Below are 144179 nucleotides of genomic sequence, written 5' to 3' on the forward strand. Positions count from 1 at the left end.
AATTTTGTGTTTTTCAATAAATTCTGTGAATTACCCTGAAAATCAGTGTGTTAACAGCCAGAATCTTGCTGCAGCTATTCATGTATGTTCCCAGAGTTACATTATTCACTTTTCTTTGCCCAAATTGTTTTTTTTTCCCCAATATTGAGTCAAGATTAAGGTGTGCATGTGCATGTGAGTGTAGCTAGTTCTCTTTTTTAATAAACTCAGTGCTAGAGGTCCCATTTATAGGCTCACTTTATATGGTAATCTTTAAAAACAACCAGCCTAAGCACTGGAAAACACATAGCAGGGGTTAGTCCTGTATTAGCAGACTTGGTTTATTAATAGGTCTTATTTAAGTCTCATTTCCATGCTTTTATGACTACATTAGGTTTTCACCTCACATGGGCAAATGTCAGAGAAGTAATGGAGCGAGAGAAGAGACAAGCCCTTTTTCAGTTCACAGAACCCCAATTCTTTATTAATCACAGCTTGCTCACAATGACATACAGGAAAATAGCACTAATGAAGAGTAGAATATGCAGGCAGCAACCTCCAGGGGGGTAGGGACAACTTCAAAACTGTAGCTATTTTGGGGATGATGTGTTAGGTTTGGTGATACTGTACTTGGCACAAGCACCCTGTCTAGTCATTCCTCCTGCTTCAGCCCTCTTAGTCCTAGATGTCTATCACTAGGTAGGGTTGGCTAACACTGGAGAGTAAAGGTCATGATGAATGGAAGTCAGCAGTGTCAAAAAAAAAGGTAACAACTGGCTCATGGGTTCCAGGTGAAATATTCAGTAGCCTCTTGTACTATTACACATGTAATGTGGTAGCATCAGATAAGTATCAATAGATCATGGTACCTACAGATAAAGCCACTTGATGCTATCTATTAGTTGCTTCATCAATAAATTTTCAAGTGGTGAATTAAGCTCACTTTACAATTAGCATTTGTATGGCTGATTGGCATCATCCAGAATTTGTCATAGCTTGATGGTTACAATGTACCTCTTAAATTTGCCTCAAACTGATCCCACTTGCTTTCATTCTGTTGCATAGCTGTATTTGTTGCCTCTCACCTCAAAAAGCAGAAGCAACAAGTACTGCAGGTGGCTATTTAACCTCAATTATATAGCACACTACAGAGTCCTGTAGTGTAAGTTGCATTTGAAGAAACTACATTTTAAGAGCCTTTTGTCTTGGACAGCTGAATGTGAAGTCACAATACCTGTGATCTAGTCACTGTTTCAACAAAGCTTATTGATGGCAAAGCAGTCTAGGTTATTAGGCAATGACTGGTCTCTAGCACCATAGAACTACTACTGACCTCGTGGTGGGTTGGAATGAAAGTCGCAGGGAATGGAAGTAGACGCGAGGTGCTTCAAATGAACAGACCCAGCAAATCCAACCGAGTGGAAATAGACAACATCAGAAGCCTGTTACAGGACATGTAAGATTATGAAATAACTTGCATAATGCAATACTTGTATTTTTTAACAAAAATGTAAGTATTTACAAAATAAGATCCAAGTTTTTTAAACATCAAGCAAATCATTCTGCAAAGAGACCGCATTGTTTTTGTTTTTATTTTTGTTTCTTTTTTGAAGTTTTTTATTGAGTTCTTGATTTTTATTTTTTTTAAACCATGTCATACATTTCCCATACTGATATCGCATGATCCATAATAATATAGGCAGGGGGAGTTTACTAATGGTGGGGATGGGTCACATCCACCATTGCTGTTTTCAGCCAGACAGTTCCACCTGGAGCTCCTTGTTTCTACGGACCTCTGCAGCATGCCTCTCCTGGAAAACATCAAGAAGGGAAAAATCAAACCTCTTTCTCATTCTGCTTGCCCAGGGAGGCTCCTGATGACAACCCATTTAAGCTGCGCATTTCATGCTTGTGCAAAACTCATTTCACAGCACACCCATCTTTAAGTGATGCAACTCAGGAGAGGTGTCATCCACCAGACCATCCTGAAGCTTGTTCGATGCTTACATTCTACTTATACTCTGGAGCTCAGTCTTGTATCTGATATGGCCTTATAATCCTCAGCACCTCACAGTTTCATTTTAAAGCCCCACATAGAGAGGTGCTGCTTGCAGCATAAAATGTGCCATGTGCTCACATTTGCCCTTTGAATTCCTAGATGTTAAACTAAATATAGGGAAGGATGAGTGGGCTTGAATTAATTGCTTGCACACTGTATGCAAGAAGAAGTGTTAGTTACTGTGTTATCTGTAGCATTTGTGAACCATAAATAAAGGCCCAAGAATTTAGTTCCACCAAGATGGGTCAATCTGAACATCTCAAACATCCCCTCAGGCCGACCAATGAAACTAACTGTCCTCTCCATTCTTTCTGTGGCTGTGATGGAGAAGGGATGTGGTTGCCAAAAGTCAATGCTAGGCCCTTCTGTCCACTTTCAGCCATGCTGTCTTCCCTTTTACAAAAGCAGTCATAATTCATTTAGACTTACTCGAGCCACTATATATTCAGATACTTCTGTGGAAATGGGCCTGTGGTCAGGAATAACAGCTGTCAAATGAATTTAGGAATGTTGTACTTGGAGTATTTGTAAAACTATTATTTTTGTCACCTTCAGGGTTTTAGGGTTTTTGGTTTATGCCTCTTTCAACTGTCAAACTATCAGACTTTTACCTCTTGTGTCTGTTCACTGAAAAAAACCCCAGACAACCAAATGACAAACATAAGGTGACTTCAGTTTAAGGCACTCCTTATGTATTTCCATGCATTAGAGGGTCTTCTATGGTAAAAAATTCACAGAAGTCAACAGTTATCTTTTTATTCTCTGAGTTGGACTATGGATCACAGGCCAAGACAGTTTATTGCAACAACTGAAACTGTAAACCACAGTTCTTATAAGATCCATAATTCTGAATGCTAGATTTTATAAGGGATTTGTTCCTCAGGGCTGTATTAACTGCAGTATATAGAAGTTATCTTTGATTGCTAGAACTCCTAGACACCAATACCTTGGGGCATTCACAGTTCTGTGTAACTTTTGAAGATTTGGACCTAGATATTTCACCTCTTCTTTTCCCGCACATTCAGGGTTTGCTTTCATGTTGGCAAAACTATAGTCATGCAATTTTTAATTACTGGTATGTACAAATGTTCCCAAATGAGTTATGGTCATCTTTGTTGAGAAGCCTTCTTTGGATTTCATGCACATATGCCATCATATTGCTGTGGAAATGGGGTTAACAGACTGTTAACATTAACCTAGGACAGAGAGATGTTTCAGCTGTCCTTCCCATTTCCTTTTGGACGTCAAGGATGGCGAATTGGCTTTTCCCTTTGTTTTCATAAACTTTGGGATATGTGCCTGCAAACTAATCTAATGCAAAAATGCCAAGTAAAAATCAAGTTCTTAAGCTCAAGAATTAACCCATTTGCATACTCACTTGTAACATCATCCTTCGGTTTCTGTTGTTTCTTTCCTACTCTCTGAGACACTTGTCTCCATCAAAGAAGCAAAGGTACTTATGAAGAAGATCTCATTGAAAACCACTGAGAGTTATTTTCTTTCTGTTAGTCAATTTACTAACATATTAGAAAGTTTATCACCGAGAGAAACAAGTGATCACTCATGGAGAACTAATTATTTTTTTCTTAACAGTTCTGAATCTTTATTTGAATGTTTCCCTCTCTTGTGCAGAAGAGTTGTTTTGGAGAAGGGCACATTTGGTCCTGCATGGTGCGGTTTGTGATCTACCTGTTTCTTCTGGTTGTACCAAAGGTCTCCAAAGAAAATTTACTCTCCTAGTTGCAAGACTTATGGAAGACCAGACCTTTCTGATATATAGGAAAGGTTTTTTCCCATATTTTTTCATCTTTGAGAAACCAAGAACTACAGACATAGGACAACTGTTTGATTTATCAATAACTTTTCTTGAAAGATGAAATCTAAACACAAGTGACCTTTCCTTTGTTCACAGCACTTCTTAAAGCTAGAAAATCAAACTTTCTCTGGAGAGAGTCCAGTGAAGGGCCATGAAGATTAAGGATCTAGAGCATTTCTCAGCCTCTCCTGTGAGGAAAAGCTGAGAGAGTTGGGACTGTTCAGCCTGGAGAGAAGGCTCCAGGGGATCTCATCAGTGTGTGTAAATACCTGAATGGAGAGTGCACAGAGCCAGCCTCTTTGCAGTGGTGCCCAGGGACAGGACCAGAGGCAATGGGCACAAACTGAAACACAGGAGGTTCCCTCTGAATATCAGGAATCACTTTTTCACTGTGAGGGTGACCAAGCACTGGCACAGGTTGTCCAGAGAGGTGGTGGAGTCACCGTCCTTGGAGATATTCAAAAGCCATCTGGACATGGTCCTGGGCAACTGTCTCTAGATGGCCCTGTTTGAGCAGGGGGGGTTGGACCAGATGACCTCCAGAGGTCCCTTCCAGCCTCAACCATGATTGTGTGATTATAGATGTTCAGTCTTTCAAAAGTGACTGGTGGTTTGGATAGGCATCAGGGGCTCTGACTTAAAAATTGCTTAAGCTGAGATATGAGCTACCCACAAGACCTCTTCAGAATGTTGATTAGATTTTCCTTTCTAGTCTAAGGTGAGGAGTGGTGGTGTAATTACCTTCTCTTGGAGACGTTCAATAAGAGCAGCTAAATTAGCTTCACGGTTTTCTTTGATCTGTTCCATTTTCAGTATCAGCTTTTCCTCTGCCATTTTGCTGAAGTTATTGTTCTCCTCCAAAGCTTTTTGAAGCACTTCTCGCTCATGTTCTCTCTTCTCTGCCAGATGTTTCAGCACCTGGGCCTCCTGGGACTGGAAACAGAGACACACGTGGCTGAAATGAAATACTCATGTGGAGCAAAGTAACCTCCATAGGGCAACATTTCACTGAGTTTGGAAACTACATAATGTTTGTTGCTTTGTTGTTACATGCACTGTTTGGAAAGATCACTTCTGTGTATAAACCAGATTAGCTTCAATAACAGGGGCTTAGAGGCACTGGCTAAACGTGGGGTACACGCCTGAGGCAGCAGCAGAGAAGTGTCCAAAGCACTTCTGTTAACAAGAAATGCTGTCATGTGTTACTGACCCGGGTTGTCTGGGTTACTGCAGTGGTTGCTCAACATCTGACAGCTGCAGACTTTTAGCTATAAGACTTTTATTTGCAGAGATAGGGGATTGGGGGCTGGAGGTATGTACATTGTTAAAAGGGAGGTTGCCGACATGGGAGAGATGCCTATTTCAACTCGGTTAGACTATTCTTTAATGTGCTTGAATAGTTAATAACAGGCTTTGAAATTTACTGTTGTGAAAGACAGATAGAATCAATTCAGACAATGTTTTTTTCCAATGATTTTTATGTTTGGCTTCATCTCACTGATTAGGAAGGGAAGAATGGGTTTTTATTCTATAGAAAACAAAAAAGCTAGTTTTAGTTAAAAATTAAAATTTTGCAAGGAAGATGAAAACTGCAGGTAGGCATTAAACAGATGCAGCCTATCCACAATACTGTGTTATTCTTCTTTGTAAACTCATTGCTCAGAAGCATAAGCTTTGTTATTTATTTTAAATCAAATTACTAACATGAAACCACTAATCCTAGGAGAGAAGCCAAAGAACTTGCAGCATTGGGCCCACCCTCCAGGCAAGTCTAATCGAAACAACAATATGTTTCAGAGGGCTTATTTGGAAATGATAAAAAACATTGTGCGCTTTTGGATAAAATAAATTAGAGGGAGCATGAGAATCAAACAAAAAACAGGGAATGAAATATGGTTCTGGAAAGCTAAGTGCATATTTCAGTGCAGATCACAATGCACTGTTGTCATTGTTACCCGTGAAAATGAATTAGTTTAAGGCCTAAATTAAGGACTTTAACCAATAATTACAATTAGAGGTAATGAATCCTATTAAATTCTATCATGTGGCTTTAAATGGAGTGAAAAAAGCTGCAATTCTTTTACATGAGTGAGATCCAACTAGGAGGAGAAAACAAATATTTCAACAAAGGTAAGATACACATAAAGCCAAATGCACTGACGAGGCAAATTAAGCAGATTCTAGAAAAGGCTGCAAAAGCCAGGCAGAACATCTTGCAGCAAGACACCGGAGTAAAACATATCTATCTTTGAAAGGCTGTAATGGTTTGCTTGAGATCAGAGGAAAGAGCTACTTTCATCCATCTTGGCCACTTAATATATTTGCTTTCACCTCTGACCTGGTTGCTGTTCAGGGTTCATTTCTCAAACTGTGATCCCTGGAGCACTTACTGATGGGAATGGTCTACTGAAATGGTTGGTACCTTACAAAGCTGCTTCCTGGCTCTTACCTCCATTATAGCATATGTTGAACAGAGAGTAATAGAGCAAGCATTTTTCAGATCCTTGACTGACAGAAAATAACTGTTGTGCAGGCCAAAAGATGCTGCAAATGGGAACAAAAAGTCCCCAGACAGGTGCAGCCAAAAGCAGAGGGAGTTTCACTAGTGGAGAATCAAAGGAGGATGAGCCAAACAGAAAAAGAGCTGGGCAAAGAAGGAATTTTGTAGACTAATTGAAAAATCATAAAAGCCCCATAAGTTTAACAAAAAAATCAATAATTTTAATAATCATATAATAAAAATAGGTTATTTTGAAGCAAAATATTTTATTTCAGATACTTTGCATTTAACATTTGGTACAATGTAAAACTGAAATAATTGAACATCTTCATCTTGCTTTACCATTTTTGGACCAACTTCAGTGGCTCAGTTTGACCAGTGCTTGTGAAGTTACTCTGCATTTTGTGTTTAATTTAGTATTCCATGGCAACCTTTCACCTTTTTGGAAAAGTTATGGTCATGAAATTTTGGTTGCTGATATGAATTTTGTGAACCCTTTGCTTAAGTGATCTAAAAGTAACTTTGATTATCTAAGAATCTATTTTCCTTCCTGTTGGGAATTTGTCTAGAAAAGGTACTATGATACTAATTGTAATGTCCTTTTCCATGAAACATTTAAGAAGTGACTTGTTAATTTGAAAGGCTAACATTTAATCATGTTTAAGTACGTATATATAATGTGTTATAAAATCAAACCTTTTCAGATTTGGAAAACAGACATTTCCAAGGACATATCCAGGGTCTGTGGAGATGCTATAAAAAAAGGTAAGATTTGGACTGTGCCTATAAGCAGCATTTTTGAAAAGAGCATTGGCTTTCAATGGGAGGTAGCAAAATGCCTTCAAGACTTTGGGGCACTTGCCCATTTTTTCCAGATTTGTTTTCTTCCATTCAGACCCTTTGCCATCTGGAACTACTCCTCATTATCATAAATCCAGGAGAACAGCAAAAAATTAGAGTTCCACATCAAAGTACACACAGTTCTGGAGGATACACTTGCAGACAACACACTCAAAAGTAATTTGTCCACTAATGCACGACAATGAAGAAAATCCTTATACTCTAATTCAGTATTTACTGGATGCAAATTGCATTTGCACCAGTAAGCATTGGAATGAAAGATAAACCAGGCCTAGGAACTGATTGAGCAATCCTCATGCAATTTTTCTCTATGATATGCCTTCAATGGCATTCCTTTTCCTCACTCAAAATGTTCAAGGTACCCAGACTGGTTCAAAACAAAGGGCCCCTCCTCCCTGCCACAGAACATCCACGGGGTAGAGTCTCATTTAGACTGATGTTCCTCTTTCAATGCTGTCGTACCCCAGCTGTGAGTCTGCCTGTTTCCCTGGTGTTCAGAACATTTTTGAAATCCCCTTATGACAACTTTGGAAGGGTGTTGGTATGTTTTTGTACTGGATTGTCAAACAATTTTCTGTTTCCAACACATTTGGCAAAAGAACTTGGCCATCCTGTCTGTTCAAACTCTACTACACATCCAGAAATGGGTAAATGAATGACCCCGGATACCTAGTGGGGCTGGGATTAATAGACTCCCTTTGTTCTTTGTGTTGGCTTTTAACTGCTGTGTTTGGACTCCCATGGTCTTGATACAAGATTCCAACACGCATAGGAAGTTTTTATTTCAAGTTTATTTTCAATTTGGTATTGTTTGAAGTGCTGGAAAGGATATTTTCAAAACCTTGATAGTCCATGTTCTAACACACTTGCAAATAGCTTATGATAAGTGCTTCTTGTACAGCTATCATGAGAAAATGAGTAAAAAAAGCTGGAAATGGGATGAAAGATAAAGAAATTAATAAGGAGAGTAAAGTATGAAATGGCAGAGAAAGAAAAAATCAATACTCAAGGAGAAGTATCCAGAAGCCACCTTAAATATAGCAAGGCATAATCAATGTGGCTACAGCTGCAGCATCTAATGCTAGATGTGGAGGAATAAAACTGTTGCAAAACATTCCTGGTACAGATACCTTCACTCCTAGAAATGTACTGCTGTGCTAAAAAGAGGGCTAATGCAGGCAAACTCCTACGATATTCATGTCATATTTCTAAAGGATCATGTGCATCCCCAGTTTTCAGAGATGAGTGATTCAGAAGGAAATCCACGTCTCATACATAGCTGGCCAGAGACAGATGCAGACAACTAAACACTCACTTCATAAGCAAAATTATTTATAGCAACTGGCTTTGGAGATACATATCTTTTAAAATTACTACTCAGAGGAAGAAAATGCCTCAGCAACAGGTGCTTTATTTTCTCACATTTATCTATTGTTCTTTGACACATACATCCAAATATTGAGTAATTTATGCAGAGATAAAATTAAAGGATTACTTTTAAGCAAGAAATGGACTCAGACAACTGCTTTTAAACTGAGATTTTCAGCCTGAATGCATTCCCCTTAATTACTAGGATCTTTAGTTACTAGGATATATGAGGCACACTACCAGTCACGAGAGCTCCACTTTCATAACACATTCATTCACTGGCTGGATTTTTTAAAATTCAATTGTTCAGCAGAAGCTGCATTAACCTTGGTATTCTTCAGTGCACTGTGTATTTGAGAGATACTACTAATGGAGCAGAATGCAAAGACAGGATTAAAGGCTCCTACTGCAATGTAAATGCAAAGGTGAAGCCTAGGTATTAATCAGAAAGAAATGGTGAGTTGAAATAATGATGTTTTCAGGGGAAGTAATTGAGGTTGGGATTTTTCCACGTAAAAGCAAGGGAACTGACTCAAGCTAGAACTCACTCATGGCACTGGCTTCTTCAGATTTCTGCATGGTTACATCCTGTTCCTCAGTGGGAATATTATTTGTATTACATTAGCATCTGTTCCGGGTGTTGTGAGGACTCACTGTCCCAGGCAGTGTGCAAATACATAGGGTGAGGCACCTCCTCTCCCAAAGCAATGACAGTCTAAAGAAACACGAAGAAGAGGGCTCCTGTTTCTGCTCCATGGGTCCCCAGAGCAGAGAAGTGAAATGGCCATACAGCAGAAGAGTCAGAGACATCTGAGCTGTAACCATAGGTGAAGTCCTGCTTCCACTCAAACTAGACGGTGCAAAATTTTGCTTGAATTTAGATGAGGATCTTTTTTTTTTTGCCTGGTATGCCAAGGGACCTTTGGGTCTGCATTACTAAGAATGTGAAGTAGAGTAAAAGAACATAAAGAGCCCATTCATGATGTGATTCAAAACAACTCACTTTCCTCAACTGGCACAAAATTGCTGCCCTCAAGATTGTGACCCATGGAGGTCAACAAGGCATGTTGGAGGGATGCAAGGTGTGCCACCTGAGCCCTCCATCTGATGCTCCTCTACCTGCTCATGAGGCATTTTGTGATCTGTTGACAGGTTGAGGCCCTGCATTTTAAAATTAATGAAGATCAATGTCAGTTTGTCTTATGATTGTTCATTAGCAGCAAAACCCATGTCAGACTGCAGGGAGCAGCTTTGCCAGCACTGGTATGTATGCTGTCTCTGCTTGTGACTATGTGCTCCGAGACAGACCATGCTGCCTAACACCAAACCCTCTCCTACCTGGTAGCAAGTATCTTCCTGCAGGCACATATTCCACAGGCTTACGCTTTTTGCATGAGGAACTGTGAAGTGGCTTGCAGTTTTGGTATATCTTTTGCAAACATAAGGGGTGAAGCACCATCTGTGGAAATGCTACAGTGTAAATCAAAATGCGGCAGAAACATCCAGTACCGGTACTAATTCCACAAGTATTACTGGGACCCTTACATGGAAAAACACTTCATGCTTTATTCCCTCTCCACACAAGCACAGCTGAGGGCCAGCAGTAACAAAAAGGAGATCAGTGGATGGGCAAGACAGGAGGCAAATGTCTCAGGCACTGCCTGTCTTCCCTCCCAGCCTGCTTGCTTACAAATTTGGTGGGAAACCAAGGAGGGAAGCAGGAATGAGTTGGAAGAAAGCAACCTCCACTTTTGCCAGGGAAGGTGCTGATCCCTTCTACCCCTCTCCTCTTGCCTGGAGTGGCAGTTTTGTAGGTCCCATGCAATGTCTAGGACGGAGCATTTGTCCCTCAGCTCCACCGCCTTCCCTGCCTTGGCGAAGCCTTTTTCCCCAGCAGCCTGCTGTACCATGAGGTAGAGCATGCGTGGCTTTTTCAATGCCAAAGGAGAGATGGTTCAAGTGTTAAGAAGTGCCTCTGGGCAGGCTGTGGGGCTAGCTCAAAGGGGCGGCGAGTTGGGTGCTGAAGCCTGAGGCAGAGTATGGCCACAATACTGACAGAGCTGCCCCGGGCTGACTGCTTGCTGTGGGGAGCACAGCGAGCCTTGCCTAGGCTAGGCTGCACAGGGGATTATCTTAGAGCATTTCACAGTAATGGTATTAAAAACTCATGTAACTGTAAGTCTATATCCAACAGCATGAAAGTTAAAAAATATGACTGTTCTCCTGCATTCTTTGTAGTGCTAAGCGCTAGGGATGAGCCTGATTCAATTTCATCCCAATACAAAGTCATTAAAAGTATTTAATTACACACTATTTCTCTCCCATAATCCAAAGTCTAGTAGAAATGCACATCCTTTTAGTGGTTCATTTTTATGCTAGTAAGTTGAACATGGGCAGTAAAGATACATAATTTGACATATGCTCTGATATTGATCTGTTGATAAATGTTAAAGATTCTGTAAGAAATAAACTTCTGTTGCATTCAATATCACTGTGCTCTAATTTCTCAAATGGGAAGGATGAAAAGGTCTGATTATCCACTGAAGTGGGAAAATATAGCACACATATGGCAAAGAAATAACGGGATAATAATGACATGCTGTAAAGAGGATTCTATAAGCAGAAAGGACAAATCTGCAACTAGCCCAAATGGGTCTTGCTGTGTGGTGCAAAAGGAAAAAATGCCTCAGGTGAAACTCTCAGTTTGGTCTGAGAGTATGAGGTCATGACTGTCAAGTGAGGTAGAGAAAAAGGGGAGAAAAGGAAAGAGCCCTGTAAAAGCTTATAAGGGAATAAACAAGAATGATAAACAGGAAACAGCATAAGCAGGAGACGGCTGAAGTGCATGTACTGCTGTAGATGTTCTCATGAGTTTGAAAATTTATTAATGAACACTGCCTAATTAACAGAGCAGAACCTAATTCCTAAACCGTGTGAAATCGATTAGTATTTTTTCCAAAAAGGCAATTCTCATCCATTAGTTATACTTGATTTTAATTAGAACTGTGCTGGAAGGACACGATCTAGAATGGTCATGCCTGACAGCTGTTATACATAGATTGAAAAGTATGATAGCAACTGCCATGCTGAATGTCAGAAAAAGTCTGACTGGTTTGTCTAGCAGCAGAAAGTGGAAGATGCTTAGGGAAAGTGGAGATAAAGTTGGGCAAATCTGCGCAGTCCTTTCCTTGAGATGTCTCTCTCTCTCTCCCCCCACCCCCCTCCCTCTCTCCCTAGCTTTCAGCAGTCACCAGGTTAGATATTTTCTGAGCCAGAGGTTGCATTCATATAAGCATTTCCTACAAGGCAGTGCTCTATCAATTTTACTATTATCTTTTTGAAATAAATATTTTAATAACCTCTAAATAGTCTGTGATAACAAATATAGCTTTATTAAACAATACATGAAGAGGTAATTCCCTCTCTCTGTTTTGAAATTGCTGTCTGATGATTTCATTGAGTGTTTCTTCCCCTTTGGATTGTGTGAAACAGAATATAATTGTTCCTATTCATCTTCTCATTACCATTCATGACTTTGTAGACTTCTATCTTATCTTTCATCGGTTGTCTCCTTCCAAGCTGAAAAGTGGACTATTTAATTTATTTTCTTATGGAAGATTTTCTATTCCTCTGACTGCTTTTTTATCCTTCTCTGCACTATACCATTTTTCAGGCCAAACATGAAGGCAATAGTTGAGATGTGAGAGCACCAGGGATTTTAACAGTGATGTAATCAAGTTTTTTTCCCTGTTCTTTGTTCCTTTCCCAGCAATTTCTGCTGCAATGCTAATGTGGAAGATCTTGTCTATTAAAATAACTCAGTTATATGTTAATTCAAAATGAATATAGTACCAAGGGGAAGAAATGGCAGGTGTCTGTACTGCTACCACTGATTATCAGTTTATTGCATAATGAGTTTTACTTTAGGAAGAAATGAACAGTAATGACATCAGTGAAACGAAATCTCTGGGACATTCAATTTATATTTCCCATGAAGTATATGCATAATATCAGTCTTCTTAATTGCTGCCATTTCATTCTGTGTCCATACTTGAGTATATGTACTTGGTACAGAGGCACTTCACAGATTGAGTCTTTGGGGCATATCATCATGTGCTTGTGTGAAAGCCCATACTTCTGGGCAGGTGCTAGTGCAAATGCATATTCCTTTCACATACAGTCATGTCCTTTTACTGAAATGAATACTCTGACATAAGTATTTCTCTGAAAGAAGCAATAGAGCTAATGTGTGTGCATTAGAAGCATGGAGTCTTGTGTTAGCAAGGCAGCAGGAATGGCAAAAGTGGCAACACTTCAGTGTTCACCTAAATGAATTGTTCAAATGGGTGAGGTCCAGAATAGTCAGGTTTCACTGCAAATCATAACTGTGGGCCAGATTTTAAGGACCTGTCAGTAATCCAGATCTACTAACTTCAATGAACTCACATCTCTCCATACAGCAGTGTAATCACTCCATTGGGTTTTTTTGGAAGCGACCCTGATCTGGTCTGAAAGGAGAATGAAGCTGCTTTTGTTGGAGCCGCAACTTGTGCTATATGTGGCATATCTGCTGTTCCTGGACTTCGGTATGCATTTTTGTCCCTATCTGGAAAAGATTCTGCAAATGTCAGTTTTAGTAACAAATCATATTGTTTAAGAGATAAACGAAAGGCTTAGAGATGTCTAAGCTTGTTTCATTCTCAGATACCCTCTACCAGAGACTCCATGGGCAGGTGGAAGGGGTTTCTAACTCCAATTTAACTGGTGCAAGCAGATTTGCCACAAAATAACATTGATCACCCAGTTGAAGGGCACAGAAAGTCCTTCTATGGCTCCTGAGGTTTCTCAGGCTTCTGTGGCTCTCTTTTTATGCCGTAGCAAAAGGAAACATGGATTAACCAGGACAATATATTACCACATCTTGAGTTTTCTGTGGCCATTGCAGCCAGCCACGACTTTCCTGAAATGGTGCAACACATCATAAACATTGGGCCCATAGAGAAAACTGCTAATTTTCAGACTCATAGTTCAGGCTGGCTATGGTGAGTGTCTCATTGGCTTTGCCTGTGATTCTCTAACTTCTCTGATCTGGAATTTGGCCTTTTATCTTCTGAAAAGAAAAAGCAATCTGAGCTAGCTCTTGACTTACAGCAGATAAAGACCGCTTAAACACATCAGTCAAAATGAAAGCCAAATGAACAGTTAATGCAGACTTCCAACTCCATGCACCCTGCATTTGTGCTAACCATTGTGAAGAAGGTGTAACAACCCTTCTAAACCCTGTGTGACAAACTTACTGATTATGAAACAGGGCTTTGCCGTTATGCGTAAGGTCATAAAGAAGGGAAGACTTAGTCTGTAGATAGCCTTACAAGGCCAACTTCCAGCACTATTGAGACTGTCTGCTATAAATGCCTCTCTTATAGCTGCGCTATGGTAGCATCTTTATTCAAGTGTGTGGTGAATGATCCAGAACGCTCTTTATTCAGGGCTAACATGTTTCCATACTGCATAAATAAGACATTTTAGCTGCCTCAGGCAGGCCTTGTGAGTAATTTCCATGGGCACTACAAAGAGTCAAGATTTGGTAGCCCATACAGTAGCTGTTTGAATTGCACAACCATTTCTTAAACCAGAAGAATTGCACTGGTCTTCTGCAACTATTATAGATGCTCTGAATGAAACACACACTTACACTCACACAGTAAGCATGCATATTTGAACCCACTTGGTCCTCCTGTCCGAAGCTATGTGTATTTTGTGATGCATACTTCCCAAGCATCAAAACCAGTGAGGTTTGTTTGCAAGCTGCTGAAAGAAAATAAACTCCCCAAACCAGGACACATGTTAACAATTTTTGTCCATGCAGGCCACTGTGAGTGGCAATGGAAAACATACAAATGGACAGGAACTCAGCTGTTATTCTGTACACTAAAGTCAGGTCTAATTGCTAGCATTTTTTTAAGGAAAGATACCTTTCTCCTCTCCTCTGCAGCCTCCAGCTTTTTCTGGATCTCCTCAAGAGAGAGTTCTTTCTTCTTTGGAGAAGCTAAAGTTCGTGGTGCTTCTGAGACCGGAGATGGAGGCTTTAGGATCAGTTCAAAGGCCTGGCCTGAGGCACGTTTGTTGATTTGTTTCACTTCCATGTCTGCACAATAAAGTGAGAAATGGTAAGCCCTTCAATACCTCAGTGGTATCAAGGAGAGAAGCAGCACAGACATTAGTGTAGGATCAGAAGTACAGACAAAAGATTTAGCATCTTGGCCTTGGGCATTTTAAATGCAATGGCAGATTATGGGCTGAAAACTGTTCTCAGGAGAAGTACATTCCATTTTATCTGTAATAGCTTAATTATACCTTAATCTCATAAAGATAAAAATTTACAGCAGTTTTGGAAGCTTATTTGGGTTCTGTGTCACTTCAGACCCCCTGCGAGCAGTGCTCAAGCCGATTAATTTTTTAAGTATGCTTTCATCTTTTCTTGGTTTCCTTGGGAATTATGTCAGCTGTAAAGAGCCATAATTCTCAAATGGGTAGTAGGAAAAGTACAGCTCAGTATGTGAGGCCTAGCTTTAAGAGTTAGTTGCTATTAGAAATAATATCCAGCATCATGGGTAACACACAATCAGTAGAAAGTCCAGACCAAACCCAGCAAATAGATTGTTAAATCAGCAAAATATCCACTGAGTAACGCTATATGGACTGGGATGTTCAACTGAGTCATTTCCCAGCACTAGCACATTATCTGGCCTGCCAGATGAGTTCCAGTGAAAGTCACTCACCATCATATTTATAGATGTTCATGTTGCGAGGTTCCGGGTAAAAACAGGAGCAGATCAGAGACAGCATGGACAGCTCCTTCATCTTTTCCTTGTAAGCTGAAATGAGAGATCTTATTAACATGCTTCACTTTCTCAGCTTCTCCTCAGTGAATCTCTAGCTGAGGTGACTGGCTGGGGACCAGCAAATCTGCTCTATCACCCACCTGGCAGATTTCTCTAGAATATTTGCTTTCAAGTATTTCTTCTGAACATTAAGCCTTTATCAAATCACAAATGTGATGCTCAGTACTGCAGAGACTGCTTCTGATCTCCTGCATGACTTCAGCCTTAGGTGTAATGCAGATAGTTCTCTCTGGTTTATAGAAAGTGAATCTGGCTACCAGGAAATGTATTTAGCATTGGAAGAGTGCCATGACTCCACTCTCTCCTGGCAGGTGGAGAGCCATGAAGCTCTTACAAATTCTCTGACGTATCCAAATGCAATTGAGAACAGCTCTGAAATGCTGCCCATGTGTTGCCATAGGCAGATGCTAAAGACATTATCTGTTACAAATGAAAATGTCATCCAGATAATTAAAAATAAAACCAAAAATGAGGATACATTTATCAAATCCTTTGCCTAATGTCCTTAATATGCATAACTACTTGAAACAAAGCTTTTCCTTCCTCGCTTACTGGCCAAAATATGGTGCTTCCATACTCAAGGTCTAGTGTATATCAGCTGATGCAATAAATACCCTTTTCACTTACCTTTACGATGTTACCTTTACTGACTTTGTAATGCCTACAGGCCCCAGCCATGGACTGAGGAGGAGCTGGTCTAGAAATGGTAGTACCAATAGCTAACCATTATACAATGTTCTGCATTCACCCTTTTTAATTGCTATCATCCCAGCTTGTAAGTAGGAAAATAGTCTTGTATCTGGTCACTTGGCAAGTCAATCACAGAGCCCAGCCTAGAGCCAGCTCTCCTGGGTCCTGGGGCAATACCCTAGCCACTGCCCACATTGCATAAAGTATCTATATTGAGGGGAGGGTTGCTTCAAAATTCATCTTGGCACACAGAGATCTCTGTTACTATCAAAATCATATCTACAGAGGTAGACACTCATTTGCTGCCAGCATGTGGAAGGCATGGCTTAAAATACAACTGTGGCTGAAAGTCTTGTACTTAACAGAGTAGACCAAATTAATCCTTATGTTACTAAAGGAAAATCAGACAGCCCTTTGATCTTCAAATTGTGGATACATATGAAATTGTCATTCAGCCTTTCTCATTGATGCTCTTGTGCTTTTTGAATTTGATTTTCCTACTCAGAAAGGCCCCTGAAGTTGATGAGGGCTTGAGAGCCATTGGGTTCTGCTCAGTATGATGGTATTTGAATGATCCATCAGTTCAGGAATGGATTTCTAGCTGCCAGTGGATGATTAACTTAATTAAGCTTTGCATAGGGGCCTCTAATCATGGACACTAAATAACACACCTAAAGGACATACAGCTTTTCAGAAACCATTGGTGAAAGCCAGCTTCTCGGGTCAAGAGTGTACTGAAGATTTTGCCTTCTGTGTGAGGAAACTGTCAAGGAAGTTTGGATTTGACCGGTTATTTGGTTTGAAACATAACTACCTACTAGCAAGGAACAACTCAAAAATCCTCTGAAGAGACAATTCATGTCCAACTGATGTCTGTTAATAGTCAAACATAATGATATGTTCATTCAGGCCTCCATCCAACAAAGCATTTAACTGCATGCATAATTCTAAGCACACCGGTGTGGTTGTCCAGCCTGTCCTTTGAGGAGGGCTTGCCCAGGCGGCTGCCCACACCACCAAAATTGTATCCTTTTCAGCAGGGAGGTTGTGGAGTGGGTGCACGAGACCTCACGTGCTGCCTGGAAGGCTGCTAAACACAGAAAATGGACGCTGAGTTGTGTGTTAAAGACATGGCCATTGATGACACAAGCTGAAAGCTAAACCTTCTTGTACAAGGTCGGCTGTATCACTGCTACAACATATACCTTGAAACATCTTTGTAGAAAGAGGCATGCAAAATAGCGTCCTAGGAACCCTGCCTCTTTGGGCCCTTCTTACGATTTTTTATCTTTGCTTGACATTGAATATGTCTTGTTTTCTAGCAGCATCTAAAACAATTAGAAGAAGGTGTTTGCTCTCCCAGCTTGCCATCTACAAAACATGGCTGGAGAAAGATAAGAACGTGCTCAGCTCTCTTTCCTTTCAGTACAATAGCTGCACTGAAAGCACGCTGGCGAAATCATTGTCCTATTTCATTCTGGCTACTGACAGAATTAGGATGACTCTCCATGCTTTACAAGCATTACATTTTCTTTTCTCATGGTATTGATTTAGTCTCCATTTGCCCTAGAAAGTCCTTCAAGCGTAGTTGAAACTTGGTTTGAATACTCACAGAAAGTTCTGGAGGCTGCTGCAACCCTGGGAACCAACCAACCTGCTGTGTTGACAAGTGCTGTTTTTCCTGTTGGAGACTTAAGGGCTGAGGGCCTCAAAGGAACTGAAGAGCTACACACCTCCCCAGGTGTCCAACATCAGTATTGTGATGACTTGTACCCCTTGACTAGACACAAAACCAGCTTATTTGGCAGCATGGAGAAGCAGGAGCTCTGCTTTGCTCAGCTATCCTTTCCTTAAACCACCATACATTAGGAAAAAAAAAAAAAATGAGTAATGTTCACCCAGTTAGTGGTCTGATTAGAGTGGCTGGCCCATGTCACACAGGTTGAACAGGGAGATAACTGCTTTTCCAAATCCCAAGAAGTTAGTGTTTTAGCCATGGAAGCCTGTTCTCTCAAAAATAAATGTTTTTTCTGTTAAAAAAGCAGCACACTTAGGCCAGAAAGCCAACAGCACAGCATTTATGCAATCTGCACAGGACCTCTTGTGTTAACTGAAATAGGCACGAAAATTATCTGTGGAGCTTTTAAAAACGCTTGAAGACAAGCAATGACTGCAACAAAGTTTATTTTCCAAATGTGTTTCAACTGGCTTGCTAATTATATAGCTCCTTGTGCAGTCATGTAGGGTACATATCATTCCATTAACTGTGCAAGTTAAATGAAGGAAAGTAAATGATGATAATCGTAATAGTACAAAAGCTCTGAGATGGAAATTGCTAGGAAAGAACAGTTAACAAAAGCTGGCAACAGATTCTTCTTAGTTATATGCAGCAAGATTTAAATGTTTATATGCATTAAAAGCTTCAAAGCTGGGCAAGAGCAGAACTCTGATTTTTGCTAAAACCAGAAGGGATTTCAGTATTAGAAATTCTTGCAGTTTTGCTGTGAATATCCTAGTATTCACAGGTCTTCTTACATTCTGAAGCTGTGTGATTATTTCAGAATCTCATGTATTTTTTAAAAAATAAATTCCTCATATTCAGGGTTGCAGAGAAAGCCTTAGAAATATTATCTAATGCCCCTAAAAGCTCTGACAGTTTCAGAGAAGGAAAAACTCATATAGCTTTGAAACTCAAGAATGCATTATTTTTTTCCGAACGAGTCCCAGATGCACCTTACCATATTGCTTTAAACCAATTTCATCATTTTCTCAAACTTCAGGCATTATTTTTAACAGCTACATTTAGAAACTGTGAAACCACTCCCTGAGTTGGGTGAACATTTCCATGCTCTTTATTTGTGGGCTCTTTACTTGCTGGTCCAGGTAAGATCTCCCGGAGGCTTTCAACGGTGCCAGTGCTACATCTGCATGAGCAAGCAGGGAAGCACAGCAGGACTGGGTGTCCAGAGGGGAACAATTCTAAGGACTTCATGACCATGCTGTATGCATTTTGGGGGTCTTTTCTTTAGACTAGTTCAATCCCATGGTCTGAAGAACCATTAGTGCCTGGACCATAGTAGATATACTGCTAACGCACACCTTCCAGTTTCATTACCTATCAAGTAAACCAGTTTGTGCACTCTTGAGACTGCTCTGCAATTGTGAACTAAAACATGGTCAACTGGGGTGTTTTGATGATTGTCTTTGAAAGTACTCTCATCTCAAATAATATGCTTATTCAGATACATCCTATATTCCTCCACTAACGACAGAAAATTAATCTACTGCCAGTCCTGAAGCTCACTTGCCCACTGAGTAAAGCTAAGGAAGAGTGCTATGGCTGCCATTAGAAGTCAGCAACCACCTATTTGTTGCTGGAAGAAATAGGAAGATTAGGGAAAACACTGGTAAAACCACGCCGTCTGTTCTCATCTGTTATCCAATAGCTATAAGGAATTTTTTACACTTTACAATGTAAAATGAAAATCTGTCCTGACTGACAGGCCATGGGCAATTTGGGTCACATTTTGTTCCTTGGCAAAGCATAGTTAGGACAGATTGCTGTGTCACAGCAGAGACCATTATTCATAAGCAAGACTATTTTTAACACATGAAAGCAGAGAGATAAGTGTAAATGTTACTTATAATTAACATCTGATGAAGGCAAATCTGTTGATTCCTTTTGCCTTACTGAATCCAGTCCACATGTAATAAAGTGTTACTGATTTTTGACACTTCAAGTCCCACTAGCCAACTAGTTCTTTAATTTCTGCACACCTGGAAGGAAACAGAAACTGGCACATTGCCCATGGTCAAAAAATGCAACCCATAACACAGCTCAGCTCCATGTTCCCTTGCCAGGCATTTGTGAGACAGTCAGCTTTCTGAGACTGAACTGAAATCCTGCTTTGTTTTCTGCTTTGGAAGAGACTGCAGGAGTAAGAGGGAAGATTGGGTGAAGCATGAAACACAAGGTAGAGAAGGCCTACCACAGCCATCCTTCACATCGATTTCTCACAGATGTCATTGACAAAGCAGTTTGTTACAAATTTCACTTTGATAATGCTCCCTTTGAGGTGCTAGAGTTTTTGGTTTGTCAAGACAATGCTTTAAGTCATGAAGAGCCATGTCATTTTGTAAACAAGACTCTCTTGGACAGTTTTCTAATAATCTATTTTAGTAGTGTGCTGCATCCTTTTCTGTGAAATGAAATAGTGTTATATGATCATAACTGCAATTGTTTTCCCAGAGCTGGTGAGGTATTTGAAGAAAACTATGATGAGTCCTGGTAAAGTGGTGAACTAGTACTGGGACTAGTACATGGGACTGGGAGAAGCAAAACTCAAGATGGGGCATGAGTGATAGGGATTCTACAGATCATTTAATTTTTGGCACTCATCTGAGATGTATGAGTCTGAGATTCACTTTAATTAATGCTGGCCATCTAATATTTAAGACAAGCTGGTTTGCAGCAGTCATGGAAGCTTTCATTTTAGTCGATGGAGAGAGAAGCACCACCAGAGAGCGATTGGTCCCATTCCAAGAGAGATGTCTAAGATAAATGAATTAGGTTGTCTTAAGGCCAATGAATCTCTCTCCATTGTCAGAAAACCTAAGGATGTTTGTTTATAGGCTTATGGAGTCACCAGTGATGGAGGGAATGAAAGCAAAAGCCCCTGCTGTGAATACATCTTACCCTTATGCTCAGTCATTAGTGACATCTCATTTTGCTGGTTCACACAGGTGAGGCTTATTTTGTTGTTGTCTGAATGCAAACCACTGCTCAAGAGAGTATTTGGTGTGAGTCCATCTCACAACCTTATGTATATGTGTGCTTTTCCAGTTTCCCCAAGAAAAATAAGGTCGCTTTAAATTGTGCTAACAGTTGATGGGGTCTTTAATGCCTTACAGTGGTCACCTTTTTCACTGGTGGGAAAGGTGGCACAAGACCCTCACTCACCTGGGGCCATTCTTTGGTGGTTAAGTCTTTAAAATTGCACTCTTCATATACTGCAATGCAGTTCAATATAGAGATGAGCATAGGGTTTTGGTCATCTCCCCTGTCCCCGAATTTTTTGATATTTCTGTATCTAGGCCATAGAGTAAGAAGGTACTATAAAATGGAAACAAGAAACAGAAAATGAGGAAAAGAAATTGTGAATTACTGAGTTTCCTCTGTTAACAGTGACTAGCCTTTCCTACCATATGTCCAGAAAATAAGAAAGAAAGAACCTGAACAGATCTATTCCGGTTTTGTGGCAACTGAGAGTTTTAAGAAGTAGTTTTAGGCATTGATTTCTGTAACCCTCATGACTGTTCTGAGGTCACTGAAGCTACCTATGTTTTGACAGAAGTATTAGCAATTTCGTTCTCTCCAACAAGAGATCCTTTTAACAAACAGCTTTAAAATGGTTTGGGATAGAATCAAGCATTAGTGTCATTCAAAAAAGCACATGACGGCAGTGAAAATCAGGAAGCACTGTAGCATCAGTTCTTCAAAACACAAAAGAGATGTGATGGATGTGACCCTTTAGATTTATTAAGACTGTGTCAAATTTTACAAATGAACCCTGTCTTCAAGTGCAAGCCCTTGTATCCCACTTCTACAGCATAGTTCAGGTGACAGCACAGGATCTGGCTGGAAAACCCATCCCAAGGAATACACAAGCAGCTGTAGTAATGATCAAAAAGTAGCTGCCCAGTAATGATTTTCTTGCATCTATGGTGTGTAGGTGCAAAAATGCAGTTTGAAGGGTGGCACAAATCTGACTGAAAGTTGCCCCTGGATTTACAGCTTAATCACTGATGATGACTATGGATTTTTGGACTAAAATGGACTACTCCAGATGTCAAACACTGTGATTTTTAGTTAATGTGTGTGACTGGATTCAAATGTCTTTGTTCACCTTATTTTCTGATGTCAGAATGCTAATGTTAAGATGTAAAGTTACTATTTTGTATTATTTCAATTTATGTAATTTTCACTGGTGAAGCAATGAGAAAACCCATCTGCTAAACCCTGGCTGTTACAGTCACCTGTGACATGAGTTAATGGGACTATTTTCTTGGGCAAATACAACCACATTGTCAAAATGAGATTTTAATGGAAAGGTTTTTTTGAATTTGGGAAAAAAAAAGGCTTGTCACGATTACTCAAAACAGTGATGCAGATGCTTTGCCATAGTCACTATTAGAGAGTCTCGGGCCATACTGTAACATCCATTTACAGAAATGAAAACACACACATTTCCTTCCAGTGTGGAAGGAGTATAGATGTGTGCCTGTCAGAGCCTGTTGGTGCACTCAGGGCCCTGATAGCCTCACTGCACGCTGGTGGACACATGGGAAGAACAGACAAGAAAGCTATGGGTAAGCTTCTCCTCCTTCTCCAGCTCTGCAGAAACTGGTCTGTAGCAGTGGCAGAGCCAGACACTGCACTCTCTCTTCTGAGCCACCCCTTTGGAGAGCCAAGTGCATCACATCAGCATGAGGAAGCCCTTGGCAGTTCCATTCCAACTGTCCTCTGGGACTAGGGGAAGTCAACAGAGCCCAGTGCTAATACAGAGGTCTGTGGCCCTCCTGAAATCCATTTGAACTTCAGGGAACTTCAGCCACAGTGAAAAAAACACCTATTTTTCCAAGGGGAAAAGACCTCCTCCTTTAAGGTCTGCTTTGCCTTTGTAATTTTTTCAAGGCACGCCCCCCTACCTCCACCCCTCCTTACCTCCACACCCCACCTCCCTTCCCCCAATTTTCTTCCCATAGAGCTTTTTATGTAGGAAAGGATGTGAGCTACTAAAACAGACTCTGAAAACAATGGAGAGGATGAACAGTGAGGAATGAACTCAAAGGCTACATGACTCCTAAGACAGCTTTATTTCCTGCTAAACATTAGCTAAAAACAGCTGTTTAGTTTTTTTGCAGTGAGAAGTTCAAGCCCTGTTCTTCAGATTCTTTGGTAAGATGCTGACATTTAAGAGGTGGAACTTAAGCCTACCTTCATAAGAGGCCTCCACAGCGACAGATAGTTCCTGATACACTATTATGACCTAAGTGTGAAAGTCATGTAAGCATCAATAGTTTGCAACTCTTGAAGGCAGCCCCATCCAGTAACCATTCTGATACCTGCTGTCCCTGTATTCTGTGGAAGCACAAAAGACTGTGGAAATTCAGCTATGGGATGATGTGAACTAAAGAGATTTTCCTGAATGTGAACTGTGTGGAAAAAGGGAATAGTCTCTAGCAGCTGCACCAGGAGGAAATAACCCTCCTTACCTGGCTCACCTTACCTGCTTGACAACTGATGTTGGTCTTGTTATATACATGCACACAGGACAAACAGTCTCTTTTGACTGATATTGTAGCAACCTTGGCTCTGTCATGTCTTACAGAAAAATTCTCAGTTTTAGTTTAGGACTAATGATAGAGTAGTAGTAATAATTCTGCACGTATCATTCTGGGTCTGGTCCTATCATTAATTTTCTTGTTTCAAGAAAAACCCCTATGCCCTGACCTATCACTCAGAGTCTTATATGAATGATTTAAGAATCAAAACCTTAAGCCCTGGATTTTTGAATGGTCAGATTTGCTTTCCGTGACTTAATGCTCACTGTGTGTAACATATTTCCTTCGCATCTATGCCTGAAGGGTTGTGACATAACCTTTAAAGCCATTAAACTCTCTTACTTCTTAGACAGGTTACACACAAAATGGCTTAAAAAGCCAGATATTTCACTCCAAAATTTCCACTAACATGACTTTGAAGATCCCCCCTGGTAAGCAGCACTGAACCAGAATCTCAGTCTCGGTGCAGGCTAAAAGCAGCATTTTCAAGAATGTTAATGTTCTCGTGTGAAGGCCAGAGAAGCAGAAGGCTTCTCAGAGACTCTCCTCAACACACCTACCCCAGCCCTGCTGTACACAGATTATCTTGTCTCAGCATTTCTGAGATTGGGGCTACCATCTGTACTAGCCTGCCATAACAGCAGTCTAGTAGAGTTTGCTTCAGGACTTCCCTGCAGCAGGACAACCCCCAGATTTATGATCCTTCCCTCAGAAGTGGCTGTGTAGTGCTTAGGAGCCCTCTCCCCAAGCCATGCTGTTTCCTAGGTGCAAAGCTGTGGTGCCTGGCTTCGTCCTGAGGCCATGCTGGCGGCTGAAGCACAGGGGAAGGATTTGCAAAAGACGTGGTCTTCTTCAGTGTCTTTGTAAGTGCGATGTGGACTGAATTACAGCTTGGAAGTTGCAGAGCCTGCAGACAGCCTGTGTTCCCTGGACAGCCCTGGCATGCAGATATCAGTCACCACAATGGAGCATGCCTACAGCTTGCTACTAATCCACGCACTGGGTGGGAAGTGCCATTTTGAGTCTTTGTGTTGAGCACACTAGTTTCCCCTGGAGCACACCCTGCAGTCAGGGACTAGGCTACCAGAGACTGATGCTACGATCTTAAGGGTTTTTTTGTTATTGTATTGCAGGAGGACGTGGAGGCTCAGCTGAGATCTGCACTACTTTCTGTACAAACATGTCTGATGCGAACACTCTATGTCAAGGAGCTTATGGTGTAAGTGAGAAAGACAGGCAAGGGATGCTACGGGAGAAATGACCCAGAGGTGAAAAGAACTGCCACAGGTCACAGACCCGCTCTGTAGAAAAGCTTTATGGAGAACACAGGTGTCCTGATTTCGGGATGACCGACACCTCTGCTGGCAGATCCCTGTCTCTTTGAGAGTGCTGCAGGCAATATGGGTGCTGGCTGGTGAAACAGCCCCTAGAGTGAGGATGCAAATCAAGCATGATGAAACAGAATGGCAAAGGTTTACTTATGTAGTCTACTATGATCAAACAGCATCTTCCCAAGGTGTGAATCGTGCTTCGTGTTCTGTTTTAGCACAGTAAGACTGGGTTACTACAGCAGGGTGCGACAGAGCTGGCTGCCAGTACTTCTTTTATTTTTTTGAATCTCATCCTCAGCCATGTGTGTTTGGAATGGTGGCATTTATTAAATTCTTCCTAATGATGTCTTCAGAGGCTTCCACTGGCTTAATTCTGCATCACCCTGATCCCTTTATGTAAGCTCAACAAACTCTTTCTGGCCTTGCATCACCCAGCCATGCATCACCCACTGACGACATATGTAATTTTATTCCATGGTGGCTGCGTATTATCATGCCTAGAGAGTTATGACATAATTCTGGCATATTGCCAGTCTTCGTAATTGAAAAAAAATACTGTTTCTTTACATCTGGACACAGTAGATCCTTTCTGGTTTTGTACTGATATTATTTCAATTATGTTATGAAATCCCTACCCCCATCTTTGGTCTGAGATTACAGTCAAATTGTTCTAAGAGCTTCTCAGGAGAGCAAATTCTTAGCAGAATTACCCATGTTCTGAAAGCAAGCCATTGAAACAGCACCAAACAAAGGAATGGCCCAAAATGCTTCAGCAAAGCAGGCAATTAAGAAAGAAGGGGTAAAGTATCCAACTTTTTCTGTTTTCATCATTCAGGGAGTCTCAGCTGTTGTGGAGTACCTCAGTCAATGGAACCGAGATGCACTGTTACAATGCCAGTTTCTGTTAACAGATAGGCTGGTCCTTGCCATTTGACAGGGACCAGATAAACATGTGGTTTTAATAGAACTGTAAGTCAGATACAAAATGTGACTTTTTTTTATAACTCATATAGGGGTTGTAACCACAACCATCATTAATACACATCCTGTGCCATTCCAAAGTGCAGATATCTGTGATGTCTTCCAGTATTTTAAAAATTGTGCTTTGAACTGATGAAGGCCAAGATATTAGCTAGTTGTAACTTAAAGCTCAGGAAACAATAAGCAAATTCAATTGCAAGGTGCATTTTTTTTTTCCCAAGGCAAAGAAAATACTGAGGGCAATCAGCTAAGTAGAAATTTGTGTTTATATTATGTGGGATAAATGCAATTATAATTTGTAGTATGGTTGGACTCTTGATCTTTACATTCCAGTAATCAAATGCTTTCCTTGCTTGCTGAGTCATTTCACTGAGTACAGAACCTATTGCAATTATTTTCACACTATCATTACCAGGAGAATCCATTTTAGAGACAATATGCTGCTGTGAGGGCTGTGGAGGGTACCCCTCAAACTAATAATTTCATATAGACTAGAAACCCCATTTTATAGTGTCTGAATAGCAAACACATAGAAGCATTCATTATTTAGTTTATATATATGTGTATACATAAAAATGTGTATGTATAAAGCTTTTTTTACATACGTTTATTGGTTGATTTTGAGCAATCCGCATGTATTTAATGTACTTATCCCAAAGCCAAATATGTGTAGCCGTGTCTTTATGCTACACATTCATTCTTACTGACTGCCATGACTACAGATTGAATGTCAAAATGCAAAAGACAATGAGAGGATACAGTTTGAAAAATCTAATTTTCTTCTGGGTTTTGAATGGAATTTTAATTTTGTGGTACATTTTAAAATAAGAATGTCTCATCAGTTTGAATAAAGGCATTAGTTTGCTTTCTGTACACAATTGCAAATGACATAAGTAGATTACTTAAAAATGAAGGCTTCCTATCCTTGCAATAATACAGACAATGGCATACACATTATAATTGTATTAATTAACAATAGTATTTTAAATGTAAATTACTTTTAAGTTTCTGTATAAAACTGCTTGATATTAGAGTTTGCCTGTCAACGTAACTCGTATTTGTGAAGGATTTTGCTTTAAACCCAAGGAGGTGTGATAATGGAAACTGTGTTGCAGATGCCCTGATACTCTGGTTTATACTCTGGTGCTTTATAACATATGGCTTAATTTCCCTTTTTCATAACAAAGGTTATAGAAATTGAAATGCTTTTATACAAATTTAAGAGTCTACTCAACTGGGTATGTGTGGGAGCAGGGGGCTGTATTTATTTAATTACAAGATATTCCAAAGGACTGAATTTCTGGGTTTAGAGACATTTAGACCCTAACTTAAGAAAGTTTCCCTATGTAGGAAGCCTATCAAGGGTGTGTCTGTCCTCACAGAAACCCTTTGGTTCAAAAATAGTATCTTTAAGTTTTGTAAGACTTTGAAAGTCCTGCCAAGTCCTGCCAAAGAGTTGGCAGATGTGCTTGCCAAGCCGCTTTCCATGATTTACCTGAAATCATGGCTAACTGGGGAGGTCCCATTGGACTGGACAACGTGACACCCATCTACAAGAAAGGCAGAAAGGAGGGTCCAGGAAACTATAGACCTGTCAGTCTGACCTCGGTGCCAGGGAAGGTCATGGAGCAGGTCATCTCGAGTGCCATTAAAAGTCATATAATGGACAACCAGGGCATCAGGCCTAGTCAGCATGGGTTTATGAAAGGCAGGTCCTGCCTGACAAACCTGATCTCCTTCTATGACAACATGACCCGACTATTGGACAAGGGAAAAACTGTCGATATTATCTACCTGGATTTTTGAAAAGCATTTGACACAGTTCCCCATAGGATTCTCATAGAAAAACTGGCTGCCCATGGCCTGGATGAGCCAACGGTCTGCTGGGTCAAGCACTGGCTGGGTAGACGATCCCAGAGAGTGGTGGTCAATGGAGCTAAATCCAGCTGGCGGCCAGTCACAAGTGCTGTTCTTCAGGGCTCGGTGTTGGGACCATTTCTGTTCAACAACTTTACTGATGATCTTGATAAGGGCATAGAGTGCATTATCAGTAAATTCGCAGATGACACCAAGTTAAGTGGGAGTGTCGATCTGCATGAAGATAGGGAGGTTCTACAGAGAGACCTGGATAGATTGGATCGGTGGGCCAATGTTAACGGGATGAGCTTCAACAAGGCCAAGTGCCAGGTCCTGCACTTGGGCCACAACAACCCCATGCATCGCTAGAGGCTTGGGGAGGTGTGGCTGGAGAGCTGTCTGGAAGAGAAGGGTCTGGGGGTTCTAATTGTCACGCAACTGAACATGAGCCAGCAGTGTGCCCAGGTGGCCAAGAAAGCCAACAGCATCCTGGCTTGTATTAGAAGTAGTGTGACCAGCAGAAGTAGGGAGGTGATAGTCCCCCTGTACTCTGCACTGGTGAGGCCACATCTGGAGTATTGTGTTCAGTTTTGGGCACCTCAATACAAGAGAGATATCGAGGTGCTGGAGCGAGTGCAGAGGAGGGCAACAAAGCTGGTGAAGGGCCTGGAGAACAAATCCTATGAGGAGAGATTGAGGGAGCTGGGACTGTTTAGTTTGAGGAAGAGAAGGCTGAGGGGAGACCTCATCACTCTCCACAGCTACCTGAAAGGACATTGTAGAGAGGCTGGTGCTGGTCTCTTCTCACAGGTGATTAGTGACAGAACAAGGGGGAACGGCTTTAAACTCCAACAGAGGAGGTTTAGACTGGACATTAGGAAAAAATTTTTCACAGAAAGAGTGGTCAGACAGTGGAATAGGCTGCCCAGGGAGGTGGTGGAGTCACTATCCCTGGATGTGTTTAAGGGTCATTTAGATGAGATGTTGGGGGATATGGTGTAGGGGAGAACTTTGTAGAGTAGGGCTGATGGTTGGACTCAATGATCCAAAGGGTCTTTTCCAACCTGAATGATTCTATGATTCTATGAAAGCACTACACAGCGTAAGCAAAAATGACAGCAAATTCCTGATCAAACATGTTGATACAACGTAGATTCTGTAAAACTCACCTTTTCATTTGGCGTTATCTCCTAACAAGTGGGCAGCAGAATGATTAGGAAAATTATCTTTTGGCAGGTTCCCAAATCTAGAAACTGGGGCTATGTCTAGACATTTCAATGTTCAACATATTCACTATGAAAATCTATTTTCACATCATTTAAAGACATAAGATAATTTTCTGCTAGTATTCTACACAGTCCTAAAGAGAGTACAAATGCCCAAGTGAGATTTCAGATGATGTTTCAGGGAGTGGCTACAAAGACTCGTAACTGTCAATGCTAAAAGATAAAGTCTAAGCACCAAAATAAGAATGGATACTGGGGCAGTGACTTTTTAAAAAATAAATTTACAGAAATAAATTCAGCATATGTAGGTTGCCTCTGTAAGTCTCACAAGGAAGAGGTTTTTTGCTGGTTTTTCCACCTTTCTTTTAAAGGGGTCAGACTGGGAAAATGCAGAGAGGAAGCAGGCCAGAAGAATCACTATGTGTGAATCAACAGAAGGGGAGGTTGGGTTCACCAGTGGTTGAAGGTATTTGGTGCTGTGGAGCTGCACCTGAGGTACTGCATCCAGTTTTGGTCCCCCCAGTTTAAGAGGGACAGGGAAGAATGGGTGAAGGAAGGCTACCAGGAAGGTGAGGGACCTGAAGCATGTGGCCTGTGAAGGGTGGTGGAGGGAGCCAGGTTTGTTTAGTTGGGCAAAGAGGTGGCTAAGGGACAATATACTAGCTGCTTACAACTATTTGAAGGAAAGATCAATGAAATGACAGACCCAAACTCTGCCAGGTAACACAAGAAGGAACAACAGCCGCAGGATGGTCTCACAGCTTGTGAGATCATCCATTCAGAAGCTGGCTAGGCAAAGTTGTGATGGTCTATCTTCAAACAGGACAGGCTAGATAACCTCTAGATGTCCTTCCAACCAGGTTCTCCGTAGTTTAATTCCCAGAGCGAGCTCAACTTTATGTGTGCTGTTGTGGGAGGGAGGGCTTGCTAGCAACTTACAATCCCAGCTCCATTTCTCTTTGTTATTCACATCTTTCGGTGCTCGCTATTGCAACAAAAACTCATCTCATCTCACTGGACCTCTGCACTACTGCTATCATTCAGGATTTGTGCTTTAGCTGCAGACTTTTGGTGAGTTCATTCCCAGCACATTATAGAAGCAGATCCCTCAGCCTCCTTTCCTGGCTCTTCCCCCAACCACTCACTCGCTGCCCTCCATCCTACCTCCCTTCTTGCTGAAGAACCTCGTGGTTTCCTTTTGTCACGTTCCAAGAGACCTTGTAGGGGTAGCACCAGGAAGAGATGCCAGCTGTTCAGCTGCTGGACTTCAGATGAGACAAACACCATCGGCCACTTTCCCAGTCATCCCACCTCTTTTCTGAAATGCGGTCTTCCAAGTACCCTTTCAGATCCGGTAAAAATGCTCTCAGCATTTAAGCTTGCTTGCAAAGCAAGCAATAAGCCATTCAGAATGGACATAGGCAATAAAAAAGATACATAAAAGCAAATAAAAAGAATTATTGTCATTATTCTTTTAAATTTTGGCTTTGCCTCACTGAGAAGATTTTGTATAGCTTGCAGAGTCTAAATGATCATTTCATTCTTGGAACCGTTGCAAATAAAATAGCAGTCTGGTCATCAGTGAGTATTAACTTATGTAGCAAAACAAATCTGGTGTCTCTGCAAGTTTTGTTATTGAGCAAAACCATAAATCATACAGGAAATACAGCATGTGGGTATAAACGTGACTATTTTAACCAGAAATTGGCACAACTGAAAACATTTATATAGGTCAAACTTAAGACCTAATCTAGACCATAAAATAAATCTGAGAGATTAATTTAATTGGACATTCTGCTTTTTCAGTAAAACTGATCTAGGCAGTGACAACAATCAGTGAAATGACTTGTGTGAAGTGATGGATGGAGACTTCAATAACCTTCACTTCTGCTAGGTAACAAGCATTTTCCAATTTGTCACATCCTTTCTTAGCCTGAGAAAAAATGTATGCAAAGCATGTATGCTAAAATAAAGCTTTAGCTTGAGCACCCACTGAGCTGTGGCCATTTATCGGTGGACCTCTAGAAGCCCATCTAGAAGATATGGTCCATGTCCTGCATCATTCTACTGTCATGAACTTCTCCTGACTCCCAGTAAAATTAATTACAATAGTTTGAAGTTTTGTCAGTCCTGATCTTGAGCTGATTAATACTGCTTTTCTAGCAATCAGATCATTCATGGATGAAATCCCAAAAAGTTCTCTTTGTCTTTTCATGCATTTAAGTTTTATCCAATAAATGCTTTCTGGGGGGCTTTCTAAAATGGAATTTTTTAGCTATTCATCACATATCTGTTATTCTGTGGCTTTCAGATTTCTCTGTATGATCTTTAACTAAACTAACTATGCAGCTATTATTACTAATTACCTGATTTATACTTTTACTATTGTATCCTGTCATGTCTTTATGCATATATTCAAACAGTTGATTGCCTCCATTAAGAAAATTATGATACCACTCAACAGCATATTGCTAAAATTTATCATAGTTAGGCATAGATTATAAATATTATTGAGTATTTTAATCAGAATGTGTGCAAAATGAATGAGGAAAAAATAAAAATAAAGAATAACAGCCTCTTCTTTGAAACCATGCTGATGGTGCAAAGAAATTAGTGTATTATTCAGAATTGATTAAATTGGCTGAGAGAGAACATTTGCTGGTGGGATATTTTTGTTACAATTCATGCTACAATAAAACTAGAACAAGAATCACCAGTCAGAGGAAGCAACCTGTGTTTTAAGTAGCTTTGCTCAGACCTGCATAGTAGAAATACATTGATTTTTGAAGATGTAAAATTAATACATAAATGTCTATGCTATGACAATTTATATGGACTTTCACTGCTCCCAGTTAAGTCTTTCACAATCCACCTGTTTTTCATCTTTTCTTCTCATTCCCTCTTTTCTACCGTTATTCAATTTAGTGATTTTTTTTCCTGTTCTGAAATATTACTGAAGATTTCTAGAATTCATTTGCTCTGTCAGTCTATTTATCTCTCTGTAACTAGCTATCTGTCTCTCTGTCTCTATTTTTCTGCAGTACCAGCCTCCACTTACACAGAAGAGGATCTCGATGAATTCAGAGACACCACTCTGCTACTAAATTAACCCTGTGAGGAGTCGGTCCCTGCAGAGATGCTCCATTGATTTCTGTGGGGCTCTGGTGTGAGGGCGCTTGGCTCATTTAGAATAAAAAAGGATCTTCGCTTGCAATAGCTAGATTTTCAGGGCATTGTGCACCAGCATATCCCAGCATCAACAGTCTGCCATTAAAGGCAAATCAGAACTTCTCCTGTGTTGTTCAGCCCATCCTTTATAACAGACTTATCAAACTTCCAAGACAGGCTTGGCCGTCATTTTTTTCAGTATGTTCTAAAAGTAGCAGGAGCTGGAGATATCCAAATGTCAAGTTATAACAGCCTGTTTTTTCTCTTTTGTTGTATAATCAATTCTTTTTCCCATATAAAAGAGTCTCTTTTCCTGTATAATCAAATTCTCCTTTATTACTGTAGCTGACTTTTATATGAATTTTCAAAACAAAGATGCTTCCTTCCTAAGTTGATGCTTCAGGAGGTTTAAAGGGAGAAAAAAGGAGTTCATCAGATGTAAATCAATAGGGGTCTACTACCCTAGACTTCCACTTGGTTTAGGATCTAATTCTAGTAAGACTGGTGTTCCTGGCCTTTGCATATTTTAGCCACTTAAATGGGCAACCCATACATCACAGCAAGCAACTGCCATCTCCCATCTAGTGCCACTTTTTTCCCTCCACTGCATTAGAAAATATAGGAGACTTCCACTGAACATCACTTTGTTAAATTACAAATTACAATGGTTTGGCCTACGGTTTTCTTGGCTGGAGGGCTGCCTCTTGCTGAATTTTGGAGCAGCTTTTAGCAAAAATCATTTCAGTATTTCTGTGAATATGACTAGGGAAAAATACATGCACATTGTAAACTAAACAAGCACTTACTGTATTTGTTTCAAAGGCTCTAGCACTTTATGCCAGGAAATCATTCCTCATTTGAAAAATCTGCCCAGGCCTGGCTGTGGAGTAAGTTATTGAAATATCTGATTTCAGGCTTCACCATGGCTGGGAGAGGCATGTCTGAGATTTACAGCCAATTTGTTTGAAGACACTTTGTGCTGGACATGACTGATTCCACATGGGTCTCAAGCACAGCTCCTCCTGGTTGCTGTGAACCAGAGGAGTGCTGGAAATTGGAAAAAGAAGAGGAAACAACTATCCTGTGGTCTTAATTCCTCCCCTTCTGGCCCTGCAGAAGTGTGCAGGATTATCAGAAGGAGTGGGTTGCGTGAAGGGACAAGAGTTGAATCTGTCTGGTAGAAGAAATTGTTGAAAACAGGTGAACTAAAAAAAAAAGGGAAAAAAAAAAGATAAAGTCAATCAGGGGATGGGATGATTGAAACTGGACCAAGAATGAGGGTGACACTATAGCTAACTGAATAAAGGGATTAAGTTAAGAAAATGAGGGAAAGTGTACCAAGGAAATGGATGGGGACTGGAAATCAGTAGGTGGTGGAGATGGAGCAGATGGGAAACTCTGATTAGGATGGCAGATTGTTCAGAAGAAAGTTCAGAGTCATCTGAGATAGAAATCTGCCTGACTGCTATCTCAGACTTTCCTCTAATATGTAAATGGCATTAGAAGACGACAAAAATATTAGAGTAGCAGTTCAGGGACAGACTAAAGTCCATCTGATAAAATATTCTGTTTCCAGGACACTTTTTCTTAATTTTTGTTTTAATCTAGGAAATTATATCCATATAAATACATAGAAATGTACTAAATGTAATTTTGTAACCTTTATATTGTAGACTACTCCTGTTTGCATCTCTAACTGCCTTGAATTTTCTGCCAGAGTTCAGGATTTATTTTTATTATTACAATTTTTTACTCTTGACAGTTCTGTTCACATCTTCTGTGTAGAAACCAGGATGCCGGCAGAGCTGAGACCTCTAGAATAGCGTTGGCGAGCTATGCAAATTGATAATTACAATTTTGCAGAGTACTTAAAAGTACCTTGGTCATATTTAATCCTGTTTTTCAGGTCTCCCACCACTAGAAGATGAAATTCTTTACACTGTTAGTCTAACGCAGTATGATTCTCTAAGTAAAAACATTTATCTTCTTAATGTTTCACTGCAAAAAATGTGAATGCACTTCAAAAGGGAGTAACTTGAATCCTCAATGCAGATTAAAATAAATATCTTGCTACTACTTTCCTTAAGAAGTCATTATTGATATTTTACTTAGAAAATAATGGTTTAGAGGTTGAACATTGTTTCCCCAGCAAGAAGCTATCTGCCTTGCAGAACAAGTGCTTTGTTGACAAATATTAAACATTTTGTTTCTTAAACCACAATGAATATGGGCATCTTTCCTATCTACAACATATAATATTGAAAGCTCCCTGACTGCAGTCTTGACAGTGTCAAAAAATATCTAACCACATATAAAAGATATTAGCTTAGAAATAGTCTTTTGTATTACATCTACATAAGTTGAATAAATGCCAGTACCTGGAAACAAAGACTGTATAGCGACTATAAACATGACTGCAGAGTGACAATACTTGTACTTTCTTTTCACATGAATGATATAAGAAACAAATATATCAAAGTAGTTAAATGTGATATTTAGTAAAGGCTAATAAAATGGGTTACTGAAGTGAATTTCACTTCTAAAAAATGTCTTTGAAAAATTATAGAGCTTGATTCATGTATTCATTTTAAATTAAAAGATTTCCTAGGAGCATGCAAATGTTTCTTACAGCTCCATTCAGGTAACTGGAGGATTTGCAGTACAAAAATACTAGTAAACAAAAAAAATTCATTTTTGCTACACTTTTATATACAAATGTAGGCAAAAGCTTTTGTGCATCATTGACCTGGCTGTAGTCTCTACAATTTTTTGAAAAGGAAAAAATAATAACCATAATAGTATTAGACACTTCAGGGAGCCCTGCCAATGAAATTACATCAGGAGTCATCCTAGTGGAAACCAGAGGATGAATTTGAACAGGTGTATATCAGAAATCTCAGACCAAAAGGACAATTTGTGTTTTCAATAACTTTAGAAAGGATCAAGAACAGTATCAAGATCAAAAGTTATAGCTACGTAGTCACTTACTGACTAGTGAATATATTTAAATGTAAAAAACTTAAGCATTAAAAGGTACCTTAGCTAGCTTCATGTAAAGCATACCTCAGCTTAAAGTAAATTCTCAGTTTGTAGACTTCTATGCCTATCAGTAGTATAAAAGACATACATCGTTATTTTTTCTTTACCTAAGAAATTCCCTAAGGATTATAAAAAGTACCTGAGTATCACAGAATGCTAATACAGCTTTAGAAGGTAAATTGCTCTGTTTCCTAATCTGATCAGTATGGATTTTTAAAACTTCTCTAACATTAGGGCATTGTTGCAGAGTTCCATGCAGTATGGAACATAACCTCACATCAAAACTCTGAGATAAGTATGTAAGATTATCCCCATCTTAATAAAGAGAAAGTCAGGCCATAAAATGATTAAGGGACAAATCCAATAAAGGATCTGGGTGCCTAAAATGGTATTTAAGAAAAATTCAGGCTTCTAAATCCAAAATGCAGATTCTGCAAATTCCTGCATGGCTACAGAGAGGTCATGAAAATCTATAAATACCACAATTTGTGCTCTTCAAATTGGTGGTGCATCGTAGCGTGCTACTTTGTTGTACAAGCAAGGGTGCCTCAGACTTTAAATGTTTAATCCCTTAACATTGGATATTGGGTGTTCTTCCAACCCAGACGCCATCCCCTGAAGAAATTGTGTAGCCTATTTCCTGAGAACATGTGGCACACATAGATAGGACAGGGTCCTTCATAAATGCAGGGACACCCATTGGTTTCTTTTAAACTGCAGCTGAGGGGAAACCTTGCTGGCTGTCTTGCTCCTGCCCTTTGGGACAACTGTCTACAGTGAGCACCTCTGACTGGGAAATGCCAGAGCCGGGTTCAATCTCTTTCAGAAATGAGGGGATTCAAGCTGAAGGGTCCTAACTGCCACCCAAAAAACCTCAAGCTTTATTTTCTGCTCCCACAGTTTCGTTTCGTTGTATCATACAAAGCCCAGCGATAGTTCTATAAGCCAGGGCTTCCCAGTTACTAGGTGGAGGTCATCCTCCCTCCTGTGTGCTCTCTTGTCCTCTCTCCAGTGTGATGCTCTTCCCAGGGGAGGGTGGGAAAGGCCCACAGCTTGGTGGCTCTTGTGTTCTCTGGGGAAGGAGGACACGCAGGGGCAAGCGACACCAAATCCCAGCAGCACACTTGGAGGCCAACCACCAACTGTCTGGCTGAGAGGCAGGAGTGCACCCACTGTCACCTCTTTTTCCTCCCACCACAATTAAGGAGGCCGAAGCAGGGCTTCTCTGCAGCCATGGGTGAAGTGCCCAAGGGACGGCTGAAGTCTCACCATTCCCCCCTGCATTTCCCTCTGGGTCACTTGAGCGATGAGTACGTTCACTCTGGGCAGACCTCAGCAATGTGCGGCTCGACCATAGTCACGGGCACTGACCTCTCCCCATGTGTTGTGGAGGTACAGTCACACCTGTATCCCACCACAGGTGCCTTAGAGCTTTACTAACTCTATCCTCAGTCACCTCCCTAAACTAAACCACCTGCTTGGGGCAAAACTAATAAAAAATTCTATTTTGTGATTGTGTGCGTCCACACAATAACTGCTACAACAGTGATAGGTTTTGTGTATTAGAATGAGTGCATAAATGATAATTTGTTTATGAACTTCTTGGATTAGATGGCTATACCTTCAAAAAAGTAACATTCCTAAATGTATTTAGCAAAGCGTAATGTTTTGTGTAGATGCTGTGCATCAGTTTAACTGCACATCCTGGCAGAAAGGGCTTAAATTCATTTCATTTCTTAAATTATGTATTAGCAGACAGGAAAAACATAATAAGTGGAAGAGAAAATGAAGTAATTACAGAGCAGCTTTGTCTGCTGGTATTGCTTAGACACACGACATCTTGAATATTTTGTTCCCAGGAGCCAGCATTTCCACATCAGTCCATTTTTTTCAACTGAGGATGCAGATCTGTGCAGATTTTTTCTGGTTTTGGAAAGTCCTGAGCAACTAGAGCAATAGATACTGCCTGCACTGTAGTCATGGGTGCCCAGCACCTTGCAGGACTGAAGTACATGTCCCACATAGAATTGCTGGCTGATGTTCACAGGGAGACTCACAATTCCAAGTGGGATCAACAGTATTTTTAAACTGAATGAAAACCAGCAACACCTCAGACTGTATCCAGAGAATTCATAGCGTGACGATTGTGTGTAGCCTAGAAAGAATTGTGAATAGCAGCCATTCGTCCAAATCAGCTACAAATTTCTGTGTCCCCATGGGCTAAGGATCAGCTGATTGTACCGAGGCCGGTGGCTGAACTCCATTGGCTCCTGTGAGGCAAGACTGATTTGCAAAGTTGGTTCATCTATCATCCATTTTATGCACACTGCTGAAGAAGACATGTTCTCTACAAGCCACACAATGACAGCAACAGTTTTTGTTTATAAAGGTGACTTGTATGGAGAATTAACATTGGATTTTTGAAGGCAGTTACTGCAGAGGTAAGCACTGCTGGTTCGTGACGTGACATTTGCTCCTCCTTAAAGCATTGGGCAGAACTACTGAGAGTGCCAGGCTTTGAAGCCCGCTGACACGAGTTGAAAGGTAAATGTACTCAACATATTACAGCCTGAGGTGGAACACACTCTGCAAGAAGACTTGTTGGAGGACTTCACTTCCAGCTGTGTTGCTGCCCACTGGTCACAGGGCTAGGAGGCACCGTCAGGCCCTTACATTCAAGTGGTGACTTTCTTGCTGTATAATCTTTAGCAAAGCTTTTAGTGAGTTAATTTTCCAACTGTATCAATTATTTGGAGTGACACCATTTTAGGATGCCTACTTTAAGATACCTAGGGCTTGATGTTTTTCAGGAGTGCTCAACATCTCTTGTTCCTTTTGACTATGAACTAATAAGGTAGTTAAATTAGACCTCCATGAAAATGCTGCACAGGTCAAGTATTGCCCAGACCTACCTATCATGGGAACCCTCTGATCTCTGTGCTTCAGACTACATAATAACGCCTACTTCTCACAGAAGGCTCTTAGGAGAATTAATTAGTTAATTTTGTACAGTCTTTGAAGGCTAAAATGCTATCTAAATATATTGCGGGATATGAGTGCCCCATCTCTCTTCTGTAATGAGTTTTTTTAATTAATGCTATTAATTTGAAAATGGAGAATTCTTTTCTAAAGAAATTAATCTAAATGTCACCTGAGAAAAATGTAACCATGAGGTTAGATCACACATATATTTATAGTAAAAAATAGGTGTGCAAAATATAATCTAGAGAAATGTACTATTGTAGAACAAATACCAAAGAAATTTTTAAAAAATCCAGGCTTAATTAATTAATTAAAGGAATTTCAAATTGACAAAATCAATATGAATGCAGGAATTAAATAGGAAAGTCTAAGTCTAAACAGAATTTACATTGGGATAAAAAGGTGATGGAGGTGGAGGTGAGAGAACATTTTGGAAGTGTTCAAGCTGCTGAATTTTATTTTTATTTCCTCAGCATGTTATGGGATCTCTTCCATAAAATGATGGAATAGATGACGCTCCATCCTCCTGCCTGTACACTTCAACAGGGTAAGTAAAGAACTGCTAGGAGGCAATAAAAATTCTTAGCCATATGGACTGTTTTTAAAATTAATACTGCCTCAATTCTCAATAGCAGAAAGAATAATCTGCTCTTTAAATCAGGGAAAGAATATGAATAGGTGTTAACCTTCAGTTCTCTTGTGAATTCTACTTGCCAGCAACTTTATATTAGCTTAGCAGTCAAAATTCTCAGAAAAATAAACTAATTGAAATGTTTCTTCTGCTAAATCTTGACAAAATCTGGAATAATGGTGTCTCAGTCAAATCATATTTCTGCTAACATTATGAGACAATAAACTCTTTTCTGAATCTTGTCTACATTCATTCTCATCTTAATTTCCTATTTGTCTATTCAGATATGTAATTTTCTGACAGTTGAAAATAATTCAGTGCTGATTTGTGTTTATTTATTTATAAAAGGGAAAAAACGTATTTATTTATAAAAGGGGAAGATTAAAACCTTCTGCTAAACCTGCATAATACAGAAAGGAGCATGTTCAGTCCACATTCAACCTGGCACTTAGCCATATGTTGTTTAACTTGAAGCTTGTTGCTGCCATTGATGTCCAGGTGACTACTCATGTGCCATTGTCAAAGACCAAGCAATTGTTTAAGTGTACTGGCAGATCAGAGGCAGAATCCTTATGCCTCTGCAGTAAAAAAGCCTAGTTATTAAAATAATTGAACCAGTTAAACTCAACAACCTTACAATTATTTATGACTTCATATGTATGTTTACATACCAGATAAACCAATAATGCAGTACTCAGTTAATATACAAACTCAGCGGTGACATTGCATCCATCAAGCTAAGTATCGAAGTCTGAGCTTGTAACTAAAATGGAAATGACAAAGTAGAAGAACAGCTCAGAAGTACTTTTACAACAGTTTAATCAGTCTCACTGAGATATGCAAAGGAGGCAGCGTGGGGCTGCCTGAATTCCCGTATCCTCATAATCCCACCCATTTATCACCTCACAGAGTTCCTGACTATCTCAAAAGGAGTCTGAATTAAAACAATTCTTTAACACACTATTAACACATATCCCATGTATTTCTGTTAAACAACTTCCTATAAAATAAACAAGAACCATAATCGGGACTGAGACTTTCTGTATGATATTTGTCTGAAGATGTTTTCGTAATAAATATCCTTTAAATCAAACACTGCAAGGAAACAATGAAATAATGGTTTCAGACACCATTTTTAGTTCCAGTGTCATCACTGACTGCTTCACCCTCACACTGCCATGTACCTACCCGAACAAACTTTATCCAACCAGGTACATGGCCTATCAGGTCTGTAGTGATCCCACCTGCAAAAGCTGCTGATTTATGTAACATGCATCCTGTAAGGTAGGAAGCATAAGGTATGAAGGAGTCCACCCATACAACACAGATTTCACTTGGTGTCAAGGGCAGGTTGCAATTTAAAAGCTCCCAGAATTCCTGTACAGCCATGTTGTATGGAATAAAAAAGATACACTTAAATATAAATAATCAATCAAATAAATAAATAAATAAAATAAAGGGGGAGGTGTGTGTGTTGTGTCTGATGTGCGTCATTCATATACTATGAAAAGAACTTCATAGGCATTCAGGATGTACTGAGCTCCAGAAGTTCTTGCAGCTGTTGAAATTCCTATGTAAGTCAAAGGATCTTTCCTTGAAAACCTTTTATTTAACAGAGCCTAAGAGAAAATGAGGCTTAATTTTGCTTTCTGTGTCTGAATATAAACACAGGCTTATCAAGGTATTTAGCATCTGTGTAACCTGAGTTATGTGAAGAGTTCTGTCCAAAGCCAGTAGGACTATTCACATGCTCAAACTCAGACACCTGCTTAAGTGCCTTGCTGGACCAGGGCCAGAAATGTAATAGTGGGTCAGTTTAAGCTGATTAGAAATGTTCTGTTGGCTCCAGTGGCAGCAGGATCTAGCCTTTATTGCCACTTTGGAAAATACGGTGCTCAACAGGGGAAAAAAATCAGGCACTCTGTAGTTCTCTCAGTGGTCTATTGGGTAAAGCTTGCGTACAGAACAAATGCAGCTTATTTAGCACTAACTGGAAATGTGCACGACTGAGAATGCATCTATTTTTCCACATGAAAATGAAATTTGTTGCCTTGAAGAAACTCTCGAAATAAAGTGGCTTATTCTAATAGGCTGTCTAGATCCAAATTTTCTCTACAAATAATTACGACAAGGAAGAATAAGGTTTAAAGAAATGGTGAAGAGAATCCTTAACCTTTGTGAGTTTAAAGAGGGAAGATGCTTTTAATAACATATTTTTCATTTTTAAATTGAATGCTGTTGTAATTAGTATTTTTAGAATCGTGAACTACATCGTTACATTGCTTTTTATTGCTTGTGTATGTAGCTTGTTAACCAGGTATCAATAGGCAAACTGGGGTGACACTGTCAATCTGTCTCTGGGAAAATCTAATGATTCCAGCATCCCTCTTGCTGCAGAAACCTTTCTATTTGTGTGCTGCGAGATCATTAACCAAAGGCTGAAGGGCCTTTTCTTCCCTAGTGACAGAATTCCTAACAGGGCCTTCTGCAGTGATAAGTCTCCGACTGACTACAAATTATCAATACTGATTACCAGATTGCTGCAGTGGGGAGGGGACGGCGTGCTTGGCACTGCAGGGCTGGCCAGACTCCCACAGCCCTTGTCTCCCTTCTCTATTTGCCTCTACAGCTGTCTCTTGCCTTGTTCCCAGGGGTGCCACAGCCAGGTTAAAATGCTTTCAATCCACACCAATTATTCCTCGGGAGCAGAACATCAGCATTCAAACAAATAAATGTACAATGCGTCGGTTACAGGCAGTGCCAGGAGGATTCGGTGTAACTTTGTGCGACGTGATTAAGAGTGATAACAGAGTCTGCACTGAACGGGAATTTGAATGGGATTTGTTTCGTGGGGAAGGATCATAATTGCGTTGGAGCTCTCCATCCTTATTTTGTGGGATTTGTGCGTGCATGATTTTAATGGTGAATGATTGTGAAAACTTGAATTTGAATGCGTCAAACGTAGGTCCTGCCTCACTCCCCCCCCCCCCAAAAAAAAAAAAAAATCAAGGCGCTATAGGGTCTGGATGCTTTCAGCAGCCTGGCCCCACGGTTGCTCCCCCACCCTCCACTGCGATTTTCCGCTCCCCCACCCGCTCCAGCAGCCTTCCTCGAACAAAGGGGCCGGGGTCGGGCCGCCGCCTCTGGCTCCTGCCGCTGACGCCGGGACAAGCGCCCCGTACCCACCGGGGACCGAGGGCCAAAGGCTCCCCGAGACCCGCCGGCTCCCCGGGGCCGCGGCTGTGGCGGGGATCGCGCTGCTCCCGCGCCCCGCCCCGCCCCGCCCGGCCGCGCCCCGGGGCCGAACGGGGGGGGGGAGCGGGGGGGGGCGGGGCGCCGCGGCGGCAGGGCGCAGGGCGCGGCTCCCGGCCGGGGGAGGCGGGGGGGGGGACCGGGAAGGGGGGGAGGATGCTGTGCTTGCAGCTGAGAAACGCGAGCTAACCACAGCCCTGGAAGCTGCCCCCTGGGAGAGAAAAACAGGGTGGGAACTGCTAGAAAAGACCAGCTATCCATGATGCAGTGACCTACTTCAGCGTCTGTGTGTCCCCCGTCGTCCCCCCCCCCCCGCCAGACTGCAGGTGCGGGCAGCGCCGGGGCAGCAGGGACCCGCCGGCTCCTTCCTCTCGCCCCCCCGCAGCCCCTCACGCCGGGCTGGGCGCGGCCGGCCCGCAGTGCGCGTAGCGGCAGGTGCCCGCCCCGCTGCAGCACCCCCCCCCCCCCCCCCCCCCCCGGCTCTACGGGCCCCCGCGCCCCCCGCCCGGCCCTGTGTGTCCGCCCTCCCGCCCCGGGGCCGCCGCCCGCAGCCCCCCGCCGCCGCCGCCGTGCTGGGTGCGCTCGGCGGTGCTTTTCCTCCTTCCCTCTTTTCTTCGGCTCCCCACGCGGGTCGCGGTTCGTTTCAGAAGCAGAGGGGAGAGCTGGCCCCGGGCGACGGGTCTACGGGGGCGTGGGAAGGCATATTTATAGCGGGGGTAACTTTGCGATTCGTTTTATCTTTTTTTTTTTTTTTTTTAATAAAAGCCATAATACCCAGATTCATCTTTAAAATAATGAAAGCCGTTTCAAAATTAGGCTGTGCTCGTGTGCCCACTTCACCCATCAGTAAATAATCTGATCTCAGGTTAGGACGTTATAAGAGCCCCGGGATCCCACACCCACTCCCTTTTTTTTTTTTTTCTTTTTTTCTGATCAAAGAAATTAAAAATGTTTAGCGTCGTCTTGATTTTTTCCTAAACTCCAGGGACCCTGAGAAGAGCACCCAGTGCAGGTAGCGGTCCTAGGAAATAGTGGCCGTTGTACTGGCTGAAGAAAAAGAGATGAGGTTTCTTACCCATTGCTGTTTTAGCCATGGTGGGATGTGCAGGCTCTCAGAGGTGCTGAAGGCAAAGGGGTCCAGCTACAGCAGTGGAGAGAGGGAGAGAAGACTGAATAAGGCACTGAGTCAGCAGAGTGGGGCTGTGCAAGAGAAGGAGCAAGAGGCAGGAGCCCATGAATAATTATCACTCCTCTACCCAAGCAGATTGGCTCTAGAGGTCCCCTGACATGACTCCTGCAGAGCCAGAATCTCCGGGCATTAAATATTGATCCACCAATGGTGCTGGAGTACAAAGTGCCAGAATGCAGTTTGAAATGGAAATCAGTCCTTGAATGCCTCTCCCCCCTCGGTCTGGCTTTAATAGTACATTCCATGTCAAATGTTTTATGTCTTACATGAAAAAAGCCTATTGGTGTTGAAGGCTCTGCTGTTGCTACCTGTAAAACATGCACAAATTCACTTTAACACATTTTATTCCAAAGATACAACAGAAAAAAAAAAAAAAGGGACCAATGGCAGGGATTTTCTAAACCATTTCAGTAAAACAGCTGCTCAGGTTATTTTTACCTTTACATCTCATTTCCTACAAATGCATACAGATACCATATACAATTGTTTTATACTGAATGTTTCTGCATTTCAGTATTTGTTTTAGTGTCCCCAGACCTAACCCTGCACAACTTGAACTCTGCTAAGACTTGGGGAATATCAGCTGGTCCTGTTTGCCCTCTCAAAGGGCTCTGGAAGGCCAAAACCAGGATAAATGTGAAAAGAAGTCAATAACCCCTTCCCTGATGCACTTTAACAAAACCCACGAGGAAGCTGCAAGCTTGATTCACTTGATAAAGGGTGCAGAATGGGACCTGATATGATTATTACATGAAAGGTGGTGGATACATTCTAAGGGTTCTCTAGATTAATTTTAAGGATTCTCTATCCCCAACAAGAGGAAAGCCAGTGGCGTGACTGACAGCCACTAAACAAATGAGGATGGCTAATTGAAATTCTTGCTATAAACATGGCAGGGATCTACTTGTACACCTCCTAGGGTGTGAAGCAGTTGCTGGCCTAGAGGAAACAGTATCCAAGATGGTGGTACAAAGAGGATGACACTCCATCTTTACACTACCTTCTCATCCTTACAGTGTCCAGCTGGAGCTCATTTGCCTCTCCCAGGGGAAAACCAGCCTTATTGTCAAAAGCTTGCAGTGATAACCCTCTCCCACACTGCTTGCAGCCAGACAGGGCATAGGGCAAATTTTCAGCTTGGCATTTGGAGGACGCTCCAAACCCCTCGTGGAGTTGTTTCATGTGTGTATGGGTGGGTGAAAAAAGTAGGAGAGTGGGTAGAGGTCTCCAGGGTGGAGCCATGTCGTCCCAGAGCAGGCAGGGCGTTGGCACCCTTCTCCTGCCTTCGGCGGTGCCTTTTGCAGCTGCACAGTGCGCACAGTGTGCTGTCACTACCTGTCATGCTCTTCCTCTGTGTGTGCTCCCCTAGAACGGGTAATGCAGGATTATGCTTGTCGAGCTTCCTTGAGGTCAGTAAACAGCATCTTTGAGTAAAGCAGGGCCCAGAGCGTGAGTCTGAGGCTAGCTTTCTCTTTTGAGTCGCTTTTGACAATTTCCGAATTGCAGGAGCTAGTTGTGTTTTGTTTTTTGTTTTTTGTTTTTTTTTTCTTTAAATAATAATAGTAAAGTCTGGAGGTGAATTTGGGGAGAGAAACATCCCCACACTGTACTGCGTGCAGAGAGACGTGTGTGACTCACCCCGTGTGCGCTGGCACAGCACGGCAGATGCTGCGATGGCTCCTGCGGAGGCAGCTCTGGCTCGCTGGAGGGAGGGGATGAGGCGGCTTTGCTGGGGTGCAGGGGGGGATCTGGCTTCCAGGGAGGCCCTGCCCTCACGGGGAGCGGGCAGGCGGGCGGCCTGGGGGCCCTGCCGCTTTTTGGGGTGAAACGCTTCTGGGCCTTCAGCTGTGTGGCTGCGTGTGGGGTAGGGTGAGCAGGAGACGGAGACCTAATTGTGCCGGGATGTCTGTAGTGAGAGTAGCTTATCCCTGAACGGAAACGGTGAGAAACGACCGAGAGCTGCGCATACAAGGGCGGAGGGCGGGGGACGCCTCATAGGGCTGGGTAGCCTCGCCCTAACCGAAAGACACCCCCCCGGTCCCCCGGACCCCGGCGGGGGTGGCCCTACCCCGGGCTCAGGCGGGTGCATGCCGGGGTGAGGGGCTGTCTCGGCAGGGCAGCAGGCGGAGAGCCCGGCCCAGCCTAGCTCGGCTCGGCTCGGCTCGGCTCGGCTCGGCTCGGCTCGGCTCGGCCCGGCCCGGGGGGGCGGGGCGGGGCGGGGCGGGCGGAAGGTGCCGGGCGCTGTCCCTGGTGCTGGAGGCGGCGGCGCTCCCGGGGCAGCGGCGTCCCGGCCGGGGCGGAGGCCGGGCGGGCCGGGCGACAGCCTGGGGCAGGAGTCAGGCCAAGAGGGGGCAGGGAGGCAGGCAGGGGCAGGGGCAGAGGCGGAACGACGAAGGGTCAGGCAGGGGTTAGGCGGGGCGGCGCAGCGCGGCTGCCTTCCGCACGCCTCCGCACCCCCCCGCGGGCCCTGCGCTAGCGCGGCAGCCGCAGCGCGGCGCGGAGCGGGTGGGGGGCCGCGGTGCCGGCTCCGCCCGAGCCGGCCGCTCGCCGCTGCCTTCCCGGCCCGGGGCGGGGCTGGGCTGGGCTCTGCGGGGCGCAGCTGCCCCGGGGCGGAGCGGGCACCGGGACGGCGCTGCCAGAACGCAGCTTCGTTGGGTCGGCTCCCCATCCCCCGCCGCGGCACCCGGCACGCCCAGCGGCTGCAGACCCGCCCTGGCATCTGTCTGTTTTATTTCATTCTGGTTTTCCTCTCCTCCGAGCTAACCCAGCAGCCAAGGGCGGCAGGCAGAGCGGGAGGGTTCCCACAGCCCCGGCCGGAGGCAGCTCGCTCGCTTCGGGCCTCGCTGCGGCCCCGCCGCCGTGTCGGCAGCATTTCCCTGCTGCCCGGCGGTGCGGGGCGGCTCCCCGGGCCGGCCCCCCGCTGCCCCCGGCCGGGGCGGGGCCGGGCCCCTCCGCAGCCCCTGCCCAGGGGCCGGCGCGGCACGGCCGCGAGTTGCCGGGCAGGGGGGGGGGGGGGGGCAGCTCGGCTCTCACCCTTAAAGGGTGTGCCAGGCTCCTGGGGCGGGGGTTGCCGAGAAAGCGGTGCAAGAAATGGCATGGCAATCACTGTCATGTCAAACCCTTGGCGAATACGGGAGCGGTTAATGAACACTCCATATATCATTTCTGATCCACTGACACCTCTTGATGTTGTGTTTCACGTAAATTTTAGTGAAGCATGAATTGAGCTCCAGCATGCCCTCGCAAGGCGAGACTTGTCTGCTTTTGCAGGCTGGGCCTTCTCTTGATTGACATGAAAATGCATTTGCAGCCCGGCCTACCTCCAGGTCCGTGGGTGTACGGGCTGTAAGGATGTGCTGCTGAGCAAAGCACTCCTTAACTGCTTCTAAATAGCAGTGGGATATAACTGGGGCTTTCATCCCACAGTTGTTGAACACTTCTTCTGTAGCCTTGGGCAGATCATTGGAAAGCTTTTGTTCATTTTCCCCATTTGTTCTTTTCTCCATTTATTAGAAAGGATCTTCCTTTTTACCCCCTTGCAGGCAAGGGGGAAGGGGAGGTGATACTGTAAAGATAAATGTTTATGCAGCACTTTGAAGACTATTGTTGCTAGGTAAATTAGTTGCATTGGCACTGAAATAATGCAAATGGCAGAGATGGGAGAAGGTCGTGAATCTCTTACTCTCTGCCTGTGCTTTGTGTCTCTGCTGCGTAAGCTGGGAGACTGTGCAGCCTTGTTTAGCTGTCTTAAATAACTTGAGAAATTCAGCTTATTGACTTTTGGGAGACTTGTTTACACTTAGCCTTTGTCATTAGGAAATGTAATGTACCTTATTTAGAGCACCTGATTTTTTTTTTTTTTTTTTTTTCCTTTGGTCACTGCTACTTCTTCTTTACGCTTCCTGGAGCAATTTCTCTCTGTGTCTATGCAATATAAAAAACAATCAGTAATTAGTTCATGATTAGCTTGTTATCATCCCTATTGCTTCCAACCCCTCACCAAAACCTATGGTAAAAGATATTATTCAGACTGTACAATGAAGTCCTCAAAAGTCAGAGAAGAATGGTGCCTGTGCAACCTCAATTACCCTTCCTATGCATACATATCATGAAACAATTTTTAATTATATACTCACATGCTATTTTTTCCACCAGACTGCCTACATACATAACAAGATGGATGGTACTCCCTCGGTGAGCACTATTTGATATTTTGTTTTCATTCTGTTCTCCTAAAACAGAACCTTGTCACAGTCCTCTGTGCCCTTGAAAGCATGGATATGATAAAGATTTTTTTGAAGGAACGTTTGCCAGAATATTTTCCTAACATGGGAGGAAAAATCTTTTGTCTAGCCTTGTTCTTTACAGCAGGTTAAGTATAGATTAGAAGATGTTAGCATAGTTTGTGTATCAGTAAGCAACTAAATTCTGTGTATTTTAATGTGAAATTTAGTGAGACTACGAACATATGCATGTGTGATTTTTTAATTTTTTGTGAAGTTTCGGCTTTTTTTCTAACTTTTCTGAAATTTTCTGCAGAATGCTATAAATATACCAAGCAGATGAAAAGATTAGCTGTGTACTGAAAGCATAGAGAGAAAGAAAGAGTACTGATACATATGCGTAACTGTGTCTTATATCTGAAGCATGGTCCCCATTTTCTTCTTGAATTATATTTTTCTTAGCCTTTAATTTTCCTAAGTAACATTCGAGTTATAAAGCAGTAACGTGCTGTTACATTTCTATTAGCATTTCTCTGCTTCTGAAATTGTGCTTTTTTGCTGGGCATAGCCTATCTAAAAATAATTTTGTTAAAGCTTGATAGTGGTTTGATAAGCCAGCTGCAAACAATGTCACCATTAGTGATTTCAGTTGCTGCTCATTCCACATACACGTTGGAATAGTGCAGCTTTAGTGCTTGCCTGGTTTCATGCAGGCTTTTATACTTGCGTGGCTGCACATAGTGTTCCTTTCAGCAGCATTCAGGATCACTGTGGGGAAGCTGAATGATGGTATTTGTGGGTACTTTTTTCCCTAGAAATCTGTAAGCAATGGCTTAATGCTAACACAGGGATTGTACATAATGAGAACTCCTTCAATGCCCTGGTCTATGAGATGTGAGCTAGAGCTGTGCAAGGCTGCATGATGGGAGTGACTTGGTTGCATCTAGACTCTGTCCCATGCTGCAAATACATAAACCACCATAGGCCTTGTGGGGAAGGATGGGGGAAGCCTGTGTGATTCTGAATGAGGACAGCACGTTCATGAGACCATGAGAACTGTTGTGTGGGATCAGACCAAAGGCCCATCTATCCAATAGCCTGTAAATTGTATATCCTCCCCTTCCAAGGCCCCACCAGATAACAGGATTTTCTAGTCAGTGGTGTTCTTGCCTTGGGTGAACCTGTCATCCACAGCTCTTAGAGGAGGCAACCTGAATGGTTGTGGTCTGTGGGCCTATTTTGGTTTTCTCATCCTGACCCATCTCTGGGTAGGCCACCACTGGGCAGTCTCCACCACTGGGCACTCCCCACATCCTTGCCTACATTCAGAGTGCTCACAGGAGTGCTGTTAGAGATGCTCAGCTTGACGTCCCCCTGTGAATCCCTATTTTCTACACTTACAATCCTTTGACTCTCCCCTGCCTTCTTGCTTCTACTTCCATATTCCCTTGCATTTATTTTCCCTAATTTCTTTCCTCTTTAGTTCACTGTTCAGAGGGGGTTTTTTTTGTTTTGGGTTTTTTTTTGTTTTGTTTTTTGTTTTTTTTGGGAAGAGCTGACACCTGTCTCTGAAATGGAAAACCATGTAGGAAAAACAGCCATAAACATAGGCTTAGGAGTAAGGCAGCAGAGAGCAAGCATGTGTGATAGAGCTCCTGTTATTCTCCCAGTATATGCAGTTTGAGGTCTTCCTGTGATTTCTACACATTCAGCAACCTTCTAGTAGTCCAGCCTCTCCCTGTTATCACTGGCTGTAGGTGAACACTGGGGGAAGGTTGAGTGTAGAAGCACGTGCCGTACCCCCCCAGGGATCATTCCAGCCACTGACTGCTCTCAGGAAATGCTTGAGCCCGATACAGTTTTCCTACTCAGTGACCCTTGACAGATCTTTCTTTCTTCTACAATGTCTACAACATCCCATGGCAGTTGGTTCCACAGGGCGGCTCCTTGCTGTAAAGAGGCAACATCTTTTGTTTATTTTAAGCATGTGTCCTACGAAGACCTATTATGTTTATCTGGATGTGGTACGCTTCCAGTCCTAAGTACGCTTTCAGTCCTAGAATCATAGGGTAATTCACTCTTTAAAGTAAATGTAATGGAGGGAATAATACCAGATCCAATTCTCCTTTCAAAATGGAAGGAGACAGGTAGGTGATGCAGAAGAGTTAGTTTAGGGTGATGGGGGACAGTGCCATCCACCGCACCTCAAAGGTTCACAATGAAGTTTTCCTAGAAAAACGAAAGTGCCAATATTCGGCAGATCTAAATCACAAGTCATTCCAAGACCCGGAGGCCTAGTTTGAAAGTGTCCTTGAAGTGTCCTGTTGAAACAAAGTATATACTGGCACATTTCTGATTTGTTTTCCTGACTGTGCTTTTCTGAATAGCAAAATGTTTCTGGTGTAACAAGAAATCAAAATTATGCTGCAAAGTGCCTAATTCACTTTGCTCTGTCTCCCTTACTGTTTGCAGTGAGAAAGTACATGACTATTTTAACTTTGTTTTTCTGTTTTTGCTCTTCTTCGGGTTGACTAGATTTCTTGTGACTGTTGCCTGGTTATCAGCTGTTTCATCATGGCTTTTGTCTCACACCCCTTGGAGAAGACCAACAGACCACTTGATGCTCCAAGTATATTCTAGACCATTTTTCTCTATGTTGTCAGACATATCCATAAATATGTGTGTTTTAGGACAGTAAGCATTATTGCTGGCTCTCTAACAAGGATCCAGTTATTGATATCAGGCTCATTATCTATTCTTTTTGCAACTAAAATTTATTTTGACTTACTTGGTGATTTATCACAGTAAAGACAACAGATGATGATAAAGTAAAAATATGCTGAGGATAGATAAAACAGACTTTCAAGATATTAGTTTCATTTGGGTGAAATTCGCACTTAGAGGGAAACGGTAGCAGAAAACCACTTTGAGAGTGGAGTGTAGGAGAACTTTTTTATTTCTAGTCTTGCTTTTAATGCATTAAAAATTTTACAGGAAATTTCATTTAACAACTGGTTTTGCTCACAGCTTTGCCAGACTTCTTTATCTTAATACGACATTTTCAGTGTTGCATGCCGATTAATTATTGTTTGTGTTTGGAAGAAGTCAGCTGAGATGTCTTAGCTGGTTTTGAGGATAAATTTTATGCAATATGACAATGTTTTGCTCATTCTGGTGATCTTTTCTTGGAAATGCAGTAGCATGCCCTATTCTGCAATAGATAATTGAAATGTGGCAAGCAACTGTTTTGGTAGCAGAGAGATGGACTGCCTTTTCACTGCTTAAACTTGGCAACATTTTAATGCTTTAGAAAAAACTGTACTTTATATTGCTTTTGGAGACACTTGCTAAAATCTCTGAAGTTTCCTCACTGAGCATGCTTTATTTTTTTTTAACAGTGGCTGTCTCATCTTTTGGGACTGAGAGCTGGTCAGGGAAATAGGAAATGGGATGGACTAAATGCTAATTATGAAGAACACAAAGACAGAATAACAACTGGAGTAATGAGGAAAGCTGGTACTGGCAGGACAAAGAAACTGCAGTGAAGAAGCCTTTGGGACCATGGGTAATTAGGGTCGCAGCAGCAGAGACTAGGGAAAGAGTAGGGTTGTAAGACAGGGCCTGGCATTTGTTTGCTGAAGAGATGAAGGACAAGGATTTGTGGCATAATGTGGGGAGGTGGTTGCTTGGCAACCTTAATTCGATCCCCTTATGATACATGTGTGATCACATTTTGTTTTTATGCAGGATTTCTGGCTCAAGCATTGTGCAGGATGGACCTGCTCTAGGGATGTACTAGGACTGTGCAGGAGAGATGAGTGATGCCCACGTGACTCCTGCCTTATTTATTGCTTGAGCTGGGAAGTCATTAATGAATGAAGCAAGGGAGGGTAAAGAAAGGCCATGTGACTGAAATAAGGCACTGTTGCACTGGACTTTTCCTATCTAATGCTAATATAGCCACTTAAACCAGTTCTGTGATCTCTGTATGTGGAACCTCTAATAATCTAATAGCTTCTAATTATCTAATTTTTAATGACTACCTTTAGAATCCTAAATCCAATTTGCTCAGCAGTCACACCTGTGGCTGATGCTGCAACCTCTGTGTTTGAAATATTGTCAAATACTTTTAAATTATATCTATGATGCCTCAGACAGGACATCTAACATCAGTGAATACCTCTGCCTTTAATTTTTCTGTGCCTCCACACCCTATGTTTTAGACAGCAGTAGTACCTTTTCTTGGCCACTGTGGATTTTTGTGAAGCTGAATTAATTTGCATTTGTGCAGCACTCAGATATTGAAGTGATGAGCAGTATTGAGAAGCCCTGGAGGAAATTAATAATTCTGCCATCATAACAGAATTGAATAATGGGCAATAAACGAAGCATGGGCCACACAGTGAGTTATGAGGTGAAAGCAAAATATTGTTTAGCTGTTTGGTGAATGAAGCAGTGGTCCTATGCAAAAATAGTGATTAAAGACTGTGTCAAAATACACAGATACCAGATCTTTTTATCACTCTTGTACAGGAGAGGGATGTATGTTTGGATAGTATGGAGTTTCAGGTTTGTGATGAGTACTTTAATATACTCCTATTTTAAGTGTGTAGGGTTCATGAGTGCACTTTGTGCTGAGAGTAGAAGGTGATGGAGTTTTTGGAGGTTCTCATCTTTTGTGGGAATTTGCTCCACAGTATGCCCCACATAGTGGGGTATACTGCTCACTGCCTCCGAGTAGTATGGTTGGGTACACTCAGGGTAAATAGTGCTTAGGTAGAGATCTAATTGGTGCCATGGAAGATATTGGCAATGCGTTAATGGCTTGAGCTTGGTTGGAAATTAGATAAACATGTTTAATGCTATTGATTGCAAGGAAAAGGGTATTATAGTAAGAGTTCATGCAGGTAGGGAGATATTGGCTTACTAACAACAAAAATTGCTGAGAGACAATAAAGAATTGTTTCCTTTTGTATTGACCTTTAATTTTGATTATTGATACGCAAAAAATGTTTTTTGTTAGTGTCTGCTTGGAGGTCCTGTAGGACCTTTTTGGATCACATAAAATTTCTCCTCATGCTTGTTGGTCCAGCTCTGAACTTGCAAAAGCCCATGTACCACCTGAGTTTCAGCTCTGTGACATGGGTGTTGGTTCTACTGACTGGCATACATCTGTTCTGTCCCTTTTTGCTTTTTCTTGTTTTTATTTTTATATGTGACTCTGCAAGGCCTGTATGGTGCAGTCCCATGTCACGAAGTGCCCCCTCAGTTTTTAACCTGTAACATCATTGAAACAGGTCTTAATGTTTGCCATATGGAGAAGGTGGTAAAAAAACAGTGCTACCAGCAGCCTATATTTTTATGCTTTTTGCTTTGCATAGCTGTTTCTTTTTTACTGTCTGGAGTTTGAATGTAATCACTATGTCCAGAAGGGATGAATCTTTTCCAGTAAATCTTCAGACAAAGAAGTAAGAGGGAGTCTTATTAAACCACAGAACTTGAAAAGACTGAGCTATTATTCATATGAGCTAATTCAACAGCCAATTAAAGCAGTAACTCACTTTTATCTTTTCTAGGACTGAAAAATTCCTGTCTGACTTCTGATTCCCTATTCAGTCAGATGCTATTAGAATCAGGTCCTGTAAGGGCTCTAAATTTAGCCAGAAAATGAAAAAAAAAGAGCAAAAGCTGCCTTCCTTTGTCAATGACTCCATGGTACGTAGCCATTGTAATAATCAAACATGGAAAATCACATTAGATTAAAACTTCCTGTTCAGCAGCTGCATGGGACTGGCTAGGAGTGCATTTTCATACTGATTTTTAAAATTAAACTCAAATTGTTCAAAAGTTCTTTGAAGTGTGGGGGTTTGGAGTGGACTTATATTCCTCCAGAGAAGCTGGTAGGTAGAGAAGTCTGGGTGTGTCATACTGTTGGTAACCTACACATTACAGCTTCACTCAGCAACATGAAAGCTGTTTTTATATGAAGGCTGAAAAGGAGAGATGGTTGAGGGAAGTTCCTGGGGAAAAAATGAGGTTGTAAGATGAAGAGCACTTCCTTTCTAGGGAAGATTCAAGTAGGAATCTACGCTGGCAGATGAATATGTACTTCTGTTGCTAGTCACAGTTGTATTCTGTGGACGACTATAGGATATCATCTTCCAAGGGCTGGTAGCTTTTAGAATTAAGTCAATTTTAGAATTAGAAATATTTCATTACCCAAAATTTCAGAATTTAGAATACTATCTTTTTATGATGGTTTGCAGTAGAAAATCCAGCTGCTAACCCAAAACTTTTTGCTGTCCTTGGTATTCTAATACTCTCTAAAATATAAGTAACATTTTGTTGCTGACTGAAGCTCATGACACCAAGAAAATTAAGGCTGTAAACTCATCTCCTTTTGAGGCTGTTGCATTAAAAATTGCAGTGTATATGTGACATGAGATCATGCAATATGTGGAAGGTACTAGAAATGTAACAATATGACTTTCAGGAAGACAACTTTAAGCTCTTGGATTTACAGAATGAAGAGGTAGGTAAGGATCAAATTCCATTCTTTCAAAATGTGGATTTTCTGAAAAGGCATGTTAGATGCCTGGTTAGCAGTGAAATTCTGACAACAGGACTCATTGAGCCAGAAAACTTTGTTGATCTCCTTTAGCTGAAATCTTTGCACCACTGACCTTTCTACCTTTGCAGATGGACAGAACAGAACAGTAAATCATAAAGTCCCTTTCTTTTATGTATTGAACAAATACACAGTTACTCTTACATTCTAACAACTATTTGGCAAAATTACTCATATTTTCCTAAAACTTTTCTAGAAAAGTATCTAGTCTTCACCTGAGGCACTGGGAGATGAAAAATCCTAGTCCTTGTGAAAAATGATCTCTAGTTTTTAATTTGAATTTCTCTGCCTTCTGAGTCCATCTTCTGGTTTTCTTTGTGTCTTCTGTTTTAGTCTTCTGGTTTAGTTTCCAGTCTCTTCTCAGTCCTTTTCCTGAAAAACCCAGATGATCTGGCCCCTGAAGTTTCTTACTTTAAGGCATTATCTTAGGCTTGAGATTTATGGGTCGTCTTATTCCATTTTTGTCCTTCTTAACATCTTTTTTTTTTAAAAAAAGGTAGTAGACAGGAACATATTATTCTAAAAAGATCACTTCAACAGGCAAAAACTGCCTTTCTGCTTTTGATCATTTCTTTTCTTTTAACGTGTTCAAAAATTGTATTAACTTTTCTTACCGTAATGTAGCTGCTTAAGAGTTCATGCCATTTTTCCACTGGGGCCTACAGACCCCTTTCAGACTCTGCTCTCCCTGTTATTGTTCTCTGTTAGATTGCCTATTGCTGGGTCTATAACTTTGTATTGGAACATATTAAAATGCAAATTTATATTATTTGCAAAATATAACAAATTTATTTTTCCAGATCTGTGACACAAGTCCCAGTGTGTTGCACTGACCATCTACATTTTAGAATCATAGAATCATAGAACGGTTTGGGTTGGAAGGGACCTTAAAGATCATCTAGTTCCAACCCCCCTGCCATGGGCAGGGACACCTTCCACTAGACCAGGTTGCTCAAAGCCCCGTCTAACCTGGCCTTGAACACTTCCAGGGAGGGGGCAGCCACAGCTTCTCTGGGCAACCTGTTCCAGTGCCTCACCATCCTCATAGTGAAGTTCCTTACATCTAATCTGAATCTACCCTCTTTCAGTTTAAAGCCACTATCTCTCTTCCTACCACTACATGCCCTTGCAAAAAGTCCCTCTCTGGCTTTCCTGTAGCCCCCCTTTAGGTAGTGGAAGGCTGCTATAAGGTCTTCCTGGAGCCTTCTCTTCTCCAGGCTGAACAACGCCAACTCTCTTGGTCTGTCTTGTCAGGAGAGGTGTTCCAGCCCTCTGATCATCTTCATGGCTGTAGTAAAGATTTAAAGTTAACTGATAAAAGAAACAAATGAAGTATTCTTTCACATCTGATTTTTAATTGTGTTGTTTCTTCAAGTATCAGATCCTGCAATTTACATGTCTCATAAGTAGCTTTATATTCATATGTAGGTAAGCATAAGATACCTGAAGTTAATCAGAAACACTCCTGACTTCACTAGGACAAGCAGTAGGCTCCTCAGTACACCAGTCTGTGAGCATGAAACTGTTCGAATGTGGAAATGTTTGCAAAGACTGGGGCATAGTGTCATCCTGCTAAGTACTGTGTTTAATTCTGTGAACAGTTTCATTAATTAGACCTATTGAAGGTGCAGTAAATGCTTCAATCAATAGAGTGTCATCAGTTCATAAATTTTTAAGTTGGGAAAGGGCTATTACTTTATCTGAGTCATTCTGCAAATAATTATTTATGAAGGCACAAATTTTATTAGTATTTTCATACCTACGAGCATCAGTTTAATAGTCCCATTTAGATTACTGACAAATGATGCTTCACATCTGATTTAAAGTAGATCCTTTTTTTGGAAATCTGTCTAGCAAGTCCCTCTTTGGATAAAGATGCTGTGCCTGCTGTTGTTTCTTCAGTCTCTCTGGTTAATCAACCTTTAGGCATTTAATGTGGTCACATTTATTTAGGGCATTTCCAAAAATCAAACCATCAAGTTAGTTCAAGTTGAAGTGTATCTTACCGAAAACTGTTACATGAATATAGTGAATTTATATCCCTTATGAGCTTTTTCATGATATTGCTCAAGTTCTAATTCCTAAGACTATGCAAATACAATTTTTTAAATGGGATTCATAGGTATTAATATGGATCAATGAAGTATTCCTGTATTTCCAAAACAGTTCTGATTCCAGTCACTGGGTTTTACTTTCAATCCTTCCTCTGGTAATAGTTTTTACAAATGGAAGAAATTCAATTGCCTGAAAGGACAATAAGAATCCTGAGCAACAAAAGGAATGCAGCATCCATCACTTCTGAGAAACCATGTATCTATTGCTAAAAAGGAATAATTTGGAAACTAAATAAGGCATTTTTTGGAGAGCTCAAATTTTCAATTCAGTAATGCATTTAAATTGGCATTATTAAACAGCAATTATGGCAGCAGTGATTCTGAAGTGAGAATTGTCAGCTAAAAGTTTGCAAAATTCAATAGGTTTGAAGTTATATAGTACAGCCCATGCCCTTTTTTATCTCAGTAGTCAGAGATCTCACCATTGTAGCAGTAAGTTAATAATTTCTCCTATGTCTACAGTGGTTCTAGGGGCTAAGAATTTGCTTTGAATACCCCCTAGAGAAGAAAGGAATGTAGCATAAAATTATTTTTTTAACGTTTAGGTGGCATGGTTGTGGTGAAGAATGGAATTGCTATGACAGTAATACAGCAAGCATTTTTTCTTTTTCCTGGTGTGTCAGGGTTAACAACATTTTGTTCCAATTTTATAGTTATGGAAACTGAGGTCATGTGGTAATGTGACTTTTGAAATGCCACAGCTTGACAGTCAGCATGTTTCACTAAGAAATTTGGAATCTGGGTGCTCAACTAAACCTTCGTATATCAAAAATCCTCTCATGTAGTAACTGTCAGACTTCTCATATGATTTTATTTCATCCAAAGGAATCCAGTTTCCATGCTCCAGTCAACAGTAGGATGTCTACTGATAAACTGATTCCTGATAGGAGTGTGGAGTTGTCTTACTTCTCTGCACAGAAATGGAATATTTTAAAAACTGTTCAAAGATTTGAGAGAGCAAGAGAAAAAACTACCAAAATGATTCATGAGCTGTGAGAAATACCTCATCCCATGAGAAATAAAGAAATTGGCATGTTAGTGAATTAAAAGCAAGACTCAGAGGTGACCTCATTAAAATGCGTGAGCATATTCACAATAAGAAAATTCTGAGTACTACAGGAGCAATGGCTGGAAGCTGTCAGCAGCCAAATTCAAATTAGAAATTCTATGCCCGTTTTTAACAGAAAAGAGTGATTAATCATTGAAATACATGATGAAGGGAAGAGATGGATTCCCCATCTCCCATTTTCAAATTAAGACGGGATGTCATTCTGGAAGATGTATTTAAGTCAAACACAAAGTTATTGAGCTCAGTACAAAGGTAATGGCCTGTGATAAGTAGATCAGATTAGTTGATCACAAATGGCACTTCTGGATTTAAGCACTGTGACTCCATGAGATCATGTCTCTGCCAAGAGCTGGGTGAGCAGCTGGTGCTTTTTTCGTGGATCATAAATTGTACCACTTCTAAAATGCAGGTTGCCCAGGCCCTACACTATTATTATTCAGGGGTGTGAACTTCTTTGTGATAATCCTGGAAAAATTAACTAGACCTGTTCAATGACCAGAGAAGCTACGGAAGACTGTTGACTTTATCTTGGATCAGGTGATACAATTTTGTCTGTTAACACAGTGTAAAAACTTCCATACCAACTCAAATCAAATGTCCATGTAGACCTCTAACTTGTTTCTGATACCAGCCAGGATGTTAACAGTGTAAGAAAAGAACATGTACAGAGGGATGTAGCCCAGTTCAGGTTGGAAAGCTGCTCAGGCCCACAAGAAGGTGAGACTGAGGAAAGACCAGGTTGCTCAAGGGCTTCCCAGCTTCTGGCAATCACTGGTTGAGAGGCTTCTTAAGCAGCACCTGGAATGACTGTGTTTAATGTCCTTTTCTCCAGATTTGTCTAGGGCTATTTATGTGTTTTGTGTAATATGTTATGTGTCCTTAGATCCAATGATAACGAATTCCACAACTGTACACTGTACAAAAAGCCTTGTTTCACTTTACCTTAAACCTGCTCTTTACCCATGGTTTATCCTGTGAGGAATAATGAATAATAATCTTCCTTCTTCCACGGTCCGCATTTTACTAAACATCTAGTGTAGTCTCCTTCTTTTACCCTGGTAATAAAATGGAAATATATCTTTTTGCTCTTCCCACTTTAATACATGAGATTAAAATGTGATGTTGATGACATTAAAAATAATGGAGCAAACACACGTTGTTCCTAAAGGTCTTAGCTATAATGAGTTTTGGCTTCACTCAGTAAAAAATCTTCTACAAAGCAGAGCCTATTCAAGACTGAATAAGCTGTGGAAAATCAATTTTCCATGGCTGCTTTGGCCTTGTGCAAAAGCTCAGTGGTTTTTATAGTGAACCAAGCCTTTTGTTTTATGATTTGTTCTGCTTATAAATTGTGAGGATTGAACTACTAATTTACAAAGGACAAACAAATCTTGTGTGACAGTTTAATCACCTAATTAATATCTTAAGTCAGAAGTTTTATTGTATTTTGTTACATTTGTGGGATTTTGCACATTAACACCTAAGCAGGAACACATAGTAAAATGTATCATAATTTATCAAATGTCAAAACCCATGACACAGCTTAAAACTATAATTTTTACAATGAAATGATATTTGAATAATTGTCACGTTGTAAAACTGCAGCCCTGCGGAGACTAATGGAAAACTACATTTCAGTATAGTTCATGAGGACTGCTCCCAATGTATTAATTAGGAAAATTACCACTAGCTTTGTCGGGATGAGATTGGGTCCAATTTCTTGGAATAACAATCTGATTCGGTTATGCACACTCATGTGCCATAAATCCTCTGCACATTAGGGTGCCAACTTTCAAGCCAAAGTCTCTTACACTGTGAATAAGCTTGGGTTCAGTCCTGCAGGCTGCAGATAGTAGTACAAAGAGTTGAGGCCTGAGCAGAGAACATGTATTACTTGCTTAGCATGAGTGAAACCACATTTCTGCGCTTTGCAGAAGAATTGGAAACACACAGAGCCCCAACAGGAGTCTGTGATTGAGCAGCAACTGGCATCAGGGGCCAGGGAGGAGAGACCTGGCTACACTGCAGTAGTGGCCTCCTTGGCCAAGGCTTGCGGAGCTGATCTCTGAAGAATTTTGGCTTAGAAGGATTTTGGCAACAGCATCCCAAAAAGCTAGCTGCTGAACATCCCACGGTGGATGCTAGGTTTAGCTTTCACAGGTTTCCCGTGTTTGTTTCCCTCATCTTATCGAACTGGAAACAATTAATAGTCATGCTCAGCAGCTCCACTGGTTTCTCAGTAGAGTTTTTGTAGTCAGTTTGTTGACTCCCCGAATAACATAACTATCAAGTCATATAAGACAGTTCTGACCAGCTGCAGTCATCAGACACATTTCCATGGATTTACTCTGGGTTTATACCAAGGATTACACTTTTACAGGGGTATTTTACTTTTAGGTGACACCGATGTTGTGAACTACTTACAGTGATTTCTGACACTGAAAGCTTGCCTAACATTGGCTTTTATTACTAACTTCAGGCAGCTTTCCTGAAAGCTTCACTCAAGTTTAGGAAACTCTGGGGTTCGTGCCTGAAGGTCTTTGCTTCAAAGCAAACCCAAATGAAATTCAGTGCCTCCCCTTGGGTATCGCTTTGAAATCTGGAGTTAATTTGATACCTCCTGCGGATACTTTGGAAATTCTGTAGTGAGGAAGCAACGGGAGTGACACACATTCAAGTAATAGCAATGGGAGCCATGCAGGATCCTTGTAGCCTTGGGTGAGGAGTATTATACCTTTTGGAAGAGTTAGGATCAATCTGTATTTTCCAAAATTTGGCATTCAGGTGCCAGTCCCACTCCCATTACTGCAATGGTGCATTGATTCATTTTGTAGTGTGTCGCAGAGCAGCATTTCTGCATGAGTGAGAGAGAGAAATAGAGAAAAAAAGAATACCGTTTAAGGCTGAAAATGTCTGCTTTTACATTTCTATATCCCTAGACCTGTATTGCATCATTCTTTTTATGGGATAAAACCAGATTACCTCTTTATATACACATATAACCTTAACAGTGAAGTAAAATACAAATACTTGGTTCAGTTAGTGTTTTGTCTTAGATGATTTTGAATTTAAGATGGAAGACCATGATGTGTAGTTATATAACAATTTTCCAGGTTTTCTTCCTGAGATTGTCAGTAACTGTGTTCATCCCATTCACATCGCAATGATTGCTGTAACGCTGCAGCAGAGATTGCAGAAGTAATTGTGGGCCTGTTACCATGGTGTGCCCTGCTTCAGCTGCTGGAGTCAGAAGTGAACTATTATGTAAATGTCCTTGAGGAAACATCAAGTGGTGAAAACATCAACAGCTGTAAGGACAGGACCCACTTATTAAAAGAATAAGGTCGACTAATCCATTGAGATCCCTGAGGAGGAAGAAAAATGACTTCAGGGTAGTTTTACATGAAGAACCAAAGTTTGATAATAGGACCTTCATTTTAGCAGATCCAGGTGTAAAAAAAAAGTAGAGACTAGAAGTTAAAAGAAGATGATTTCAGCCTCTAAGTATGGTTTAAATTTTTAACCATGGATGTTACTAATAATCTCAATTATTTCTCAAAGGTTCTGATGGTTTTACCATCACTGGCATTTTTACAAGTTAGTGTTTTCTGAGAGATATGTTTTTATCCAAACAGAAATTAGTTCAGGAAACATCTATAGTTATAGAAAAGATCGTGTTGCTTTATCCCAGTGCACTCGGCTTGCTTGGCAATTACTGGATCACTCATAGTTTTTCACTACAAAAGGCACAATGACGTTGTTTGCATTGACTTGTATATGGACACTCTAAACACTGTCATGGTATGAGCATGGATACTTCACTTTTAGTTAAAACCAGTCACATAGAGAAGGACATTTCTATGTGCTGCTTAGATCCACAATAATTATTGTTTGCTGTGTAGCACTTTCTTGTGCCAGGGCTGTCTCTCTCTGCCTTTTTGTCTATTTGGTTGTCCACTAGTGGCACCTGGCTCTGAGGTCACTGCAGGCCCAGGTTGGGTGGCAGGGGAGAAGGAGGGCAAGGCAATCTCAGTGTGTGGTAGAGGACTGCTTTCTCTTTGTGCTGGTGGGATGGGGAGGCACACCACCCTGCAGCCTTCAGCTCCCAACAGCAGGTCTCTACCTAGTGCATCTGGGATTGTGATTTGGATAGCCCAGTGCTGGGACAGAAGTCAGGAGATGAAGACCTGAAGTCCTCTTACCTCCTCTCTTCCTCCTTGCCTATGTCCATCCCTATTAGGATTCTGTATTATTGCTTAAATTTGTCAGAAACCCTTGTGCTGTTCTGTGCTGCATAGTCCATAGAACTGTGTCTTTTAAGACACTGGGATACATATAAAAATAACTGTAATAATTTCTAACACATTATCTGAATCTACTTCAGTGAATGTTTGTGAGTGCTGATGAAGCATACTATGTGTCCTGTTTAGTAGATAATGCTGCATCAGAGTGCATGAAAATCCCCCTTTTGGAAGGACCCAAAGACGACTTTTTTTTTTTTTTTAAAAAAAGTTTAAAAAACAGGATGGAAAGCTATGATCTGTTGTCTCTTTTCCCATTGTTCAGATTGGGAGAGTAAGAACTCAGAAAACCTGAGTCCTTGAATTTTTTTTTTTTTTTTTGCAAGGCATAAGCTATTAAAAATGTTTGATTGTATTCTAGGTTCTAGCAAGGAGCTGGACCTTTGTTTATTTAAATATATTTATTTGGCATGCTGAAAAGACCATACTCAGCAATCTTTACTTTCAATATAGAAACATTAAATCTTTCAGACATATATAAAGAAAATATTTCTGCACAGTGAGGATGGGAAACACTGGAAGAGTTACCTAGGAAAGTTGGTTAGTTGCCATCCTTGGAGATACTTGAAACTTTCTTAGACACAGCCTTGAGCAACCTCATTAAACTGAAAGCTGGCCCTGCTCCTGGAGGTCTGCCTAGATGACCTAAATTCCTTCCAACCTAAATTATTGTATGATTCTTTGAGAAACTTATAGAACAGAGATACTTCTTGTTTTGGAGTTGCAGAATTATGACTATGTTTCCTACTAATGACTCTGCTTTGCGATTTTTTTCTTCCAATGTCTGCATCATGGAGTGCATAAATAAAGGAAGAGCCCTGCAGAGACTTCTGTTGTTTTCCACCATACATAATGATAGGAGCCACAATAAAAAGAACTGCTCACTGGTGACCACAGCCCTGGCATAGCATACCATACATGTATGTCCATACAGGGAAGCTCTATGAGAGCGAACATGTCATTCTTTACCTTGCTGATACGTATCCTTACTCATTGGAAAGTGTTCTCCACCCAGCCAAAGTATTTGCTGCTTTCTTTTACTCAGATATATCCTTCAATTCTAGTTACCAGTACACAGTACACCAGTATGAAGTGCAATATTACACTCCAAATGTAGGGGCATACATTTTTCCATGTACAGGAGAAATGGTAAGGTTTCAATGCCCATGTGTTCGACCTTCAGCTAAAAAGATAACATAATAGTAGTGATTGAATGTTCAGCCTATTTAAATTAGTGACAGCAATGAGAGATGTGCATTAGTCCACAATTGGCTTGATGGTACCCAGCAGAATATTCTTCCCTTACAAGTTCTCTTTCATCTGACATGATTGCTTTCCCTTTCTATTCTGTGGGGACTCACCTCCAGACCTGCTGGGTTTAGAATTAGTCCCATTAGTCTATTATTTTCCCTTTCAGCAATGACAGCCCCTTTAAAACAGGCCCCTTTTATAGAGATTTTAAAGGTTTTCTGTGGCTTTCACTGAAGCCTGACAATTACTAAACCATCAGTAAATTAGCCTTGTTGGTCTTCAAGTCAGTGTGCCATTCTTCAGGATTTTACCTTCCCTCCAAGGTCTTTCAGGAATGACTTGTCTTGCTCCCTTCCCCCCCCCAAAAAAACCCCTTCAGCCATACTAAGCATTCCTCATTGCTGTAAACATAACCACATTTTCAGTGCAAATGCTTCGTAGACCCTCATGCACGCTTAAAGATGTCTCCTCTCAACTGTGAGACCATTGTGACAAGGGGTCCTTTGCTGTAAGTCACAAAGTGCAATGTAAATATACATTGTTACATGGGTTTTAATAGCAATAGGCCCAGAACTACAAAATAAAACCCTTTTGGCAAGGCAGGGATTGAGTAAAAACCTAGAGTCCTGAGTATAGCATCACCATCAAATTCTTGTCAGATAGTTTGTGCTTCATAATGTGAGCTGGCTGTTTTTAGCTTGGTTTCTGCTATACTTTCCTGTTCATTAAATATTGTCTTTATTTGCTTGTGTTCTTAGTCTTCTTCATTATTTTACTGCATGGTGCCCCTTATTCCATTTTGGGAACTTCACTGTGCAATCTGTGCAAATGGCTTTCAAGATTACTTTCAAGCTTCTTTTGAAACATTTTCAAGGGCTTACCAATACTTCTGATTTTATGTTTTCTTTTTTCCCCATTTGATATCAATAATATTATAATTTCAGATGGCTCATCTCTTTACAGGTTAAGCCTCCGTGTTCAGTTTTTCTCTTAATGTTGTAATGGGATTCCAATTTTCACAGTATCATAGAACAACCCAGGTTGTCCTGCTTTCTTCATTTCCCTTTGTAGGAGATGGGCTTGTGCTTCCAGGAGGTTGTTCTTGAATAATTTTGGAAAATGTGAACATGTGGTGCTGGCAGAAAGTATGAGGTCAGGAAACTTCTTGTTGACTTCAAATTAAACATAATTTCTCTCCCTGATTCGGACCCTTATTCATTATTCTTCTACTGAAGACCATTATCCTTGAAGTTTAGTCAAAAATGTCTCCGCAGAAGGACATGGGGAGCTAACCTTCATGTATACTTGTGTAGAGCAATGAATGAAGTCAATTTTTCATAGCTAAGTAGGAAAACAGGAGGAAAAACAGTTTTTCCAAAGCAACGTAGAAAACTTCTGATTTGTAGGTCCTCCTTGGGTCGTCCCTGGCCATTTGTCAGGGAGGGAGGTAATAGTTATTAGCCCTGTCTTGGGCATCTGAAGACATGTATATAGCCATGAGTGTCAGGAAGCTGCAGCTTATAGTTGTAGATTTCCTACTGAATCTGTTGAAATCTTGATCCATTAATTTGCTTATTCTATCTTGGATTAATTTTTGATGATAAAATGGAATAAAAAAACCTCACAGAAATGTTGTGAACATTAATTAAAGACTGTTGACTAAACACTGGCTATTTACCATGTGGACTGATAAACAGACATGCAGTTTTTTCACATTAACAGTAGAAGTAAATGAACATCCCAGAGGAAGAACCTATGGTAATTTTCAAATACCAGTAAATAGGAATTATGGATTACTGGAAAATCTTAAACGCATTTCTCCAGAACTGTTACTAACAAAGCAGAGGCTTTATCTGAAGTGAAAATCTTTAACATTAGAATAGTTTAATTTTCTATTTTAAAACCAATAACTCTTGCTACTGCTGTTGGGCTGTGAGATGTTATTCAGGTCATTTATTCACTATTCCTGATGGAGCAAGAGAAGGCTGATACAAAAATAGTCTTCTTTATCATATGCAATATGAAATTTTCAACAAATCTATCAGATGGGATTCCCGGGGTGGGGGGGGGTGTGGGGGGTGTGGGGGTGTGGGGGGGAATACACAACTGCTTTAATTTACTATAAAAATAAAATTATTGTATCAGATAAAACAAAGATGAGCTTATACAGTTTATTTGGAAAGTTTAGTTGGTTGAGTAGCATTTGATTTCATAGGAGGAAGGCGCCTGTGAATTGAAGGAAGAGAGATTTCTTTTCCTGTCAATTGCAGTAACATTTTTATGGTTTGTTTGTTCCCACTGAGGATGATAACCCTTTGTTAAAAATATGGTGTGATAGGCTATTATCTCTTTGTTCTGTAAGGCATTTTTATGCCTTTTCTGCAGACTGTCTTCTGATTCAGAAGAATTTGTACTGAACCATCATATGAAGTCCAATTTTGTGCCAGTGCTAGGCACAAGGTGCACCTTGTAACCATTGGTGCATCCCTGGAACATTGCCACAGCAGGCCAACATGTTTTTTGATTTAGGCATGTGCTTGAGAAGCATTCCTGTTTGGAGGGACAAAATGTTTCATTATTTAGATGACAAGGATCAGATCAGTGCACACTCCAGAGTCACTGTGCTTAATCAACTAATTATGTTGCCAGCTGTAGCCTAAACTAGCACCCTCCATGAGTCACGTTAGAAAGCAAAAGGACATTGTTAGGAATTCCTTAAAAAATTATGTTTCTGAGAGCAGAACAGTAATTAATTTGATCATTAGATAAATAACTGTATGTTTTCAACTGCAGTTTGATAGAATGTTGTACAGAGCAATCTTTGGATATCACCCTTTGGTGTCTCCTTAAATTCTACAGAACCCCAGGAAAAAGGAAATAATCTCTGTAATTAAAGTTTATTGTCTTATTTTTAATGGTCTTTTAAGTCTCAACTCTAAGAAAAAGAAAATCAGTGAATAAATCTCATTAGAAGTAATCCATCTTCCTCTGCATCCTTTTTATAAGATAATCTTGTCACCCTTTCTCCTAATTTTTAACACTTCAACCGTTTGGTAATAGAATCCATTTCCTAAATAATTTTATATTGCCCATCCCATCTGTGCTATGCTGTCCTCAGTACTTTGTGACAGAAAACATATTTCATGATAACAGCTCAAGTGGGAGACTGCTATGAAAACATTAAAAGCAAGTTTCTATTTGCAGTTGTAATGGAAATGACAAAAAAAATTACTTACAGAAATTGCCTGTAGAATACTTTGCAGTTGCACTTCTGTATACAATAAAGATTGATTGAATTCATTGTAATGAATATTCAGTGCTTTGAAATCTGATTGCAAGATGGCTCAGACACTTAGGCGAAGCACCTGAGGGACTCTAAGGCTTTCTGTTTCCCTTGACACACTAGCTAACATGTCTACATTAGCCAGTACTGTGGTCCAGAGGGAGCAAGGTCTGCATGGTGAGATGCCGTGAGACCCAATGTCCACACTGAATGCATTTTGAGAGTTTTTTACTTTAGACTAATTCTTATCTGGTTGTGAGCACTGAAATTATATTTCTGAGAGCAGAACAATAATTAATTTGATCTGGGTGCTTTTCTGTAGTATATCTTCTTGTTTAGTTTCATCCAGAAAGGATTAAGTTCAAATTAATTTCAGTTTAAATTAATAATTTCAGCTCCAAAAGCCCTCTGTGGTGCAAGACAAAGTGGGGTAAGTGGGCGTTATCAAGACATTTGCTCTTAGAAGCACAATCCTGAACTGAAACACTAAGGTAGGTGTAGCATTTCAGGTCTACCATCACTTCCAGAAAGCATGTTGTGCAGAGAGGATATGCAGTATAGGGTTGGGTGTCACACTGTAAGGGGGTTTGTTCCTTGGTAGTCCTGTATTGCCATCTTTGCTTTGGATCAATTCCTTGTTACTGTCTACCCCTGCTGACCAGTCTGGTTGAGGCTTATCTGTATCAGAGGATAGAGAAGCTGTCATGAGATACAGATAGATATTTTCTCTATTACGTGAGTTTTCAGAGCTCTCCTGCCTCCTATTATAGGCTGCAGTTCCCTATGGCATTTTTTTTACCAGAGGCTGGACTGGGTACAGTGAGTTGCAGAAATGCCTAGGAGTGGGCAAAGTGAGGGTGCAGCAGTGTATGAATTTAAATATTTTGCATACAACCTGAGCTGCCTTACACACTGCCACATTATCCAGGAAGACAGTGACAGAAAATAGGTGTATTAGTATTTGTAAGACTCATCTTTACAGCATCTATGTCTCTTTTAATAACATTTTCTAAGTTTACTGGATGTCAAGATGTCAAATCATATACAGTGAGGTTCACACTATTGGCATATGTTCCTTGGCCAAACCATCTGGGGTGAAATTCCAATCCCCATGAGAATTTTGCACTTTGAATGGGGGAAGAAAGTTAAGTTCTAGCATATTCTCATTTTTCTGCTTATATTTCATTTAAGCTAATGAAAAAATGGATTTCAAACTACTGAAGATATCTTGTGGTGATTTTTTTACTGGATTTCACTTTTTCATGTGCTAACCCCATTGAAAGGCAAAGTCAGGCCCTTCCTTATTCTGCTCTACATTAAGGAAAGCTGGATGGTAATTCCCCTTCTCTTTGTCTCTCTTCCTGCCCCAAATCATGACTAGTGGAAGTGGAACCTGTATAGGAGAGAGGGAAATGAATCACTGAGGTGAGAGACATGTATCAGGTCAAACTCAGGATCCAGCCAGTCAGCAGGAGCTGGAGAGAGTGTGTCTGTCAGTCATATGTGGAATGGGGTTTTTCCCTCCCATCTAATGGATGATACAGGCAGGTTGCTGCCTGCCTTTTATCTTTGTCTCAAGTTGTGGGAGCTGTGGCTTCTAGCTTTTTGAGAGCTGTAACAGATCTGTGCAAGTAATTGGATTTTTTTCTGAGTTTCGTTGAGTTGGAAAAAGTGAAAGAACATGGGAAGGAACAGGTAATTCAGGTCATCCTTAACTGACAAAATTCTAGGGTGCTTTGTTTTTAAACAAACATAAAGCAGGTCAAATAAATCAAACAGAACATTTCAGCAAGGAATTTAGTTTTTAGCTCTTTTTATTCCCCTTTTTAAGTGCTGAAAACGATTTTTTTTTTTTTTTTTGACATAAGAAGTCTAAATGATCCCTTTTGGAAAGGTTGAGCAAAATGCATTTGGAAGGTAAAATTATTTTTCAAAAGAATTCTTAATGTGCAAATCATTTCAGTGTCCCTCATAAAAATCTGTATTAGTTGTTTCTTTTTCCACCTATTTTTCTTTCTTTAGTCTCCAGTCCCAGCTATTGTTATAATTGGCAGCTGTCATAATTGTTTAAGCCTTTGTTGAAGGCTGTCATAACTACAGGCTTAAAATTAATTTAAAATAAATTAGTCACATTTGGCAAATATAGCTTGTTCATCAGTTCACAACATTACTATCTTAATGTATTTAGAATAAAATAAGAGAATGTTAGCAAAGACTAAGGTGGCATCTGAAGGACACTGAAAATCTTCCAGTAAGGCTATGTTTAAATAGCTTTGGTCTAACTCAAAATATTTGAATGTTTACATTGATCTGCTCAGATCTGCTCCAGTAGGTGAACTCCAAAGAAAGTGTATTGGAAAAAGCTCCATAGGTGGAGCTGATGGAGGAGCACCGAGTCTCTGAGTCCTGCTGAGAGATCAGCAGGTGTAAATGTTGGGTATTAAATATTCCAATATTATTGACACTTAGATGATCCTAGCCAGACAACAGGCAACAAGAGAATTTTTCTGTTAGAAAATTAAGCACCCAATGCTGATGTTTTCAAGCTCTGCTCCACAGATCCTGGGGAATCCCTGCATTATTCTCAGGGTCTTTAAAGCAAGTTGACAGTGGCCATACAACAAGTCACATGGTCATGTTTACAATGTTCACTGAAAAATGTCTTGGGCTGCACAGACTGAAAAGATGAAATCTGTTGCTGAAGGAAATTTAGATGTCTCTGGTTAAGCGACAGCTAAGTGCAGTTCATCTCCCCCTCAATTTCCACTTTGCATGCAGTGGTTAATGGGAGAATGTAAAATTTGGTCCAAAAGACAGCCAGGCAATCATGTCCTGTTCTGAGGCTTTCTTACGCTGGTTTTCATTTGTAAAACAGAGATAATAACCTCCAGTATAAACCTTGGTCTTTTTTGCTTTGAAATGAAATTTAAACATTCCCTTTGGGTTCTGTGTGGAAGTATCAGGCTTAATAGCACTTCTGCCAGCACCCAGCAGCTCCTGGATCAGGTTGTCTTGAGGATTGCCCATCTGTCTGGTAAACGGTAAATTATAAATTACCATTCCATAAAGAGAACAACTTTCCAAGACTTTGACCAAATAGCACCATCAATTTTTTTGTCATCTATTTTGACATGTGTGAGTTTTCTTTTTTGGGGGCACAATGGTGGAAAAAAAAGATGAAAACAAGAGGTACTTGAACAGTGATATGCTCTTAGTAGTCCTCCCCAGATATTACTCCATTTGCTTTACATATGAATGACTCTAATCACCTCTGGGATGGCTTCTTAATGCATATTTCTATTTTGCATCAGGAAGTGAAAAAAGTATAAATAAAACTCCCAAAGGTGGAAAAAGGCGCATCATTTGAACTAAATAATGAAGAAAGGAGCACTGTGGACAAGGAAGAAAAAAATGCACCAAAAAGAATATTAAATCAGAGATGATGACATGATGAAAACATAAAACTTATACGTTTTATTATTCATTACTTACTGTTATGGAAATGTATGCAGTGGCTGCACTATGGTGCATGCAAATCGACCCATTCTTTTGACATTCACCATCTGCATGATTTTCCTTAACCCCACATTTTTTGGTCAGCTTCAAGTGCTTCTGTACTCTATTTAATCTAAAAAAAAAAAAAACAAACCCAAAAAGAGAGAGCAAGAGAGAAGAAAAGTGTTCCTCGTGTAATGTAGCATCATGGTAGCTGTTCCCAGAAAAGTGTGCACGCAGGAACTGAGATCTGCTGATGTGTGTCCAAGTGTCCTGGTGATATGGTGAGAAGGCATGAAACTGATGCTATGTGTAATCAGTTTGTAATTAATTTCTTTGCTATATTGTCTCCCAGCTCCCTGATCTTGGAGGTATACTTGGAGGAGTGTAGTGGAAAGGTAGCAGATATGAACTTCAGTTTTCATCTGCACAATTTGTCTGAATGTCTCTGTTAGAAGCACAGACCTCCCTCCACTGCCTTATTTCATGAAGTGGGGAATTTAACCTGTCAACTCCAGGGACATTACCCAGAAGTAGGATTCATAGCCATTTCTGCTAAGGTCCTGGCAACGTGTGTTTTATTCTGAATTCAGGTCTTTTGGGATCCTAAATGGTTTAAGCTTATGCTTGATTTTGAACAGAATTCACATACATGCCCCCATGCTGAAATGCTTTATTCAATCAGTACAATGGAAAGGGGCACTGCACAAAAATGAATCACAGTACCACAGTGATGAACCTCCCTAAAAGAATTTGTCCTAGGGCTTATTCTATGATTTTGTTACTAATCTGTTCCTACCATTCTCAGATAGAAGAGTCCACATATGATCATTCTTTCTAGCCTCTAATCTGCAGTGTCACATAGCTGCTTGTAGAAATACTTGTTAATTTTGCCCAGGAATGTTCTAAATATATCTTACAGGAGCAATGGCATTTCCCAAATACTTTTAAAATGCTTACACCCTTTAGACTCAATGCATACTATAGCACAGTGGTGGAGCTGTACATGAGACTGTATTTTCTCAGAAATGTCAAGTCAATAAAGTGGTCAAAGCACTGAAATCCTGCCCTATAGGAGATGCTGAAATTTCAGAAATTTGGTCCCACCCTAAATTAGGATGAAAAATCAACATTTTGCAACTCTTCACAAATCTGAATATTCTGCAAACTTTGCTCTGATTAACCACACCCATTGCATGATTCTATAGTTAACTGAAAGTTTGTATTAATAAAGTTGAAATGGAGTATTTTAGTAATTTCATGAGAAAATGTCTGGATTTTGCACAGATCCCTGCAGATTGCTTCATCTAACTAGAAACTTGTGGCAAACACTAAAATTGGTGCTAAAAAGATGGTTTAGTTAAAATTGAGAAATTTTTTTGGTAAATTGCATGGTAATTTTTGGTACTGAAGTGTGACATACCACTAGTGCTAGAAATCTGAGCAGTCCAGAGTGTACTTAAATACTTAAATACCTTATTATTAATTATTAATTTATTAATACGGAAATTATATAGACATTTGTGTCTGTAAGAATGCCTGCAAGAATGAAATATACATGTATTTCTTACGTTTCCCAGCAGTGCTGCTTGAAAAAGAAGACAGAATGTGGGAGAACTGAATTATATCATCAGAAACTGAAAATTCCTGTAATGCTATGAAGTATTTCCTAGAAATAAAACTATGAAATAGTGTGGCTACCTGGGTAATACTATAGGAGGGAGTCAGAGATATATCACTAGTTATTTTAGGTGGATGTCTTCTATTTACAGACTGATGAGTCTGTAAGTGTGAGTTATCTTACTTAAACATATTTATTTTTGTATTGCTTGCTGACTAGCAACTCTTAAAAGGAGACTGAGGTTGAAAAGATTCCCAAAGCTGAACAGCTCCCTCAAAAAGCATCTGTGAATGAGGATAAGTGTCTTGGGGAAATCCTGGGGCCCATCAGATCTTCAGTACAGGGTATGCTACTGATGCAGCCCAGTGAGTGCCAGATGGTGGTGATTTGTTCAGGAGCACATTTCCAGTAGGATGTGATTACTGGTCTTGGTAGATGCACTCCTGTAGCGTCGTGGCAGCTTTTGGTACCTAAAAAGAAGAGCAGGTGGACAGTAAACTTGCTCTGCATAGAAAATTACCCCAGATCAATCACTGACTGGCTGATGTTGTCTAAACATCATCTTCGGCTTTGTGAAACAGTTGTACTGATGCTTATTGGAGCTATTTATTATGTGCAGAGCCTAATCTTTCATTTAATTTTTGGACTTAAAGTTGTTCTGATACGTATGTTTTCTGATGCTGATAACGTAAACAAGCATAATTAGCTGTCTAACATATTGTCATTGATTCCCTTTGGGAACTAGCAAAACTCTGGATTGCAATGACTCTGTTGAAAGCTTGGAGCTGCATGTGACATGACAGCAGTTAATGTGATGGTGTGGAGACCACAGCCCTCTGCCTCTTCCCATGAAGTCAGAGCCACTTTTCCAGTTGTTTGCTTCATTGCTGATGGGGTCATGTAAACTGCTAGGTCAGAGCTGAGATTTAGGTGTTTTTAGTATAAAGAGTGAAATCTGATTCTGCTTTGCAGTATACTCCATTTCTTTAGGATCCATCATTTCTATAAGATCACACTTTTTGTAGACATTTTGTCTGACTGAGTGAACTATAGTAGAAAAACACCTCCATGCCACAACCTTCCTAAGGCAGAGGGAAACTCCTGTGGGAATTAGTTCCAGAAATGGAAATCAAGAGAGCAACGTTTGGGATGTCACACCTATGCTAGTGGTACTGGTGGGAAGACATGTCCTCTATAAAGCAAAAGCTGAAAGGGGTTTTAATCACCCAGAGTGAAAAAAACCAACCAGACAACTACAGTAGAGCAGCAAGGTGCTGATTTTATGTAATGGTATGTTACGTAGGTATCTATACTGCCATAGCTACTAGTAGCTGCTGGAAGCAGTAGGAAACTGTTGCTCAAGACAATGAAGCCAAAGGCAAACCTGCTTTGAATCCTCCTTAGCTTCATTTTTATTAGCTAGGAACTCATTGAAAATGTATGGTGGTGTGTGGAAGAAGAGGTTTGGTAGCTTATAGTTATCCATATGTGGCTGTAAACCAGGGAAAAGTGAGAAGCTAAAGAACAAGGTGGGATAACCTGTGGGGTCCTCCACAGGCTGCAAGTGCATAAACCTGCTCCACCATGGTCCTCTATGGGCTGCAGGGGGACAACCTGCTTCACCATTGTCTCTTCCACAAGCAGCAGGAGAATCTGTGCTCAGGTGCCTGAAGCACCTCCTCCCCTTCCTTCTTCTCTGAGCCTGAAGTCTTCAGGACTGTTTTTCTTGCATGTACATAAATGTACGTATATATAATGAGACTGAGACAAGGACGCTCCATTTTGCCATCAACATCTCTCTCTTTAGGAGCCCGTGAATATCAGCTAATGCCTCAGCCCCTGTGGGAAATATTATATATAACTTAACGTTTAAAACACTGGATGAGTGGAGTGGAAAAATTGTAATTTTCATTTGAAGTGAATATTTTAAGAAATCAAAGAGGCAAAATCCTTTCAAGAATGTTTCTGGATGTCTGCACATATGATTAGCTGATGACTCAGTTTCTATGGAGCAATATATCAAAACAGGCAATGCACTGCATAACACAATGCACATGTAAGTGGCATGAGCAAGAAAATAATACAGTTAGCATGGACACAGCAATGCATAAATACATAGATCACTAGACCCATTTTAGAGATTAGGAAACTAAGCTTTTGAGTACCTTTATAGACTTTGCTTTTGTTCTTTTTTCCTTAGTTTCCTCAAAGAGTCAGAAGACGGTTCATAAACCTAATTGAAAGCCTAAAGGGGTATTCAGCACCTACATCCAAAGTTCTTGGTGGTCCTCATAGACTGCTGGGCTGTTTCTGAGTTTCCAGAAGAAATCAGGTTCTCTGGCCATAGTTAGGACACTTGCCTGGTTAAAAGCAAACTGGAGCTCCAGTGCTAGCTCCATTGATAACTTGTGCATTTTATTTAGCATCTGTTTAACATTAAATCCATAAATGGTGACTTTTGCCTTGATCTTGGAGCAACACTACCTGCAGAAGAAGGTGTAGGCTTGAGAACCCTGAATGAAAGGATCAACCTTTTCATAGCACTTCAGAAGCTTTGCAGTCCCTGGGGTGTGGTTGAATTTGGAAGTCGCTCAACTTTGCCTCCTGGTTAGGGTTCAGTAGCTCTTGCCAGTCTTCATGAATACTAATGCTTAGCTGTCATCACACTTTACAGGGAACAGGTGAACTGCTGAGGGTTACCAATGTCCCTGCAGGGACCAAGTCCACAGCAAAATGCACAAGCAACCTGACTAAGACTGCACTTGAAAGAGTCACTAAGAACCCAGACAAGAAGGAAGTATCCCTGATGTGCCATTTTGTTTGTCTTAAACACACAAGCATTTTTACTTCATTTTAAAATAATACATTCTTAATGTCTTTGCTTTGCTTTAGGTATAAATAATTAACTTGAGAGATGTTTTACCTCTTACCTCTAGTTGTTTTCTGATACATAAAATCATTCCAAGTGACAATCTATCTTTGACGAATTGTTGCAAGAAGCAACATTTAGATCATGGGAAAATTTAAAACACTTAGGACCTGACAATCAAGCATATTTCTTTCCTAAACTAGGAAATACATTGTAATGAGAACAGTCTTTCCAAATGCATGTGAAATTGAGCAAGACAATATATTGGTTTTGCCATGCACCATGTGGGATCAACTTTGGGCTGTTCTGTGTACAGGTGCAATGACATCCCTCGTGAAGTCAACTCACTGACAGCCACTCTCAGACTCTTGTACTGGCACTGTAACAATAAGAAGAATGAAATTTGAATAGTAAGGCAAAGCTAGCCCAAGATAGCTGTTATGAGCAAAGAATATAAAAATCTTGGTTAAAGCAAAGCAGGTTTTGGGAGTTTTGGAACACAATAGAAATGTAACTGTGAGATCGTCTGCCATTTTGGCCTCATACAATGCTACAGGTCATCACAAAAATGGAAAGATGTTTCCTGGAAAAGCAAACTTGTTGAACGATATAGCAAGGTGTCCTTTGAACCTGGTAATATGACTGAAATTCCCATTAAGAGCCTTGAAGAAAGAATTTGGAGAAAACTGAACAGTGACATCCTGACCTCCTGTATTGCTCCAATATTTCAGCAATGCTAATGACCCCATTTCTTCTTCATGTACCTTTAAAATAAAGATAGATCAAAGCAGATGGAGACTGCAGTTGCAAAAAGATCTGCATTTGTGACTGAAGTGTCAATAGAAGCTGCTCTGTTGTAGACCATAACTGCTGAAATATTAGGCTGGTGGGTTTGGTCATTGAATACTTTGAGTTTTGACAAATCTGCCTTTGTTAGCTACTCAGATATGGCTTGTTAGCAAAGGGAAATACAACAGAAGGGGGTCTTTATATTTAAAGTTCAGCTAATTGGTGAGGCCGCACCTGGATTACTGTGTTCAGTTTTGGGCCCCTCACTACAAAAAGGACATTGAATTATTCGAGCGTGTCCAGAGAAGGGCAACGAAGCTGGTGAAGGGTCTGGAGCACATGTCGTACGAGGAGTGGCTGAGGGAACTGGGGTTGTTTAGTCTGGAGAAGAGGAGGCTGAGGGGAGACCTCATCGCCCTCTACAGCTACCTGAAAGGAGGTTGCAGAGAGCTGGGGATGAGTCTCTTTAACCAAGTAACAAGCGATAGGACAAGAGGGAATGGCCTCAAGTTGTGCCAGGGAAGGTTTAGACTGGATATTAGGAAGCATTTCTTTACAGAACGGGTTGTTAGGCGTTGGAATGGGCTGCCCAGGGAGGTGGTGGAGTCCCCATCCCTGGAGGTGTTTAAGAGTAGGGTCGACATAGCGCTTGGGGATATGGTGTAGTTGGGAACTGTCAGTGTTAGGTTAATGGTTGGACTAGGTGATCTTCAAGGTCTTTTCCAACCTAGATGATTCTGTGATTCTGTAATAGTTGCAAGGGGCCAATTTCCACCTGTCTGCACATGAATGGCATTTTTCACTATATTCTTTTGCACTGCATACAGTGAATGTATCAGTGACTTTAGCTTCCTAGTGAAAAGAGTTACAGTTAGAGTCTCATTATATAGTGTAATATATATATTATATTTGGTTAAGTTTCCTTCTAGCAGTAGTCTTTATTGCTGTGTTGTGCAGCTGAAGGGCGGTAGAGGTATGTGTGAAGGACACTTCGCTGAAAATATTTGCCAGCTACTATACACAGCCAAATCAAGTCCCTAAACATGTATGTTATATACCTGGCAGGATCTCAACTCTGTGTTCTAATGGGTACTGTTGTTAAACACACTTTTGATCAAGCTATGCATAATTCTGCATACTTAGATACTCACTATTCAGTGTAAGACCTTCTTGTGTCATGGTTGGTTTCTCAGTCAATTGAATTTATCTTTGCTGGATACACAGACTTGAAATTAATTTTGTAGAATTATGACCTATTTTGCACACTGGTTGTAAATAGATTAATTTCGATCTGATTTACTAGTTAAAATAGAGGAAATAACTGTATGTTCTCTCTGTATATGAATTATCTATGCTAATGTTGACTGAGCAGTCATAGGACTGTAGTTTCTTAGGCTTTGTATTTTTTCCCTGTCCCATCTCCTAAGAAAAATTACATCTAGAAATGCATAAATGAATTGTGTCCTTCTGCTTTCTTTCCTTGTACCTATGAGAGAGCCAAAGATTAAAGATGCAACGTGAAGCTTAATGTGATTGGAGGATTGCATCAGTCTCCTTGTCATCTCAACACTTAAGGTACTTCTACTGTGGGCAGCTCTAGTGCTGCATCAGGTATCCTATATTTCTAAAAATGATGGAATGACAAACCCCACAAATGCCATTTTAAGGAAACATGACTCTCCTGGCTCTGCTCTCTGATGCTGACTGTATGAGCAAGGAGCAGGAGAGGATTAGCAACTTCAGCTTTTGAATTCAGTGAAGCAGAAGTGAGAAACTGTGAAAGAGATTGTGGCATGAAACTAATGGAGAGTATGTTGGAAGAGTGAAAGCATAGATGAGAACTGGAGAAGTAGAGGGCTGATTGAAATATCATAGTCATGAATTAGGGCATAAAAATAGGGTCCCAGAGAGCTGCTCTTCCATAGTAGTGTGATGGCTTTTTATTGTTTTTCTCCACAATGGAAAAAAGCTGGTGCATGAAAACTGTGACAGCTCTAGACAGTGACTTTAGTTTTGATCAAGGCTCAGTGAAAATGGTGGAAATACAAATGATTATTCTATAATGACAATGGGAAATACAGTTGATGACACAGGCTCAGATCTGCTCACTTGAGAGCAGGGCCAAAGCGATAGGAAGACAGGCAGAGGCCCATGAATAAACATCCTTGAGATGCCAGGGGAACAATAACAAGACAGCTACCGGTGATTATCTTTAGGTGCGTATTGAGGCGTTCAGAGCTGCGAATCAGCTGTCACATATGTGACCATGAATGCAGGTGCTGATAAATTATGCTGTGTGCTATCCCAAAATATGAATAGCAAAACTAAGCTATTTCATGAGTTTGATTGCACAAAGAAATATTTACTGATTGATGCACTAACTGTGTATCATGCCTAATAAAAGAGGTGTCTGCTATTCTAAAGAGAATCCGGCTCTTTATGTGCCAAGGTTGTCAACCTATCATGCACAACTGATGAGTGGGTAGAGTGTTTTAGTCAGATATCAGAGGACATGATAGAGCACTTCGTAATTAGACCACAACCATTGGTTCATTTATTGACACCCTTCTCTTTTTCTGGGAGGCAGCAGCAAAGTTGTAATATCTGCCGTCAACAAGAATATTTGGGTTGTAAGACTGGGGTGAGGAGGAAGAAGAGAAATTTTCAGGTGGCCTTGCTGAACAGGGACTATACCTTGAGGGTATAGTCAAAGAACAGGGGACAGAATTCTAACAAAGTTCAAGTATTGCAGGCAGGTTTACAGTACAAGCTATTTGCAAAATAGCAAGGATCCGTGTGAAATACTTTGAAATAGAGGCTGGTTGAGCCATAGGTGCAAGAAATATTTTTCCATGGGGAGGGAGGAAAAGCAAGGCTTTTAAGTAGCACCTTATCTCTGTAAACCCAAGCTGAGGCTAATCACACAAGTTATCAGAGGAAGTGCAAATAGGAAATCAAAGGACAGTACAACACTGTGAACCTTTAGCTTATGTGGTACAGAAGTTAAGGGATGTGTTCTCTCAAGGATGAAGCAAATGCACCTGTTATCACATCTAGACACTTCCATAAAAAAAAAAAAAAAAAGTCCTTGAATTAAGGTCAAAACCCAGAGAAGCTGCTAGTCAAAAACAAGAGCTGAGTGAGATGTAAAAATAGGAAATGACAAAGGAGTCCCATATCCTGAGGGAAAGACAGGTAGTGATGTCCTAACCCAGAAGGCTTTCTGGTAAGTAAATGTGAAACCAAATTGAAGGTATATTTGATGAAGTGCTAGATTTGTTCATTTGTCATGTCTGTATCCTCACTGTTTTTAACCAAGGGACCTTAGTGTATCCCTCTGACCAGAAGGGTGAAGCTGGGGCAGCAGAGAATCTGGCCTTTCCACACCTGGAGTTCAGAGTAATGTCATCTGGTCAGTGGAAATAGTTGTTTTTCAGCATTCAGTTTCTCTAACCCCATCAGGAATGTATAAAGACATTTTCAAATGACACTGTGATTTTCAGTGAACAATGGGAAGACCAGATACATGTGATCAGAATTTTTTTTCTGAATTTGGAATTTGATGAGGAAGAAAGATTGAGAGCAATGCCTGGGTAGTATGCGCTGGCTATAAGTGAGTTTTGTCCTTTGAGCTTCACGGCAAGAGGCATATAAAACACATGATGGAATAATGTCCAGGTGCAATGCAGACAAGTTATGACAAATGGAGAAAGAAGACAGATGTATGCATTTTTTTTTTGGTGTTTGGCTAGCTATATTGAACGGTTTGTATCTGGGTTCTTGGAAATGGGATCACTGCTTCCAGAATAAACAGAACAGTATCACTGCTGATGGTGCCAGCTTTTCCAAGCCATTTATACTCCAGATAGATGCCTCCAGCAAGGTGAAGGAACTACATTATATTGATATAATGTTAAGTATACTTTTAAATATAATATTAGCCTTAAGCACAGAGCTATAAGCATGAGAGAAAGCATATTCAGTCATTGAGAGGGTATCCTTGCCAGCTGGTGGGAAATTACAAGCCTGACTCAGTATCTACTATGCACTTAGTTGTCTTTGATGGGTACTATGTACCCCATCATCCTGTGTAAAGTTTGTTATTATAAATTACTGCCATTGTCCCTTACTCCACAGCTCTTTTCCTTTTCATTTGAACATGACCTTGGGAAGGTACAAACACACATTTATTTTCCTCACAGGGAGGACCCTGACCATGTTTTTGGGACATGGGGGAAATCTCCAGTGGGAGATTGGGAAGCCTATATTAATGCTCATAGTACTACCAGTGGAAGGGAGTGTCTCTTCGATCTGTCCAGTGGGAGCACTGCTCACTGAAGTAGACCCTCCAGCCAGGGCAAGGCAAGCTCTGGCCTGAAGAGAAGAAGGACCTCTGGGAGTAGGAGAAAATAAAGATCTCCTGAAAGCTGGCCATGGCCAAGAAGCAAAAGGTCAGAGATGGCTGGGCAGATACAAGAGGCAGCATGGGGAAGAAAGTCTGAAAAAGGCAACTAAAAATGCCTGTCATGGGCTCAGCTCTGTGTGATGTTAAGAAAATATTTAGTGACAGTAGCACGAAGTATCAGCTGAGTCCCACTGAGACAGTCCTGGAGATACAAGCCCCAGATGTTCTTAGAGGCCTCCTTTCATGGGCAACCTACAGTCCTGATGTTCTTGAGGTGAAAGAGGGCAGTAATCTCTCTGCCCACTCTATGCTTCCTGTAAGGACAAATATCGTCACAGAGCATTTGTATGAGCCTGGGTGGACCTGATTTTCAAACACTCATTCACACACAGTTGAGACTAAGCAAAGTGAGAGCAAAGAGCAACTGAAAATATGGCCACAGCATGTAGTATATTTACAAAGCTAAAAATAAGTCTCTGCCTTGGGCATAAGAATAACAGAGCATTCCTCATAGCCAACATCAGTGTCACAAAGTAAAGGCACAAATGAAAGCAGAACATCTAGTGCCTTGAGAAATTAAAAAGAAACTGGACATTGTGCAAACCCACATTTGCCCTGGAACATGATGGGTGGTGGAAAGAGGTCATAAAAGGAGAGGTAACAACAAAGGGCAGTAAGATGCCGTTACAAAGCAACAGATCTACTATTCCTTCAAAAATAACCTGCTGCCTCATCTTTATGCATGCCTCACCTCCATGCATGTCAGGGCTATTTACAAGCTAGAATTTGCAGTGGAGACCAATGATCCAGTACTGCCAGCCTTAACATTAAAGTATGTCACACAGCTCTGAAGTGCCCTGTCTCTGTAATGCTCCTGAAAGCACTAGGTACAGGTGCTGGTCACTGCAGAGTTAAAGCTGCTTTGGCATCTACCCATACTTTTTGCTAATGAACCACCTGGCTTAGTAAGAGAGGTTGTTCAGCCATAAATCAGCAGTTTTCTTGCAGATGTTTGCTATTTGCTACTTCTTAATTCTCTTACTCCCAGTTCTTCCTTTTGCCTTGCACAGCTCTCATTTTGCCATTTGTTTCAATTCTTTCTGCAGAGGTAGCTTCAATTTCAAATACACTAGTGTTTGGGACTCTCATAATTATTTCTTTCTAGGTTCAGAACATCAAGTTTTAATGTCTTGAAGGTAGGGATTTTCCATCTGAAATGAAGGCATGACATCTTCTGCAGACTCTGCCAGGATGCATTTCTGTCCTGGATGTACAGAGTTAAAAACCTACTTTCATCCTCTTTGAATTTCATTTCAAAGGCTAAGTATTTAAGGTCATGGACAGCATAGTTTTTATTATGGCAATCATGTCATCATTCAGCTGTAGAAGAAACAGAAAATGCTCTACATTCTACTACACTTTTCTAAGTTATGTAGCACCCCATTCACAAATACGTCAAAGGAAACCAAAATAAATGCTCAGGAAATTGGATGTTGCTCTTGGAAGAAGGTAAATTATGGGGATCAGAATCTGGACCTTGATGTTGGTGTAGAAGAGAGATTCTGCAAAGGAGAGATAAGTCTAGTGATCTCCAGGGCATTTTTATGAACTACAACATCCTACTTCATTTCTGCCCTTTATTTTATCTCAGATGATACTGTTCATCTGCATTTTCTTTTACTTACCTTGTCCTTGGCTCCAGGGGTGGAATTCCATTTCCCATGCAATTTACATGAAAATTAACCTTTCACACTAGTGCAAATCCATGTGGGTGGAAATAATGTGGTCTGTATATTGCTCAGTAACCAGAGGCTTTTGAGCAGGTCCTGGAAGACATTTAGTAAAAACTAATTTACCATGCTTTCTGTAATAGTAGATCCTTTCCTAAAGCTGTTCTCCTGCAAGGTGTTGCTGTCAGTTGAGTCAGCATGGATTTTAAGATTTTATGAAATGTTTCCTGTGCATCTAGAAAATTTTTATCTGAGACAAAAATAATAATAATTCAAAAAACTGTCAGGAAAGCTGGAAAATGTGAAAGAAAACCTAGGGCCTTAATCAATATCTTTGTGGGAAACAACGTCTGCAGCAGGTAGCAGCTTCCTGGGGGATTGCTCTTACCTATTTGCTTTCTTCCTGTGAGTAGTGAGTTTAACAGATAGGGTCCCTCCAGGCGGGCAATCACAAAACTATCATTTTTATTTTCCTGACAGAAAATTGCATCTCTTTTTCCTAGCAGAAAATGACATCTCCACTAGAATATTCTGATGCTTTTGCATAAGTGGTTTTCCTTGTCAGAGTATCTCTCTGAAGCAACATTTCCCACCGGTTTTAACAATCTAGGCAAATTCTTGAGCAAATTTTTCTTCTTTACTCATTTATTTTTAGTTAGCATGCTGCTCTGGCAGCACAGTCTCTCTCTAGGTAGTTTGGGGAACAGGTGGAGACCATAGTACTTCTTTCTTCAGTGCTACCAGATTATTCAGAGGGAAAGAGAGATGATTTACAGATGCTTTTGATCTGGTTTTGGTGGCTTTGGAAAATTTTCCAACAATTCATTAGGAAGAAGAAACCCTTTTTCTGCTCAGAGTAATGGCTGAAGGTGATGGAGGTGGGGAGGCTGTAATGGTCTGGCCCTCATTTCTACAGGTGCAACCACCTGTTCTTACTGGTACAAGAAGAACTCAACTAAATAAAGATTATTGTGTTGCAACTGTGTTTTTATGTCACAACTACAAGAGCCTTGGATGTCTCTTCATTAGACTCTGTCCTGTCCAGGTGGCAAAGTCCATCCATGTTTTCTGAAATGCTCTACCACTTGTAACAACTTTCCTCCCTTAAAATCTGGGTATCAGCAGCATTTACCCACTACATTCAAGACTCCATTTTACTTTGTTACATTGAACACGTCAGAGATAAATAATTCTGGGGATCTCTTTACAAAGAGCTGTTAAGAGGAGATTCGTCTCTCTCTTACAGTGCTGCAGCCTTGTGAACACCAGTGGTGCTAAAACCACATGCTGGCCAGTGCTCCTCATCATTCTCACGGAGACTGTTTTATCGTCTGAGCAGGGACTGACAGTTGGTCATAATTCCCCTTTGTAATGAGAGGGAAGCTTTGAAAAAAAGACAGTGTGTTCAAACCTGAAAACTACAATGAAACAAAGCATGAGTATTGGTATATGCCACTGAAAAGCATAAAAGTCGGCTATAGCTAGAATTTTAAATTTTACTGTGTTCCCAGAGAAGTCTTCAGAATTTTTGTTCTTAAATTCCCAGTCATAAAACACAGAAAAACCAAATGTGGATGTCAGTGAGGAGCAGCACTAAGGTCCTAACTTTGATATTATTTACTTTGCACAATTAAGTTTATATCAGACTCTGGGTATTGCTTAAGCAGATATTTTAAAAATGTTTAAACTCTTATGCACAGATTTTATATTTAACAGGCCTATGCTCAATGGACCTTGAAATTAATTAAAGAATATAATTCATCTAAATTATTTCAGACAACCTCTTTTGCTACTTACTCTCTTTGAATGTTATCCTTTTGTCAAGACAAGTTGTGGTGAAGTCTGAATTCATTAATAAGGAAGATCCTCTCAACCATCTGTGAAATACTAAGGGGCAAATATTTCACTGTCCTCTAGAAAATCTTTACTGTGATGCTTTGGGATACACAGATGTTTCCATTGCCCTGTCAGACAATCCCATCAGGTTGCAGGTGATAGGTGACCTCATTTGCTTTCACTAATTGAACTGCACTTGGATTTCCCCTGGGTTTGGCATCTCTGATAAGCATTCATGAGAATAATAAAGCTCACATGCTGGTATCAGCTGTTCTGCTAAGAGATAGGAGTTTCCTGCACAGGTCTTGAACCTAGAGCTAGGCAGTGAAAACACAAGTGTTATTACATATGGCCCCGATTACAGCAATGGATGGTACTATACAGAATTTCTTCCTCTGTACTCTAACTGAAATCCAACTCAGGCTTCCCTGACCTCTTTCCTTCTAGAAACTAGTCTTTCTTTGGGCATTTGGAACCCCTCTTTTTCTCCATACATAGCCCACCTACTCTGTCTGATGAGAGGGGCTGGGTGGACTCTATTAAAAATACACAGGCCAGTGTCACTTTGTAGACTGTTAAAGGAGAGTTCAGAGAAGGGCTTCACAGGATTTGTGCATAGTCCTGTATCTGAACTGGAAACAGAGTCTTGAGCCAGTCAGGCTGTCCTGTGCTAGGAGTATTGTCATCAGGAATGCTGCTAGATATTCAGTTAACTACTTGTGGCTGCTATGAAACCAGAGGACAGACTTGAATCATCTAACTTTGGTTTCTGGGGCATTCATTTTAGGAATACAGTCATCCCTTTCTAATCACAATTAGAGAGAGACACTTACAAAGGCTGATTCTGCACCGCTCTCTAATCACTGCCTGTGGCAGCAGCTTAATGTTACCAGAATCCTAATTAAATTTGAAGTGAACCTGAGCTGAACTTGGCCTGCATCTGAAACAGTGGTGAGGAATAAAGCTGGCTTGCCAAGCATTTCCAGACTGGTAAATGCAAATACAGACTTAATATCTTTCAGTTTCCCAGAAAGCAAAACTTGCTGCATCAAGAGCATCAGTTACTGGGAACATATCCACAGTTCTCCTGCAACACTAGGTTTAATTCAAGACACCTTTACTGATTCCCTATGACAGCCATACAGTAGGTCTCAGATACTTTTTCTCACCACAGATTTCAGCTTTCTCATAACTTAGTTCCTCAGGAGTTATGAAATCACTACTAAATCAATTTCAGTGGAGAGGGAGCTTTACTACTAACTGTCTCAGGACTGTAGACATTAAGATGGAGTCATTGGGTGGCACTTCCAACAAAGGTGAGGTAAAATTCACGGTTGTGTTGGCTTTCCCGTAATTGCAACACAATCAACAATGTCAGAGAGGGATTAAATCTCAACTTGTTTCAAGACAAAAAGCAGGCAGGATCACAAATAAAACTGGTATTCATGTACTCTGCTATTTAGTATAAAGTGGAGTTAAAGATTTTTAGATCTTTAGCAGATCTCAAAGCAGTTTCCTCATATGCACTGAGTAAAGTATGTGTTTAACTGTTTTACTTAACATTGTTTTCCCACATTTTCATTTTCCTTTGACTATTCTGTCACATCTACCTCCTGCTATAGCAATTATGTTCTACTACAGACTGAGGAGTCAAAAGTTTACCGGTGACTGGAAGGCTGAACATGATTAATACATGCTGTATTATCTGTATGGATTGGCTAGTGAAGCTGGAAACGTATTTGCTGTTGCTGACATTTTGTCAAACTGAAGGCAACTGCAAATATTATTTCTAAGCAAATAATCTGTGTTCTTCAAAAACAGTTACTTTAGATTCTTTAGTTGCATTCCTGCTTTTTGGAAACAGGTAAGTGTCCTCCATCTCTGCACTTAGTTTCTTCTCCTAGGTAAGTAAGTTCTTACACATGAATGTGGTGCAACCAAGATCTGCCATTTATAAAAATCTGATGCCTGTTGCTTGCTGAGTTTGTCAGGTGTCCTGTGTCAAGTCAGACAAAGTGTTTAAATGTTTTTCCTCGTATACAGGCTGGTGGACTATTGCTTCAGCTGCTGATGACGAGGTTTAGGCAGCTCTCTGAGGTGGTGGATGTGTCTGTTCAGGTTTCTCTCACAGAATGTGCATGCTGCACTGCCTATGCCTACCTCTGTTATCAAAAGCAGACTCACCATTTCTGCACACTCAGACCTGCCTTCTTTCTGATGTTAGGTAGTCTGTATCTGCTCTCAGAACTTTGTTTGACAGATTTCAACTAAGTTTATAATAAAGAAAAATGACAAATATTCCAGTCAAAAAGAATCTACCTTGTCCATTTGTTCTGTGGTTGGTTTCTAGGAGACGTTTGCATATGCTCACAATGAAATGTCCATCAAACTGCCCTAGTTTCCTTTTTATCTTACTGAAAAATACAGTCATCTGAAGAACTACATATGTGCTTAGCTGAAAGGTTAGTGGCTGGTGCATTTTAACGTTTAACCAATATACAGATAACTTGATAGCAGTAGATGGCATTTTTCAAGGATCTCAAAGTACAGTTCAACCATTGTATGTAATGATAAATAGAGTCTCAGAGAGGAAAAATCAGATGCAGAGTAAATGGGAGAGACATGACTGGCCTTGCACACACACAAACACACAGATAGATACACATACATACATATAATCAAACTTGAATTTTGAATTCGCTTTCCCTAGACCATGCAGGGTATGAAATTTCTCTTGGTCCTGCTGAATACACATATTTTTGTTTACTCCTTCTTTGCATGATGCTCATCTTTTAACCCTATGAATATTTATTTTATAGTTCCTAATTTATCAACTGGATTCTCAGAAGAAGTAGAGAACTGTTTACTGCATTAGTTTTTGTGATGCTCTTAGAGGTTTTAGGAAAATAAATGTTTGAAGGATACCTCTGAGTGTTCTTGCACTGTCCCATAGATATCAAATTGATTTGTAGAGAAACACTGTGCAATTTAAAGTTATCCTCAGTAGCAATATTTGATTTTTAAGGATTGCAGAAAATGGGATCAATGAAAGACCTGTTTAGAATGTGCTGGGAAGTCAGAGAGTCAAAACTGCCAAGCCCTGAAAATTCTGAGAAATGCAAAAATTAGAGGCTTTTACTGCTAGAAAAAGTGGCACTTATTCTCATAGCAATCTGTCCTTTTTATCTGGCAAATATTTTCAGTGAAAATAATATACTGAAGAGAAATCTTGTATGCTTCTGATCACAATGAAGAATTACAATGATCAGGGAGAACAGAGCTACTGATGCTGTGAATAACTGGCTTTGAGTTTCATTTGAAGGTAGAAATGACAATGCAGCCTTTTCTGAGACCCAGAAGATGCATGGAAGTTCAATTTTTTTATTCCCCTTTGTCATATTGAAAGTCATCATTGCACGGAGAAGAGTCATTGTTATGGGTAATTTTATATATTTGGTTACATCAGCCCAACAGCTCAGAATTATGCAACCTTTCAGATTTGAGACAGGAATTCAGATAGTTTCTGAAGATACTCCCCTCTAATCTCATCTTTAGTGTCATCCGTCAACCCACTGGAACATGCTTAAAATCAGCTTTAGGCATTCAAATAACCTTAAAGAACACATTTCACAGGGTTAAACACATTAATGAGAGATAAACCAAAGTATATTCTGGATTTTCCTCCTGGAATTGTGTTTGGAAGCACTTGTCCATGCCTATTTTAAATGATTGCATGCAATGTCTGGGTCCTGCTTTGAGGCTGGAGATTTGCTGAAGAGCCTTTGAGGATCCTGTCTCTCTCCTTGATTTTATGGCCTTTCTGTTAGAAAGCTTTCCTGGTACACAACCCCATCTTCTCTTTTACCAACCTAATCTTTTCATACCTTTCCTCCCTTTGTTCAATAAAGAAGACATTGCCTCTCTTGTGCTTTATCTTATCCCAATATATTTTGGACTGTCTTCTTGATGTGTCCATACATCTCTCTAATCCAAATTGGGTGATTCTTTAAAATTTTATCTCATATTTCATGCTTTCCCATCCTTTGCATTGTTGGACCTTGCATCCTGTCCAGTTGTCTTTACAATTCTGGTTTCCAAAAACATGTCAATAAAATCACCAACCTGGATGGCTTTCAGGAAATCCATGCCAAAAGTCACATCTGCTGAAGGATTAAGTTCAAGATTTAGTAAGGTGCTGTGGAGCTGCTGATATTTTTTCCATTATTAGCCAGTAATGTTAATTCTTGCGAATGAACCAGAGACCGCCTGAATTTCAAAGTAATTTTTTATTCTTATGGAGTGACAGTCTGATAAACCCCTTAGAATTAATTTACTTATAGCTGATGAACCATTTGGTGTCTTGAACTCTTTATTTAAATATATCTATGTCACTAGACCTAGGAAAAGAGAAGTCAGATATGAAACAATTCCTACCAGTGATGGCTATGGGACAATGAGCAACAACTGTTCCCTTTGGGTGGCTCTATTTCTTTATCATCCAAGTTAGATATACAGTCAAGAATAAAACATAAAGAAACAGTTGTAATCTACTTGTGAAATCTATTGAGAAGACATGTAGATCCATTTGAAAATCAGTTCGGGCTTCAAGAATAAACATTTAAAGACAAAGAATTATGTCTGTAAGTGGTGTAACTCATGTATTTTCATTGGGTTAAGTGCAAATATGGAGATATGCACCAAAGTAGATCTGACCCTCAGTGTTACCCAGAGCATATTCCTTCTTCACAGAATGCCTAAAGGATGAATGTAATGCATAATCTTATTTGATAATATACATTCAAATCTCGGAAGATGCTGGGGAATTATTAGCCTTTGACAGACTTCCTTTTGGCTTTAGCAATTAGCAGAACTGAAACTCAAGATGAAATTTATCCTTTAGACCATGCATAATTTTAAGACTTTTTCTATAACCCCATAAAGCAATGAAAGAAACCAAGCACTGAATTTTCAAATAATTGTGCAGTGATTTAGCCATCTCCTATTGAAGCTGTTCAGACTATGAAAATGACCTACATGAAAATTAAATTCATGGCCTTTAGAGCTCCTTTGAAAAGTGTGCCCTCTTTCCCCAGCATCTGAAAACAGCATGTGAGCACATGGAGTTGTTGAAGACAGAGAGGGGGAGTGGGGTTTGTGGCATTGTTTAAATTATTGCCCACATATGTTTTAAGTTAGGTTGAAAGTATCCTCAACATGAAGTAAATAGCATTCTTTTAGTGATGGGAAAGTGAAATTGCTGTATAATGCAGTGCTGAAGCCTTTCAGAGGAATAGCAGGGGTCTGTGCCTTATTAACCAAGCTTACTGATGCAAGTAAATTAAATGAAAGCCAGCAAATTGCTGATGAAATGGAGTTCAGTGGATTGTTTAGTCCATTCCATGCTGAATTGGTCCCTACCATACATTACTCTTCACCTTGCCCAGCTCAGTTTTAAATAACGGGGCTCCTGACATTTTTCTTGTTACACTTAAAAAAGTAATGGCTTACTCTTTCTGTTCACTTGACAGGCTAAAACATATCTAAGTGGAAAAAAACTGATGGTAGACCAGTATTTGTCTGAACTGAACAGAGTTTATTAAAGCAGCAGCCACTGGTGAAAGTTTATTAATGTGTAAATGTACCTGCACATTGGTCTGGGTCCATGGTGGAAGCTGAGCAGAAGTAGCCACTTCCACCCACTTATGGGTGGAATTTGATAAAGCTGCAGCTTATCACAATTACAGCATTGGATGTAGCAAGCATAGGAAAATACTCACCCTCGCTCATGGACAAATATGTTATTTCCGTCACACAGCAGGAAGAAACTTTGGAAAAAATGAAGCAGACCTGAAGATCTGTATTAAAAATTACTATCTAAAATCAACTGAGTCTAGGAAATCCTTATGGAAAAATCTACTGACTACAGTAATTTGTATACAGGTGTATATGCTCTAAGATTTTACAGATTGATTAAAGATCAGAATTGAAATTTTCTATTCCATAAAAATATCTTGAGTGAATAATCAAGAGTCCTGTTGCTATTGAATACTAACAGATCTTTCAAAACTCTGTTTCAGTGGCTGGACAGGGCAGGGCTGTGGGAGCTGGAGCTTGGCCCTGCTGCGGCTTCACTGGAGAAGAGGCTATCTGTCAGCTGCCAGTCGCAATGGGTTGAACGGGGCACATGGGCTGTGCCTAGCCTAACCACCACAGCCCTGAACCGGAATGAATCCAGCTTCATCTCTGCAAGAAAAACAACAGTGGGGGAGGTTGTAGGAGTCTATGTTAAAGCAGAGCATCCCTATGGTAACAGATCTCTTTAAATCCTGGCTTGGCGAATGACCACAGAACAGGGCCCTGACCCACTGGTAGCTGCATGAAATTAGAAATAAAGGCCTAGATGCACTATTGCTTTGGAAAGCGCTGATGATGTTTAGGATGTGCATTTTTCCTAAGGAAGTCTGACCACTCACTGACATGTATGGAAAGGCGTTGGAAGGACATGGTGATTGTTACTGTCTCAGATTAGCTACTACTTGCAGGGCAATCAGAAGGTATAAAGTATTTAAAATGCCTCTGCCTAATTATTATTTCTATGAGTGGCTATCAAAGCCTAAGTAGCACAGGTGACAGGCTTTTAAACATGAAGTAGTGAGCTACCTAGTGAGAGACATAGTTCCCTCTCCTGGAGTAGGTTTCGAGTATTTTCATTTCAGTCCAGCTGGCAAAATCTTGACTGATTCTGGAACATCTGGAGGACTCTCTAAATTCTTAAATGCTGTGGAACATGGTCAGAGGATGAAGAACCTTATCCGAAGAAACCCTTTTTGCAGTTCAAAAGGCTCTTGGGGTTTACACAGTCTGGGCACTGGGTCACCAGTACAGGCTGGATTTCATCCACAGAGTGAGACAGAAAGCTCAGCACAATCCACCAGTTATTCCCCAGCTCTTGTGATGCAGCCTGACAAGCAGAAACCTTTCCAGCCAGACCTATTCCCAGCACTGTGCTTTGTCAGCCCTTCCCCTGAGCTGAGGAAGGCTCGACGAGTCAGTGTGTCGGAAGGCCGGTTAGTCAAATAAAGCCATTCCTCCTTCTCTGCGTCTGTCTTTTCCATCTGGGATTCCCAGCACTGGGATTTTTCCCTGCCAGAGATGGGAAGGACAGTGTGTGTGAGCAAGCACTGCCTGCCCGTGGGACATGCCAAAGCATGTTCATGCTGAAGACAAGCAATCAAAGAGCTTAGGAAGGTACATCATCTGCTGCCTCAGCTCAGGGAGAGCCAGGGACACTATGGTTACTTAGACATCAACACAAAGAAGGCCAGGGAGTTTGGGTTAGCATTTTTCTAATTAATCTTTTTATCACTTTTTTTCAGTTCAGAGTAAATCTGTTTAAGGTTCCCTGCTGGTTTCAAAGAAGGAAAGAAAAAGGTTTTTAATTGGAGCTGTACAGTTCATGTACCTAATGAATCAATAGTAATTGAATACAGTGGAAGCTTCTTCAAAGCACACCCGTGGAGTATAGTAAATCCTTTCTTTAACAGGTTTAGTTCCATGTCAAGTGATCTTTTAAGAGGATTTGCCATCATATATTGGCCTGAATGTATGTTTTTTCCACGTATTCTCTTGAGTTCATTCAGGTACTAAGTGCCTGGATGTCCAGTGATATTAATTGTAGCTGTCTTTGAAGATGTGGGTATTAGACGCAGTTACAGACATACTTGTCGATCAATACACTTCCAAAAATCCTGATATTCTCTGTATGTAGTTTCAGAAAGTGCTAAATGGGTTATCCCATTTACAGACTTATATACAGTGAGACCATTTACAGACTACTGAAAATGGTCTATAAATTTGCGTTTGAATTGTTTTAACCACTACTTTATTTTAAAAGTTAAGGCTACAAAATATCTTCAATCAACAGATCAGAAAAAGCAAATTCAGGCCATCAGAAGGAGAGGCCTTCCTGAATAAGTGATGCCTTAGCACTGCATCAGTCATGCTTCCTTAGGGAAAAAGAGAGATTCATAACAGAGCACACTTCTCTAGATTAAGAAATCATTGTACAGAACAGAGGTTTTGGAGAAAATCCTTCTCTAAGGAAATCCCCCACAGATGCTCCTTCAAAGAAAAGTCTTTAGGTATGGATGCAGATCTGGACCTTCAGAACTTGTCCACATGTTTTTTGAGGACATTTTGAGGACATTTTTAGACATACCATACCAGGCTTAGGATACAATAGTTAAATTGATACTGATTCACTGACAAGGACAACATCTCAGCCTCACACAAAGGTGCCTTTATTGTCTTTAGCCCATTTGGGTATGGTCATAGATATAATCTGTATTGGTTTAGCTGTCTTTATCCTACTGTGACTTCATCTGCACTAGCAGTTTGCAATGATGGACCTGCACAGTTCACAGGGCAAAGCACTTGAGCAGATCTGTGCTAGTCCTGCTCAGTTCCCCTCCTGCGGTAACGCATGTCAGCCAGAACAGGGGACTGTGCAGGAAGAGCTCAGCAGATAATGAAATACTATGATTTCTCCAGTGATTCAGTTTGTGCAAGAATTGTGCAAGATTTCTGCCTTGTGCAAACCAAGGGGTTGTTCTGTCTTATTTTGGGATTTTATATAGGGTCTTTTCATTATAGATGAAGATAAATACAAAGACACTTTGACTGTGACAGGGTGAAGGAAGCTCACATATGCACACACCAAAACCACACTGTGCTTTAGATGTGCGCACCTTAAGGTAATTCATCCACACTGCAAAGGTTCAACTCTCATCACACAGGGTAAAATTTCTTACCTTGGGAAAAGCCAAGCACAAGGGTATTTGCCTCGAAAAGGTCTGCTAAAACCTAAATCTGAGTATAGGAAAATCTAAGCTTTCATGTTCAAAAAGCTCTCCAGCCTTCATTTTTATGAAGAAAGTGCAACCTGAAGGCATGCCAAGACTATAAAGCCAGAAGGCATTAATATGATACATATATATAAAATGTATTGCAATTATATAATACATATGTTTTATATAATAGAATGTATTAAATATATTTAATCTCATGATTTTCAGATTAATATCCTCCTTCTCAAGGGTCTCTGTTGTGATTCTGGAACATTCATAGCTATCAACATTGAAAAAGTTTTCCTTAAGAAAGAAGATAAAAAAGCTACAAAGCAAGTTTTTGTGCCAAGTAATCGAAAATCTGAAATTAAAATGCAAGCTTTTTAAATTTAGGCTGTTCCCATAAAAAGTCTGATGTATTGGCTAGCTAAGATCTGTGTTATGACCTGCCAGAAGTTAGATCCCAGCTTCAATGTCTCTCTAATCTCTTTTTTTTTCCCCAAGAACTCTTTCTTGAGCTCATCATCTGGTGTTATGTATTAAAATTCACAAAATTCAGCAGTTTTGTATTAAATTTAGGAAACATTTAAACAATTTAACTGTCAGAAAGCTCTTGATAAGGAATCTAGAAACCCTCAATATCTCAATGTGAAAAAGGGAGCTTAGCTGTGCTTATTTGAACTATATTTATTATTGTCAGAGAACGTTGGTGTCTGGAGCATCTGAATGTCATTCCAAAGGTAACTCCTGGCATGTGGTGAGGAACAGCCAAGCAATTAAAAAACATACTTAACTTTCGGATGCTCTTTCCTGACGTGATTACCCAAAGTTATAATGTGTTCTTTAGATGATACTAGTGTTCCCAAATTGCCTTTTGGCTGAAAGGATTTGTCCTGGAAGGAGCTGTACCAGAAGACATTTTCCAGGTTTCCTTTCTAGTTGTGGCAATTTTTTAATCTATTAGAAGTAGGATAAATGTAGGGGGAATTCCTTGCTCCACTGATGAAGAAACTCCCCCTCATTTGAGTTTGTTTGTCAAAGTGAATTTATCTCTCAAAACCTGATATAATAGTGTATAAGTGGATATAATAATGGTTACATGCCTCAAAAGAACATTGTGGGGCATAACAGGCTGATTAATTGACTTTTGTGCTACGCACAATGTTTCTATCAATTCTTAGATTTCATATGTATGTGTCAAAAATCAGATCAATAGATACATATAAAGCAATGCATACAGGAAAAAGCAATTTTAACTTTACATGTAAAATATTGTGTTTTGAGAGACCATTACCACTCAGGAATGAGACCTTGGGGAGATTATAGATAGTATCATGAAATTGTCAGCTTAGTGTTCAGCAGCAGTCTAAAAAGCAACAAATGTTCAGGATGTCATGTACCGCTCAGATGAGGGAGACAAGTGACTCCGATTCGTAAATCCCCAGCGGAACAGACAACAAGTCTCTAAGTCCAAACATTTATTAACTACCCACAATGTACTAATTGAACACATGATAACTGGCTAAGTATATAGCAAGTTGTGGCAAGCAATACAATATGCCTTGCATTTCTTAATGGAAAAGGGAAAAGAGGGAGATAGAGGGAATAGGGAAATACAGATCACTGGTCTGAGTTTCTGCATTGATCCCGCCAGCGAGGGTTCCAGGAGGTAGCCATCTTTTTCTCTTGCATCCGTTTTCTTTGCTTCACTGCACTCTCCAGGCACCCCCCTTTCTTTCCCCTCCCTTGATTTATACACACTTTCATTGGGTCTGTCCCCTAGGCTGACCCACAGACCTACGTATCCCATGTACGGGGAGGGGTAAGGTGTTTCATGGGATAGTGTAATTAGCATGATCATGTTAGTCTTCATTAGCATATTGAGGGGTGTTAACTTTAATATGCATTTCATGGATAATGAAGCAAAGGTCATTCACCGGACAGATGTCCCTTGAAATTTGTCCAGGTGCACCAGAGCAGAGCCGTCCTGTCTCCACAGGGCTCCCTCCTCCAGCTGCATCCTGTGTTACTCGGGCAGCCTTATCAGCTTCGACCTCCACACCATCCACCCTGTGACTCAGTTTTCTCTTGTGAGTGTTTGAGGCATTTCTTCGATCAGCCTCAACTTTTGCTTTTTCAGGCTGTTTTTCTTAGTTTCTCACAGGCCTGGTTTCTCATCTCTCACACAGGAATACTAGGAAAGGAATAGAGGAGAAAACAGAAGACATCATTATGACAACAAATACATTCATGGTTTGCCCACACCTTGACGGCTGTGTGCAGTTCTGGTCCTCCCATCTTAAAAAGTATGTGCTTAAAGAGGAAAAGGTTCAGAGAATAGTGACAAGGACGGTTCAGAGGTATGCAAAATCTTCCATACAAGGAAAAACAAGGTACATCTACCAGTTTTAGTTCAGATCAGGCATCTGGTTTTGAAACAAATCTTCAAATCATCCTCACTTACTGCACTTTGGTTCAAACACAGGACAGTCTTGGAGCACCTGAACTAAATTCCTTTTGAATGAAACAAAACCGACTCATGTCCTGCAACATGCCTAGTGCACTCCAACTGCCAATGGGTATACAGTCTGCAGGACCAATTTTATGCTAGTTGGAAGAAAAAGCCCCCTGAGGATACTGGAGTCTCTGCATCAATAGTTTTGTTTTACAAATGCACTCCTATTACCTACTGTATAATGTGGATGTAGCTGAGGTGGACTAGGACACTTCAACCTGAAAAAGATGTTATTTCTTCAAGATATGAGAAGTCAACACAGTTCCGAGTGGCACGGAGAGGAATGCTAGGTTTGAAGGCAGACTGCACAAGTACTTGTAAGAGAGATCTGCTGATATTCAGTAACTGAGTTACAAATTGTGTCCAGATCGGGAAAAGTCCTTGGCTGAAAGTGACTAGATCACATATGTTCCTTTTTCTTTCTCTTCGCTACATGTCCACTGCTGGAGACAGAACATCAATCAAGGTAGGCCTTTGCTCTGAGCTAGTGTTATGTTCTTTCTTGTCTTATATTAGGTTCCTGTATACACCTTTCTTTTTTTAAAGAAGTGCTGTAAAAATGATCTTTGAATAGACAGTTAGACTTGAATTTTACCTTTGTGGCTGGTGCTGGTGATTTCCATACTAGAAATGTTTCTCAGAAGCCTGTGCATGTTAAATTAAAGTGTGTTTTTCTAAAGAGGTTTTAAATGAGTCATTTAGATGATTTTCAGCATCACAGGCTACCTAGACTCTAAATGACTGCCACAATAAAGGGTATTCATTTGAAGCAGCTACAATTTCCTGTTGGTATTTTATGTTCATTTTGACTTAATCTTTATCATTGCGACACTGCATAATTTCATGGGTGTATAGAAAAACTGAGTGTGTTAAATGCGCAGTTGGAAGGGAGGAGGGGAGATAGTTGAGGGAGACTCCAAGTCTTAGTCTTGGGGTTTATGTCATTTATGGCAAAAATAACATTTTTTTTCTTATATAAACGAATGCCTGTGTGTAATAGTGAAATAAATCCACCTTTGGGTTGAACATGACAATTTTAAACAATAAACAACAACACTATATTTGACATTTAGGACACAAGGAATGCAATGTCTTATTGTGATGGTAGATTTGAAACATTCTCATTAGAGAGATGGTATAGTTAGGTGACGCTGTGCCAAAGCCATAACAGGATTGTCAAACTCTGAGTCAAATGGTTGAAATGGTTGGTGAAGGATCTGGAGCACAGGTCGTACGAGGAATGGCTGAGGGAACTGGGGTTGTTTAGTCTGGAGAAGAGGAGGCTGAAGGGGAGACCTCATTGCCTTCTACAACTACCTGAAAGGAGGTTGCAGAGAGCTGGGGATGAGTCTCTTTAACCAAGTAACAAGCTATAGGACAAGAGGTAATGGCCTCAAGTTGCACCAGGGAAGGTTTAGACTGGATATTAGGAAGCATTTCTTTACAGAACGGGTTGTTAGGCGTTGGAATGGGCTGCCCAAGGAGGTGGTGGAGTCCCCATCCCTGGAGGTTGACTTAGCGCTTAGGGATATGGCGTAGTTAGGAACTGTCAGTGTTAGGTCAATGGTTGGACTGGATGATCTTCAAGGTCTTTTCCAACCTAGATGATTCTGTGATTCTGTGAAATAAAGAGCAATTGGTTTAGAGTGATGAATTAAAGCTCTGTGCTTTGAGAGAAAAAGAAGCTTACTTGATCTAATAGTCAGATATGGTCAGAACCTCTTTTTTTTAAAATATATTTCACCCAGAACACAATGCTTCCAGCTACACCATTTTCCCAACTGCTCTTCCTAGAGGAGGTGTTGGTTATGGAGGGGCAGCTGTTCCCAGTGTTAGATGCCTGTCCTTGCCACGATCCTTTGCAGCTCCTGGCTGGCTGGCATGGATTTGGGTGTGGAGCATGGTTAGATCACAGCCTGGGGTGGCACAGCTGCAGGGAATACTTTTTATGACAGCTGAATGACTAAACTAACCAATAACAGTAAATATTTAATGTGAGTCAAGCAAGCCTTATGAGTCAACACTTCACAATATTACAAGATGCATTTTATTAACAGTTGAGGACCTTAAATTCCTGTAACTGTATTCTGCTGGTAATGATCTCAGACTACAGGATGGCAAGATGTGACTGTGTAGCTGTCAAGGACCAGGTCATTTGGGTGCCCGTCAGTGCTTTGGCTCCCAGTTGCTTGTGTGGTTTGAACTGTACTCAACTGGAGAGCAAAGCACCATGAGAGATGGAAAAGTTGTCAAAAAAGAACATACCTCCACTCTGGCCTCTGGCTTAGTATGCTGAAAGACTTGTCATTTCAGAGATAGGTAATCATTAAGAGATATGTAATATGCTTTTTAAAGATAGATGGTCTGTAACTTATTTTTAGGTACAATTTAACTAATAGTGGGGAAAGCTTTTATACAGATATTGGTTATCAGCACCATGCAGTTGTCAGTTTTAAAACTTGCAGAGGGGAGAGAAACTCACAGAACCTTCTGGGGGTGATTTAGAGAGAGCTGAGCCTCAAGAGCTTGATATATTCCTGCTGTTGAAGTTATCTTTTGATTGTGATAAGAATGACTTCATCACCAGCATTCTGCTCATGTAGCTGTAAATACTTGCTTTGCCCTAGGAAAAATCTGTGCCAGAGTTATTATCAATGCACACGATACCATGCACCAGGTGTTTTCATTATGAAAAATGTCTTCACAATAGCTCAGTAGGAACATAATTTCAGAGGTTATTTTGTTTGTTCTCATTGTACCTTGTGTGTATGCAAGAGGGAGTGCACACGCACTTTAATGTAGGCAACTAGAAAAGAGAAAACTGCTAAAATGCAAGAAATGCCATGGTACGGCACCTGTACAAAGACAATTAAGGAGAAATCAAGATTAGGGAACACATTTCTCTTTCTGACAGAAATTTTTAAATAGAGAGATGCCATAAACTGGAGAAACCTAACCTTTGACTGTGACTTTCATTCAGAGGTTTGATTTTTATTTGACTTCCCCTTCTAATATGACTTTCCCTTCTAATTTTCTATTGATCATTGGATGTTTCTCTCTGAAGGTAGAGGAAAGAGTTAAGACTCTACCAATATGTCACCAATTCCTCCTCTCTAAGGCTGGGGTAATGTATGGGAAGGTCTATAAGCATGGCATTTTTGTATTTTAATCCTCTTCCATTAAATTCTAATGACCGGTTGCTAAACGATGTCATGCATTTCCTGCTCCTTTTATGGGGAGCTGTTTTATAAAGCAGCAGCTTGGAAGCATGCAGGAAGCAGTCATCTCTGGAATTGATTGCATTTCTGATAGAGCACTTTTGTACTGTATCCCTGGAGAAACGCTGCAGGTCATAATGGCTTATGTTCTCCTTGCAGCTGCAGCATAATAATTTACAGAAGTAGAGCAAAGATGGAAACAAGATCTACCATCTTTAAACCTCTGACTAGACTCAGCTCAATCAGTTTCTTTATTTGTTTTAAAGAAAGCAGATCTTTATTATTAGTGAAGGGGAGTGAAGGGCTACGTACAATACAATGAAAACCTCTGGCTCTGAAACAGCTGATGTTTATAAAACGGTTGGGAGTAGGATCCGTAAGAAACATTTCCAATTTGATCAAGTGATGTGGAAAAGGCAGTTGAAACAAAACCAATATTTGCGTACATTGGGATGGCAGTAATGTCCCTTCTGTCTGTCACATGGATTCATTAGAAATGGGTGTCAGCCATTAAGCTTTGGTTTTTAGCACAGATAAGTAACGATCAAGCAAATAAATGAAACAAAGGCTGGCCAGACTTCAGAGCAGTGTGATGATCTGATTATGCTGAGAGACTGGCCACCACTTTCTTGGCTGGCTGTTCAGTATAAGGGGATGCTTCCCATTATTTCTGTTTCTGTAACTCTGTTCTCAGTCAAATATTGACAAGAAATGTATGGGTCTTATGTGCATCTTCCCTGGAAAATTGCTTTCCTTGGTTCCTGATAGAAACCAACAAGACAGTCCCCTGAGTGAATTCTTCCTGATGTGCCAGATTTAGTGAGTGCCTCGGTGTGCAGAAAGCATGTAAAAAAAAGCTTTTGAGGTTTATAAAACATATGGCATTTGCTGTGGCTTCTTATTTCCCATTTGTAAGTGTGTTGGTCCTGAAGAATATATAAAAATAGAGATGGTTTTTACTCTTTCTTTCTGCAGATGCCTGGAATTTTAGCATGGGACTAAAGGTCTCTGCCAAATAGTAGTTGGCACTGGACATCAATCATTCTGCTAGTATCAGGCTGCCACAAGCAATGTTTTATGACTGAACTGGTGTTAGCCTGAGCAGATTTCCCATGACACACTTACACAGTAGCTCAGGCCAGTTTTTCTTTAATACTCTGGTAATTTGGATGTTCACTGAACTGCCTTGGCGTCAAAATTGCAAGTGGGCCAAGAAAATATACTGCTATGACCAGGGAAGGGCAAGGATATTTAAAATATACTAGTAAATGTGCCCCTGGCTCCCACTATAATTTTAGGAAGGTCACTTACCTTCTCATAATTTCAATTTGTCCATTTATATGAAATGGTGATAATACAATGTCATTGAATGCAATGGAGTTTAACAAACAAATATTTGCAAGGCATTTGGAGATTTCATATAAAAGGTTTTGCAATACCAATGCCTGAGAATTCTGCAAAGTCTTGACGCTAAACTCCATGCCACTAAAGTGGTAACCCTGAGATGAGAGTGCTCTTGAAAACTCTGAGAGAAAACAGTGGAGAAGAGATCTCAGGCTACAAAAGGTGAAACAATGTGGAGGCAACAACCTCAGTGGCAGAGTTGAGGCCTTTTTCTCCTTCCCTTTTTTTTTGTGCTGAGTAACACTTAGCATTGTAAATCCATTGGTTTCAAAGCTTCTCATGTCAGAATCTAGCCTGCTCTTCTTCCTAGAATTATAAAAATAAGCATATAATAGGGATGGCAGAAGGAAATGTGCAGTATACTACTAATGGAAACTCAGTATAATTGATGTGATTTTTCACTAATGATGTCACTAACTCCTAATGATGTACAATCATCTTTATATTAAGGAGAAAAATTAAAAACCAAAATACAGCTATCTTAAGCTGTGGTTCATCCTTTGTTACATCTGCTCTCCCAAGCCCTAGATTTGTGCAGCAGTGGAAAAGTTACAAAGTGAACAAGCAGAAAAATACTTGAGATTTTTAGGTTTTACCTCTCTAGCAAGATGATTTGAAAATTCACATACATGATTTATATTGTGGTGTTCTGTCAGATGTTTTGCTTCTTGCAGTGGACACTGGGTTAAGAAGAAGAGGGCTTGAGGAAAGCTAAGCTTGAAATTCCTGCCAGAGTTGAATGGTAAGAACCTTGTCCTTTTTTCTGGTGCTCCTTAGGCATGTTGAATTTGACAGCTTATTCTGTAGAGCCAACTATTCAAACAATAGTCCAGGAGTAAGTGGCAATACCAGGACAAGGCAAGGAAAAAGTGGGAAAATGACAGAAACCTCAGAAGCATGGCTGAACAACTCAGAAAGTACAGTGCTAACTGTGCAAGGAATATGAATGATAATGATGGATTAGTGACATCCATTCTTTCTGCCTTTTCTCTATGCTGAAAAAAATGAAGTAATTTCTCGAAGAACTTGTTACTGATTGTCTGTTAATGTCTGTATTTGAGAAAGGAATGATACTGAAAAACACTATATTCATGCATCATTAATGTTGGTCATAAGACAGTCTGAGATTTTGGTTACAAAACAGAACAGGACTACCTGAGTTTTAGTTTTTTACTCATTGAATTTTTTTTTAATGTGGTGAACACATAGTCCTGGAGAGACATATCCCTATTTTGGTACTGTTCCTACTTGGGTCTCTGGGCTATTAGGAAATCAAATTTTATCGTGTTCCCTTACATTTGAATGAAGCTGGGCTCTCTTTCTGTGCAAGGCGGGAAAGAAGAGTTGTCACTATTAATACATCTATTTTCCAGGGGTCAATTAGATGGGTCTTTCATCATTTTTATAGCAGCAAAATGACATTGTGATGATTGTGAGGACTCTGGAATGGAGTAATAAGACTTTTCTCATCTGGAAACCGAAGAAAAGTGTGGTTTATAGAACTAAGCTTTTGCCCACAGAGATCAGAGAGGTGACTGATTTTCCCAGGATATTTCCTTTTCTCTTCCTCCTGGATAGGGGAAGGACTTTATCTGTAAAGTTCAGGAGAGGTGTTAAGAAGGTATAGCTGAGTTAGGAGTAGACTGATTAATGTTCCCTTATTTCCAGAAGGTCTAGTCTTTAGTGGAATGATGATTATTTGCGTATCTTGCACCCATCACTAACAGGCCCCCACAAAGAATAGCCCTAGATGCAAATTCCAGCAGAAAGAAGCATCCAGGAGTCTGAATGCAATCCTTCTGGCAATTTTTATAATCTAATTCTGCCCACCATTACTGTAAAAATCCAGGAGTACATTTCCAATTCTTCTCAAGCTATTATCTGTTCCTGAATATGTATTTTACATTAGTGTTTACAATGGGGTCTCTCTCTGTGCATTAAAAAACATAAGTAGCATCCCTAAATCAGTCAAAGCATTAGGATCATTGTAAAGATGGTCGCAGAGAGAGAGAGCAAAGTGACATTGTGTTTAATTAAATGCCTCGACAGCAGTCTCATCCCTTTGGATGGTGACAGATTATATAGCAACATACCCTAAGCACTATTGGGTGCAGCCAGCGTGTCAGGTGAGGACTCAAAATTCCTGTGAGCAGAGCAGTCTCTAGCCAGAGTCACATCCTCAGTGCCCAGGGAAAAATATCCATCACAATGCACTGGGTAAAGAAATTTAAGTGTTAATAGTTATGTTGTAAGCATGGTAGCTCTTTGATCTATATTTCCTATGTTTTTTAAAAAAGCCATTTTGATTTACATACTAAGAAACAGGCAACCCAGTGCCTTACTAGCTAAGCTATTTAAGTAGCTGTTAAAAAAATGCTATATTTTTTTCATAGTTTTTGTCTATCCAGGGTCCGTTTTTAGCCTTGGGATCTCATGGTGAGTTTGTTTTGCTGGATTAAAGAGTGGTCTGCCATCAGAAATCTCTTCTCATGTGAATATTTGTAGACCACAGGTGAGTTGCGTTGTCTTATGAATAAACTAAACAGGGCAAGCCTTTGAACTCTTTCAGGATGAGGCATGTTTTCAACAGATTTTTGACAGTACAACTAGTTACTATGGGTATATTACTAGTAGTCGCACTTATGTGCTAAACAAATACCTAGTTCTATACATCTATTTCTGCTTAATTTCCTAGTTATGACAGGATGCAGATAGTCTGGTCTAACTGATTATGTATTGGGATGCTGAGATCCTCCTTATTGTCACTGCTTTCATGAATTCTTTAGGTAAGGTTCATAAATGTGTGACCCTCCACCTGGCTGTATTAAAATGTGGTGTTAGAAGATATTTTGTTGTCTTTATTTTCTAAAAGATAAACTCTAATGGTCTCTGTCACTCTGTAAGTATGACTGTGGCAAGTAGATGATGCAAGAAGTCTCTCTTCTGAACATATTCTGATTTGAGTTATTTCATTCTCTCCACCAAAATTCTGCTTACAATTTTAAGTCTCCTACCCAGTCATCTAAGACTGTGGCAGAGTGGTTCTCCTGTATTTTGCTCCAGCTCTGCACCATGCTGGTAGTAGTTTCTTATATATCTTGTGTCCATCCACCACTTGGCTGAATCTTCTATCATCTATGCCCTATTATGAAAATCCACGGGAAAGAAGAAGAATAAACTAGAAATTAGCCTATTTCCTGGAAAAGAGAAAAGGTTGTATATTATTGAACTATTCCTGCTGCCACCTTTCTTGCACATTCACCATTTTTCCCTTCCCAATCAGCATTTCTCTTCCCAATCAGCATATGTCTCTACCTCAGCACCATCAACATAGCAAAGTAATTGTACAGCTTAACATAACTCTGTATTCTCTGGATGTTTCTGCAGTTAAATCTTGAAAAGTAATTTCTGTTAAAATATTTTTCCATATAATATGTGTTCCAAAATACATTGGTTTTTTAACATATGCCTGATCCTTTTAGTTTAGTGTGAATTTTGGATACATTTTCCTATTGTAAATAATGTATCCATTAAGCTGTATGTTTAACATCATTGCAGTAATCTTCAGCAATAGAATAGTGAAAGGTTCTGTTTATCATTTGGTGTTCATTTATTATTAATCTAAGATTTGAAAGACTCAAAGAGTCTGTTGTTTTTTATTGTGGCACATAAATGAGCTAGAGGAACTGATAGATTTTTCAGGTTTGATGGAAATACTCATATCCATTTTCCTGAGTATTGTTTTCCTGAATACACTATCTGCTAAAGGAGAACATCGCTGAGATCTTTTCTGCTAATTTTGATTTAAAAATGTATTACTGTAAAATCAATTAAAATTCTATACCAAGTTTAAAAAGGAGAAGGAAATGCAATAAAAATCACACCATAAAAACATCTGTGTTCTACTGGCATAAGCTGATTTAAAAAAAAAAAAAAAAGTACTATAATACACAAAAGAACAGTCAATATATTTTTTCATGTTCTCTAACTCTGAGAGCAGTAAATCACATAAATATGTGGTAATTTTGGTACATTTATGAATTCCCATGTTTTTCTTGCATCAGAATTCTTATTACAGAGATTATATTTCTAATTATTATCCCCAGTCTTGTTTTCAAAAGTGAATCGAGCTCCTAAATTTGAATCCAGCTACCATTGTTACTCTGAGGGAAATTAAAACAAATGAAAATGCCTACATAACAAATGATAACATTTAGCTGCTACTGGGAGTGGGTACTCCAGACCTGGAGTGCTACCAGATGCACCTGCTTTATCTACACTGTGCCCTCCCTCAGTATATTGTCTCTGGTATAAGACCTTCTGTTATTTCAGAATGCTGTTATCGTCACTCTGTTTCATTCTGAATGTGTCTTAGTAAGATATGTCTTATTCGTACAGATAATAACCATTTACCAACCATCTCTCAATACACTTGGAATCTTTCAGTCTTTAATCAAAGCCGTCATCTGCTCAGATTCCCTTACTCAGACTTACTTGTCTTTAGGTTTGTTTGACCTTTGGAGATAACAATGTCAGGTCTGAAAAGCTTTTCATCTATTTAGTGACTAATATCTAACAATATATATAGAAAGAAAATCTATAATTTGACAGGTGGCAAGGAAAGTCAGAGTAGTAAATTTAGATCAATTCATGGTTTACATTCTTGGAAATGGTTTTAGCCTTTAATGAGCTTTAAATTGATGCAAAGCAGTTACTGAAACAAAGGTAAGGATTTATCAAACATCTGTTCATAGTTAAATACAGTAGCAATATTCAGGAAGGTGTGTACCCACATGACATTTTGCTAATCAGTTTTACTTTGAAACAGTGGTGGAATTGCTAGTTGAGGTTATGTAAATTATGAATACTGCAAAATCAAGATACCTGAGAAATTGAGTAGACAGATAGTAAAATTCTGAGACATTTGGAGTCCACAGAAGTCTGACAATAATTCCTACACCAATAGGCATACAATAGTTCAGATTCCTTCCCTGTGTATACCAGCTAAACTAAAGCCTGCTAAGCAGAAAAGTATCCTTTGCATGATCAGGCAAGTTTTGTAGGAGCAAAATACACAGGATGGTTTGTGTCCATCCTTCTGTGAGTGAGGCAGTAAGGTTTCCCTTTTCATTCTCTGTGTACCCCCACCAGAGGAAACCTGCAAAAACACTAGTTCTTGTTCTTCCCAAAGACGAGCATGCTGTGAAAGTTGCACTGCTGTAATGGTGAGGTACAGCCCAATGGAAGTAGGGGGATCAGAATTGTAATTGAAGTATTCTTGCTGCAATCAGTAGAAAAGACCCAAGAAAGCAGAAAGGAAAACAGTTCCTTAAACTTTTCCTAATCTTTCTCATATAGTCACAGGCAGGCAGGCATGAACATGTAGATATGTGCCCCGTACAGCCTCACACATACCTGTGCAGTTCTGCACATGTGCACACACTTCTGCTCCCAGTCTAAGTCCAGCCTCGGATTTGAAATTGGATGACCACCTTGTGCCATGGGGAGGGGGTCTGTACGTGGTTGCTGCCAGCAATGGCAGGAGAGAGGAGGAGAAGGACACTGGAATTTGAAAGACAGGGCAGTGCATCCTCATGGTTATTCTCATAATCCTAATAATATTAGCCTGTCTCCATAACAGAATTTGATTATGGAGGAGCCCAAGATCACTCTGTGCATAATCAGTCTTAGCCTGCAAATAAAACAATGAAGAAAATAGAACATTAAAGGCTTTTCCTAGATCAGTTTTGAGTACTGAACATCTATAAAGAGCGTATTACTCTGCAGTGGTAAGGAATTGGCTTTCATGTTCACTATTATGCTTTTGAAGGTAAAATGTGATCCCTGTGGGTTGGAAGCGCTTAAGCAAGTGTTGTGCCTGGAGTAGGATGCTTTGGTACTATTTTAGATTCCTCAGGGAATCCCATCTGAGTCCCATACACCAACTGTGGAGGCAAAGGTTTCACTGCAGGACTGACCATGTCTGCCACCCTCTTTTGGTTGTCTTGGATACTTAAATGGCACTAACTGCTTAAGTTTAGGCCACTGAATTTTACCCTAGGACTTTAGTCACCCCATCTTTACTGCCAGTGTACAACTCTGCTTTACGGGCATCAGTAGAAAAATTATTACAAATTAGTAGACAAGTGAGGTTTGATAACTTTTCCTGCCTGTATAGTCATGGTTGTCAGGAGAAATCTGTCACCACTGTGAAGGTACATTTAATGGGATCCATATAAGAAAACAGGTAGGTAGGTAGATGCCACTGTAAATTATGAATGATTTCTTTAAACTATGTATGCTATAACACTATTAGCTCATACCATTCTGACAGATTCACATCATGTCTGATAAGTCAGTCACTTTATTCTTTGAAAATCACAGTGTTAATAATAAAAAACTAAACAGTTACTGAGTCTTTCAGGTGATTGTCCACCCCCACGTCTGTAAGCATCTTCATTAACTTCTACTCTAGAAAGTGATGATTTGACAGCCTGTAAAACATCACCTTTTTTTGCCCCCCAGAACAAAAATAATGCAGTTTGGTGTGTGCTTTTCAGTGTGTTGGGTTACATCTGTGACGTAAATCATTTTGCCTGACTTGACCACAAGCTATTTGACTTACTATTGCATGTCTATATTGAGACTTCACAATAATTAAATCACTAAACTTATAAAACACAGGTTGCTTATTTCAAATCAAACATAACATGAGCCTGCATGGCATCTGTAATACTGAAATGATTCAATAAATGCACATCTGTGCTCCTAACATTTACAAAGTTTATAAATCCGCCATCTGACACTTCCAGGAAATGCCTGTGTATGCAATGTAGAGGAGATCAATACCTTTGTGGTAGGAGATTGCCTTTCTGTTACTCTGGGAGATTGGCGTATTCAGGATACAGGGGGCAGGGCTCACTCTTGATGTTTTATGTCCGAATTGCCTCGTTTTTTTTCTGGTAGTGTCAGATTTTTCTGTTTTATGTTTTGATTGGTATGCACCTTAAGCAGAACATCCTAAACTAAAAGTAATAGTGGTCTGGTTTCCTGCCTGCATAGATTTCCTCTCTGTCTGTTAAGAAACCAAAGCAGAAAATCCCATTTTAGTAGATTTGCACTGAATCTCCAAGTGCCATATAGGGAAACAAATAGATGTTTCCTGAAAAAAAAATGGGGATACTAGACATCTTTGATATATTTTAACATATGAAACTATGAAATTTGACAGTGTGTGTAGAGAAGACAACCAGCAGTAAGGGTTAGAGATAGCAGAACTAGTGTTATTAATGTATTGCTGGATTTAGCCAGGAGATTTAGATTACAGGGGTCTGCCCTTGTCTGAAAGATGCTACAGAGTAAGGTGTTACCCTCTCTGTGCTTCTGTTTGCCAGTCTTTAAAATAAGCATAAAGCTGCTGACTTCCTTGGTGGAGAGAGTGAGCAAGCAAGAGAGGGAGAGAAGAAGGGAGGGATTTTTACTCCTTGGGGGATGCATATAAAGATATTATAGACCTGTAAGGGGAGGGCAGAAAACAGCATCATTTGACAGAAGTGGTGATGTTATTTACGTCAAGATGAGAGTCAACTTATGAGCCAAAAATTGTAGAGTAGGGATGCAAGGTGGGATGCTCTGAAAAGGTGATGCTGAAGAACTAAGTTGACCAGAATAGATTTTTCTCTTCCCAGGGTACTTCCTTGCTTAAGAAGTGGCCACAGCAGACAGTTTATCAAAAGGAAGATCGAGAAGGGACTTGATTATAGTGTCTAAATATTCTCCTGGATCACAAATATTCAAGAAGAACCGGTAGCTGGAAGTCAAAGCCTCAGAAACTGAAATGAAAAACAGCATGCACATTCAAATTGAATGTGGATGGCTTTTGGGAAGATATGCTTTTGCTAAACTCAAATTATTGCACTCAGAATGGGTGTAATTGAAAGAAAATCTTTGGCCTCTGGTAGAAAGATGCTCTAATGGTTTCTTTGGCTTTAACACGGGAAGCTATGGCAACAAATGACTGCAGTAATGACTCTTTCTCTTCATTAAATGTAGTAGCTGCTATTGAAGGATCTGCCACTGTCTTCTTCCCCTAAAAGTCGGCAACACAGAAATCTAGCTCTGAAAGCAAGGCAGGTTGAGCTGAATGAATGGCCTCTTACTCACTGCAAGTGAAGGTGGCTGTAATCAGTTGACAGAAAAAAGACTTTCAATATTGTAGTGATCAAGGACAGATTTGAGGTTATTTGTGCACCTTCTTTAAAGTGTTTTTAAAAAATATTGATATGGTGTGATTCCTCAACATTTTTAAACAAAACAAAAATGACAGTCTTCTTTTTCTTCTCGGTATAATTTTTTTTTTAGTGAATTCACAATAATGAATGCTTTTCTTTGTTTATAGTTAGTGTGCACATAGCACAAAATATAGAGCAGACAACATGCGGTAGACAAATTCACGCTGAAAAAATTACAGCATAAAAAGATGACATACATATCAGTCATTTTATGTTTTCATATATAAGTTTTGGTTAGTGAGATGCATTGCACTAGCTACAATAACATTTCCTGCAAACGTATACTAAAAAATCACTCATTTAGATTTGTGCATGTATAATTGCATGAATATAGGTAAAAGGCATCCTATTACAAAGCCAAATACATCCAAAATTTGTGCCAAGACCCCTAGATTCTGCATCAGAGCTGGGAATTTGGGCATTTTTACAGGACCTTCAGATACATTTAAATGAAGATTCAGATTTGAGTCTGGACATATAATCTTCTGTTACTACTGCTATATTATTTTTTGGTGTTCCCACACTTTCTGATGATCATTTCCTAGTTTCAGATTTAGCAGCCCTTTAAGATAAATGGTGTTGCTGAGATCTGTGTCCTATTGTTTTGCTCTGCTTGCTAGTGCAGGAAGACATGACTGTTGCAGTTGATATTCAGCTCACATTCTCAGGCTTTTCCTTGCACCACAAAGGCCTTGCTAGAGCTGCTTTTGTGCATGATGAAAGATGAGTACCTGGAACATATTTTTGCAGCAAGGGATAAACTGCAGAGTCACCAAATCATGTGGCGTACAGGACCCTGTCTGTAGCAACACATCTGTCTCTGCGAGTTTACATGGATACTTAAGTACCCATGTGGACAAAATGAATGCAAATAAATTAACTGTGCATAATTATATGCTTACTGACACAGAGGGAAGCAAGTTAAAATTTCATTTGTCGTGCTGAACCATATATATTTGCAATCTGAAGGAGGCAAGACTTTTTTTTTTGTTTCTCCTAGCAAGTGGGTAATTTCTTTTTTTTTCTTTTTTTTTGTAAATCATATCATCATTCACCCTATAATAAAGCAGACAGATCTTTGTGCATGGGCAGGTACCTTTTCAGAATATTTTTTGATCATTGACAATTTACATCGTGAATAATGGATACCAAATAAACTTGATGTCACCAACTACAGGGTCATCTGCAGCAGTCTAGGGATTTTGTTTCAGTTATATACTGTCATTACAGAAACACAGATAACAAAATTCACAGGAAAATGATGATTCGGTATTCTGTTACAAACAGTGCTTTCCCCCAGCTGAATGCAAAGGCTGTGAATCCCTGTGCCTGAAAGCACAATTGGAATCATTAATTATGAGCATGGGGCAGGTTTCATCTTCATTTGAAATTTGCCTCGGGGTAACAGGGCGGTATCAAGCACTTGTCCCTGGCTTCTGGGCATCTTTAATTACCTGCCTCCAAGTTTCTAACCACCGGGGCTCCCTCTCTGTTTCCATGACAACATCCCTGCTCTCAGCATCTTGTACCTTTCTGTCTGCGCTCTGGACACTTGGAAACCCACCCAGGTAGTTTAAACAATATGGAAATAATACAGATGTATAGAAAAGTGAATGTAGAAAGGGTGTTCATTTTCCCCCTTCCTCTCATGGCTCCTGGGAGGCGGGTAGCTGTGGGGAAGCCTGCAGCCTGCTTGCACACAAAAAATCTAAATGGTTGACTTGGTTGTCTTCCCGGATGATAAAACCTTCTCTCTGTGACTTGTTAAATCTGTCAGGTTTCAAGTGAAGTGTTGCATGGGGAGAGAGGGAAAAAGAAAAAGGCTGTGGAAGGTGGGGGAGGGAGTAAAGAGGAGGCCAGGGAAGTGCCTGTGTGTCTGCTTTCAGCGGAGACTGCCTGAAGTGCCTGGGGTTCTCGATTCCCTGCGGCCGGGGCTCTCACCCCTGCTGTGGCTGAGCGTGGTGAGGATGTAGTGGAAGGAGAGCACCCAGGGCTGCAGTCTCAACGGGGTGTTCAGGACCCCCTCGTGCAATCTGCTGGCCCTGAGTGGTTACTCCTGGCTTCTCCAGACCAGTGTGCAAGTCTGGATGTGGGTGTCTCTTGCTCCCTCTTAAGACTTGTGGATCATAATGTATGAAGAGCATGGCAAACAGTATGAAAGATCACTCTCTTTTCTGCTTCCTGTTGTTTCACCTGAACATGCTGGCCCTTGCCGGTCTGACTGCCTCAGCCGGCCACAACACACATTGGGTTTCTCAGCTCTCAGTGGGTTAATGATATTCCTTGAATGCAGGAACTCCTGTGCATATAATTGCAGTTACACTGCAGAATTTGCACTGTGATTTTATGGACCCCTTAGAAACAGATGTGGTAGGAGTAAGGCTCATCTGTTGTTGTTCCTGTCACAAACCCCCCAAAATAGGAGCTGTACTCAAGTGTCATCTTGCACCCTGTCACCCAAAGTGTTGCTGTCTGTCATTTTTTGCTAGTGCAGAAATGACGTGTGTCTATGTTTCAGTAATGGACTTGTCACAGGATGTCATTTCTTGGTAGAGTATGCTAGACAGTAAACCAACAGATTTATGAACATTCAGCTGACCATTAAACAGCATGCTAAATCTTAGAGAAGATGACTTTAGGAAGAAGGGGGGAGTAAACAGACTATTGACCCATTGGCAGTCATGCTTATTACTCTCTGCAATAAGGATCCTCTGTGTCTTCCAGCTAGAAATGAAGGCCATCTGGGATGAGGGAAAGTTTGCAGACTAATGCCAAGAAAAATTTAGGTAAGTGAGATACACATGTAGAACCCAATATTTACTGTCTTTATTTTTGGCATGCTTTATATCTTGAGGTTCAGGAAAAAATACTTTGTTTTGAAGAAGCTGTTTTGGAGTAATTTTGTTTCTCTCAGTTGTTAAGTTCTTTAGGCTTTCAAACTTAATTTTTTTCGTTAAAATAGAGGGAAGATTAGGGGCAGAACGACAAAGATTTGGTTTTGAGGGGATAATGCTGCATGGCTTTGCCAGTCTGAAAGCAGGGAGACAAGAAGTCTTTCACCTGACAGCTGTGGGGGAAGGGCAAAAAATCACCTCTCATATAGCTGTATCTATAGCACTGAGTGTACGTAAAGCAACAAGGAATTGAACCCTAAAAAATATTATTTCAGTAAGGATCATCTCATACACAGTGAAAATCATACACATGATGAAAATTTTGAGTTTCCCATCTGATTATGGCTCCAGTGGGTTTCCCCTTAGTGATTCCAGGTCTGTCATTTACAAAAGCTGTTTCTCTGTTAATCTCTCCACCTCCTGACAGCACATTAGACAGACAGACATAGAAACACACAAAACGAAACATACATGTCTTTTAGGCAAATCAAAGTGCTCAGAGAAAAATCTACCACTTCCCATTTATTTTTATAGTTCTGTACATTATACCATTATAAACAATCAAAACCATGTAATTAATAATTTCTGCATACTTGAGCTTTTTTAATATGTAACGGTGGCACTTTAATCCTTGCCTGAACCATGCATTTACTAATTATTTAATTCAGTCTTTTAAGAAACACTGTGTGAAGAAGAACAAAGAGCAGCTGAGGAACAGGCTGTTGTTGAGCTGTCAGGGTCATTTACAGGGTCACTAGAACAAAAAGCTGAGATTCCTCCTACAAATGGATGAGAACCTGTGGTCTGTGTGAAGGACTGAAGCCCTGGCTCTGTATGCCCCTGGACTTTATGCCTCCTTACCAAATTTGGATCCTGGACTGTTTTGCAAAATTCTTTTGCGGGAGCTGAGGCAATAACTGGCTTTGAACACTGAGTCTAAGTATTTAAAAAATAAACAAAAGCTGTAGATACTTTTCTAAACCTATATTTAGATACCTGAACAAGTGACCTGATTTCTAAAGCACTGAAGTCAAACTCTGAATTAAGGTTTTTGCTGACATCTGTGGGAGTTGTTATGTGTAAGAACTTCAGAAAATCAGGTCGTTCATTTTGCAATTCTGAATTTGGAGAAGAAGTCTGATTCTATGCTCTTAATTTTTGAAATCAGAGTGTGCTTGTAGTCTACACTCAGGTCTTACTTGGTTTGGAGCTTGGATCCAAGTTTAAAAAATAACTTGTGGAAAGTTGAAAAAAAACCCCGGCAACACTACCTTTGCTATATTTTTAAGGGAAAGAGACCTTAGAAGTATAATTTAAATGTCGTGATGATAGGAGGTTAGGTTACATGTTGCCTAAGGGTAAGAAATGCAGCACACTTCACAGTCAGCCCCTTTCTCTGCCTAGCCAAAGTATAGGTCTTAGGATTTTACACTCCTTTCTTTTGGGGCCTTTCTCCTGTGTTTCCCATCTCCAATGTTACTTTACAAAGGGCAAGAGCAGAGAGATCTTGTATGCCAGTCAAGCCCTGTGAGATGTTAACTTACTTCAGGCAACACAAAACCCACCCGAATATCAGCATCCTGGCTGTGACATGTCACTGTTCCACCAGGGACAAACCCCCCTCTGATGGCTCGCTGGCCCACCGGTCTGTGGCTGTCCTGCCATAGTTCAGGAGTGTGGCTTCAGTCAAAAATCTGCCTTGAGCCTTCTGCCTGCTGGTCCTACCTACTGCCACACTTTACTTTGGGCTGCCTGCTGTATCAACGCTCAGATCTTTGTCACTGCAACCTCAGGTGCTAAACAGGAGGGCAGCAGGTCCATGTCCTGGTCACACTAATGGCAGATATTGTCTCTGATGTGTATGACCGGTGGGTAATTGTTCAGAAGGGATGTACATATAGGCATGTAAGGAAGGAAAACAGAGAATGAGGTTACTGTGAGAACATTTGATGTTTTCCTTGTTTTTAATTTAGTACTTTCACACCACCTTTGTTTAGCTGAGAAGGCTGTGAAGAGCTATTTGGAACAGAAAGAGTTACTACAGCTTAACAAGTCAGTTCTGTTTATGCGTACCTGTCAAGGCAAATGTGATGATGGTTTAAAACTAATGAATTTTACTTAGCAAGTACTATGCTCAAGGTTCAATTACCAAGGTTCATCCCGTGAACTAAGACAACAATTTAGTCAATTTTTCTCCTTAGTACTCAATATCAGTACATTCTCTGCCTGCTCATCTATTGCTGATACATGACAGGTTAAGCCAAGAAACTTCCCTAACTAATGATGTGAGTTGCAAGAACTTGTGCTAACAAACAGAGAGCAGAAATTCAGATGTTGTAACAATGCATATCCTCTGTGGATTGATGCGCCCAGGGGACAGTAACAGACATCCACTGGAGGGCCATGTGTGCATTCAGGCATAGGTTACTGTCTTTCCTATCTTCATCCGTTAATATGAACTTGACAATATTGATCAAACTTAATAACTTTCTCACCTCTTTTATTACCTTATTTATTTGGGTTGTAAGTGCTTTGGCCCATGGAAAGCCTCTTGTTTTCAATTAATGCTGTTTGCACTGGCCTCAGCTGCATCTTTAGATAACATTGCCATATGACATTATAAAGAGAAGATTACCAGTGACTGATGGGATGATTCCTGTTCCATATAAGCAGCTATGTAAAACTGTATGTGCTGCCATACAGAAAATGGCTGAGGCCATCATGTTCTGCTAAAGAGCGCACCTGGACTTCAGCTGGGACTTAGTATGGCCCTGCTGTAGAGATGTACAGGAATTTAATCAGGGCAAGAGGAAGTTTATCCTAGAAACCTGAATTAATCCTTCTGCCTGGAGTCCATCGAGACCTCTCCAGTTATTTCAAGGGTGCATGTCTGTCTGTCAGTGACTTCAGTGGGAGCACTTCAGCTTCAAAGAAATACCCAAACCAGCTGAAATGTGAGAATGCCATGTAAAAATCTGCTTTGAGATCTTTCTCAGTTATCAAACAAGTATCTTCACTACTGTGAGTGCTGTAATTCTTGACCATTTGAGTGTGCTGCCACCTCTAGTAAACACTTTAGTAGTGGTATTAGCTTTGTATGTCATTCTTATTTTCTCCATTAGCATGCTGCTAGCCATGTGAAAGTGAACTACTTCAACTTTAGTGATGTTGCACTGGTCAAATACCATGCATGTTTGTATTGAATAGTGAACTCAAAATAATCAAAATGGACAGTATTAACATCTCAGATGCAACATGCAGTCTGATCACATTTGGAGAACCGATACCTGTGTTTCTCTTTTGACTCTCCTCTCATCCCACGGGAGGTGAGAAGCTGATGTGAACACTTGGAGCCCTGGGTCCAAACTCATTTATTCATGAGAGTCTGTTCTGGTTGTCCACCCTTTCCAAGATGGGGATTATGTCATTCACTTTGCATGTTGAAACACAGTGCTCTTGTAAAAAGGTGCATCTAATGTAAGTATTGAATAGAATAGATGCTCTAGCCAGCATGTTACGTGAGTTAGAATTTACATGTAGTTGATATGTATGAAAATAATCTCTATAAACAGAAAAAAAAAGGAAGAAAAGGTTTTGTCTTATCTAGTAAACTGAACAGAGCATGTTTTTTAGGGTATGATACCTGAGTGCAAGTACCATAGCAGAATTTATAGCCACGTGACTAAAATTTCAGGAAATTGTTAGGAAAATCTATCTTGACAGTCTCACCTCTGTCTTGTTTTAGATATATTTCTTGCACTAATTAATAGATAAACCTTTGTCATTTGTGTCTCTGTTTCCTGTGAGCTACTGTTGTTAACTAAATCCTTCTTTGAAGAGGAGGATGGATTTTCTATTTTTCTTACATTAAGAACAGCCGAAAAGCCTCTCTTCTGGCATCAAGATACCTATGCTTTCATGAATTGTCATCATTAAGTTTCCCTTATTTCTAAGTACACTTCTTCTTCCTCCCACCTGTTCTTTTACTATCAAATGCAATGAAGAAACTAGTCAGTCCTGAAAAAAGGTCAGTCCTGTCACTGTTATGTACTTATCAATTCTTTGAAATTAAAGGTGTCTTTGTACTTGGCCCAAGAGTAGGACTGTAATTTCATTCCAGTGGGGATTGATTACAGCATTTTGTCATAATTATTTTCCCTTGTAAATGACATTCGGTTTTATGGCTGATGGGCAAGGATATTCAAAAATGTTATATCAAGGTTGTGTTTTAATATTTTTTTGTTGAAAGAAAACTAACTTTTTACACTAATAATTTTTATTATATTTTAACACATAGAGTTTGAAAACAACAACAAAACCCATTAATATTTCCAATACTAGAAGTGTAATTGTTCTTCCTCCTATGCAATGTTAAATTGGTTGTTTGACAGCCCCATTATCCTCCATAGTTTGGGTTCCCGGGTTTACTTGTCCCTTACTGCATTTCGGTGGTCATTTTTTTCTTAATAATACATTACAGAATTTCAATAAGAGGAAGAATAATTTTGCATCTGAGAGATGTTTTCCAGTTGTGGAATCAGTCTTAGAAAGTAAAGTAGGAAAATTTAGTTCCATAATTTTTATAATCGAGAGGTTCTGTGGCAACATCTCTGCATGTTCTTTGCAGTTTTCAGTGAAGAATTTATGTGTTTCGTTTAAGGATAAAATGTTTTGGATTTGAATTTTTTGCAAAGTTGCTGAGTTCTGTGGGATGTGTGTGGAAGAACATGTTCTATCTATCTGGCATGTAATTGCTACTTAAGCCAATAGGTGAAAAAAACCAACTACAGTTTTACATCATAATTATCATAAAGAAAAATACAAAACAGTTCAAAGATCCCCGTGTAAGATCAAGAAATCAAAGTATCAAGGTTGTTTGAATTTGTTTTTGATCTGGCAAAAGTGAGTATGTAATATTTTGTACCTAAAATTGTCTTTCACCACTATATATACATGCACAAATATAGACTATTTTATATATATATATGCAAACATATATATATGTGTACAATGGATATGCTTGAGTATTCAATATGGAAAAAATTACTTCTAGGGGCATGGAAGCATTGACTTAAATCTTATGCTTCAAGTCATTAACTCTTCAATTTTGTCATTCTTATATTTTATTATTGTCATAGGTTCTGGATGGAGAAAAGATAAAGAGAGTCTATCTTTTTCTGCAGTGAATCACCTTTTGCTGTATTGTGGACTGTTCATTGTTGGAATTCTAAGAAAAACAGTATACAATATAAAAATCCACATTCTCCTGTCCTCTGCATAGTTCAGTTGTCTCCATATTGGAACTTTCACACATAATTCTTTGTAAGTCTACACTACATGCTTATGACACCAACTGATTTTTTTACCATGTAATTTGAACAGCAAAAAAAGGGAATGTTGGAATTCAGCAACTGCAATGTCCAAGGACTCACCTCTCCACCTGCTCAAGAATGGACATGCTTTTGTAGGATTTCTTTGTATCCACTTTGAAATTATTTTACTTGTGATTTGAACTGGAATTTGGGGATGAAATTACACACATTTTAATTTTTGTATATGACTGAAAAAAAATAATGAGTGAAGATTATATGTCTTGAGAAACTTGGTTAAGTGGAAAAGATAGTGTTTGAAAATAAGTAAAAGACATTTTTAGTTACTTTTAAATGTAAGATTTTTTTCATAGCTGTGGTTGAGCTTTTTCAACTCTTCCTTGAAAACCAAGTTCAGACATGGATAAATTCCTGACAAAAATAGAAAACTTGGGGTAAACTAAAAATGAAACTGTATAAAATACCTTACTTCAAGACTTAAATTACCAAGAGGTTCACCCAAAGACTGACTGTTTGTTGGTTTGCAAAGTTTTGCTTTGGCTTGATTTGAGAACAAAATGTTTGTATAATTTCACTTGCAATATCTTTTAACCTGAACCATGCAATCTCTAGGTCAACTGTGTTCCCACAGACAAAAGGATGAGAGCTTAAAGATTTTTAAAATTATTGTTATACTCAAAAAAGGCCTCATCATATGCCTCAATAATTCACAAATTCATATTGAATTCAGGTTCTAGTGTCCACATAAGAAAAAAGAAAAAAAAAAGAAGTTTTGAAATACTTTGAGTTTAGAAAAAAGACTAAATGGATTTAAATACAAGTGCAATGAAACATTTAATTTCCATTCCAGTAAAATATTCCAGCCTGACCACTCTTAAACTTCAAAAAAAATTTGTCCAGTAAAGGGAAACTTTTAATTCCTAGGAACACAAACACTTTTTTTTCCGCAGATTGTCAGTAAGAACAAACCAATTTTTTTCTGCAGTCTTAAATATTAACTGTAGAGCTAAAATGATGGAAATTTATTAATGTAGATGAATGTGTAGTTACTTATTAATGTAGATGAATGTGCAGTTAATATTTCTTACAATTTTTAAAAAGTATTATTTAAAACATTCTATGAGTGGAATAAAAATAAAAATGGGTTCTTTTTAGCAAAACATATTTGTCAAGAAATATAAGTGAACTTTATTCTGAGCAGTGAAGGTAGAAGGATGTTCGTAACCTTTTCTAACCTTTGCATCTTCTTACATTTCTTCTGCTCCTGGGCCTGCTGGTGCAAAGGAGGACCCAGACTGGAGCATAGCTCTGCACTCCCACCGCACTGCTTCTTCTGCAGAGTGCCGTAGAAGAAAAGTGGGGCTTCTTTGCAGCTGCTCTTGGTTGGGTTTCCTTCAGTTTTAGTGGCTGGGTGATTTCTTTCTCACTCAAAGAGGGATCTCTCTGCAGGAGGAGCTGTAGCATCTTTGTGGAAAAGGTTTTATCTTTCTTTTATGATAAGTCCTTTTTGATCTTTTCTCGGGCTTGCAGCTGAATGGGCATTAAGTCACATTCTCTTGATGTGGCAGGTTCAATTATTTGCAGGAATAAAGCTGTTTGGTCACAGTTGCCATTCGTACCTGGCCAGTCACGAATTTTGCAGACCTGAAACAGAAAAGATTATTTCCAATGACTTGAGTTAAAGACTTTCCACACCTGGTTATAGACTTATTAATTGTTTGTTATTTCTCAGTCATCTTTTTGGGACTAATGTTGCTCTTTGATGTTTGCTTTAATCTTCCAGTATAAACAATCACACTGAAATCTCATAAACTAAACCCCAGAACAGCTAGTATGACATTTGCTCTTCTTAGATAAGTACAGCACGAATGCAGTTGGTTTTATTTATATTTGTATAATTTAAAACTTCTAAGAGATAATTAAACTGCTGTGTTTCTTTTGTTTCAGTTAAAATCACAAAACAAGGATATTTATCCAAAATTTAAAATACCTTACTCCTGCTTGTGGAATATTGGGTTATAGTGTGTTGTGTGTTGCTTAATCGGACTGGATCCAAAGACTGAAAATGTATCTTCTTTTTAAGAACTGGAAAGGACTTTATTCTGGTATTAGCACACTTCCCATTTTCATTCTGGGCTAGTTAACTCAGTAAATGAGAACATATTTCAGGTTATAGTTTCAAGAAATATATTTGAATTATTTCTTAGAGTTCAGACTTAGAACCCTAAAAAATCCTATCTTGGCTCTTGGGATAGAAATACAGATTGCTAAATTGCCAATAAAATTGCATTTTACTCTTAATTCTCATCCATTCTTAATCCAAATGTCTCTCTGTCCTCCACTGTCAACAGTGGATTTCCAGCAAACAATTCTGCTTTTTTTTGGATATCTTGATATTTTCTTTTCATTTTGCTGAGTTTCTCTGGGATTTCTAAAACATAATCAAGGATTAACACTGGAAGCAGAGCCTTTTTGGAATATTTGTAGGAATGCAATTTTTGCTAGAGTGTAACCAGAACGTTTATGAAAAAGGACTATCACTGGGATGAAGGAGAAAATTTATGAACACAGGACACATCAAAGTCAACAGAAAAGTGAGGGAGATGATAAGCAGTAAAACCAAAAAGAACCTTAAACATGCACCTGGAAATTGTAAAGGAGGTAGATTCTGTGCTGTGGTACATTTCAGTTATATCCACAGCTGTTTTGGCAGTCAAAATGGAGAAGTCTGCCAGCTCAGAATTTCTCAAACTGATAATTTTTTTTTGATAATGTTTCTTAGAACTCGGTTAATATGAAAATGTTTTCTTCTAACTGTGAGGTCTTACCCAGACACTGTTTGCTCTGTCAGAGCTATGCCTGAATAGTTATTACTACTCTGAATACAATGCATGTGTTTCTTGGATTTGATAGTCAGGAGCAAGTATGGGTGAAACTAGGTAAAAGAGGCATGAACTTCACAAGAAAGCAAAACTATGATTTTGGGAAATAAAACATTTTTTGTTTTAACAGATATTTGACTACTTTTAAAATCTCAGCGAACTTGCACATGTAAATAATGCTGAGGTTTTGCACACATGTATGCAATTAATTAAAGACTTATTTGCTTATCCAGGAAAGTTTTCCTACAGCTGGAAATGCTTCAGGCTGAGTAACTGCTGAGTGATGGGGACTATTTCCAGAAATATGGTGTCCCAGAAGTTATCACAAAACAGAGCAGATGAAGTGAGTTTTCAGGAATGTCTGTAGTATAGTACACTTAAGGACATCTCTAGAAGGCTAAATCATCACCTTTTCATTTCACAGAAAGCAGCTGAAAAAGAAGGATACCTTCATACCTTCATACTCCATCTGATGGAGAGACAGGGAGTCTTTTTTCGCCATTTCTATTTTACCCAAGGCAAATGCATTAATCTGTTGAATGCAGGGCTCTGGCGGTAGTGTAGCAACACTGCACTACAAGAAGAAGGAGCCTTGCTCACAGGAGGAAGAAAGCTTCCTTAGAGGGCTCTGTGCTGTGTGTACCTTCAGCTATATGAAAGTCAGTTGCCTAGTCTAAGCAGATGAAAAAAGAGGCTAGGATGAATCACTATCTGGAGGGAGCCATTTCTCTTCATTGACTACAGGGACGGTAAAAATTACTTTCTAAGATGCAATGCCTTTCAAATGGCTAAAATTAAGGGAGGTGAATCCCAGTCAAATGCTACTATTTATCTACAAATGTACAAGGATGCTGTGTTTTTTCATGCAGCTGTACCAAGCCTTTTTTTTTGTTTGTTTCGTTGGTTGTCAGATTTCGGTTTTTTGTCTGTGTGCCAAGAACAGCTGAATGCAAGGAAATGGAAGGAATTAATGTTCTGTAAAGAACCCAATAGGAAACAATGCTGAGGAGATCTGTAATACGCTTGGATATTAATGAAAGATGTAGGAGAATGCTGCTCAGCAGACCTCTTGGCTTACTGCTGGTTTGGTCATTGTCGAAGGCTAAGGAGCAAAATTTGGGATTTCCTTTACAACCGCCAGTGCTCCAGGTTGTTAACAAGAGGTGGAGAGCAGAATAAAAGCAGCAAATTACAGCAAAACATGTCTCAGTGTGTAGGTACGGAATGCGTTACAACAGGCCAATGATGAGTATATCCCCTGTGTGGGGAATCAGACATGCCAAGCTATGTGATGGATTAGGTCTCTAGTGATCTATTGAGAAGGTCAATGTCTGGAGAAAATGACAGCACCTATGTAATTCTGAGAGATGAAAAGGTGAAAGAACATGAAAGCAAATGCTTTTATTGGATGAAAAAAATCCCTAACAATTAAGCAAAGTACTTGTATTTGTTAGTGTGATTTATTTTTCCATTTATCTATACCTGATTGCTATGTTAAAAGTGTAAGTAGTTCTTACTATGTGTAATATTGATTCTTTGATGAAATGCAGATATTAATGGAGTAATATGCCCCTTTATCTTGTGAATTCTTGGGAAATTATGACCATGAATCAAAATCTAAAATTAAGTAAATGATTGATTACTTTCCTGTGATTATCTGATGATTATTTTATTAATCTCTAACCTAATTAAATAGAAATTTGAAATTTTAATTTTTTTAACATTGTTCAGACATTTTTATCATACTCCTTATCGTGGGTACACTCTCCATCACACTCATGCCCCTGAATTTAAAAACAAATAATCAAACTTGCCAGTGGAAGCATCCCATGCATTGTACAGGGGAGGAGCAGCTGGGACACCGTGGTCATTGGAGCAAGTGATCTGGGCAGGGATATTGCCTTTCCCTGCCCTTCATCATGCTGCTGCAAAATTAATTCCACCGGGTTGTCACTTTGCTCCCTCCCATCCCCTCATCATCCCACTGCTGGCTTTTCTTTTTATATCACATCAAATGTGAAGCACTTGACTTCACCTTGAAGGGCCTTCAAAGCTGCACCTTCCCTACAGATCATCTATAATTCACAGAAAGTGTCATCTCTCAGCCCTGATAGGTCACTGATGCCAGCTTCGACATTCACTTGTTAACATTTCAAACAAGCACTTTCATGTCTTCTCCCATGCTGCCTCCGAGGAGCTTGCTGCACACCTCAGTGAAGCTGCCTCATTACCCTCCATCAGACACCACTGAAAGCTCTCCCTGGCCGGGGCACCTGTGACGGTCTTCAGATAATGAGGCTGCTGCCAGGCTGAGCTGTTAGCTGTACTGCCCACCTTGAGTCTCATTGTTCCCATCGCCTCCCTAGCTGGTTGTCTCTTCTCTCATGTTGCCAGGATTTTGTCTTTTTTTCCCCCTGACCTTGTACAGAGCCAAACAAAATACGGTCCTTGTCCATGACTCCTAAGCACTGTTGTAATAGTAGTTTGTAAGAATCGAAACGTGACTAGTACTCATGGAGCTTACTTAAGATCTTATGTTACAAGGCCTTGATTCAGTACAGAATTTTTCAGACACACACTTTGTTAAGTAAGATGTATTTCTGTTCCATTGGCTTCAAATGTAGAGAGTGTATTATTATTAAGTGTGTGGTTAAGTATCTGGCTGAATCAGGCTGCTATACAAGCCATAATTTTGGTGTGATCAGCCACGTTGTCTTTGCATTGGCATTTGCAGGTCCCTCAAAGCCACCCTTGCTCTTTCAGCTGTGTGCAGACACTTGATGGGGAATGCCATGAGCACAGTGTCAATTAACCATACAAGCAGGAAAGGCGGAGAAGGCTCTGTTCTAGGGCTGGTGCTTGGCAAGAAGGTCGTGTCTTCAATTTGCGGTTAATTACAAATAACCTCTGTTTTGCATAGCTGCATCCATGCACATGTGAATAGAATTAAAAGGAAGTGGAAAGTGATATATGGAGATCAAAGGGAGCCTGGAGACCTGGAGAATGGAAATTATCTAGCACCTCTAAATATGCTCAGGCAGCCCATCATGTTACAGAACAAGAATGCATTTGTCTTCTGACAGACCAGTGTGACCTCTGTGATTTACTTTATATACCGAATGCTGGAACAGACCCCGGAATAGGAGAAAATGTGCTCTGTATAGCAGGGCTAGAGCAAAGGAGAACAGTATTAGTTATTTTGAATTTGTGGAATAAAGTACTTTGGGAGCGATATAGCAGTGCTGGGTGTATTCTGCAGAGATGTAAATAGACAATAATGGCACTCTATAAATTTCTGTCTTATTTATGGAACACCCACCTGATTGTATTTTGGGTTTTGTTGCTGTTCAGGGTGGCAGTTCTACTCATGTCAGGTTCCTATTTTGAATGCTGCAAAGTATGGATACAGTAAATAAAGCAACAAAGGAAAATTTATAGAAATCAAAATGAAGAGTGTGAGATGAATGCATTCTCCAGAAATGCTTTAATCTGGGATGGACTGAAATCTTGTGCATCTCCTGGCACAGTTGTAGAAAGTCAGGATATCATCTGAGCTTGTGTGATTAGTTAGTCTGGATCTACTAGTGACTGTTTCCATATCTATCAGGTTTGCTCTTTTGGCCAAGTGACACAGAATTCCACATTGAGTCCAGGCCCCTGCAGCTCCCTCCTGCCTTTCTGACTGCTCTGCCCTTCTCTGGGCAATATTCAGCCCCAGGGGATCGGCTGGTCACCTCATGTGTGCTCACTGCTATGAGGAGCAGTGCTGTGACAGCAATGCAAAGATCCTATCTCTTCCAGGTATTTTTTTTAATCAATGCACAGCCTTTCTGCCCTGGTAGAAAACCCTCAAGAACATAAGAGAAAATTATCTGTCTTTTATAAAGTACTTCATAAAACAAAACATTAATTTCTACACGATTCTAGACTAACTGCTTTAGAACAATATTTGCTTATTTAGACTTTTAAAATAAAGTTTGAAACATAGATTTGTTTGTACTATAATATCATCAAACATTTTTTAAGATCATGTTGACAAAATACTGTATTACTAACTGAAAGTACGAAGTAATCATGGATTACCTTTAAATAAAGGGTGAACAAGATTATTTCTGATTCCCCAGTTATTTTGTGATTATCTTCTTAGATAAAGGGTACCTAAAGTTTTAAAGTGGTAAATGGTGGCAAAAATGTAAAAGAGTGAAAAACGTAAAGGATAGATTAAAGGTTAATGGGATACCTCAGTTACTGACTGTGACAAATTTTCTAGTATATTAAGGAATCAAAAGGCTTTGAATTGTGAGTCCAAGTTTTATTTAATAGAAGGGATGGTGGGTGTAAATCCCCACTCAGGAAACCAACACATTTTATCATGTTGTTCACATTTTTGTATGTCAGTCACCTGCAGTGATTCTCAGCAGAATCTTCCATGTGGGAATGACGAAGATTGCATTCGGAGGTTATTCCACACCTGGAGGGATGGTGTTAGTAGACACAAGTGAAATTGTGAAGATGTAGCTGTGAAAATATAAAGCCAATGCTCACAGGCCACCGTGTGGCCGAGGAAGATCCATCATTTGTTATCCATAGGGTCAAAAGATGTCCAGACCCTGAGGGCACTACCAGGCCCTCCTGGCCCTACCCAGCCACCCCCCCAGCCCTGCCCATGGGCCCAGGAGCCCCCATTTCAGCACAGGCCTGGGAACCAAGTTGTTGCCCGAGATATATTTTAGGTTAATCTGTGCCTAGTTGTTCCGTGGGTGGATGTTGGACCTGTGTTAGGCTTGCCTCTAGCCCTGTGTCTTCCATCTCCTGCAGCTCCTTGTGGGAGTCCCTGGATGGATCCTCATCCTGATCCATCACCTTGCCTTGTCTGGGTCCGTTAACAAAACCTTTCCCTACCGCTGTGACCACAGGCCTGTGTAGATCCCGTGTGATGGAAGAGCACGGTCCTGCCAATTGCAAAACAGCAGTGCACTGTGTATGCTTTAATAGCATGTCACCTCTGAGCTTTGCAAACATTCTCCTGTGTGAGTCATCCCCTTGACAGCAGTGACTTGTGGCATGTGCACTCCTGGAGAGAATATACAAACATTTCATGCTCTGACCCTAAAAGCTATGGTATCCTGTATAGCATTGCAATGGGACAGCTGTTTGTAAATTTTAGGGTCATAGTCCCAAATGCTGCCTTAATGTTAGGAGACTTTTCTTCCTAGGCTAAGTAGTCAAGGGAGAGAGAAGGAAGAAGACAATAGATAGCTAAAGTAGGTTTCTGCTCTTTAATGCTCTCTGGAGTAGCTTCCCAGAAAGCCAACTGTATCCTGGGCTGCATCAAAAGAAATGTGACCAGCAGGTCGAGGGAGGTGATTCTCCCCCTCTACTCCATTCTTGTGAGGCCCCACCTGCAGTACTGTGTCCAGCTCTGGGGCCCCCAACATAAGAAGGACATGGACCTGTTAGAGCGGGTCCAGAGAAGGGCCACAAAGATGATCGGGGCGCTGGAGCACCTCCCATATGAGGACAGGCTGAGAGAGTTGGGGTTGTTCAGCATGGAGAAGAGAAGGCTCTGGGGACACCTCCTTATAGCAGTCTTCTAGTACCTAAACAGGACCTACAAGAAAGATGGAGAGGGACTTTTTGCAAGGGCGTGTAGTGATAAGATAAAGGGTAACAGTTTTAAACTGAAAAAGGGTAGATTTAGATTAGATGTAAGGAAGAAATTCTTTACTGTGAGGGTGGTGAGGCAGTGGAACAGATTGTCCAGAGAAGCTGTGGATGCCCCCTCCCTGGAAGTGTTCAAGGCCAGGTTAGATGGAGCAACCTGGTCTAGTGGAAGGTTTCTCTGTCCATGACAGGAGGTTTGGATCTAGATGATCTTTAAGGTTCCTTCCAATGCAAACCATTCTATGATTCTATGCTATATGGGGGCAAACAAACTTGTTTGCATACTACAGTTTCTCTGTCTGAATGAAGATGTTAAACCACATAGTGATGTTTGACATGGTCAAAAGCACCCTGGAGTCAGAGCTTTAGGATCATTTGAAAATATTCACTATTTGAGTCTCAGAATGGACCTTTTCTGGAAAGTCATGAGAGATTTCAGTCACACCAGCAGCTACCATGGAGAAACTTTTCTGAAGTGTCACTGTGATATCACTTTCAAGTGTGCCAAACTGAACAGTCAAAATCCACTTATAAGTGTATTGGAGCACATAGGTAACCATATACTTTCACACAGTAATGGACTTATGTCCACAGTGCAGGATTTATCCAGACAATGTAGTGATGACATTTGCATTAGAATTTAGTTTTAAATTTGTTAAAAAATTTCTTTAGGAAGAGAAGAAAAACAATGAAGATCGACAAGAATACCCAGAAGAAAATGCACAGAATAGTTAAGTATTCACCAATACATTTTATTCAGTAGTCGCCTGTACCTGTGGAAGATACCAGAAAAACTGCAAGAACCCCACAGACTTAAAAAAACCCAAACAAGGTAGAAAATATGATTGCATTGTTGTCTGGGGATTTCACTTTCATTTTCTGGTAACATTACATATTGATAGAAACACAGGAATTTGTCCATAGAAAATGTGCTAGTGGCTCCTTCAGACCCCATGTACAGTGCTGCTGGGAGTCACAGAAGAGTGACAGCTCCACTGACCACAAGCCACATTCAGGAGTCAAAGAGTGCTGCAGCACTGAGGGTTTCTCATTGACTGTTAATGTGTTTCACTAAAAAGTCATGGTATAGTATATTGAATCAAGCTGTATCTTACATAAATAAATTTATTTATTTCACTTTGCATAGTAATTACTTCTTGTGTAACTTTCCCTTGAGAGTCATCAAAATTATGTTTTGACAAATCTAACAGCCTTAGATGGCCAACAAACCATCACTGCTCATGAGAAGTAGGTTGTGTCTATCATATTTCATCTCTTCTTGTCAAGAGATAAAGTAATATGGAAGGAGAGAAGAGAGTTTATGAATTAAAAAATAGGGAAATCTAGCTGATGTTTTATATGAAGAATGGAAGCAAAACAAGTTACTGATTTGGCTTAATTGTCTCACTTGGTCATCTCAGTTAACAGCACATTGAAGACAAAAAATCTGTTGAATGTGTATGGTAAGTAGTGAGCACAAAGGACTTCTTCAAATGCCAGATGCTGTGAACTTTCCATATATTCATAGAAAGTAAAGTGATTTCATGGCAATGATGCAATGTACTCTTTACATTCCTTTTTTAATCAAAAGGAATAATTAAATGTATATATTTTTACCAGTATATACTAGTATAATGCAAAATTTAGAAAAATCAAATGAAACGCCATTTCAAAACAAAATGAAAGTATCTTTCAGTCAGAAAATATCAAGGTCATTCTGACGTGGCCCAACATTTCTTTCCTCTGTGATTTTAATTCAGAATGAAAGTCTAGTAAAACCCCTGTGACAGAAGGATGTGCATCAGTGGGATGTGATTAAGTTCATTACCTTTTCCTGTTATCTTGCAGAGGTCCATTCAAATCACTGGGGCTGTGTTATGTCTGGAAGAGCTGCTCTCCTGATTGTGCTGCAATACGCCTACTGTTTCACTCTGGGCCATTAATGTATATTCATTCATGTATACTCATTCATATACCCATTTATGTGTATACTCACAAAGTGCACTTCAAATGAACCTGTGTGAAAATTAGAGATCAGAGTTCATGGCTATGTTCATTTTACAATCGCAATTTATTTAATCATTGTTGAAACTAACTGCTTCTGCGTATGGCGAAAGAGTATTTGCAGTCTTTGTGGTGAATGTTAGAGGCACCAGTAAATGACTGAGAAATAGAGAAGTTTGAGGTTACACAGTTATCCATTGTGTTTTCATTCTGAACTGTTTTATCCTGTCTCTGGATAAGTGCAATCTTGGAGATAAATCTAGGTTAGTTAAAAAGCAAAAGAACAAACACAATAATAAGCTTAGGTTCCTTGTCTTAATTAGTGGAAAAATATTTTATGTCAGATCCCATAAAATGTGGTGATACACTGATCTGATCCAGTCTCGATCTGCAAACTGAAGTAGAACAGAATGTGCAGTGCCTTAAGCACAAAAGGGTAGATAAGTTCTAAGATGGCTTCACAAACAAAAATATACTGAAAATTGTTCTAATCAGAAAGATAATTATAACTCATGACTAGGCATCAAGTAATATCTATTTAGAGATGGTCTATGTTTTTAGTAAAGCAACTAGATAGCAAGCCTGTTTTTCAGCTCTTCTTACTTTACATCTCAGATTTTGTCCCTGAAGCCAGTGTAATTTGAATGGACTAAACTATAATTTTAGTAACAACTGCCTTTTAAAAGGAATTGATTCATTCTTCCTCTTGCCCTCAAGTTGACTTCCAGTGCTGCCGCTCTGAAACACCATAATTTATTGAAGCTGCCAGTGTGGTCCATTAAACTGGTCTGCACCAAACAGTTTGCTAATGACACTGACCCTTGTTGGCTGTTTTTAACGATTATCTCAAATAGTGTTTGATAGTCTTCTCACATTGATCACAATGTTGTCTCCTTTGTTCTACTGGCAGCAGCTGTGTTTGTCCTCTCTGGGATGCTTTACTCCAGTGCATGTTATTGATGGATGATGATCATCCTTTTCTGGAACAGGAATGGAGAATAAGTGACCTCTGCTGCTCACTTTTTCAGCCATAACCACATTATGTAGATCTACATTCATGAGGTAGACTCTCCACTTCATAACATAAGTTGCAAAAAATTTTGCATAGAAGAATGGGCACTTCAGATCAGCTCTTGAAAACAGGATCTGTACTTTGGAGACTCAGGGTGACTGGGTGAGACTCTGGGTGATTGGAAGAGATGATAGTTGCAGTTGTGGGGACATCAGTAGGGGAATGCTTTTTTATTGTCTAGACAGGAGGAAATATCAGCAAGTAGTTTTTGTCAATACTTTGCTGCTTGATGGCATTTGGACACATCATTGAAAAAACTAGTGTGGTTTAAAACCAGCTGTTTGCTTCCTCTTTCTTCCTGGTGTTTACTTTGAAGTAGTTTGCTGCAAGAACCATGGGTGAAACTGTTTAACTTCATGGTAGGCCTCATAGACATATATTTCGAGGAAGCTGGTACATTTTGTTTGAAGTTTTCTACTGCTTTTTTTGTTTCTTGTTGGGTGAGAGAAAATCAGATCGGTTCCATCACTCACAGAAAGAGAGTAATCTGCCTGTTTCCCATAGATTTGTACCTGGCATCTTCATTGCCTGACATTAACAGCCAATCCAGAGACTTGGCGGGGATCCTTTCACTCACAGCAAGGGAAAACCTAGGTGAATGGATCAAGCATCCCTATATCCCTGTGTCTGTGGCTGTTCCACGCCTGACAACATTGGCAGCTGTTCATCACTTCTTAACACCTTCCTTTTATCTGCCCTCAGTATAGACAATATATGGTATTTGAGGCAGGAACTACTGAAATGCATAGCCTCTTTATGAAAGTATGTTTAAGCAATATAATAGTATGGGACATGAAATCTTTCTTCAAAAGATACATATTTAAAGATGTATAAGTTTTTTTTTTTTTTTTTTTTTAAATTGTCCTGTCAAGTTTTGCATGTGATGAAGCTGGGAACACATCATTCTCTGGAAGTGCCTAACACAGTATCTACTGTTCATTACAATCAATAGTAATGGGACTTCTTTTTAATGGATTCATACCCTGGTGGTATGTGTTAGACCTACATGGAATAAATCACCACCATGATGGTCTTATGTCCTATATAAATTTTTCTCCTTTCAGAGAGTACAATATCTTTCCCATTGATGAAACGCCTAGTAACAGTAATTCTCATCTTTCTTGAGAACCATTGTCTGTATGATATGCTAATGATATCCAGAAACACTGTATTTTGAAGCATTGAAAGGCAGGTCATGAGATTTACTGCTATTCTAAGAAATGTTTTATTCAGAATGCATTCGCATGATTCATTACACTGTTTTGTCCTCTTGAGACAAATCTACCACTGACTATACAATTCAGAAATGAGATATTTCACAAGTCAGTGGGATAACTGACTGGAAAAAAAATGTCAAAAAGCACTCTCCCCAAACTTCATGTAAGAGAAATGTATAAAAATACTGGAAATTATCTACATTTTATGTTATATTATGCTTTCAGCAGGAAAAAAAAAAAGCTCCAAGAGAAATATGCATGAACAACCCTAATGGGACATGATCCAGAAATAAAAAATTTGCTCCCATTGGTTACAAATAGAACTGAATCAATATTCACATTATTTCTTTAATTAATACTGCAAGTCTGTTTCCAAATAACTCCATTTAAAGAGTAAGGTCACATACCTCTGATATGAAGTAAAAAAAATTTGTTATTTTGGAATTAGACAATTTTAAGAATGTGTTACTGTTTAAGAATGAAATACAAAAAGCAAGTTAAATTTCATTCCCTAAGTTTGAAAAATGGTTATCCAGCCACTGGAGAGTTCTGACTTACACTTCTGGAAGTTAAACAAACTATTCTTGGGTTCACGATGATGGTGAGCATTTGCTGCAGTTTCATAACACACTGCTAGAGAAAGTCAGCCAAATATATCTAAAAAACTATACAGAAACGAAACCTTCCTTTATTTTTATTAATGACACCATTTAAATGATCTTTGAATATGGAAATGGTCTTTCTAAACCTCTCAAAGTCCCTAAAGATTTGTCATGAAAATGGAAATCAGTATTTTGCAATGGACTGAAGACTGAGATGAACTGGGAAATAACAGGTCTACTAAAAGGAAATTACTTCCCCTGTTTACCAAGCACACTTTCTGAAGAAAAGACCTGAATGCTATTGGCTGAAAAAATTAAGGTTTAATAAAAGATGGCATAGAATATCCCATCAACAGTAAAGGACATTAAAAAAAAAGAACAGGAATTTGGAAAGAAATTTTTTACCTTTGTGTCTGCATATATATATATATATATATGTACATACTCGCCCCCCGTATTTTTGCCTATGCATGTAAGCATTTGTGTGTTTGTATGTGTATACATGTAGGCTGATGCACAGAAGCAAGGCATTGCCTCCTTCTTTTGAGAAGAGAAGCATGGTCTGAAATATAGAGTCAAAAGGCAATAATACCAGCTTTAAAGGACATGTAACTGCAGTAAGAAAAGCTATAATATGTTGCAATGATGTGCTGTTCCAGGAGGCAGAACACAAGATGCTCTTCAGAATAAATAGTGACTTGCAATTCTCTCCTTTTACCCAGCCATTTATTTTCACAAACTTTTAGGAACTTCATAGTCTTGGAGGCTTCTGTCCCTCTTTCATGTTTCATTAAAATTGACTATTAGATAAAAATGTCTATAGAAGGAACTACCTCTTTGGGAAGCCAGGCTGAAAAATGGATTTAAGATGTCTAATTTGTGCACTTGGATGGAATAATGAAAGAAAAATTAGCAATGTTGAGGAGAATGCCTTAAACATGTCCTGAAGTGGAAACTGATGGTCCCTGAACAATCAAGACTGTTTTAAAAAATATTTTAAAGTGATTTTATCTTTAAAATTTATAATGAAAACTGTGGCAGCAAGGACTTCGGATCAGTGATTACAACCCTGCAACCACTGGGATGAAAGGGTCTTGTAACCTAGCGACACATCTCCAGTACTGTCTATTGGTATGGTTAAGGAAAGAAGCCCAGGACATCAAGACCCTTTCTCTAGTATGCTCACCTACCTTCTCATTCCAGCTTTAGCAAGGAGATGAAGTGATAGAGAGCCTTACAAACAAAAGGTGTGCTGTCTCTTTTTCCTGTGCAGCAAACATATATGGTAAGAGCGTGAGAACAAATGAGAAAAGGGAGAAACCGGATGCATCCTCCTCCATTTCTGGGAGACCAGAGAAAAGCTAGAAGAGCTCATCAAACTGTTATGTGCTTTAGCAATCTCTACAGTTGGTAAAAGCACTTGAAAATGTGGTTTTGACAGTAACCTATGAACTTGTAAGAAAATTTGTCATTTCTCTGGAACACATCCTTTCCTCACTACCAGACTTCTCTTCAGGAAGTCCACAAAGGGGGAGGCCAGAGAGGAGTGACAGTAGGCTTTCTTCTGAAACCAATTTCTTGATGAAATTAGAAAAGTAAAATATGTTTCACAGAGGTCAAAGTCAACACCACTCTGGCCCCTATATCAATTTGTGAAGCTCCTTCATTATGGGGACAAGAAAGAAAAGGAAACATAACTAAATCCCCTGAGAAGTTCAATTGCTTTAACTGTGACAGTCCCAGATCTCGATGCTGTTTGAAATACAGAACAAGAGAAATCATGCCTGTATTGTTTCATAACAAAAAACAATGGACAAAATGAAACAAATGTATTGACATGAAAACATTCTTCCAAATTTAAGGACTGTTTCTTTTCTGAGAAAGAACTTGCAATACAAGAATTTTCTATCTCTTTTCATAAGCTCTACCTTTCAAATAAAGAAAATTCAAGTGTCTTACTGTCTTTTAGGAGTGGGTTGCTCTGTATTTTTATGTAGTCAGAATGTGATACAGTCTTTCTATTTGATTGTTACTTAAAGTTTCTCAAGAGGAACTCTGTAACAATTTACATTTTTTCGGATTTTAAAGGTTCACATAATGTGCTTGATGTTGTCTTTGGGAACTTACTCAAAATAAGAAGCTGTTAATTAGTAGAAGCATGTAATTATTTTTTATTCCTAGAAAAATGTGTCTTTATTCTGCTGTTTTTAAAAAATAAATTATTATTCAAATAGGCAATATCTACATCATTCAGTATACAGGGTCAAAAGGGTCAAAAAAAAATGTTATGACAGATCCATAGTGCAAACTCTGGGCAGTAGTAAAGACAGATTTATCTACAGTAGAAACAGATGTGAATAAATAATGTACCATCTAGAAAAACAGACAAGACAAATTGAGCAGCATGATTAAAAAAATGCATTATGGTCTCCAGACATTTGTTTTAATATCAGTCATTTATGTGCCATCTCAATCCTCCAGAGCAAATTTCAAACTCTACCCAGTGAGAATAATAAACTGAAGAATGCTTTAATGCACACAAGTTGTAAGAGACTTCAAAGGAATAAACAAATCACAAACGTTAACAAATAAGTATATATTTTTACAGTCTCCAGTCCACGTATCTATCCAAATTGGCTTTGCTATTGGCCCTTAAAATGATTCTCTTTGCATACAGGTAGTAGAGATTTTCCAGTACTTTATTGCTAAACATCCCAAGTCTCCCAACTATCCCAGCTGATCCAACTTAATTTTTCATGCTCCAGGTCAGGCAAGTCAGCACTTGTTCCCTGGTCTCCTGCAGACTACTCTAGGATCAGGTGTAAGAGCAGGAAATAATACCATGTTCTGTATTTTGAGTGCTTGAATTGTTGCTGCGCCCCAGAAACACAGAGGAAGAATATTTGTGCGTGGGAAAAAAAAAAGACACACCTTACCTTGGTTAGTCTAGCTGGAAAAAGCTATAAGCTTGGAGGACACTACAGTAGGTTGTCAGTAGGAAATATGAAGGAAATGGGTGGATGATGGGAAAACATAACACTGAGTCTTATGAGAAGATTAATCCCCTAGAAATATCTGTAGGCAGTTTTCTATGCTGAATTTTGTGGTTATTGTGACAAAAATTAATTTAGTAATTCACTCAGTAACTCTACTGAAGTTCAGTTCACAGACATCTCAGCCCTGCAATCTTTACTTTTACAGTGAGGAGCAGAAACATGAGTGATAAAGTAATCTCCACTATAACACAGAGGAATAGCCCCTGTGCTGGGTGTCATGGCTTTGAGCAGACTTTCGCTCCTAGGAAGAGGTGCATAGTGGTTGTACTGGAATCAGAAATGAGGCCCATATTTCCTACTCTTCTTTGTATTGAAGCTGAATGCAGATGTAGCATTTCAAACTATTTTCTTGAGCTTTTCTAGAATCACTAAAATGTTACAGACCATTTTAATTTGACAAAACATTGTGTGGCACTTCCTTGCAGATATTAGTCTTCTTTAAGGAATGCTATTATGTGTAATATGTGCCATGGGTTTATCCATGGTCACACACTTTGCGGTGCTCCAGCATGACCTCATGCACAGCTGCTGACGCTTCAAGGTGTACCTGCTGCAGCATGGACTTATGCACAGCCACAGATGCTTTGAGGTGTTCTTTTTCTAATGTAGACTTATTCTTGAGCCACAATCCCTTCAGAGGCATACCTGCTGTGGCACAGGCATAACCATGACCATAGACACTTTGAGAGGTACTTGCTCTGGCTTGGGCTTATCCATGGCCACAAATGCTTCAGGGTGTCCTGCTCCTGCGTGGACTCATCCACAGGTCACAGTCCCTTCGACTCAATTTCACGCTGGAGTTCCAGCCTGTCCAGTGCAGCAACACAGAAACACAAGCAATGTCCTGGCCATCTGCTAGCCCAGGTGCATCACCATTGCTGTTATCAAAATGTTCCCAGGCACGGCAGAGTAAGATGATCAGCACTGCAGCAGCACAGCAAGCAGTGAAAACAAAAAGCAGCCACTAATGAGCACTAGACAGTAAGGGAAGTAAGCCCCACGACAAGCACAGGAGTCTGCCGATTCATAACTAAACAAGAATAACAGCTATAAATTCTATCTAGCACATTCCAATCAAATCTGTCATTAACTTGAACCCTTTGAGCTCCACATTGGGCACAAAAAGGACCGTTGTGGTTTAACCCCAGCTGGAACCTAAGCCCCACAGTCCCTCCTGGTGGGATGGAGGAGGGAATCAGAAGAATAAAAGTGAGAAAACTTGTGGGTCTGAGATAAAGACAGTTTAATAGGTAAAGCAAAAGCCATGTACACAAGCAAAGCACAACAAAGAATTCATTCAATACTTCCCATCAACAGGCAGGTGTTCAGCCATCTCCAGGAAAGCAGGGCTCCATCACTTGAATGGAAGACTTGAGAAAACAAAATGCCATCACTCCAAATATCCCCCCTTCCTTCTTCCCTCAGCTTTGTATTGTGAAGAACAATGTAATATGGTATGGAATATCCCTTTGGTCAGTTGGGGTCAGCTGTCCCAGCTGTGTCCCCTCCCAACTTCTTGTGCACCCCCAGCCTACTTGCTGGTGGGTTGGTGTGAGAAGCAGAAAAGGCCTTGACTCTGTGTAAGCACTGCTCAGCAGTAATGAAAACATCCCTGTGTTATCACCACTGTTTTCAGCACAAATCCAAAACATAGCCCCGTACTAGCTACTATGAAGAAAATTAGCTCTATCCCAGCCAAAATCAGCACATAGGACATTCAAGCAATGTTTACATTTCCAATATCTACCACTTCTTTTTTGTTGGTTGTAAAGTAAAATTCACAAAAAACACCCTGTTTCAGTTAGGCTTCTATTGGAAAAGGTTTCTCAGGTCCAGGATGGAGCTTCAGATCTCAGTAAGAACTGTATCAACCTATCTTCAGAAGATGAAGAGTCTGGTCAATGCGGTTCACTCAGAATGCCAAAGATTAGGACTCAAGTTTCTGTTTTAAAGAGTCTACCACATCCTGGAGGATGTCCCTATCTCTAGATAACCATGTGGTTTCTCTTGCTTACATTCAAAACAAAATAAAAGAATTAAAAAATGCCAAATGAACAACTAAAGCTGCAAATGTCATTAAATTAGTTTGGTGATGAAACAATAACCAGCTGGCTGAGGTTTTTGAGCCATGTCTATGCCATTATATCTAAATGGCACAGAAGTGCCTGCACCCATACCATCAAACACTGTAAAACTGGGTGGCCACCTCCACAGTTTTAAGTGGAAAAAGGCCCTAATCCATACCAGTTCCTGAGTTGTGGATGAGGGAGTGCCATGTGGCCCCTGCTAGGATTTGTTTTAGTATCTTTAAAAATTCAGATGATTTTGTTTCCTTGCTTGGGGATGTTGCTTATTATTGCTAAATTCCCAAGAAGTATAGCCTAAAAATGTCTCTGTAGAAGAAAACTGCTAATCTCCACAATTTATCAAGCAGAGACTCAGAAAAAACGGTGTGATTAGTTTAAAAAGGTTCTGTGTGGCTTTTCAAACTGTGGTTCAGTTTATTTCTTTCAGTTTTGAGGTGAGACATGAAATACAACTGAACTAGGGAAGCTGCCTGAATATTTTAAAGAATTTCATGATATTTACTGAGATAATAATGTATTTTCCTTCATGGTCTTTTTGTGTATAACTTCCATTAAAATCTGTGGATCAAGTGGCTGTGACTGTCTAACATGAATGCTTATAGAAAATATGAACAATATGGAGGAAAAGTGTTTTAATTCATATTTGAAGTAGTGCTCATGTATAAACCAACCAAGAAACAGAAAAAAATGCTGTAATTTTTTATCACTTATAATTAAGTAATAGCATTCACATAATAAGAACTCATCTTTTTGTAGTCAAACCCATTTCTCACAGAGCAGTTATGGTCTACTATGCTCAGAAGAGCTAGTAAGAAGTTGCTTATTATGATCTCATCATGTGTTGTTGGGAGAAAGTGGAGGATTTGTGTTTGCTTCTTTCATGCCTGCAAAAAGCCTTGTGGAGGGAGTTCAGAGCTGCTACTTAAGATATTTCCATCTTGGACTGAATGTTATAACCTCTTTCTTAAAGGAAGATCATTGATTTTTCCTTTCTGTATAGCAAAAGGTCCAGGCAGCATAATTTTCCCTGGGTTGATACATACTGACATTCATTATGAACTGTGGAGCATGTCTCAGTTCAAAGTCCTCCACTGACTCGGACCGGCTTTTGGCCAGGCTTGAAGACACAATATAGAAGTGCAATGTTAAAAAAACCCCTTCACAATCTGCTTGTTTCCATGAGAGAAAGGAGAGAATAAATTATTCATTGCGAATCACTCAGCCTGCCCTGGTAGGCAGCCTTTCATAGTGTAACAACTTTAAATGAACTGCTCCCCTTCACTCCTCCCAAAAGTACCACCAGTTCTTAATGCATAGTGACACTCAATTAACATGATAGGCAAATGACCTAAATGCTACATGTGGCCCACTGAAGAGAGCACATTATTTTATACTTGTGAATATTTTATAGATACTTCTCCTTTTCCACAATCAAAAGCAAAACATATTCCAAAGTGGGTTTTTTTGTGTTAAAAAAAAATCAGAGTGAGAACATGCTCATTGTAATGCAGTTTAGTACTGAGGGTATTCTCTTAGAATATAGCACTACCTACCTGTAAGCAGTTAGAGTGCAAAGATCACTGGGCTATTAGCTATCCCACAATGAAGTTATCACTTTCTCTTTCTTTGCAATAAAAATTCTAGCCTAAAAACCGTGGAATGATGAAAATAATGGAAAAGAAAAACTTGTTTCCATAAGCACTTTTGATTTGAATCAGATGGCAAGCTATTTTGCAAGAAAATGTCAGAAAAGCTTTTGATCCCAGGCTTGGAAGTCAGTACTGTTCCCGTACCTAAAATACGCATTTCACATACTGAATTTGGTTGGTTTGCAATCTGTCCTCTTCCTTCCTCTTTCTTCCCCCTCCCTGTCCTTCTATCTCACATGTCTACTGTCTTCTTTATTGCCACGCTTTAAATGTGAATGATCATGTTCTTACATGCCAGGACTTAATAGTTTGCCATTATATCATGCAAACACTGCTTCTACATAGCTCACAGCATGCTTAGTTCCCCTCTCTCTCCATTCCTTGTAGACAAAACTAAGGTAGGCTTTCTACTGACCTTAACAGTTTATGAAAACAAGCCTGGATTTTACCAGTCTGAACAGGTTAGTACAGGGATATTACTCTAACTGTATGTAAATACTATCCATCAACTTCATAGTTTTCATCCATTGTAAGTGATTCATCAGGCATTAATTCTTTCTTTCTTTGCAGTCACATTTTTTATCCTCTGAAACTCGCCTGGCTAAACTCACCTTGGCCTGTGAGGTGAAAACTTTTGCCATTGAGAAATGTCTTCACTTTTTTTTGCTGACTTTTTTTTCCCTTCTATTTTTGCAGATGTCTTTTTTCCTAAATGGGCTTTTTCTAAGGCCTGGTAGAATCAAACAAAAGCAAATAGCTGACAATTAGCTATATGGAAGAGTGTTCTGAATGGCATACTGAATGGATACCTGGGAGAAGAGGTCCCGCCTTATGCCACAGGCTTCCCACATAGCCCTAAGCAAGTCATTTAACTGCTTTGTTCATCAGGAGATGTGAGATGTGATTCTACTTCCATTTCTAGCTTGTCTAGACTATGAGAACTCTTGGGTGGTTGATACGTTTACATACATTCCCTAATATGCATATGTTCCCCATAGCTTGGTCTGCATCCCGATATTAATTACAATGGCAAAAATCATGTGGAACAGAGAGACTTCGAAAATAATTTCTCCTGATGCTTGATCTCCATAATCTGTCATCAGGCTCTGGTGCGTAGATCATAATTTCAAGAAAACTCTGTTTTAACAGTTCTGTATTTTGAAATTATATTATCAATTTTTGATTGAAATCACTATTACAGTGCTGCAGCTCATGACAATTTTATTCTGCATTGTTGCTTCAGTGAAGTAGCACAGGTTTGCTTTACTTAAGATCTTCCAAGTTGGCAGTCTGCAAGGAATTGATAGAAAAATGCAAGTGCCCCTCCCTGAGGCAGCCAACTGGGAGACAGTGATGTTTGGCACATTAGCACAGCAGTACACAAAATAGATTTCACGTTTCTCCCCATTGATTTCCCATCTGAAGCCACTAATCCATCCCTGGCTACAGCTGCAATGCCATCACAGGAGCATGCAGTTACAGGCTCTCGAGCAGAACTTACTGTCTTCCCTCAACATGGATACTGTTCTCTTAGAGCTGACATCCTCGAATCAGATGACGCACGCTTTCTCAGTCCTGTTTGACAGAACGCATGGCTTTAATAATCAGTATCTAAAAGTTTCATCAAAATACACTGTGAATAATTTATTAAGGATAGTCTTCCCCTTGAAAACTGCCAGCGTTCAGTGTGTTACAGCACCAATCCGACCATTTTGGATCCATTGTGGCTGACCCTGGGCTCCCGTACACTCCTTCTATATCATGTGAGCTTTGAATTGTGCTTTTTCAGAGCTTTTACAAATCCAAGTCAACTCCACTTATATACATAGACATTTCTGTGACAGTTGTTTTCCCTCTTATTTTTGGCCTTGAGAAAATGATTCTTCCCCTGTTGAAATATTTTTTCTTCCTTTTGTTTTGCAGAACATCATGTCTTATAGATGAACCATGGAGTGCTTTTAAAACACTCTGTGCTGAACAAAATGTGCTAACATGTAGTTTTAGTTATTCATCCATTTCAAAGGCCAGAACTATAGATACACCAGTGTTGGCAAAATCTTGTTATTTTGAGACTCCCCACTAAAAAGAGTGGAAAAGACTGGAAGGCAGCCTTTTATAAAGATGTGAGTTAAGACTTTTGCTCTTCTTATTGTTTATTCTTTACTTTACATTTCTGAAATTAAAGTACGGGGTGTACTTTTCCTTTCAGCTAGCTCTTGGTGAGCATTTTGGTACAGCTCCCCTACTTGACACTTCCCAGGCAGCAGACACCAGGCACTAATGTTTTAAGGCTATGGTAGCCTGAGACAAGCCCTAGCAACATTTCTAGCTCTGTCTGTCTCCATGGGTGCCGCTTGTAAGGCTCCAGCATCACCTAGCATCTCTTTGGAGAACTGGCATTTCTCAGTCCAACCAAAAGGCCCTCCAAGAGCTGGTTTTCTCTGTAGGACACCAAGAAAAAAAAAGCAGTTGGAAAATAAGTTTGGGGGTCTTTAGGTTTCTTAACACTAGTTCCTATCTTTTTTTGGAGCACAAGAGCTTGTGTCACATGTTAGCAATGAAACATAAGGATGACAGGCTCAGCAGGTACATGTCAGAGGATGCATGTCACTGCCTCTACGTTTCCTGTTTGGCACTGGCTCTCCCTGACCCACCAGTGAATGCAGTGGCTGCCCTTGCTACTCTACTATGCTCCTCTGCAGGCAGCAGCAATTGAAGGGAAGTCTATGCTCTGTCTTCACATTCCAGCCCAGCACCACTACCTCTGCCTCACCACCAGCTGCCTCTGGGCCAACCTGCCCTGACACTGCAGCCACCAGCTAGGCTGAAATCCTCCTGAAGTGACCCCTGAACTCCCTGGGAAATCAGGTTGTCTCCTGAGGGCAGGAGGCAGCTGGAAAGTTATGCAGACACCTCCTTACCTTTGTACGTCCCACCTATCTCGAAACTCCTTGGAGTTTCCCCAGCCCCATAACAGCTCTCTGAGCCCTCCTGTGCTAGTCCTCTGTCAATAGCTTCTCATGAATACTTTCTGATCCTTCTCAGGGATCATACCTGGGTCCTGATTATGATCAGTGCTGCAGAATTTCTTTTTTGGTATTGCAGGTAAAAATTATTTTGTCCTCACCCTTGAGATGGCAACATATGGTTTTCATGTTGAGAAGCTCTGAGTGAGCTCTGTGACATCATATAATCTGTATTGACATCCCTATGTTTCCTAGGGTCTTAAACTTGCCCATGCCTAGAGGTCTACTCTGGTGAGTGCTCTGGCTGACAGAGCTCTACTTTGAGTGCACCTTTACTCCTGAAGGATGTGTGACAGACTGTGGGAAAGAAGCCATAACAGACAAAGCAATTTGCAAACCTTCTAAAAGCAATTGTTCCTCAGGTATTATGAGAAAATACAGATCTAAATTGACTACAGAACATGTCTACACAAACAATATACTCTGCACAGAGTTTTTTATCCCACTTGAGCAATTTTGGACTTGTGACCAAAATTGTGAAGAAACCCTTGTTCTCTTCTGTCTCTTCTTCCCCATACATATTTTCTTTTCCAAACTATGGATCCTCTTTTAACCAGCAGATCTGTAGCTGTTTTTCTATAATTATTCATATTATTTGAATAACTCTTATAATAAATGAAGATTTCTGAGGAAAGATCTAATGACCATTCATTTCAGGGACTATGCTATCCATCCATCCTGGAGGACTGGCATGAAGGATACCCATTACCACAGTATTGGATAGCATTTCATTTTATAAATGTGTTAGTGTTGAAGGAATGAATTCTCAATGCTAACTGGAATAGAAATGAGATTTCAAAGATATCTATTTAGAAATTTTTATTACAGGAGTGTATTTCCATGTAAGTGTTAATAGTCTGATTAAGTTTAGCTTTGTTTTCTTCGTGATTACTTCCTCTTCAGCCCCAAAATGTTTTCCTTTTCATTTTGCCATTCTGTTCTTAGCAAGTGCTATTATTTGTTAACAAATATTTTTATCCATTACATAACCTCTTTTCAGATCTTGTTTTGTATCACTGTGAGGGAGAAGAGTGATAGAAATTGAGTGTGAAGGAAGACAGAGGGCATGTGGGAGCTGGCTTGTGCTTCAAGGACAACTAAGTCTAACAGCATCACTAGGTTATTGAATAAAGTAATATAGATTCAGGGAACTGAAATGCATTCTATGACATGTCAGAAGTTCTAATAAACAAGCTATCCTGATGATAGAACTTCAGATTTGTGGATGATAGAACTTCAGATTTGTGGTTAAAGTTTATCATGACTTATTTAACTTGTGTTGATTACTGCCACCTTAGAAATAGGATCAATAAGGACTCTAGAAAGTGTAGACTCAGTATGTGAACTATCCTGCAACTCTTAAGGCATGTTAATTCCCAAATGAAGCCATCTTTAGCAGATGAAGCAGTGATTTCAACAGTAAGTGATCTACCTTAAGATCCAGCCAGAGACAGCTTTTGTTATTTGAATGTGTGTCTATTGAATATGATCAACTCAAATGTGTTTAAAATTAGTACATTTGTACATAGTTAAAATGCTTTGCATCAGTTCCAGAGCATTTAACTGTTCTGGATTTTCCACTTCACAGTTATTGAATCAAGATTTACTCTAAGGTTTGGATCTTACAGAGCAAGTTTAGTAAATAGGAGATATCCATGAGAAGACTATAAGATTAACACGCACGGTGCACTCCTGTAGGACAAACCTGGATAATGGGATAACCTCCAGTACAGTATCCAGACACAGGTCCATATGACAAAGATGTCAGACAAGACAATGTACCATCTATATTCATCAATATTGAAAATATTTTTTTCTTTATTTTCTTATAGTTTTCTTTTCATAGGCTATGGAGTCAGCTCAGCAAAATTAGTCAGCCTGTCCTTAGATGCCTTGTTGGAAAGGATGCAGGAGAACTGCAAAGACTGCAGCATGCTGCTAAGCATCAGTGAATATTTGATAAGGTTTGTTTGGGTAACCTTGGGAAACCTCCCTTTTCTTAAAACACTTTGGGAGTGTAAGGGCCAAGGGCAAACTTTATGCCAACTTTGTCCTTTGAGCCTAGCTAAAAGTAGCCCACAAAGTGTTCCTGGAATTGGATTTTTGGCTTCAAGAGATCCCAAAAGGAAATCCAGCAAAATTCCCAAAAGAGTCAACATGTACCACGCCCCAGTTACAGGTGGATCTAGTTTGTTTAGTTCCTGTTTAAATATGTCTTTAGTGTATTCAGGATTCTTCTATAATTTATTTTAAATTTTATTTTAATTATAATTTTATTTTAAAATGCACACAGCTGCACTGGAGTTGGAAAAGGATGCACAATCAAAGAAAATCTTTTGTTCTAGGGGTGATTTTAAAGAAAAACATAATGACTTTCTTTTCCCCTTTGCAATGTGGAAGACCAGTCCAGAGTCAGGGATGGTACCTTCTGCTTTGGGAATAATGCTTCAGCTTGTTCTTGGGTGATTTCATATAAGCTATACTACTTTATAACAAGATTTTTGTAAGTAGTCCCAATATGAATTTCTGAAATACATGTACTAATGTGGATTTGATTGCAAAAGGGGGTCTGATCTCTACAATGTGGGAAGAAATGCTCAGGAAATAGGAAGAATGATGTGGCAAACATAATTATCAGAGCAAACATAACTGAAATCAGAATCATTCTTACATCAGTACCTATATCAAGCTGTTTTCTATCTGTTAAATGGTGATTTGTGATGGTATGGGAAATGTTCCTTGGACAATGGAATTGTTTTTCATACAGTGAACTAAAAACTTTCACTCAAACAGTTATTTTTCAATTTTTATGCTATAAAGTAAATTAGAATGAAAAGCATTTAATTCTTTCATTCTCACCTTAGGAGAAATTTTTACTGTTACACCTGGGTTCATGGTCAGTTGGCTAGTCAAGGACAAATGCAGGCAGTAGATTCCAGATTGCTCCAGTGTTAGTAAGAAAAAGCAACTGTTGGTCATTTCTCAGCTTGCAGTTAACGAAGGCTTTCTATCTAGTCAGTGCCCCTCTGTGGGGTATTTAAGAGTTTTACACCAGAAATGGGAGAAAGTCTGGAAGACAAGATCATGGTCAGCTCTCAGTTGCATGGTTAGTTCTCACTTCTGATTTACGGACCGATGAAATTTTTCATGTGCCATGAGCTGAGAAGAGAATGGGGTTCAGTAGCATAGTGGTTAAAGCAACATCACAGTAAGGTGTCCTCCATATCCTCCCAGGCAGCTGTTCAACCTCTGCACTACAGCCTCTTTTTAGTTCAATTGAGAGTGAACCCCATAGCCCAGGTATGAAGCCAAACAACGTAAATAGGCACAGGGTGGAGAGGAAACCAGTATTTCTGCATCCTATGAGTGCACACTAAAGAAAGAGATACTAGAGGAGCCAGCATGCAGCCACAGCCGTATTTCCTTTGATACTCTGTTCTGAAAATACTTGTGGATTAGGGCATGAGGGAAAATGAGGTCTGTCTGCTTTGTGGATCTAGAGGAATTTAGTTGGTTCTTCGCTACCCTGAGTGCAGTCAAGGCACCCTTCTTCAGCACCTCTTGGACTTGACTCACAAAACAATTGCTGCAGGCAGATGTTATGTCTCCAAAGGAGAGAATGAGAGGGAGTTGGAGTACATAAAACCTTGTAAATAAGTGCCTAAAGGAAAAATTAAGAAATACTTAACATCATGTTAAGATCACCACAGCCTGCAGTATTTCAGTATTTGTTGTTTTTTTTTCAATGCTCATCCCAGGTATAAATCCCAATAAATCTGTGCTCCCTTGGATCCAGAGAAGTAGCATGTTTGTCTGGAAGCCATCTAAAGTAGACTGCTGAAGTAGGCAGCTCCTCTGCTGAGCTTGTAACCAATATCTTGTCCTTCTCTGGGGTCTGAGACTTAACAGGCTCTTCTTTCTACTGTAGGTCCTAAGTCCAGCATCCTCTTTCAAAGGTAGTACCCCATAACTTTCCCTTAAGGACTGTTGTCATGGTGCTGCTGTTTTCCTCTTTCCCTACATTTTCCTGTTCCTCCTTAGCCTGAGAGGATTTAGACCACATCCTCCACCTTTCTGGAGAGTGCTCTGTGCATCAGACTGAAGGCTATGCCTGCCTGGCTGTAAATGCAATAAGGCAAAAAGAGGGGAAGAGAAAATACACAATTTTAGGCAAGACAAACTGAATAATGGGTGGAAATGAATGAGATATGTTGGACTCTGAAACCTGCTGGACTCTTTCAAGGTGGAGAGTGAAAGTTACATTTTTTGCATCACTATGGGGGTGAACAGATTTTATTTGTTAGCCTGCCATAGCTAACTCATCATTTACAAAGCAGTCATACTTACCATACTTATCTGTTTTTTCTGGATCTTAAGCTGGTTTTGGTAGACTTTTTTTTTTTCTTTTCAGCTGGTTTTGGTAGTTTGGGTTTTTTTTGAGCTTTTTGTTTTAATCAGAAAAGAATATGGTTTTGTTCTCGTACAGTAACTGGCATTATAACATGAAAGTCTTTAACATGTGTATGTAACAGCTGTGGAGTGCTAATGATGCTGCTGATATCTAATGTGTTTCCTCCTAATTCAGGCCTGTTTGAATTAACATTTAGAATTTGAAGCAAAATATGTCAAAAATTGGGAGGATAGGTGTGAATGGCATCTTTTGACTAGATACCATTTTCCACTTTCAATTGGTTACTATTTGTAAGAGGCATCTGAAAAAAATTCATGTGTTTTCAGAATACTGCATGTGGCCCTATTAAGAAGAAGCTAGAGGTCATGACTTATTTATTCCTTAAAATATGTCTTACAGAGGAGTGACTGGGTGAATGTCTCTGTAACAGATGCAGTCCAGTCACTTGCTAGAGAGTAAAACCCAGAGGAGTGGATGCTTGTTCTTTGGTCAAAGGACCAACCAAAGGTGATTCAGGCAAAACTGGCTGAGAAAAAGATGTGTATTGGCTTTTCTTTCTCTTTTTCCTTTCTTTTTCTCAGTTTCTTCTCTCAATTTTCTCCATATTGCCTTAATACTTGCTTCACCCTTGGTGTGGACTGAGATGTCTCACAGAGCATAAAACTTGTTCTCAAATACAGACAGTTGCAGCAGATGTTGGGTAGATCTGTGTGATGTTTGAGGGATTTGGATACAAAGGAGGAGGAAATCCTTATCCAGGCATAACTGAGTCACTAAAATGCCTGGGAAGATCTCTTCCACAGACAAGGCAATGGCAGGAAGGGAGCTGGTGCTTAATCTAAAACAATTCAGGGATCCTTAGTGCAAACCAGGACTCGTCTGAAAAATGTGGTCACTGAGCTTGAGTTATATCAAAACGTGGCCTTTCCAGGAAAAAAAAAAAAAAAAGAAAAAAAAGAGAAAAGACAAAATCTGTAGCAGCTGAGTAACTGGGACAAAGGATATGACTGCACAAAAAAAAAATGTTTACTAGGATCTGTTACTGGCCTCTAAGGAGAAAAAACACATTTGAAGCCATATTTGTACAGATAAAAGAGGCCTGTAAAAAAGTTAGAATACACTGATCAAGGGGAATTTTAATTACTCCTACACTGCCAGAAATCTGAACTTCAGAACTGAACTGAATCCTAGGGAAAGAAACAAGTTTAGAAAAAGAGAG

The 144179-nt window shown here is 40.0% G+C and overlaps 1 protein-coding gene across 1 annotated transcript; it reads right to left on the reverse strand.

Moving 5' to 3' along the window:
• Window positions 1-433: 433 nt before the first annotated feature.
• Window positions 434-43267, reverse strand: STMN2 (stathmin 2). Its single transcript, XM_074816890.1, has 5 exons — window positions 43065-43267; window positions 15366-15461; window positions 14559-14731; window positions 4596-4787; window positions 434-1790 (listed from the first exon to the last, which is right to left on the reverse strand). The coding sequence occupies exons 1-5, from the start codon at window positions 43081-43083 to the stop codon at window positions 1731-1733; spliced, it is 540 nt and encodes a 179-aa protein (XP_074672991.1). The 5' UTR covers window positions 43084-43267; the 3' UTR covers window positions 434-1730.
• Between the last annotated feature and the right edge of the window lie 100912 nt (window positions 43268-144179).

This window comes from Strix aluco, chromosome 1, assembly GCF_031877795.1.
Source record: "Strix aluco isolate bStrAlu1 chromosome 1, bStrAlu1.hap1, whole genome shotgun sequence".
In the NCBI taxonomy this organism is placed as follows: domain Eukaryota; kingdom Metazoa; phylum Chordata; class Aves; order Strigiformes; family Strigidae; genus Strix; species Strix aluco.

Bases quoted from the DNA above. Each gene is read 5' to 3' on its own strand.
- STMN2 (XM_074816890.1), bottom strand. The intron at 4,788-14,558 runs GTATCTTTCCTT...CTCTGTTTCCAG, and splicing joins CTGCAGAGGAGAGGAGAAAG to TCCCAGGAGGCCCAGGTGCT. The intron at 1,791-4,595 runs GTAATTACACCA...GATGTTTTCCAG, and splicing joins TTGAACGTCTCCAAGAGAAG to GAGAGGCATGCTGCAGAGGT.